A 144179-nucleotide genomic window follows, 5' to 3' on the forward strand; every position below is an offset into this window, starting at 1 on the left:
TCAAACCTTTCAATGCTGTGCAGTCTACATTAATGGATTAAAATACATGAAAACTAATATGAATATAATATCACTTTCTAGTAGTAAACGTCTTTATGTGGGTCAAAGAGACTATGGTGTGGACTGAAGTGTAGTGCAATTATAGATGATCTGGGAGAAATAGTACATGCTAATTTTGCCTGGGAAAATCAGAGAGGTGTATTTCAAACAGCAGAGAATCTTAAAACTTGAATGGTGGAATTTTTTTGTTGAATTTTAGAGAAGTTGGAGGCTTTGAGATGAAGGAAAGAATAGAGACTTGGAAATAGAAAGCCAAATAATCAGCAGAGCAATTTTGGAGGAGCTAACAGGTACTAGAGGGGATTTAAAGGAATACCAGATGAAAATTGTTGGAAATAAATATCCCAGAGCCTTAAGGACAGAGAATGGGGAAATCTATTCAAGAAAATTCCGAGGACAGAGTACATTAGCCCCTCTAAGTATGTTTTGGATGGATTCACTAAGAATTTTAATGTAAGGAAGAGTAGATTTGGATTTCAGACAGAAAAAGAGCAAAGTTGTGTAAGCACAAAAAGCTCAGTTCTAGACTTGGCAGAATCATGGACAGGGGAAAGGGAACAGTAGAAAAATAAAACAAGGGATTGTATTATAGGATGAGCTGCCCTGTTTGAATGAAGGTTGAAATTAATAATGTTTAAGTGAAATCTATCAATACTTCAAGTCAATGTGAGCAAATTAAATAATATGAAGCCATATATCTGAAATTTCTCTTACTGTCCAACCACACGTTGTAGACTATACAACACCTTCCAAAGCCTATAGTCTATCAAAAATAGTGAAAGAGGTATCAGGAGACATGGGAGAGGATGAAAGGTGATGAATTTAGGGGTATAGTCTTTGGAGGACACCTCTCTGACTCCCCAACAGAGTGGCAGTTAACATTTAATGAAACGCAAATGGGGAGCCTCATGTTCGGACCCCACCAAGAGGGCTGCCTTTTGTCACCTCCCCAAGCCATGTACACTCTAGAAGGAAGTTTAGAATGGGACAAATTCAGGATAGGAGTGAAGCTGGTGAGAAACAGCCATTCTGTATAGAATAAAAATCACAATTATGGATTAAAACAACTGGGGATCCTGAAAGTTAATGTTTGAAATTTAGTTTAAACAGCCTTCCTCCCTCTTTTTTTCCCCTTCTCACCTCCTTTTTTCCCTTTTTCTCTCTCTTTCTCCCACCTTCTTATTCTTCAACAAGTGTTTCTTGAAGACTTAATGGCTCTGTATCAGTACTAGAAACCAGAAGCAAATTTACAAAGAAGCTAATTCAGCTTAAGTTTTAGGGCTCCCTACTCACATGGGCCATGAGCCACAGGTTTGTACATTGGTATAAAATTTGAAAGAGTCAGGTATCTTAATAATAACCCATTCAACTTCTGTCTGTTTCTACTCAAACTTCCCCTCAACCACATTTCCCCTCAAGTCAGGTTGTGTTGAGTTGCTGTGGACAGTTCCCGGAACTAGATAAGATGTGGTTGTATTGGTGTTACATTTAAATTGGATTTAATGGGATATATTTATGTTTCTTCTCAGGGTTTTTATGTACATAAAGTTGTTGCTAACGATTCATGGCTGCAAAGAATACAGGGAGCCAACTCACTGGGCATGGTCACCTGAAGTGCAGAACTAGAGGCTGAATTCAAATGCAAACATCACTTGGCTTATGTCATGTAGCGCCTGAGTCATGTGGTAAAGATGAGAAACAAGATTTGAAATGTATGAACCAAAATCCAGTCTGTGGGGAATTTTTCCAATCATCAGCTGTGTAAAATTTAATGTGAGAGAATCAATTTTTACCAAAGCCTAACCAAAACTGAAGTTTTTTTTCTGTTAGGAATAAACTTGATAATGCCACATAATTAATAATTCATAATTTATAAATGTACCATGCATATTTTTTTTTCTCTTTCTGGAGCAACTATTTGGAATTTCTCAGAATTCCTGTGTTTTGTATTACGTCTGGTGCCCTTTACCAAAAACACATCTGTATGTGGAAGTCTCATGCTTTAAGCCCCACAACTATCAAGAATAAAAACAAATCCAGTCAGCTGTGTGAGAGGAAAGACTAGATTACCTTTCCATTCTCCTTCAGAATATAGCATTACAGAGTTATTGTTATACAAAGAGATGATGAGAAAACATGCAGACAAAAATGTAGGAATTATAGAGATATGTTAGACATGTAGTATTTTAAAATACTACATTTGTTCTTCCGAATTTTGTGGTATTTATGGTAAAAATCATTATATATATATATATATGCATATATATATATATAAATTCTTATTCCAAATAAATATCCATTTTCATACTGAACTTGTATTCGTTTTCTTAAGGAAGTCTCCCCTAAATCATAAAAGCTTTAAGTCCCATAAAACCCTCCTATACCCCTGCTAAAGACAGGAGAAACAAATTTTTAAAAGGCGGGGAGGGGCACAGTTGGTTAAGCCACTGCCTTCAGCTCAGGTTGTGATCCCTGAGTTTGGAGTTCGGGGATGGAGTACCACATTGAGTTCCCAGCTCCACGGGGAGTCTGCTTCTTCCTCTGACCTTCTCCCCTCTTGTGTTCTCACTCTCTCTCAAATAAATAAATAAATAAATAATCTTAAAAAAAAAAAAAAACAATAAAAAATCTAAGACGTGCAGTCAGAGAAAGACAATTATCATATGATTTCATTCATATGTGGAATATAGGAAACAAAACAGATGAACATGGGGAGGGGAAGGAAGAATAAAATATGATAAAAACAAAGAGGAAGGCAAACCCTAAGAGACTCTTGACTATAGGGAGTAAACTGAGGGTTGCTGGTGGTGGGGGATGGGTAACTAGGTGAGGGACCTTAAGGAAGGCACTTGATGTAATGAATCACTAAATTCTACCCCTGAGACTAAAAAAAAAAAGAAAGAAAGAAAAAGAAAAGAAAAGTAAGTCACGGTTCTGGCCGTCTAGGAATGCACATTGCAGGGAGGAGACAGGCTGACAAATAAGCTATCACAAAACTTCAGGGGGAATAGAGAAGTATGAGAAACATTCTGTGGTTCTTTTCATGACCAATTCAAATGCAACTTTCATTTCAGCCCCCGATCCTGTGTTGGTGGTGGAGGTTTGTGTAACCTGATGGAATTTTTCACATCACCTGCTATTAATACACCCCCAAAGACCCTGAGTTAGATCTGTTTGCTCAGGCAATCACAAGCTTCCTCAGGAGCTGCGTGGCGACTGAGTCTTGGTTTGTGAACCACAGGTCTTCTATCTCCTCCGGTGCCACCAGCACAGCACAGGTCTCATCACTGAGATTCCTGTGTTCTGGGATATTGACTACTCACAGACTCAGATGGCCTCCAGTGCGCTGGAAGGAGAAACTATGAGGGGATTTGAGGCAAGTTTGGAATGATGGATTGAGATTGAGGGGGTCCTAAAAACCATCCAGGTCCTTGTCTGTCAGCAGGAAGCAGGATGAATTCTGGCAGTGAGGCCTTACCAAAATGCTATCAGCCTAATTAATGTGGTGACATCATTTCACAGAGGCTTGCCTCTCCCTGGATCCCAAAGTAGCCACGTCTGCCTGGAAACCTTTGGCAGGCTCAGACAACTTCTGAATCTTCTTTCTTAAAATCTGATCCTGCGATACACTTGAAACTTGAAATGCTTCCTGAAAATGAATGCTTTCAGAACTGACTCATCACCTCCCTCACTGGACCAGCCCATTTTCTGGCCCTCCTCATGCCTGGGTTTGGTATTTTCAGTCTCCAGGTTGCCCAGGCCCAATCTCCAAACCACTTTCAGTTCTCCCATTTTCTTCTTCCCCTAGGAGATTCTTCTGTGAGGTGAGTGAGACAAAACAGGGAGAGTATGATATACATGGTACCTGGAACATACTAGGCACTCAGCAAGTGACATTTCACTTTTTCTCCACCTTTCCTCCCAGAACTAGGCATTAGAACAATTCCACGATTCTCTCACCAGGTCCCAGTGTGTCCTTCTCTCTATTCCATACTATGCAATATTAACACAGGTGTTGTCTAAACTATCCTATAACAAACCTTATGTCTAATCCCCTGTAGGAGGTTGACTATCTAAATCCTAACAACTCCTTTCTATGAATGTGACCTTCCTTGAATGAAGGATCTTTGCAGATAATTAATTTAAGGATCCTGAAATGAGATCATCCTGGATTTAGAATGGATCCTAGATTCAGTGACAGTTGTCCTTATAAAAGAGGAAAAGATAGATGAAAGGAAGGCCCATGTGGCGAGAGAGGCAGACATTGGGGTGATGCATCTTCAGACCAAGGAATGCCAAGGACTGCCCACAACCACCAGAGACTAGGTGAAGGGTATGGAATGGATTCTCCCCCAGAGGCTCCAGAAAGAATTAATCCTGTCAACATTAAATTTCAACTCCCAGAAATGTGAAAGAATAAAACGTTTTTGAAGATTTATTTACCTCAGAGAGAGACAGATAGAAAGAGCACAAGTGGGGGGAGGGACAGAAGGAGATGAAGCAGCAGGCTCCTCACTGAACAGGGAGCCCAATGTGGGTCTCCATCCCAGGACCCTGAGATCATGACCTGAGCTGAAGGCAGATGCTTCAATGAATGAGTCACCCAGGTGCCCCTGAAACAATAGTTTTATGTTGTTAAGCACCCCCAGGTTTGTGGAAATTTGTATAGCAGTCCTAGGACACCTCATTTGCCCATCCGGATGTGACCTGCCCTGCTAAATTTCTTTCTTATGACCGCCCTGTACAACTGCCCCTCTTCTCCATATTGACAATCCCTTAATCATGCAGTGAGAGGTGGTACATTTTACCTTTTCCAATATGACTGCTTTCCTTTCTCTAAAACTCAGCATGTCTTCTGTACTTGTCCAAATCCTAATCATGAAATGGAAGGTCAACCCTAGTCCACGGTGACTTCTCTTATGTTCTAAATTCTTATAACACATGTGTGACATTGAATCATGTTTTGTCCAAAGAGCATTTGTTTCGTTTTTCACATGTGTCTGTATCTCTTTGAGGGTGGGATGTTTTTGTAACACAGAAAATGTTGAATAAGTAAGTGATGTCCAAAAGTACTGATGGAGCATGCAGGTGTTATGGGCAGAACCGGGTCCTTCAAAAGACACACGTTGAAGCCCTAACCAGTACCTCACAATGGGACTGTATTTGGAGACAGTTTTTTGAAGAGGCAATTGAGGTTAAATGAGGTCATATGAATGGGCTTTAACCCCATATCACTGATATATTTTAAGAAGAAGATATTTGGACACACAGAGACACCGGGAATTCAAGTGCATAGGACAACCATGTGAGAAGGCAGTAAAAGGGTGGCCATCTACAAAGCCACAGAGAGAGGCCTGGAATAGATACTTCCTGGAGAGCCCTCAGAGGAAACCAATCCTGCCATTGGACTTCCAGTTTCCAGAACAGTGAGAAAATAAATGTCTATTGTTTAAGCCACACAGTTTGTGGCATTTTGTTATGGCAGTCTTAGCACCAGAACACAGCAGGTAAAAAGCTAAGACTGAAAATCAAAAAAATAAACTCCTAAAAGGGGGAGTAAAAAGATGAACATATTTTCTACCTGCACTGCCAACACTCTTCTCTCAAGTGCCAGTCTCATTCCTAAAATGACGGACTCTCTGATGGAGCCCTTCATAAAGCCCAGAGTCTTCCAGGTTTATTACGAAAACAATATCACTTTAGTATGAAGTTCAAAGAGATCTGAGAATGGAACTGGTACCTGACCTCCACCACTCTTCACCCTCTTCTAGAATGATGTTACTGCCTAATCTACAGGTAAGAAGTTACCTGACAGTCTCATGAGATGACATGCCAATTAAAATGATATAAAGTTCAACCTTGGGGCTTAAGCCCAGGCATTTTCTGGGATTGGTTGTCAGAGGATGAGGATTAGTGGTTCCATGGAACAGTTGGCAGGTGGGCATCAGGACAATACTGATATTTTATTTTATTTTTTTATTATTTTATTTTTGTTGTTTTATTTTATTTTATTTTATTTTGTTTTATTTGCCAAGATCAGATCAGTGTGTGCTTTTCTCCTTCTCATTCTTTTACCATCCTATAACTTCCATTGCTCAGGATAAAAATGTATTGGAATTGATTCCATAATATTTAAACTGAACTTGGAATTCTGAGCTCACATCTGTAAAGTAATTTTAGAGTTAATTGACGGAAGCTAGTATGTCCGGAGGGCATTCAGAATGGCAAAGAGCCCAAATAGAGAGGCACCTGGGGGTGTTTGAAGTATATGATGTTCGGTCAGAAGTATACAGAGGGCTCGCTGTTGGATGAGGGTATCAGCTTGTTCTCCATGGCTCTTGAGGTGAGGGCTGCGTCTGTTAGGTGGACCTTGCAGAATGCTGGTGTCCCTTCAACACAAAGATTTCCACTGTATCGTCTAATCCCCTAAGGACCAGAGGTAATGAGGTGGTAGAGGTCCATTCAATGCCATGTAGCTTAGTGGATAAGAGGGTTTTGAAGTCCTAGTTTTACCTCTTATTAGCCATGTGACCTAGGCTAGGTACTTAATTCACTTAGCTTTAGTAACCCTACCAAAATGGGATTAACAATCACACCTCCCTCATTTGGGTATTAGATGAAATAGTGCACATCAACCACTGGAGAAACTGGTGCCAAGAGGGAGGTTTAATGTATTTAGTCACAGTTCATCCACGCCTATGCCTGGTTTTGAACTCTAGTCTCTGCCTGACTTCATTATGTCACGATGTTTCCAAGGTCCCTTCCAAAAAATAAAAGGGAAAACAAGATATAATTGAGAGGGCGGAGGGGAGTGAATTGAAAAGGAAAGGACTTGGCCCCTTTCTACGGCCAACTTGGTTGCCATAGTTGACAAAATGGTCTTATCAGTGAAGCGATGTATCTGTTTAAACACCAAAAGAGGCCATTCCATTTCTTCTCCTTTGCCCCCAGTCCTCATCTCCTCATTTTCCTTTCTTTTCCACTCTTTGGCCCCAGGCAGGCGGGTGGGACCATCATCACCCATAACTGGACTCTCTTTGATGGAGCTGGTTCTTACCCATTCTTTGTCCTCCTCTACCACTTCCAAGCAGAGAAGGTTGTTTTTGAAAGCAGACTCTGACTAGACTCATTATAACATCAAAAAAATATTAAACTCAGAGTTTAACTCTGTTTCCTAGCATAAAATATGAAAATCAAGAAGTAAATGGGAGTAAAAGAACAAGTAAGGAAGGATTTGAAGCAGGTCATGCTCAGAAAAACCTCTGGGGGTGATGTATAACCATCACCCCTTGGGTGTCTCTCTGAGATAGTCCATTCTGAGAAGGATGTACCTTAAATTTTGTTAAAATGTATTAAGCACCTATTAAGCTCAGTGATCCTGATAATATGTGTGACAATAAGCTGTCTGGTTGACACCTATTAACTAGGCTTGTGTCTAGGAGAGACTAGAAAGAATGTGAGGTATTTAATTGGGGATGCTTCCTGTCACTAAAGGACAACAAGAAATAGTTTGGTAAGTTCTTTGAGATATTTACTTTAAAATGCCATCAAAATTTCAGAAAAGTACAGTCTCTGAGGTAAAGTTAGTATGTAGTAAGAATGGCTCCATTCTAATATATGCTTTACATACATTATATTACTTGGTCCTCACAACTTGTTGGCATTATAATCCCTATTTGACAGATTAGAAAATTAGGTCAGAGAGGGTCATTAATATTCTCAAGATCACACAGTACCATACATCTAAAAATCATTTTACATACACTTTTTCTTAAAATATTTTCCTTTACTCAAATTATGAAAGAGCATAGAAGGAATTGAAGACATAGACATCATATTATATGGTTTCTTTTTATAACAATTAAGTTTTTAAACGTTTTAAGGATTTTATTTATCTATTTGAGAGAGAGAAAGAAAGGGAGAGACAGAACACAAGCCAAGGGGGAGCGGCAGAGGGAGAGGAAGAAGCAGATTTCCCAGTGAACAGGGAGCCTGAAGACATGGGGCTATCCCAGGACCCTGGACTCATGACCTGAGCTGAAGGCAGAGGCTTTACCAACTGAGCCACCTAGGCACCCCTACTTTTATTCTTCTTGACCAAACTATAAAATATCATTTTGGGTGCCATTAGTACCACAGACTTATTTTTCAAATGTGTTCCACTTTTTAAGTAAAATTAGAAGAAACCCCAATTTTCAAACAGGTGTGAGTGCATTAAAAACCACCGTGTGATTTTAGATATGAATGCTGATTCCTAAACATTAGTTATCATTTTCTTACCTTATGTGCTTCAAATGTTTAAAATGCTACATATTCATGTGGATTTCTTAAGGATATTTGAGCATATATGAGATATGGTTTTTGTGCATATTTAAGCTTATGTATATAGATATATATGTGTGTGTGTGTGTGTGTGTTTTAGATTATATGAAGACTGAGAACAGTATACATAAGTGTCTATTTACATATTACTTCATTTTTTTGAAACAACGTAACCCTCACAATTATTAAATGCACATAAAATCTAAATAGCAAATATCACTTATATTGGTACAAGTCTGACTACGGTGTCCTTTGCTCTTATATTATCGGAAAAGAGAATAGTTAGTAAAGAAATACAAGCTTTCCTCAAGCCCCTCTTCCCTAAAACACATTCCATCCAATCTCCTGAACTGGCTGGAATATCCGTCTCTACCCCCACCCCACCATCCTCTCAATGCAGTGGGAAAGTCGGTGGGTAATTGGGTCCAGATTGGAGATGTTTAAATATTCATGAGGCTGGCAGGGGACTGGGAGGGGGTGACTGTTTAGAATAGGGGTGGGGGCTGGGGAAATGATTAGTCATTGAAAGCTAGTGAACAATTCTGAGAAAGAGAAAGGGAAGAAAAAGACAGACGGGGGGCAAAGGGGGAGAAAAGAGGGGTAGAGAGGGAAGAGGAGAGAGCCCGAGAGAGGGAGAGGGAGCGAGAGCGAGCGAGCATGTGCGATGAGCAGTAGCTGTGGACCTTACAGTTGCTGCTAACTGCCCTGGTGTGTGTGAGGGAGAGAGAGAGAGAGGGAGGGAGGGAGAGGGAGAGCGCGCTAGCGCGAGAGAGCGAGTGAGCAAGCGAGCAGAAAAGAGGTGGAGAGGGGGGGAATAAGAAAGAGAGAGGAGGAAGGAGAGAAGGCAGGAAGAAGGCAAGGGACGATACAACCATGCTGTGCTGTATGAGAAGAACCAAACAGGTAGAGCTAAAGATTTTTACTTCTTGCTGTTGTGAAATTACCAGACGACAATATTTCCCTGTAAAGGCAGAAAAAAATTTTTTTTTTAACTGCTTCTGCTCTGCCCATGGTGCTCGCGTTTCCTTAGCATATGGTAACTGATGGTTGCATCCCAGCTTTTATTCCATTCTGTCTTTCATGCTCTGGTTGGGGAACGCTGCTACTAACTAGGGTGAGGTTAGGAAAAAAATATATGCCTGTTTGGCTAGAAATAAGATTTGGGGGGTTCTTAGTGAATGCTTAGCGTTTTAGCTGTCTGGTTTTGCGGGTGTGGGTACAGAAAGGGGTGTGGGGAAAAGATGTGGACTCTACCTACAAGATGGGGAGGCAATCCTTTAAATTCTTTGCAAAAAGCGGGGTCGAAGGAATCCTATTCAGTAATGAGTGTTGCTTGTTCTGTCGTACAATTTTCTCACATGTGCTGCGGAAGAAGCCTTATTTCGTACATGCATGAGCTTTAAATGGGCGCAGGTATTAATGGAAAAACATGTGAGGATTTATTTATTTATTTTTCAATGAATGAATGAAACTGTGATTTGGAAGATTTTTTTTTTTTTTTTTAAAGGAGATTCTAAAGACAACTGGGGCTGGGGGAGAAACTGGCCGTGTGGAGGGGGAGAATCCCCTTCCCAAGATCGTAGCCGATTGTGCACCAGCTGGTCGGAGGAGAGGGTGGACCACGCCCCTAGGAGCTTTGGGTTCCGATGGGACGGGAAAAACGAGCCGAGTATTACCTGTTGGAAATCAGGTCTTTTCCCTTCTCCCTACCCTTGCACCTTTCCGGGGATTGTCAGTGACCGGAGATGGGCTAACATTTTGGATAATAAGCATGGTGACTCATTTTCATCAGAAGAGGGACACATACAAGCTTACCGAGAATCCGCGTCCCTCTTTCCCTCCCCCACTACCCAGGTTTCTCTTCTATTTCAAATTGCTCACTTATTTCTTGAAAGACATTTTAGAAACTTGATTGGGCTGAGGGTGGGGAGGAATGACGAGTTCAGTATTCTGCAGCAACCGACAGTGCCCTGGCATTCTCCAAAGGAAGCTTTCAAACATTTATTGGAACATGTTTGAGTGATTTTGGCGAAGGTTAAAGAGAAAAATGGGTGTGAGATGTGGGTGAGTGTATGTGCGCGTGTGTGTGCATACTCGTGGGAGGGGAGGCAGGTCTTGGTCGAAAAAAGCCCTTTGCAGATTGATTGCCTTAGGGGTGGGGTGCAAAAGATAGGATTTGGGCATTATTCCTGTGCAGGTATTGGATATTGGGCAATTTGTAATACATTCGCTGAATCCGAAGGGGGTGGAGGGGAGCGCAGAAGAAACAGCCTGCCAGCTTTGCACATTTAGCCATCGCCCTGGAAGGAGGGGTGGGTGGTGATGAGATGAAAAAGGAGAGGAAGGGGAAGGGAAGCAGAAGCAGAGTACCAGAGCAGTGGATGGAAGGGATGGAGAGGCATGAGAAAAAAAAACAAGTTAAAACAAAAACAAACAAACAAACAAATAAATAAAATTTTCAAAGCAGCAGACACCCCAGGGTTTTGTGTGTGGTGTGTGTAGGGGGTGTTTGAAAAAAAGCATGTGGGTTTTACATGTACCACTTCCCTAAACTGCTGTAGGGTTCCAGAGATTGATGCTTCCACGGGCTTATTTCTCAAACCAGGACATTTTCTTTCCTTGTCTTCATCCATTCTAATCCATGAATGCAATGGATACAGGTGGCTGGGTTAAGCACACTGTCAAGGAAACGTTCTGAGGTTACCCCACTGGTGAGCCGAGGAAATAAAATTTAGGAAGGCGGAGCCCTAAGGAAGCCAATGCTATTCATTAAAAAAGGCTTAATTTGGGATAGAAAACTATGCCGGTTTACAACTTTTTGCCACCCCATATAGACACATATAAGTATACACACACCCCCTCCAACAAAAGAAACCAAGCATAATTTTAGAAAGGTAATTGAAGCTAAAAGAATTCCCTTCCCCAAAAGGGGGACAGCTACCTTCGCTTGGGTTCTATCTCACTAACAGCCCCAAGCGTTCACGGTGATGTGCAAAGTGATACAGCTGAAATTGTGTGCTTAGTGAGTTGTAGCAATTCACATGTGAATGTGCATAGCATTCGCATACTTCATGTACAACAGTCATGCATGTACTCTGCACAGATCCCACATGCCCGCATGTGGTTTAGCATAAATCATAGTCAAGAGAACTAAATGAAAGGTATGGAAATGATCATATTTGCCCATGCATTTGATACATGCGTACTTCTGTGTGAAATGGCCATGTGCCCTATTGAGTACTCCTGTGTCTCATTCACGTAAGTCAGGATTTAGGATAGCATTAAATCAGACAGAAGGAAATGGTGTGTTCAGGGCGTGGGCTCCACACTACACCGACTGGCATTTATATAGTGTGAGTACTTAAGTCTCACACAGGTTTCCTGCTTGTGGGTGAAATGATCCTCTGTCGTTCAGGGCAGAACCCGGTCGTGTTTATCCTTCTGCCATCTATTCATCATCCTAGTCCTTAGCAGGGAATAAAACAAGGGCAAAAACCTGCAAAGGTCTAAACTCTGCCACACCCATGAAATCCAGCAGAGACGTGGGAGGGGGCTGGAGGGACTGCACTTCCTTCCTCTTCCACTTGAGCGGCATAAAGAAGCAGTCTTGCTTGGATTTCTGAGTGGTAATACATGGCCAGTGGGTGAGAAGAAAGCGTTAATGATCTTTATTAGCCATTAATTACCACTATGAATTATTATAGCAGGAAGAAGAGAATGCAAGTGGGGTGGCGATGAGAACATGGTAAAAGAGTGGGCAAAGGGGAAATAAAATAAAAGAATCCCTGAGATTGTACTGGTTTCTGATTTTCAAATATCTTGGGGCTAACTTTAAATAGCTTAATTACCATGCGTATTGCAGATGATGAAAAACTTGCAAGATGTGATCTGTGTCCACAAAGCCAGAACACTGAGGTGTTTCCTTTGTTTAAAGATAAGGATTTTAAATTGTAATCCAAGTGTAAAGAATAGCAGTGCAAGCGAGGAGCCCCTTCATCCCCCACTTCTCAACCCCACCAACATCTGCTTTTTTCCTCATAAAACAAATAATTCTCATCTGAGAGAGTGTGATCTGTGGTTTGGAATTCCAGCCTCACTGCGCCGTTTCCCTTGCGGTGCTGGAAAGGTGTGGAAGGATGCCGCCTTGCTGCCCGGTGCAGATGATTCCTCCTAGTGATAAATCGGATTCCTCCTAAATCTCCCTGAGCCACACCCAGTGTCACCCAGGGACTAAGTTAATTAATTATATGGAGGCATTCTACTTAATATAATTGAAACTGTATTTTTTTTTTAAATGGTGATTTCTATGACACATTTCCAAATTTAAACAGAAGAAAAAAATCACTTAAGGGCTTTTTTTTTTTTTCCCTGCCAAATTATCTGGACTTGCAGAGAACCTTAGAAAATTCATGGTAAATCTAGAAATGAGTTCATATCTGGTGCTGTAATTCCTTCTAAACCATGCCAGGGTGCATACACAATGAGCCCAACTCCCTCTGGCTGTCAGTGTGCAACCCCCCTACCCCCCACCCCCAACACCCAGGCTGAGGCAAAGGGGATAAGAAAATGTAGGGTTAATTTTCTCTCTTGCTGAGTTGGCAAAACTACAGAAACCTCCTTTCATGTTTTAGACCAAAGGGCTGAGCTCCAGTTCACTGAGAGGGAGAGTAGCCTGGGTCTCCTTTGCCTCCACCATGGTGAAATTGTCAGTGATTGCCTGGGGTTGAGTAGTCCACATACTTGAGTTTTACCTGACCCCATAAAGAAGGCGGGGGTGTCTTCCAGTCAACAGGAGTGCATATAGATTAACCAAATGGCCCCCTATTTCTCATTGATAGAGTAAGACAAGTCTAAAATCATCCTCTGATATGAAAGGAACATTTCAGAGGATGTGCATATGCAGGTCATCTCCAGAGAAGATACAGCATCTAATTAGTTAATTAATTAATCTGTTAGCTATCACAGAGGCATTCCGGCACCCGAGCATATCTGTTATCAATCAAGAAAGTGACTGTGGGCAGCTCTGCCTTCAGAATTTCTGAAGTGCATTTGGATTGCCTCTGCACCACTGTATTGAAGTCTGCTTAACATTTTCTGAGGTGCTGGGAAGAGCACTGTGCTGAGAGTCCTCTTATTCATTCTGCGATCTTGAATGAATCACATAATACTGGGCTTCAGTTTCCTCCTATAAGATGAAGACTGAAAAACAAAACAAACAAACAAAACAACCAACCAAACAAAAACCCCACCTTGCTGACCCTAAAGGGCTTTGGTAGGGATCAAACAAAATTCATATGAAGACAAAAATCAATACAAATGTAAGAGAATTTTCTCTCCGAGTTGTGCGATGGGAGTCTCGGCTTGGGAGTACCTGTTTGTCAGGACAGGTGCGCGCCTCCTGTCCGTGAGCGGTTCCTTCTGCTCAGGGGTGTTTCCTTCTCCGTAGCACTTCTCCTTCACTTTTGCATTTACTTTAATGACGCTTCTGTTCTCATATTCTAAAAAAGACACCACCTCCAATGACTGGTTTCCATCTTACTTGATATCTGTTTGGCATTTTGTGTTGTGGTCCGTTCCTCTACCTGAAATTCTTTCCTTGGCTCCCAGGAGAGCTGCCTTGGGTCTCCTCCCTCTCAGATAAGCTTTTCTCAGTCTCCCTTGCTGACTTTTTCTCTCTCTTCCTCTCAAATATCAATTTTCTCTCGTTAATGATCTTGAGCCTCCTCTTTTCTCATTCGACACATTAATTCTAGGTGGTCTCCTCCATGTTGAAAGTTTTAACCACTAGGGTGATTCCCCAACCTGTAGACTAGGTATCTTTCCTTGGTGGCTGATCCATGGATATCACTAGGTCTAGGTACTTCAGAGACACTGACCTCCTTAGGTACAAAACCAGACTCAGTGTCTTTTGTGTGGTACCATTTAGTCTTCCTCCAATTCCAACCCTTATACTATAACACCACCTATCCAGCTTCCAAGCTCTAGGGACCTGGGAGTAATCTAAAGGAAGTCCTTGCTTTCCTTCCTCACACCTAGATACTAAACTTTTTCATTCTAGGTTAAAAAAAAAAAAAGCTTTTGAATCCATTCTCTGCTTTCAACTCCATCACAAATAACCTGGTTCCGACTTTTGTTACCTCTCATCTGGACCAAGGCAGTAGCTTCTTGCTTGGACTTCCTATCTCCACCTTGCTCTCCAATTCTCCTTGCACAGAACACTACACTTATCTTTACCTAATGCAAATCTGGTCGTATTATTTTCCTTGTTAACATCCACAGTAGTCCCCTGTTAACTATAAGCTAAAATACAAAGTTTTTGCCATCAATGACATGATCTAGTCTTACCTACTTTTCCAGTCCCATCTTCAAATACCTGCTCCTCCAACCTGATGATACCACATTTGTATTTCAGGCCTTGTTGCTTTTGCTCATACTGTATACTCTGCCCACATGACACTTCCCTCTCTGGCTGGAAAATTCCCATTCCTTCTGTCAGCATTAGCTCTTTGAAGCTGTTCTTTACCTCCCTAAGTTAAGTTCCACTTTCTTTGCGACCACGCTCTATTTTGTAGCATCACTATTAAATCAGTTGTTATACTACATATTTATATAGCCCTTTTTTGGGTAAACTAGTATCTCTACTGTGAGCTGCTTGGGTGGAATCTTAATTTTTTCTCTCCTTTCAGGCCTATCACAATGTTCGGCACATATGGTAACTGGCTTTATCCGTGGATAATATATTTCCTAAATAAATACACAGCCAGGTTGACAAACTTCCCATAAATTATGGAGTATCTAAATGCAGGCAACCACTAGTAGATTTTTGTTCAAACTATTGGCATCAAATTTTGAGATGAAGCTAATCGTCACTGATTCTTATTATTAACATATAAATATGACAATCATCAGTTTTTAATGAAAGCCCATTCATTCACAAAATGAGCCCATTTATATTGTGGTTCTCCAAACTACTGTAACTGGTGCTACCTGGAAACCTCCCGTCAGTGTCCTCCTCCCCCAGCAACCCGGCAAACTAGTTCACCCTCTGAGGTTAGCAGAGTTCCAGGTTAGACACATGGTTACAAGTCTTGGACTTCTGCTGCCCTTCCTTTAAGACTCCCACAGTGCTTACACGTGATGCTTTGCTCCACAACCCTTCCAAATAGAATTTAACTCAATCTCTTGGTACTTACTTGATTTACCTCACTGATACACAAACTTCCAAAAATACATGAAGTGTTGGCTTGTGCCTCAGGGTCTGTGCTCAAGAATCAATTTCACCTTCACTTGGGTTTCTTTCCTTCCCACTGAAGCATCCAATTACTATTCCACAAAGGGAAATCTCTCATAGAGGTAAAAGGAGGTTGAATGGTAAGTAGCCCCTCAAATGTCTGTTATATGAATGAGAATCAGATCAACTTTATCTTTCTTACATTTGAATGGACTGAAGGGACTTGGATTCTGAAATAGGCCTATTGTGGTTAATATAGGGCAAATTGCAACCACAGCTCTCCATGAAAATGCTCTTTGCCAGACTCTATGTGGTCTATTTTCTCTGACTGAGTTGGCGTGGCCTTGAGAAGAGCAGTAAGACAAAATGGTTTATAGCTTAAGTTTGTCTTCAACCACTAAAGTTGGGTAATGTTTTCTCATCTCCACACCTTTATTCCATATCTTGCTCATCGTTCTCAATCTCTTTCAATCTCTTTCTTTGAGTTTTTCTTTTTTTCCCTTCTCAGGTCCAGGGAGAGTTTTCTGATTATGCAAGACCAGCCTATGCTAGTGTTTGAGGCATGAGGCTATGAAAAGAGAACTTTAAAAAAAAAAGGGCTCCTTCCAACTTTCCAAAGAGGTGTTTTAGACAAAATTGATACTTTAAGCTATGTCTAGCACATAGTAGCTTCTCAATAAAAAATGTTCACTGAAGGAATAAAAGTAGGAAAGGAGAAGGGGCCCCTGGGTGGCTCAGCTGATTGAACTTCCGATGCTTGGTTTCAGCTCAGGTCATGATCACAGGGTCCTGAGACTGAGCCCAGGTTAGGGCTTCCCACTCATCAGGGAGTTTGCTTCTTTCTTTCTCCCTCTGCCCTTGCCCTTGCTCTTTTGTGCTCTCTCTCTTTCTCTCTCTCTCTCTCTAAAATAAAAAATTAAATAAAATCTTAAAAAAAAAAAAAGTAGGAAGGGAGAGATCATCATAATGGATAATGGGCCATTAGGGAAGATGCTTTGGAGCAGACTATTCCTGTGAGCTTATTCAAAGCTGGCTTTGTGTAAATGCATACTCAATTCGATTGGACCTCCTCACAAGATGGTTGTGGTCAAAGTTAGAATTCCCTTTCCTGTCTGCTGAGATCAGAGTGCCACACTTGCAGAGAGTTCTGGTTATAGTACGGGAGTGTGACCCTCCAGATTTCCTATCCTTAATTATTTACAGATCTTATTCTTTTAGATGTTCTTTGTTTAATGTCCTGTTTCATGTCTTTGTAGTGAGATAAACCCTTCCCCAGAGTTCTAGACCTGGCTCTGCCAATTGCTTGTCGTGTGACCTTGGGTAAGTAACTTAATCTTTCTGAGCCTCAGTTTATCCATCCATAAAAAGAACACTCCATATTTTGACTTGCCTTTTACTAGGTTGGTGTAAGTTTCAAATAAAGTGAAAAAAAAAAAAGTGTTTTGCAAACAATGTGTTTCTCAAGTGTAAGATATTATTGACTGAGGAATTCCACATACTGAAACCCAAAGTGTTCATGGTTCTATGTAAAGAAGTACCCTTGCTTTCTGTATAAAATACACATATTTATGTGTATTTTATATATATATTCACATTCCCACCTCTCCTTATTCTCTACAGAATAAATAGTAACTAAGCTAATGGATGGGAGCACGGTATAGCTTTATCATTTCCTTGAAAGACTTTAGTGGCAGAATTTAAATAAGCCAATGTTCAAACTGTCACTCAACTCCAAGGGTCAGCTCAAATACATTTAGAAATCTCTACTATTTTTCTTTTTATCTTTTTCTGTTTAAACCTTTCCTTCCATTTAGATTTCTTCTCTTCTGCATTAGCTGAACTGGCTGCTTCTCCCCCATCCCCATCCCCACCCCCACCTCACTTCTAAACCAGGTTCTCAGCACTCAGATTACCAGGCATGCTGTGCTCACATTCATCACATGAGGGCCCAGTCAGGCAGAAGAATAGGAATGTGGGGCCGGTTGGAGCGACGGACAATGGGGATGAACCCTGATTGGTGGAAAGCAGCATTCAAAGATTATCACCTGAGCATCATTTTGATACAATTTAAAGGTTCCTCGATGCATCAGGAGTTAACCTTGATCAGAAGAAGCGATATGCTATCCTGAACCTTTTCCAACCCAACTCTAATGCCATACATAATCTTCTAAACTCTCAGGATCTCTACAAAGGACATTTCAGTTCTCCTGTGTCCCTGATTGATAGACATAAACTACCAATTTAATAAAAACAAATTTATCAAAGTCTCATATAGACAGTAGAATTTTGCAACCTAAATAATTTAATTTTTAATATATGGATAATATTTGAAAATATTTTAAAGAGTAGTAACTGGATCAAACTTGTCCAGGAGATTCTGTTTATCCTAGAAGTAAAAGTCTAACATAGGGAAATTAATATCATGTTTCTTTTGGAAAATCTTTCATATGTCAGGCTTATATAGAATTTAATAGAAAGGCATATTAACTAGAAATTTCAAAATAAGCTGGTGTCCAGAGAAAACAATCATATATATTTTTTAAAGATTTTGTTTATTTATTTGAGAGAGAGAGACAATGAGAGAGAGCATGAGCAAGGAGAAGGTCAGAGGAAGAAGCAGACTCCCCATGGAGCTGGGAGCCTGATGCCGGACTCCATCCCGGGTCTTTGGGATCATGACCTGAGCCAAAGGCAGTCGTCCAACCAACTGAGCCACCCAGGTGTCCCCACAATCATATATTTGATTATGTTTAGAGTTTATTAAGGGTCAGTATCACTCCTTAATCCCTTACTCTCACCACTTCTCTCTCTCTGTCTCTGTCTCTCAGTCTGTCTTTCTGTTTCTCTTTTTCTCTCTCTCTACACACACACACACACACACACACACACACACACACACACACTTCTATTATTTATGTGTATTTTGATGAGGTATAAGTAATGGAAACCAACTTTAAATCTATAAAAGGAACCTCTCAAAGGGAAACTAGATATCACACAAAATTAAGAAGTTGAATAGCCAAGCTTATAGAAACCAGAGTCAAAGCGGGAACCTCAAGAGAGGAATTCATAGACTCTATTTCTGGAGACCTGAATTTAAAAGACTCAGTTACTAATAACCTTAGCTTTTGTATCTCACAATTCAAAATTCTAAGTGACAGATAAATATATGTGTGTGAGTGAGTGTGTGTGTGTGTGTGTGTGATCTGTTCGTATTCAAAGAGAGAGAGGATGCAGAGAAAGAACTAGAATGAATGAATCTGATTGGTTCTTCTTGGATCAGCTAATTACCAATAGACCAATGATCTCTGATGGGCAGAAGGGCCAAGTCACACTCCAGACACAATTTCTGGATGCCCACACTTGTGAATTTAGTAAGAGAGTAAATTGGCTGAGAAGGAGTCTCCTATATATATAGTCTCCTATATATATTATATATATATAATAGGGTAGCTAACCAGATCAGGAGGCACTTACCTCAGATGTGGTGGACACTAATTTTTCCCATTGGTTGCTTTTAATTTTTCCTGTATTGCGTATTCCTATTATTGGTAGGGTTATCACCCTGATGATTCAAAAAGGAAGCAGTCATCACACAGACAACTGATCCCATAAAAAAGAAAGGTTAGGACAAATCTTCACAGCTGGAATTGATAAGCGCTGGGTTTTCAAGGTCTTCTTGGAACTGAACTCTGGCAGGTACTATCTAAGAGGAATACTAGTTACAATGTAATCTTGCTAATTTCATATAGGGTAGCTTTGCTCTAGTTTTTATTTTTTAGTTTTTGGGATCCATTTCTGCAAAAGGATGGGCAATAATGGGTGTAAAACATCTCCCTTGGATTTATATCAGAGAAATGCTACCCCTTGATATTAGTCATCTCATTTTGAATGTCCTTGAATTAATTCCAGCAATAATCATCATATTTATCTATTTTTAGCAAATTGGCACTTTCTAAAATATTGAGCTGTTGTCTCCATATGCACCAGTTTGCTCTAAATGTAGAATTTTGGTAATTAGCCTTACATCCATTATTTATAATCTCAGTTCCAATAACTATTCAGAAAATGTTATTTTTAAATGAGAATTTGAAAGACCCTTAGATCGTTCCATTAATGACCATATAAAAGAACTAGATGAGGAAAATAAAAAATAAATTAATTAAATGATCTCCAAAGGTTAAGCAAAAATGGGCTACTTCAGAATCTAAATCTAAATGGATTCAGAACCCAGTAGCACAACTGGTCTAGGAACTGGCCTAGAGTAGGAGCTGTTAGAATGCAAATTCTCTTCTCAGTCTTTGTTTTGGTTCAGAAACCAACTTACCTGCTTGAGGTATAAGATGAGAAGTAAAATCTAATTACCAAACCAGGTTCCTAACAGCTATTCCAAAGATGCCTTCCACAGTTCCATCGAAACTCCAGTAGAGGCAATTGTCTCCATTATTTACCTCCCCACCCCGCCAATCAAAACAGGATTTCTTTAAAAAGAAAATTCTCAATTTCTAATAATCAACTTGCAGTTAAATTTCTAGGTACATGTCCTATTGAGGGCTGCACGATTTGGCTATCCAGACACTCACATGTAGGGTTCTAGTGGAGGAAGGGTAATAGGCATTGGGTATGATTTGGTGGACAATGCATGGAAGGTCCTTTCTCTTTAATAAAATCACTTTTAACAAGGTGTAATTTTATTTGAGAAATGTAAAGTAATTGTGAGACTTTATAAGTGACCCATCATCAACTTCCCCATTTCGTCTTTACCCAGGCATTTGGAGAATTTTTTCTTCCAAAGTTTTATTGGATTGTTTCTAAAAACTTCTGAGATTTTCAAAAGGAAGGAGAGCATGATATCATCTCATTAAAAAAAAAAAAAAGTCGCATTTTCTTTGGTCGGATCCAACGTGGGGGTTTGGTTTGTTCAAAGGTATTTTGTTCTGAAGAGTACCTTTTGCGATCTTCCCTTCACCTTGCCTTTCAAGGACTTGTTTACTCAGATCACTTGGGAAAGCTACTCTGGAGAAATCAGGTTGGTATTTAGTATTCATTTGAATAAGTCTTTCATGCTAATATAAATTCAGTGTTCCTCATGGCTTTGATTGCCTTTGATTGAAAGACACTGGGGTGATAGCTTTTGATAACTCAGCCAGATTTGTGCTCTATACTGAGAGCTGTATAGAAAACACGAAGACTTAGTTTCTTGCATATTCTTTCTTCCATCTTGAAGTTCATGCCTTACACCTCTGGGGTGAAACCAGGATAGAGGAGGAAATGAAGATTACTATAATTGAAAAGGGAGGAGGAACTATAAAACAGAACTACTCAGTTTGGAACTGGGCCATAACACTTTAGTAAAAACTGTCATGGGAACTTTAATGACCACAGATGGCTCCGACTTCAGATGGCTTCTGAACTTCAGCTGGAAGATGCAATAAGCCCACAGTAAGACCAAGAACATGTGTCTTCAGGAAAGAATCTAGGAAGTTTGGGCATTAGTATACTTAAGTATGTTCAAGCACATTAAGGACCAAATTCAGGTTTATCCTCACTTATGTGGGAAGAAACTACTGATTCTTTTCTCCTACTTTTTTTTTTTTTTTTTAAGATTTAATTTATTTGAGAGAGAGCGAGCAAGAGAGAGCCAGACCATGTGCAGGGGTAGGAGCAGAAGGAGAGGGAGAAGCAGGGTCTCCGCTAAGCAGGGAGCCCGACACTGGGCTTGATCCCCGGACCCTGGGATCATGACCTGAGCCCAAGGCAGATGCTTAACAACTGAGCCACCCAGGCACCCAAAACTTGATTCTTGACTTACAAATGCCAATTTTGTCATCAGAGGTATTGTCCTATTTTATGCAAGACTATATATTTCAATACTTATGGGTTTTTCTGCAAGCCTCTCCAATTCTATGTTATCATTAGTAACATTGGAAACTGGCTCATGAACAAACTGAAACTTATTAAATATATTTTATCAATATTGTTCGACGGAACTTTGGGTATATTGTAAAAATCCATCCATAAAGAACCAAAGTATAAGAACCATAGGAAAACCAATAGAAAATTTAATTTTCTTTTAATCAAGATTTTTAGATACTAGAAATTTTTTTTTCTTTTTATTCTTTTTTAGTGCCTCAGAAATTCTCATGTTAAATTAATCATCTTCACCCTAGATTAGAGCTCTGACCCCTCTACTCTTGATAATGTCTTTGAGAGATAACAGCACATTCCCAGTTTCCCAGCTCATAACCTGGGAATAACTGATTAATCTTCCTTCCCTCACAAAAGCCAAAATATCAGCTACCAAATTCTACTTGCGGGATCTTTCACATCTGTCCTTTCCTTCTTCTGCCAGCCTTTTTCAGCCAGCAATCTAAAAGACAACCAAGATCTAAGGCCCATGATTATGCATAATGAATTAACCTCTTTCCTATGCATCTAGACAGGTACTAGAAATACAACATCCTTGTGAGAATGGAGAAGATCATGACTCAAGGCATTTATTTATGTTTTGTGGTTCACATGAGAAGCCTCAGGTGAGAAAGGCTGGAGAGTCACCAAAATTCCTTGCTTTTGGCATTGACTTTGCACACTACCTTTGGTTAATCTTATATTTCACTCCCCTTTTTTTCCAAAATGTCAACGGTGTATTTTTTTGTTTACAGAGTCAATTCCAATTTATTTATTTATGATCGTTTTTAAGGGCTACTCAGAATCCGGAACCAGTCTCCTATTCTTGCCTTACCTTCTACTCCTTCTGCCATTGATTAGGCTTGTGGATTTAAACAAATTTAATCGTTCTCGATTGTCATCTCCTTTAATACAAAACAAGAATATAAGATTAAGTTGTGTCTAAGGCCTTCCAGCTTACAAAATAACACGTTCTGTAGCTAAGCTGATCCCCTGCTTTGGTATCCTGTTCCAGCCTGACTTAATATGACTTTAAGTATTCATTCGCCTATACTTTTGTTCACTGTCATTCCCACTACTTGCTAAGATCCCTTTCTGCCTACTTCAGTCCCACTGAATCTGAGTCCTGAACCAAGAGTTATCTCATTTTGATGGCCTTTCTGACTACCACAGTTCTCTGTGACTTCTTCCCCTCTTAGATCTTCAGTAGCATATACCACCTGTCTTCCACATTAAACAGAGCTTCACTGAATTGGCCATGTGCATTTATATGTACCTGATTTCTCCCAACTAGTTACAAACTCTTTGAAGGTAAGTTATCAAATTCAGTGTCTAGTTCAAGAAACACATACCGATTGACATCTTGATATCTCCTCTTCCATAGCTCTGCATTAGACTCTGAGGCAGTATAAAATACGAACAGAAGTCTCAGTAAACTCTGGGAAAGACAAGTGGAGCTATCTGATCTTGCTGGGACATCTGAAACCATGAAACATGTCTTCTCTCTTGAATATCTTTACTTTCTTGGCTTCCATAATGCCTGTTTTAGCTGATTTTTCCTCTCTTGCACCTTTGGTTGCATATTCTTTATCTCCCCGCCCCCCTTGGCTCCTCTTTCTCTACTAACTGAAAAGTTGATGTTACCCAGGCTTTTGTCCTTATTCCTGCATGTTCTTTCTCAGCAGAAGCTCCATGAGTAATCTAATTCCTACCCACAACACCTGCATGGACTTGTGGGTCTCAAATTCTCTAGGCTTTTCAATCAAACCTACCTAATGGGGTCTAGAGCTTTATATCTAATTGGCCCATAGAAATCTTTTCCTTACAGTCAACAGGATCCCCAATTTCAACAAACCTTAAAGATCAGTCATCATTTCTTGTCCCCAAATCTCTTCTTTCTTATCCAGTCATTTAAATGGAAACAGAATCCTAATTCATTTCTCCCATCTCTCTTTTATCATTAGATGCCACTATTTTTTCCAGTTTTTATAAGTAAAAAGCCCCTTTCATTCTTCCTTTCCCTCACTCTCTACCTCAAAAATATGCCTTGGCTCTGTCCACTTTTCTCCATTTCCTCTGTCATTGCTAACCCATTCATCTCTCATGGAGACAAATGCAATAGCTTTGGGATCCTGGTGGCTTAGTTGGTTGGGCATCTGCCTTCAGCTTGGGTCATGATCCTGGGATCCTGGGATTGAGTTCTGTATCTGGATCCCTGCTCAGCAGGGAGTTTGCTTCTCCCTCTGCTCCTCCCCCCAACTCAGGTTCTCTCTTTCTCTCTTGCAAAATAAGTAAATAAAATCTTTAAAACAAACAAGCAACAAACTCAAATGCAATAGCTTTCCCTTCTAATCTCTTTCCTTTTAACCTCAGTCCCTTACAATTGTTCTCTCCTCAGTAGCTAGAGTGGTCCTTTATAAAGAGTCTATCAGATCATGTGACTCACTTAAAAACTTTGATAGCTTTTAAAGTTTTGGTTTTTTTGTTTTTTTATTTGACAGAGATCACAAGTAGGCAGAGAGGCAGGCAGAGAGAGAGGAGGAAGCAGGCTTTTAGACTGCCTAGGTGGCTTAGTCGGTTAAGTGTCTGACTCTTGATTTTTTCTCAGGTCATGATCTCAAGGTTTTGAGATCAAGCCCTCATTGGCTCCATGCTGGGTGTGGAGCCTGCTTAAGATATCCTCTCTTTAGGGCACCTGGATGGCTCAGTCAGTTAAGTGGCTGCCTTCCACTTAGGTCCTGATCCCAAGGTCCTGGGATGGAGCCCTCAGGCTCTTTGCTCAGTGGGGAGCCTGCCTCTTCCCCTGCATGCTGCTCCCCCTACTTGTGCTTGTTCTCTCCCTTCCCTTTCTTTCTGTGTTGAATAAATAAATAAAATCATTAAAAAAAAAAAGATTTCCTCTCCCTCTGCCCTGACCTTCCATATACTCTCTCTCTCCAAAAACAATGAAAACCAATAAAAAAACAAACAAACCAACCAAAAAACAACCATTTTAAAATTTTTTTTAATTTATTTTTTTTTAAGATTTTATTTATTTATCTGACAGAGAGAGATCACATGCAGACAGAGAGGCAGGCAGAGAGAGAGGAGGAAGCAGGCTCTCCGCGGAGCAGAGATCCCGATGCGGGGCTCGATCTCAGGACCCTGAGATCATGACCTGAGTGGAAGGCAGTGGCTTAACTCACTGAGCCACCCAGGTGCCCCCAACCATTTTTTTTTTTAAAGATTTCATTTATTTATTTGACAGAGAGGGAGATAATAAGTAGGCAGAGAGGCAGGCAGAGAGAGAGGGGGAAGCAGGCTCCCCACCAAGTAGAGAGCCTGATGCGGGGCTCGATCCGAAGACCCTAAGATCATGACCTGAGCTGAAGGCAGAGGCTTAACCCCTGAGCCATCCAGGCACCCCAAAACAACCATTTTTGATAGCTTCCCATTCCACTTAGAATCAAAACCAAACTCACTATCACCAAGGCTTATAACATATATTCTTGGTCTACTAGACTTTTCGTTTTTAAAACTCATCACACAACATTAATTTTTCAAGGCTTTTGCATGGATTACTCCCTCTACCAGGAATGTTCCTTCTCTGGCCTTTCCTTGAGAGGTCTTCTGTGACAAATATATCTGAGTGGTATCCAGGAAGTCAACTTTCTAGCAGATCACCTCACTTCTTTTATTTTCTTTTAGGATTGCCCTCAATCTGATATAAACAAACAAACAAAAAAACACGTTAAATTTCTGGTCCCTGCATATCTCTTTGAACTTCAAAATCTACCACTCTTCACATCTACATTCTATTTCAATTGTATAATTTCATGGATTAAGGCCATATTGTTTCATCTTTTCCTTCTTTCTAAACACTGTTCCTTTTGCCTGTAATGTCTTCCTTTCTCTTTTTATATAACACACTTCTAATTTATTTCTGTAACGTGGCTGGAGTGGTTTTCTTCTTTGTGGAGACTCTCTCATCCTCTGGGCAGATATGATGATCCTCACCTTTCTGCCATATTGTGTTAGTATACATTTCTGCTACAACTTTCAACAGACTTTATTATTAATATTCATTTACATGAATGTGTATCCCTTTTACTATACCAGTAACTCCTTTAAGGTAGTAATCATTTTTTATTTATTGCCTATGTGTAGATAGCCCTAGTTCAATGCTTTGCACATATTAGACTCCCATTGAATAAAAGTTGAGTAAATGGAGCCTATGCAAAGGGACAAATATCAGTGTCTAGTGAGTAGTATGTGATGGCAAAATTTGGTTAGATCTAAGGCAAAAGTCTCCCAGTTCCCACTGATCAATCATGGAACCTGCTCACTCTGGCATGGTTTATAATTGGGCACCTAATAGATATCTCACAGAACTAATACCACACAGACTTGGATTTCACCCAAGTAGTGCCAGCTGGTTGCTTCAGCAAATAACAGGCACCATTTTGTAGAGAGATACTTCAACATTGACAGGAAGATAGCCATACTTGACGCTATGAACTTCTTATGATCTGGGCTAAGGTTGAGATAGCCATTTAAAATACATTGCTATAGTCTTTTTCACCCATTAATCTGCCTCCTAAGCCTAGTGCTAAATATCAGCCCTTTCCTGATGCCTAAAACTGGTGTCTTCTGGTATTGCTCCCACAGGAATCTTGGTGAGTTTTCATATCTTCATCTTTGTTAATGATCTGACCTAAATATCTATATACACACGTACACACTGTCCCTCTCTTTTCATTCTTTTAAATTCCTAGTTAGAAAAAAATATGCATGTTTAATTTTTTTTTTCTGGTCCCTATATATGCACTATGGAAGCATTCATCTGTCTGATGTTGTTGTATTTATCCCCCAAACTGGTAAACAAATGGAAAGATACTAGTCCATTTTCCTACAGGGGAAGGAAGAAACAAATGGCCAGGTAATCATTGAGTTATCAACATCTAACTTATGTCTCTCACACACAAAACTATTCTTCTGGGGAATGGAGCTGAACAGGAATGGGCTCTCTCTTGGGATTCTGGAGAGCGAGAAATGTTCTTCAGTTTAGTCTGTCTCCTTTTTAAGAATACTTATGAGAATCAAGAAGGGAGAAGAATGATCCATGCAGGGATCCACGGTTACTAGGGAAGGGGGGTCCTTTTAAACCAAAGGTCACTTTAAAGGGGGCAAAGGGGCCCCTTTAAACCAAAGCTAAATAATATAGAGATTAAACAGACTTCTTTGGTCTGGAAAACTTCAACACTTTTTCAAATTTATTTCTTCATGAAATGATATTCTAGGTTTTAAGCTGCTAACTTGCAAAACAAACTTTGGAAACACATCTCATTTATAGGTTGGGGTAATTGCTCACTCTAAAGTCATTTGGGAAGGACCAAAAGAATATAATTTGCCTGCATAGGGAATGGGTGAACATAAGGAAGGCAAGATGAAACAGACTTCAGCTGAAAAAAAAATGAGTCACTTTTCTCAGTTGTACATTTTATTATTTTCGTGATTATGTGGGAGGAGAAGATGCTTGAGTAGTTTGGGTTGCTGAGTGAGTAGAAAAGAGAAGCAAGTATTCAACTTCGAAGAGTTTGGTTTGGTGGGATATGGTGGATCTTTGAGAGACCTACCACACGTAGGTAGAGCCACTTTGAACCATTTCTAGAAGGGGATTCATTTTCCATCCCACTAATCTAGCCATATATTTTTTGTTTCTGCTTTCCACAGAATTTTGCATAGACTTTTCTCTCAACAGAGCCCTTAATAGGGTGGAAAACCATTTTCCCATCAAGGCTCTGAGCTTCTCAGTTGATGTATACCCAGAGACACTGCATTGTCAGGCCACTATAGATTTTAAGTTGCCAATAATTTTTTTTTTTTAAAGACAGAGACAGAACAAGAGAGGGAACACAAGCAGAGGTGTGGAGAAGCAAACTTCCCACTGAGCAGGGAGCCAGATGTGGGACTTGAATCCAGGACTCTGGGATCATGACCTGAGCTGAAAGCAGATGCTTAATGACTGAGACATCCAGGCGCCCCATTGCCAATAATTTTATTATACTCCAGGAATAGCCAGTGAATCTGGGTTGTTCTGATTAAACCAAATTTCAGCCACACTGGAGATAAGAGAGTTTCTGGATTCCAGTGGAAGGTCTACAATTTGACCTATAGACTTTGTACCTCTGTTGGTACCAGAAGACTAGAGGATATAATGGGGAACCCTTCAAGGCACTCTGTATATACAAGTTTTATTACCACCTACAATTAAGTGGTGCTATTTTCTCCACCTAAAGTATTTTCTTTTCCTCCATTCTGCCAAACCATGTTCTGCCTCCAAATATTCTGTTGCAATATCACCTTTATAAAATCATTTCAGACATTTCCTCATTCCCCATCTGCTTCCATACTGCAATCACTATAGTAACCTCCCTAGTAATTCCTCCTCCTCCATATTGTTTGTGTATATGAGTATATGTTGCATAAATAAAATGCACACATATACATAGTCAGAGAAAGAGAGAGAGCATTTTATACACTTTATTTATTTATTTGTGTGTTGTCCTTTGCTGTTTCCCTAGACACTACTTCAGTGTTGTTCTGAGTTCTCTTTTAGATTTCACGAGGCACTGTACAATATTTGCACATTCTGGGTCTGCAGTTTACCCTACTCTCTTTTTATTTATCTCCCAGGGAAGTTTCATTATATGTCTGATGGTGATGGTTATCATTGACTAGTAGAACAAAAGGGATTTTTACAGTTTATGTAGTTGTTTATTTAATTTCTCTTTAGCCACAGAAACTTTTTGTCCCAGATATTTATAAGAATCTCAAATACGTAAAACAGATAAAGATGCCGATGGTGGCTAAACAGAGTTTGGTGGCTCAGAGATCTGCCTGGTCAGCACCCCTCTCCTTCCTCTGAGATCTCTCTGAGAAAGCCTAAGGAACAGAGTTTTGGAAACACTGATCTACATCCAGTCCTTCAGGGTGCAGATGTTGGAAGCTGTGTGATCGAGGTCATTCAGCACAGGAAGGGCTGAACAGAAATTCCTTCCTATATCAGTACTACTTCTTTCAGAGGATGAAAGAGGATCATGCTCTCAATTTCTACATGTACAAATTCCTAAATATTCCAAATTTGTGTTGTGAGCATTTATGTGGCTCATCAATAGACAGGATTCTTCTATAAATGAAGACGAAGTTATTTTTCTTTTGTCCACTTTTTGACTCATTCATCTTATTTTTCAATTAGTCTTCTTTATCAGGATGAATTTTGGGGGATAATATTTTCCTCAAATATTATATGGATGTCATTCATTCATTCAGCAGACATTTATGAATCATGTACTAAGCTAGAAACTATGTGAGATGCTAAAAATAAAGAAGTAATTTTTTTTTAAAGATTTTATTTATTTATTTGACAGAGAGAGATCACAAGTAGGCAGAGAGGCAGGCAGAGAGAGAGAGAGGAGGAAGCAGGCTCCCTGCTGAGCAGAGAGCCCGATGTGGGACTCGATCCCAGGACCCTGAGATCATGACCTGAGCCGAAGGCAGCGGCTTAAGCCACTGAGCCACACAGGCGCCCCAAGAAGTAATTTTTTAAAAAAGGAACACTCTTTACCCTCAAGTGTATTTGATAGACCTATGTGTATCTCTTTTAAAGTCTGTGTTCTAGAAAGTGCTCCTAAATAATTTTAAAAATTTCAGTTGTATTTTCCCATTGCTCAGGGAAGCTTCCCATTATAGGAATAAACTAGTGCTTCTTCTCATTAGATATGAGTACCCAACTTGCCTTGGAGGCCTGGAAGGTGAGTTTTATGAGTAAGAGAACATTCACAAGTTTTAATGCTTAAGTTACAGAACTCTAAAGTGTTTTTAAGGATTATGTGTGTTAATTCATATAAATACTGAAAACTACACCTGGCATATATAAGCACTTAATGTCAACTACTTCTCATTATAGTTGATTTTGTTGATGATGGTGTTGTATCTGTATCAAATAAATCCTATGTCTCAGAATCTTTTGGTAGGAATGCATCAAGGGCCAGTTTCTGGAATTTGGGGTGCGTGTGTGTATGTGTGTGTGTACATCTATGCATGTCTGAGGTTTAATGAACATCCATTGGTTAACTGAAACATGAGTTATTAATGTCACTGATTTAGATTTTGTACACTCTGCACTCTCAGTGCTCTTTAAGGCTAATTAATATATATTGGTTCTTAGAGTCTAGAACTCAGGGATAAAATTAGCCTATCTTACAGACATGGCCAATAAAATAGGAATAGAAATTTGAGCCTGCCTCAGACTTCGGCAACTGGAAAGAGAGCATTTCAAGATCACTCAGACACTTCGAATCTTTAAGGAAAAATGGAAACATGCAGTGACAATTCTAAATTATCCTCAGTGGTGTGGGCATCCAGGATCTGGTGGCTCTGGTGCCCATAGTCTGATGTCCTAACCAGTCGGTGGTCTTGGCTTGTCTGTGTTTCCTGGATTTAGCTTGCTTCTTGCCTGTTTTTCAAGTGGCGTTCTCTGTCTTTCCCATTAATAATGTCAGCTCTAATATTGTCCCAACGTAGTCTAGTTTCTATTGCTTGCACTCCAGAGTTTGACTGATGCAACCCAATACTCAAGAAATCAGGCCCAAGTTACTATTTTTCCACCTGGATTACTGCAAGAGCCTCAGGACTTTGCACTTGCTGTTCCTTCTGCCTGATATGCTTTGTTCACACCTATTCTCTTGACTCACTTCCTGACTTCCTTATGGCTCTGCTAGAATCTCACCTGTGTAGATCTCATCAAGGACACTTTCTTTCCTCACTCTATATATAAAGCAGCACCCACCCCAACACACGCTTTCTGGACCCTTTTATACTTTTCATTTTACTCTCTAGCCCTTGTATCCACCCAAGGTATTCATTTATTGTTATCAGCTCATCCCAGGGCCATGTAAACACCCTGACTCTTAGTTGCTGATATTTTCTGACTCCTAGTACAGTGCCTGGCACTTATTAGATGCTCAATAACTATTTCTTGAATGAATTTATATTCTGCTCAGATGCAATAATAAGAGTAAGCTAAAGTGTGCTATAGCTAATACCTCCATTCCACCTTCCTCCATATCTTTCTTGATTTCTGTCCTTGAATCTTGCCCACTAGCATCCGGTATATGTCTGCCTATCTGTCAGTTTCAGACACGTGATACAGTAGATTTGCTGAGAATAATGAAAGAAAAATTTGGCCCTGCCTACCACTACAGAATGCTTATTTATTTCTTCTCTTACATTTTAATTGTTTAAATATTTGGGGAGGATTTTCCTGCTGTGGTAAATTTATACTCATTAAATTGTCAATGTGACGGTATTAGTTATTTATGTATTGTGGGCGCTGTAAGGGGAAATGCTTGCTTTTGCCACTGGCACCATCTGGCTTTGACTGATTATTGTATTTTACCTGATAGTCTTTGGACAGGACTATCAGGGTGATGAATGGGTGAGAGTGGGAGGGGTTCAAACACTGGTTGAGAAAGGATAACAAACCTGTAGCAGTAAGTAAGACACCAGGAGGCATTCTAAACACTGAATAAGATAGAACATCCATCGCATGTCCTATTTGCATTCCAGGTTAATCTTCAAAGAGCCAACATGGCAAAAACATTCCAAGATAAAAATAGCAAGATCTCCTAGAAAAGATTCAAGTTGCAATGAAAAAAGAAAAATCCTTTATGTTTACTGATGAATTCTGTGTATAACTTTTAACAGCATCAGTGACTTATAAATGGAGATTTTTTTTAAATGAACCTTTTAAAGACATCCCAAGACATTCTAAGAAGAAATTCAATTTTGTAGGAATTGAAGATTAAAATGTATAATGGCAAACAGCACCATGTCAGGCACCGACTTCCGTGGTTATAAGCTGATCTTGAATCAAAATCTAGTTCCTCACTGGCATTCTCAGAGTCCAGTTTTCATCAGAGGCTTTATTCCAGACAGAAGTATGATGATAACTCTGCTAATGTAGGGTGTCTTCAGCCTAGCTGGATCATTCTGACAGTCTTGTGAAAGCAGGAAGCCTAAAGAAGCTATTATTTAATCTTTCACCTTTCCCCAGAGAAAGATATATTTAAGGCACATGTGTGACTGTTCCTTATATTATTTTGGTTTATCACTAGATCACTTACCTCTTTCATAGTGTCTCAATGCTAGAAGAGACTTTAGAAGTCAGCTCATTCATGAATCCTTCATTTGTTCATCAGGAAATATTTATTGAGTGCTTACTACAAACTAAAAGATGTAGACTGAACATATGAATTACAGATGGTTGTCCCCTCTATGGGATTCATTAATTCCTCCTCATGATATTCTTGTTAGGTTGGAGTTCAACCTTTGCTGGAGTTATCTCCAACATTTCTTGTGTTGCTATTCATTTACAACACTCTTCAAATGAGAGAAATTAGGTTAACCTCACTTACAAGAGTAGAGAGGCCCAACTAAAAATATGCTTACCTCTCATCATTTAAAAAGTCAGATGCAAAGATCAAAGGAGACTCCTTAATGCACTGAACAGTTAATTTAGTGACCTCTTCTCCTTTGGTCCTTCTCCTTCCCTTGGTCCTGTCAAACTTCACTGTACTTGACCATACTCTATATTCACCCAGAGATTGGAGAAAAATGCTAAATTTTTATATTTGTAACCCAATGAGTATTAGTCTCCTTTTGCTACAAAGAATTTCCCTAACCCTCTTAATGTATTTCAGAACACTTTCCCTTCTTATTGAATGAAACCTCATTAACTCACATTAGTTTTATTTGCATAGAAAAATTAAGCTTTGGAATAAATCTATAGTATTAAAATGAAATTGCTGCATTTGTAAAATGCTTAGAAACATCTCAAGAAAAACATTTCTTAAGGCTTTTCAGCATTGGCCTTGGCAAGAATTAAGGCATTAAGAGTTCCCACAAAATGAAAAGTAAAATGGCATGCAAACACATACATATACACACAAACTCCAAGTGTGAAATTTTCGGGATTATTGAGGTTTCTAGATTGGCTCTAAGGTAATGGTCAGTTGTCACTTATCAGAACATTGGTTCAATAATAACTTAGAAAAACTAAACATTGGACTAACTTTTAAATTTAAAATATGATACTAAAATCAAAGCTATTAGATTATGCCTCTTGATAAGATTAGACCATGATTTCAGATTCTCTTAATATTTCCTCCCTGTCAGGGTCCAGAAACTCAGGGCCAAGGGTAAGTCAGCCTTAGATAAACAGATTGTCTGGCCTAGGCCACCAATCTGTCCAACATTTGTGACCTATAAAGATTTTTCCTGCAAGCAACTCTGCTTATGCCAACTGTTTATATGCACAGTGGAAACTTCCAACACTGTCATTCCCAGGTTTGCTTTCCTTATACAACTAATTACTACTGCCGTGGGTCATTCTTTCTATCTTTCTTTATCTTTTTTTCCCTTTCCTTTCCTTTTCTTCTCTTTCTTTCTTTTTCTTTCTCTTTCTTTCTTTCTTTTCTTTTTTTTTTTTTTTTGCTACATACTGGAGCCAAGAAAGGCTCACTTAACCTATGCCTATGGCTTTTGGTCAAAGATAGAAGCCAAAGAAGACCTAAAGATTATAGTGTTCAAGCTTTGCATACTATGCCTTGGTCATGTAGCAAGGACTTATGAATGACTGCTGTAGGTGGAGATTCAGAAAGGGTATAAGGAGAGATAGGGAGAGAGAGACTGAGCACATGCTTCAGATCATTCTGAAGAAATGGAAAACAGTAGAAATACTTCAAGACAAAAGAGGGAAAGCTCAACAGGTATCTTGGATTAAACATAAGCCCTCAGAAGTATTTGTGGTGACCTAAATAGATTGCCATTTCTTATATTGACAATATAATCAGGAAAAACCCTAAACACAAGAGACCTCTCCATTGAGACTCACTTACAATTTGATATCAGATATGTTAGAAATATTCTCTCACATTGTTTTATATATTAAGTATCTTTTTCCAGAAAAGTAATAACCAACTTGTGTTTCCTGAGCCCCTGCTGTGGGCCTAACTCTAAGAGGACATATTGTGATGGCCAAGAGAATGTAAACCCCAACATTTAGGAGAGGAAAGAAGACTGATATTTAAGAAATATATACAAACTGAGGAATGGCACTCATGAAAATAATGAAATAAAGCAGTCTGTAATTAAGGGACACAGGTGTTATGACAGATCCTTGTTGGAAGAGACAGCAGAACATGAAGACTTAAGGATGGGAAAAGTAGAGAGTGGCCAAGATGAGAGAGGAGAAATGTATTCCAGTTACATGGTATGACACAGGGCAAATTGTGGAGCTTTGAGGGGACTATCCTGAGAAAAGTGAAGTGTTTGATGGTAAGAATTAGAAAGGGAAATGGGCATGTAGATGAGGCCTAACCCCACCCCCGCCCCCCAAAAATGGCCTCTTCTGGTAAAAAAAGTTGTGTCATGAGCAGCTTTTGGCTAAAGGAGTGACATTATAGAAGAGGTACTTAGGGCACAAGTGCACTTGACATTACCTGGGGAGACTGGAGGTGGGAAGGTGAGTTCAGAGCCCAGTATTTTTTCATATATGTGTAGGGAAATGAAACTGGAAAGTTAAAAGCTGGTTTGTTAAGAAAGACCATGGTTTTGGTTTCTAGCTTGGGTTGTATGAATAAGGTATCCAGAAAAAAATGCTTAATTGAAGATTCAGAAGTGGCAAGAGAAGAGACAGGGGCAAGTGACTCAAAGGATGATTGGAATCTTATTCAGCTCCATGGGCTTCAGTTAAGGAGAGTTAGGAAAAAAAAAACAAAAACAAACAAACAAACAAAAAAAAAAACTGAGAGAAAGGCTTACTGTCTCCTCAATGCCAGAAGATCCTTCATTAAAAGGAAATAAATAGGGGTATCTGGGTGGCTCAGTTGGTTAAACATCTGCCTTTGGCTCAGGTCATGATCCTGGAGTCCTGAGATAGAGCCCTGTGTTGGACTCCACGCTGAGCAGGGAGTCTACTTCTTTCTCCCTCCCTCTGACTCTCCCCCACACTATTGCACTCTCTCTCTCAAAGAAATAAAATCTTAGAGAAGGAAGGAAGGACGGAAGGAAGGAAAAGAAATGAGTTAGTAAAAAACTAGCATACAGAATCAAAGAAGCCAGTAAGGAGAAAGCTCCAAAATAGAATGGTCAGCATGATTAAATCAGAGTGATCAAGAGGGATGAGAATGGAGAATAGACCACTGCATGTGGGAGGACCATTGATAGCCTCCAAGTGGGCAATTCAGTAGAATGGTGATGATGAGAGCCAGATTGTAGGGACGTAGGAGGGGACTGAGGTGGAAGAAATACAGGCAATTGGCAGAGACCACACACAAGGAATTTGGCACTGAACAGAGGGAGAGAGATGAGATTGTAGTAAAAGAGTGTTCTTTTTTGAGCTGGGGAGAAATCTATGTTAAAAAAGAAAGAGGAATAGAGAAGGGAAGTCTGAAATGCTAAAGCAGGAAACAAAAGTGACATCAATGACCAGACAGTTTTAAATTACTAAATTTCAAGAGGGTTCCTCATGGAGAAATATCTTTTGGAATGAAAGGGAAATAGAAGATGATGAAATATTTGTTGGATTGGGATGGTGTATATTCAGGGTATCCTGTCAAAATTATAACACCACTTCCTTTTTTCTCTGTGAAGAACTTCGGTCTGTTGCTCAGAGTGAAAATGAGAATTAAACACGGTCAAGAGAGCTTACTAAGCAACAAGAGTGAATTAAGCAGCATGTTTCCCAATGGTTTATGAATTTGCATCACCTAGAGATTTTTAAAATGCAATTTTCTGGAGGAGAGACTGCATTTACAAGCTCCTCAGATGATTCTGAAGCATGTGAGGTCAGGAGCCAGTGCCTTACTGAGAGGTGGAGCCATCTTGAAAACACTGAATTTAGGAAGCTAACAAGAAGCTACACTGTCTTCACCCTGTGGCCATTTTCATCCTCACAGTCCTTGAAGTGCTTCCTTTATGAGGTGTATTTGCCTGAGAAAGAGAGGGAAACTCATTCCAGCCTCCACTGGCAAGAGTTCTTGGCTAGGTCCATAACATCTGGGAAAGCGCTAAGGTGTACCAAAATCTCAATACTAATTAGGTACATGCCTGAAGTTTAGAGGATGAGGTAAACCACTTATTTTTTCCACTGAATTTCCTTTTAGTTCATTAGGAGTTTCCTTGGGGCAGGCATCTGGGAGTGCCCATCTCTCTCTGGACTCCCTTATTTTTCTCTTTCACTCATCCCCATTTTCTAGCCCTTTGTTCCACCTCTTCCCAGACTTGAGATGGGATATTAGATCTCTATAATTTTGTACCTGCTCTATTCTTGAGGGTCAGTGTTAGAAGCTTCAGACATTTGGTCCCTACAGTTTTCAAAGCTGTGCATCTAAATCAACTGACATTTGCTTGGTAACCTTGCCTCACTCTCTGTAGCATAACTTTGATAGATTATTTTATATTTAAGAAGTCAGTGTTTCTTAATCTTGTCTTATTCCTCATAAAGAGTAAAGGGAAAGAAAATAAAATTCAATTCTGCCACACGGGGATACCTTTCATTATTTGAAACTCATATACCAGGAGGCCCACAATAAGAGGAACATAGGATTTGTAGCGGAGTTCTGGGAGTTGTAGTGTTATTAGTTTCCTACAAAGTGGAGTCTTAGTCCCTCCCTCCTTCTCTCTTCCTCTCAGACATACATATTTTATTATGTTTGAAAAGTTAGGTTTAGTGTTTGAAAGTAATCTCATTAGTTTTTAGTTTGGTTGGTTGGTTGGTTGGTTGGTTGGTTGGGTTTTTTGTTTGTTTGGTAGAAAAAATTTTTACTACATCTAGGGTGAGGGAGCATCAACCCTGAATGCTGGAACACCGAATTGGACCCTATCATCAAAAGTAAACACATCTTAAACTCATTTCATACGAAAATTCTATATTTTTCCTTCTCTACACTGCATTCCATTTCATTGACCAATGCAGAAATGGGAGGTTTTAGTTTCTCTATTTCCATCAACCGATATACCAGAGAGTATAGTAATTTCCTCCATTTTTATCTGTCTCATGCTTCTCTTAAGCACAGGTAACTGGTCCTTCCCACCCTCCTTCCTTTTCTGAAATTGCTGTCTGATGCCCTTGGTGACCTCTGCATTTCCATTTCTGAAGACCTTTTCTCAGTTTTCTCTTAACATTTTCACTGTGTTAGACTCTGCTGGACACACCTTATTGGGATTCGCTCTTCTCTTGGCTCCCATTCTGGTTCTTCTCAATGCTTATCCAGCCTGGTTTTCACTGGATCAACTATCTCCTCCTGTCTTCTGTATACAGATAACCCACAGAACAAGATCTTCATCTTTCTGACCTTTTATCTCTGATTTCTTTGTCAGAAATCTCATTCACCTTCCTACCTTCAGTGATCACCTTTACCTAAAGGACTCTCGAGTTTATGCTTCTTGGGGCGCCTGGGTGGCTCAGTGGGTTAAGCTTCTGCCTTCAGCCCAGGTCATGATGTCAAGGTCCTGGGATCGCATTCAGCTCTCTGCTCAGCGGGGAGCCTGCTTCCCCATCTCTGTCTGTGTCTCTGCCTACTTGTGATCTCTGTCTGTCAAATAAATAAATAAAATCTTAAAAAAATGCTTCTTACTGAGTATCTCTAGTTGAATTCTCCTTCCAGACCTTTGTGATCAAAACTGAACCCATCATCTTTCTCCAAAACCCATCTTCCCTTTTGGAATCCCCTCTTTCTGGTATTTCCTCCAGTCTCAGTGATGATTTTCTCATCTGAATTTCTAAAGCACATACTAACTGTATCACCTATTTAATTCCGCTACTTTGTATTATTTAATTCTTTCATTTTATTTCTTATTACCATTTTATTGCTTGTTTACTTAAACACTAAATCATTTGAGGGCAAGAATTGCTTTTTTTCCATCTCTATATTCCTGATTCTGATCTAGTGTTCAGTAAATTATTAAGATGTTTCAACGAAGTTGCTAATATTTTGTATATATCTCTCATTGTTGTTACTTTTGAAAGGTTGACAGATTTTGATAAAAATTAGTAGATACGAAGATTTAATTGTGTTCAGATCACCATCTTGAGACAAAATGGTGGCTAGTAAATATACCCATAAGAGAATTTCTGTAACATTATTAACAGTGGATTCTATTTTTTTTTTTTAAGATGTTATATATTTATTTTAGAGCACATGTGGGGAGTGCGGGGAGGGGCAGAGGGAGAGGAAGAAAGAATCTCAAGCAGACTGCCACTGAGTGAGGAGTCCCACATGGGGCCTCATCTCAAGACTTTGAGATCACTATCTGAGCCAAAAAAAAATTTAGTTGCTTAACCAGTTAAGCCACCCAGGGACCCCAAACAGTGGATTCTGTACATTATACATGTTTACACTGAATGTGTCCTGTTATTCATAACTTGTGGTAGAGAGAAGCTATGAGTCAAAAAATTTAATGAGGCAAGCTGAAGGGTCCAGAGTTAGGTTAGATTAAACAGACAACCAAATGAGAGGTAAGGCTGAACTAAGAATTGGACACTGGAATTCTACACCACATTTAGAAAAATACTGACATCAGGGGACCTGCATTTCCTTATTTTTTTTCTTGACCAAATTATGGGATAGTTTTTCTAGTGTTAAAGGAAGCTAAGGAAGGTCTGAGAAACGGTTTCTCCTCTTGCTTTGTGTTTTGTGCTGTTAGTTTACCAAGAGTAACCTCTACTTTAACTCCTCTCTTAGGAGTAGGTTTATAGATTCTTAGAATTAATAGGCTGGAAAAGACGTGACCATCTAGTTGAAATCCCTTGTTTACAGATATGCAACCTCTGGGCCTTATCTCTTAGGCCTCAACTTAGTACTAGTCCTAGAGTTTGGGTAATTCCATCCAAATGAAAATATTGCTGTTATATTAAAAACACTTTAAATTTTAAATGCTTTGCTTGTAGGTTAAGTTGAAAAAAGTAGGTTCACTTCTCACTTTTCAGACACTTAACATTTGAAATTTAAAAATTAGTCCTAAAGAATATTTCCCAAAATAAATGCTCAGAGCAATAGCAAAAAGAAAATACCACTCCCTTTGTCCTGTCCACTTTTCCCTCTACCCCAAATCCACTGTATATAAGCATTTATGCATTGCTTCTGCGATAAGATAATTCTGCCATTCTTAAGGCTGGAAAACTCAGTTCAGTTGACTCTTACCTGTTTTAAGTTTTCTGCTCTGTTGTAAAATAGTTTTCCATTGTTTTCACTTTAATTTTTCAGTTGACCACTAACTATATAGAACAGAATTGGTGCTCAGAGGAAAGTACCAAGTGATTCAAATATTGACTATTATATTCATTTTTAGTATGACTTTAAGCAAATCACATACTCGTCCCCTTAGCCACCTGCAGTGGATGAAATAGCAAATCACTCAAGTTTATCTGAAAAGTTCTTCTCTGGAGAAAGAGACTTAGGAAATACAAACTCTCTCTTTGTTGAAGAGCTCAACTCTGCCCAGGAAGATCTGAGGAAATGGTGAGCAAACCCAATACTACTTCAGCACACCTCTCTCACAGTCTTTTTTTTTAAAGCCCTATTTTATTTGAACACTGTGTTCCTGAGTCAAAAGAGTACTTCAGCACAATCTTCCTTCCTGGGGGCAAAGCAATCTCATACAGTCACACTCTCAGAAAGGCAGATACCGCTGAACATTGACTGGACAAAAGATGTTGTGTTGTGTTGTGTTTTTTTTTCCCCTCCAGCAAAAATTACTCAAATTGCTTGAGAAAAAGACACAATATGATGTTTATCCCTGTTTACAGATGTTTAACCAGTGCCCCTTCAGAGGGTCATGTGCCTATGAACAGCATCGTAGTAATTATATCCACTGCTGCAAAGAACAGATGTGTAAATTGGTGGTTTCTTGGGGGAAAATAATATCAAGTCCACTTTCCAGAAATGCACCCAGTGCAGTGCAGCTGGAACACTCAGTATGGAGGTCTCTTTAGTGTTTGTAACTGAATGTGCTTACATTTAAAGAGTACAACGGTTCCTTGGGGCATCTAGCAGGGATGTCCTGGGGCACCCAGAAAATAATTCAGGTTGTTTGGTGGGTTTAAAAATTCCTAGTGATATTAGACAAGTTTTCATATCCAGAGAAGGTAATAACAAATATTTGATTCTAAAGTTTTTAGGCAAGAAATATGTATTGAGGAAAAAGTGTAATTAGAAACCTATGCATTTAAGATATAAAAACCAGACTTCAGTGAAACCAGATTGCATCAAGGTGATCATACTTCTGACCTATGAACACCAGAATATTCCTAAACTCACCATTGCAGGGGCTGTCAATGATTGGGGGTCCCTAGATCCTCCCCTGACAAGTAGAATTCAATAGTTCCTTATTTTAAAAGCCTATGTTACCTTGGATAGAAGAAGAAATAGATGAAATTATTTCTACTATTGGATTTCTTATACTAAAAATACTTGCTGTCCCTGAGAATGTATATTTATATGACTATATGGATATCAGTATTTAGACCTCTAAAAATTAAACAAAACACACACTGAACAAGGTAAGCTTATTGTTTTGGAATAGCTTATTGAACAGTTCTGTTATCACAGATACGGATATCACTATAAGCCTCACTACTGTTTTTCTGTATAAATTATCTTCCTCTTAAAATGTGTCAAATTTCATGTGTAGAATGTTATACAGTGATTCAGTGTGTGCTTAAAAGATGTGATTTCTCCTGGACCCAGGCTATCTGTACCTTCACATATTCCAAAACTTTGCAGAAGATCAGTATGTATCGTACAACTTAGTAAATGTGCTAAAACATTGTTAGTTAATTTGCATTTACATTACAAACTATAATAAGCAATGACATTATGCTGACTTGGGAATTTTGCTTCTGGGGCAGAAGCATAATCTTCTTTTTTCAGGCTATGCTTTTCTGCATTCATGATTCCACACAAACTACCCAGCCGCACCAAACCATGGTTCTGTGATTGAAATGTAACAGAGGAATGATCTAGTCTGCTAATCTGGTTCATTCAGGACCAGAATGAAAGGATTATAAAGATACCTACCAATTGCCTTAGGCCAAAGCATCCCTTCTGACACTAATGATCTAATTCTGTTACCTACTTTGTTCTAAATTCAGCCTTCTCGGTTCTTTGCGGCCTTCAGGACTCAAACAAAAACACAGGAGGCGATCAGGCTAGCCCCAGCTCTGCATCACCTCTAGTCCTCTGATGCCTCACCTCTAGGCCTCAGTTCCCGCGGCTGTGAAATGACATGGTTTGATGACCTCTTCAGACTTCACGTCTGTGTTCACTGTGTCTGCACACACTGGAATTTAGAATAGGAATTCTTGGTCCTATGCGTGGGTTAGTGCCAACTGTCTCTAAAATCAGGAGGCAATGGGGTAGGAATAGAAAATTCTCACTGTTGCTTAATACAGACATTTTCAATAATATCAAGGAAGTTATTTCCAAACTGGAGTGTGGGTCAGATTGGAGCCCTTATTTGGTCCAAATCGGTGGGTGTACTTATTAAAATGCATTTCAGGTGCTCTGCAGCTAGGTCTATACCAAACTCCCTCAGTGAGCATCATGGGAGGCAGGGCCATTGAACCTGATTTACTTAAGCATTTAGGGTGGTAAATGTATGCGGAAGTTTGAAAACCCCTAGTATTGATAAAAGAGCACTTTTTCTGCTAATCTGAAATTTTCTTGGGAGCAAAATCATTTAATTTGCCCTAAACCTCAATTTTGTAATCATGGAAATATAATGGAAACAGTATTAGGGCATCCTGGTGGCTCAGTTGGTTGAGTATCTGACTCTTGGTTTCCACTTAGGTCATGATCTCATGCTCAAAGGAGTGGAGCCCTGTATTGGAATCTGGGCTCCCTGCTCAGCAGAGAGTCTGCTTCAAATTCTTTCTCCCTCTCCCTCCTCCTCTGCCCCTCCCCTCCAGGTTCATGGCTCACATGTGCGGGCACACTCAATCACTCTCTCTTTCTCTCAAATATATAAATAAAATCTTAAAAAAAAAAAAAAAGAAAGGAAACCTAAGTCTTTCCCAATTTCCCAGAAAGTAAAAGGGTTAGTGTCTTAGTAGAACAGCCTTTTAGAAAACAGCTTCTTAGAAAAGCAAGCAATTTCCTAGTTACAAATGGATTGTATTTCAAAAATACAATGTTAAACCTGAAATATACAATGCTTTCTCCAGAGAAATAACGTAAAATAGTCTTAAGATTTCTAGACCTGTCTATAAAATTCAGGTTAAGCCAAATGTAGCTAAAATTCAGTACATTTGTAATGGAAGCACAGGAGAAAACAATAATGTTACTGGGTTTTGGAAGGTAATAGAACCAGTTTTTTATATCTAATTTCATTGGAAAAAAGGAATACCCAAACTTCCCTTTTCTGGTAAGGTGTTTTGCTACCCCAATGAACAGTGGGAATGAAAACTATAGCAAAATTTTTGTTTATTAGGCAACTTTGGGTCACAATGGGATTCTCTCTCTCTCTCTCTCTTTTTTTTTTTAGAGAAGGAGAGAGGGAAGGGGGCTAGGGAGAGGAAGAGAGAGAATCATAAGCAGGCCCCAGGCTCAGTACAGAGCCTACCCGTGGAGCTTGATCTCTTAACCCTGAGATCATGACCTCAGCTGAGTCAGACACTTAACTGACTGAGCCACCCAGCACCCCCATAATGGGATTCTCTCCAGGAATGAAAAGAGGGGTGGTTAAAAGGAAATTGCCAATGCTGACTGGGTAAAAGTTAGGAGAAATACCATTGGTATTGGGAGTGGGGTAAGGTCAGGGCAGCGAGAAAAAGAGGAATTGAGTGGTTTATGCGAGCGTGTGATGACCTGAAGTGGAAGTGTAGGAGAGGTGAGTTGCTTAGGTCTAAGGAGAAAAACTCCCCGTGCCTGTTTACCAACCCCAGGCAGAAGAAAAGAAGGATGGGTAAGAGATTTTGTCAATTACCTATATTCACCACCAGATGGCAAAACTGATCCAAGGCCTCTTGGGTACTGGTCAGTTTATAGAGAAGGGGTAAGATTATGCAGTCTTATTTTGGTAATTCAGTTATCTACTCCACAAATAGTTATTGAGTTCTCACTTTGTCCTACCAACTATGCTAGGAACTGGTGTAGAAATGGCTAACCGAAGTCCTTTTCCTCAATGACCTTACAGTTGGGTGCGGGGTCAACCAAGCACAAGAGTGGGCCTAGACTATTAGTTAATATTCTTGTACAGAGAGATACAGGGGCTTGCTCCTTCGGGGACTTGCCTCAGTGTCCGCCCAGACAAAACCAAAGATAGGCCTGGAATTCTTTTTCTCCACTTACTGCCGCGCCCACGGGTGGGTGGCGGTGCCTCCTGAACTTCTACTCCAACCGCATTTCTTGGTCTTTCAGAACCAAGTCTTCAGTCTTCCTTCAAACAAACCTTACTAGCCTTTGGCCTGTTTCCTTCAAAATATCCTGGTCTCGGTGACGGGTATTAACCTGATGATCCAAAACGAGGAGGTGTGACAGAATTCTGCCACCCGGGTTATCGTTCGCATGTTAGGTGTGTGTGTTCTCTTTTTCCTATTCTTCCCTCCAGTGCCTCTGTCCAGGGGCATTTAATCTCTTGGGGGGGGTGGGGTGGACACCTCTTACATTCTTAGTAAAGGTATGGACATTCAACAGAAAAATAATCATATCAACACAATTATAGAAACAAACTACATCCCACACTCCTCCAGATTCAGGAACCCATCCTTAGATCACCCCAGACTTTTTTTTTTCTTTTTTTTTTTTTAAGAACTGACAGAAATCGTGGGAGTTTGTGGAACAGCACGCCGGGGAGCAGCAGCGAGGATTTAAGCAAACTTTTTTTAATTTTTCCTCAGGAAAGCTGGTTCTGCCTGGTCTCTCCACACTCCGTTTCTCGAGGCACGTTGTCTGTGTGCCTGGCCTCCCTTTCCCGAATCGGGCGTCCTTGCTCAGCTTTTGTCCCGCGGACCCCTCCCCCCGCACTTGGACTCAGGTTTCCTTCCCACTGCCCGGCTTCGCGTCTCCTCCGTCCCCTTTAGGCGTTTCCTCCTGCCGCTCTTCCGGGTGACCTCATCCCTTTGTTTCTCCCCGGCTGTACCGCCGGCCCCGCCCCGCTCCTCGGCCCCGCCCCGCGCCACCGCCCCGACTCTGGGCGGAGCTTCGGATGCGGTGGGCGGGACCTGATCGTGGAGGGCTGCTCCGACCGCACCGCCGCTCTTTTAAAGCCAGGCTTCGTGGGTCGGTTTCCTGTTTTCCAACGCACCAGGGAATGCTATTTTACCCAACCTCCGCAAACTCCTGTTTGGGTGGTAATTGTTGCTCTCGGTGGCCCAGAGAACAAAAAGCCGCGGGCCTGGCCACGGTGGAGGAGTACTGCGTGGAGGGAGTGCGGGGCGTGGGTTCCCTCCCTCGCCCTTCATTAGGCTTTGGCGTTCACCCCTCCCTTGCAGGAGCCTCAACAGCCGGCTTGCAGGGACTGGGCTCTCAGTCGCGTCAAGGTTACTCTGCGGGTGGGGAAGGAAAAGAGTGAAAGGTGGGTCAACTGGAAGTCGCAGTTGTGTCCCTCCCAGTTTTCCTTGCCTGCAGGCTGCAAAAAGCACATTAGCATTCCTCGGGCTGTGCGGTCCTTTTCTCCAGTACCCGGAAGGGAGGAGAGCTTTCTGTTTGACTGCAAAAGAGCTTTGGAAGCTGAGCAGCAATGCCTTGTCATTAGAATATAACAGAAGTGAAAAACCAGCTAGGTCAGAGCCAGAGACAATAATCCTTAATGATTAAAAAAAAAATTTTTTTTTTCCTAGACTGCTTCATTTGAGCTTACCATTTCCAACGACGAAATGGAGCTCAACAGACAATTGGGGAAGGATGGTGACTTGAAGCAGACCCAAAGAAGTTAGATGACTTCTGGAGATGTGGCGGAATTTAGACTTGATGGGAGATTTTCTCTTAACCTGCACACACATGGTACCACCATGTATTTGTTCATTCATCTAATATATTGTTTAAAAATAAGCAAGTCAATTTAGGTGTTACAAACGGACTTTATTTAACACTTCATGAAGCCTGCAATCTCTGGTTTCAAGGGTCCCAGGGAACTGCAAAATGGGATGAAAGGAAGCTTTTATAGGATAAAGAATGAGGAATACGGAAATAAATACAGAGCCTGGGGATGGATGGTCTGACGGGATATACCATGTTTCTGGTCAAGTGGAGCACTTAGAGGGACATGAAAACAAACTTTCAGGCTATTGACATGGCGCCCAGGCAGGAGTGCCTCCATCTTGGGCCTAGAAGTTTACTTCAAAAATATGTATCAAATATTGAACACTTAGTCTGTAATGGGCTTTGTCTCTGGTTGTGACTTCAGGTCCACTTGAGAGGAAAGCTCCAAGGAAGAGGAGGGGAGAACCAGGGTGTGGCGTTAACGCCTCTAGGGCCTGAATGGGCCCCTGTCCTAGGGGCAGAAACTGTAAAGCAACCTGGAGAGGAAGACCTAAGTGATGAGGGTAGGAAGCTGATGGGACTTAGAGTTTTCTCTCTTTTTCTGACCTCTTTCTCTTGTTTAAATAGGTTAAAACCAACTGTGGCAGAGAGTGAGTGACTTGGATCTTGTATTTGTTTATTTTTAGCAGTCTTGTTTTTTCCCCCCAACTAGGACAGTAACTTTCATTCAGATTTTCCACACAGACTGATAGTGAGGCTTTAAAAATTGTAGAGTAAGATGTCCTTGAGAATAGCTTCACTGTCTCACATCAAGGCTTTTGGGAAGGTGGAGAAGAGTCAAGTTTTGGCCGATTGAGCAATGATGTGCTCCCGCTTTCTGAAAGGGTTGAAATTAGGCGCCAGAGGAAGGTGATGTCTGCTTTCCTGATGAGGCAGGTCATGACTAGTTCCCAGAAGCATGTGAGCAAAGTCATCCTGAACTGCGCAGACTCATGGGAGGCTGGTTAGTGGACAGACCCTGGGCGCTCTCAGTTTGGTGATTCCCTCTGGAGATTGGCATATCTTGAGAATGGTCTTAGTCTCATTAATGTTCAGTGTATATGGCTAATTTTAGAAGGTAAGTGACTGCGTGGGGGAGACCCTATCCGTACCAGGTAGTAGGATTGAATGACAGTCAACTACTCTGTGACCCTCTTTTCTAGGGAAATAGGAAAATGGAGCATATATCCATTTGTACACAACTAGGACTCTGATACTTAGAATGTTTGAGTCTTAGATCTCCTAGTCAACCCCGTTCATATACAGACGCAAAAGCCGAGGCCCAAGGAAGTGAAGGGACTTCCGTGAGGTTGCAAGTTTGGGCTGTATGATGTTTCTAGCCCTGCTCTCCTGAGGGCTACTCTCCTGGCAGGGCCACAGCTTCTGCTACTTTACCTGCAGCTTTCTCTGTGCTTTGTAAGAGAAGAGAAGCCCCTCTGAAATTATACTTTTGTTGAAAGAAATATTCAAAAGAAACTGTAGATTTCCTGGGACGGGCCTGTTTGGTCTGGAGGTTGTAGGCCAGTACTTTTCACGTTGTGATGTGGGGAAGATCTGTGAAAATGCGGATCCTGATTAGTAGATGCGGGGCGTGGCTCAAGTGCACGGCCTCTCAGCTTCTGGCCCTACGGACACTGTGGATCCAAGTAGGTCTGAGTGCTAAGCGGCAGAATGGCAAACAGCATTTCGTCCTCACTCTTCTTTCTCACGGATAGAACAGCCCTGGGAATTTAAGGAGCCCCTTTTCCCCCTGATACCAGGTCACTGTGTTCCTTCCGCTCATCTAAATGCTTTTCACTCCCTTGTCCTCACTCAGCCCCGAGACTGTTAGAAACAGTCCCTGGAGACAGGTAGCTTGAGCTGGAGGGTGTGATCTTTTGTCTAGTGACTTAGCACCATCTAACTTGGTTCCACAAAAGCTTTCGCACATAAGCAGCTTACTCAACTCTGACTGTAAAAAAAAAGTCTTTCTTTTCTCTCCCACAAGCGTCCGCCCAGCTGTAGCTCATTTCGGTCCTTCTGGGAGTGCAGCTCTTCTGTGATTGGCTCACAGGCATGGCCCTTTCCCCTGGGGCTCTTCTATTCTCCACGTGAGAATAAAGCAACACTCGCTTCTGCCCTGCATTTCTTCTCGGGCTGTGTGTGATACCTGGATTCAGGTCTCAGTGTCTTTGTGTCCCTTTTGAGTTGAGCAGGCAGCGAAGGAATGACAGGACAGAAACACCTCTAAGGTAGGCAAGCTTCAGTGTCACTCAGTTTTCAGTTTCCTGAAGCTGGCCTGCTCTGGGAGGGCCTCTGCCTTTGCTCTATGAGATCACTTTCAATCTGCCATATTATTTCCTCACCCGTAAAAATAATAATATCGTTTCCTCACTAAAAATAATAGTACCTCCCTCACACAGTTGCTATGGGACTTTCCATATAACATGCTTAGCTCAGTGCCTGACACACAGTGATCTATAAATGTTAGCCTCTGAAAGGGTTCTGAACCCAGTTGGGGGTGGGGGGGTGCTGCCCTGTACTAGCAATGCCCCAGACACCAGCTGAGTAAAATTCAGCTCAATTCTGACACTGTTTATTTGGAGATAGCATCAGTTTCACAGTTAAAAAGGCTCAGTCCCAAAATATTACCTTCCTCTGCAGACATTAATGGCAAGTTTGGGCTGTTAACCTGTACTTCTGAACGGCTGCCTGTTAGTCACACGTTCCCAGAACCTCCTCTTTGGGTTCAATTAATTTGCTAGAATGGCTTGCAGAACTGGGGAAAACCATTTATTCACTAGATCCCCAGTGTATTATAAAATGGTATAACCCAGGAACAGCTGGGCAGAAAAGATGCACAAGGCAAGGTTTGGGGAAAGGGTTCAGGGGTTCCATACCCCCTCCCAGGACACCTCTCTTCCCAAACCTCCATGTATATAGCAACCGGGATATTCTTGAAACTCTGATTTTGTGTTTTCATGGAGGTTTCATTACTTAAGACGAATTGATTAAATCACTGCCCACTGGTGATAGATTCAATCTCCAGGTTCCCAGGTTATTCCCAGGGGTCAGAAAGTTCCAACCCTCCAATCACTTGGTGGTTTCTTCAAGCCACCCATCCCGTCTCTAGGTGCTTTCCTCAAGTCACCTCATTAACATAACAAAAGCTGCCTTTACTTCGAACAACTTGGGCAACTCAAGGGTTTTAGGAACTTTGTGCCAGAAATGGGGAGAAAGACCTAATATATATATTTCTTAATAAAAGTCACAATATCACAGCCTCCATTAATAAGACAATACTCCTGCCCTCAAAGATCTTATAAAATAAAGGAGTCTGGGGAATAAGTCCACCAATAACTGCAATATAAAAATAGTTAATGAAAATACAACCAAGGATGCTGTGGGAGCTTAACGTAAAAGTATACCCTACCCCAAGATTGGTAAGTGATAGTCTATGGGCTAAAAATGTGTTGTTGCTGTTTTTCCCTACATTTTTAAGTGGTTGACAGGAGATCAAAAGAGTAATGATATTCTGTGACCCTTTAAAATTACGTGCAATACAAATTTCAGTGTTCACAAATAAAGTTTTATTGGAGCACAGCCATATTCATATTCATTTACACAGCATCTAGAGTTTTTTTACACTACAACGACAGAATTGAGGAGTTGTGGCAGACACCATATGGCTCAGGAAACCAAAAAAAGAAAAAAAAAGAAAGAAAAAAGAATTACTTTCTGGCCCTTTGCAAAAAAAATTTAGACTGTTCATTTACAGTGATACGAGAAAACTCTCCTCCTGCCAAGGAGGTAAGGGCTGGGATGAGCCATGAAGGGCAGGTGGGGTTTCAGCAGACAAAGGACAGAGAAATGTTTGGCATATTATAAGTGAAGTCAGAGAAGTTGGGGAGTGAGGCGCGTGTTCAGTCAGCAGCATATCAGTTACTTGGCTAAAGTAAAGGGTATGCTCACGCAAGAAGTTGGAAGGGCAGACTGGGTCCATTCCATGAATTTCTCGAATGCTAAAACAATGCATTTCTGTCTAGTAGGATAAGCAACAGGAATATTTTAAGAGTTTTGGGAGGGGCAGAGAGGGTGTTTTGGGGTGGCAGAAGTGAACAAATTGTAAAACTGTAATTCTGTTTTCGCTTCATCTGATAAAATGTGTAGCGGAGAGTGTCTGTAGTTTCAGCTTTCAGGGAATAAGAATAATAAGGGAATGAGAAAATCTTGCTCCACGGTGGAATTTCAGACTCTTGGCAAAAGAGAATCTTTGTTTGCGTTTTCCCTGCACACCCCCTCCGCTCCCGTTGCCAGCCACCCCCATTATTCCCTTAACTCTCCACAGTAAATTTAGCCTTCTGTTGCTTATTCCTGGCTTGCTTGTACACCATGGGCAGCCAGACTGTACACACACCAAGGCCACAGAGGTACAAAGCAGTTATACTTTTTTAAGCTCACTGGCTTTTTTTTTTTTCCCCCCTTAAGATTTTATTTTTAAGTAGTCTCTACACCCAGCCTGGGGCTCGAATTTACAGCTCCAAGACCAAGTCACACATTCAACTGGCAGAGCAGTCAGGGGTCCCAGGCTCACTGGGCTTTTATATGTGACTTTAAACTGTGAGTTCAGGCTGGGTAGAAAGTAGGGAATTATTCTAGCTTGGAGCTGTCAAGTTGCCCCAACGTGAGTTGCCCCAAGCACAAGGGAAAATGCTTATTGGATTGCCCTTGAGTCTTCTATTTGTAGTCTTGGGTCTAGTCCTGAGCAGACACAGGCATATGGGGAATCACTGACTTCCAATGAGTAAATTGGAAGTGAAGGAAGCATCACACTACCTTCGTGGGACTTTGAAGCTCAGGACAGTTTCCAAATCCTCTCTGTTGTGACAAAATCCCGTCATTTTTTTTGCAGTTTCACAGTGCTGGGCAAACTTGGTGCTCTGTGTGGCTCTCTGGGTTGTATGATACCACTTATGAGAGGGTTATGGCATACCTCATAGCTATCTATGCCTCAACAAGAAAGGTGAATTTTCATTCACCTCAAGACCTCAGAATCAAACTTAATATTTCCTTATTTTTATGAATTCAGCCTAATTATTCTGGCTCAAAGATCACATTATGATAAATCCCTGTATGGCTCATACAGACTAATTCAGAAGTTGTAGAATTTGTCTTGTCTCGTTTCAAAAACAGAGTAGAAGGAACTTTCTTTCTTTGATGGCCCTAAATGTTGCAGTGTTTCTCCCTACAGAACCAAAAAGTAGGAGGTATGCTGGTTCTTTGTGCCATGATGAGCCCTGTTTCTAAATTCCTCCAATGAACTATGTGGCATAAATAGTATATGACAGTTTTTGAGACTATCATCAGAGCAGCTAGTATGTTCTAGAGCATCTAGAATGTTCTAGATGGATTTCCCTGTTTGCTTCACTACAATTGTGAGAGAAAATACGGAGTAGTTGGTTCAAGGAAAAGGCATTGTCTAATTCAGGAACTCTGGCTGAATTAAATCCTCAGATTTGGGAATAAGTCACAGAACCTGCTCTGTACCACCTGCTCAAACCCTTCTTTTTTTCTCATGTAATTAAATAGCTGTTCTTCCTGACTTGGAGTCTCTTCCTACCACTTTCCCCAGTATTGGTTTTTCTGATCTCTGATATTTTCTCTCTCCTGCTCCCAATACCCTGAATTGGGTAATTCTCCCAATACCAGAATTAATAAGGAACCTGGTCTCTGGGCCGTTCTCAACATCTCAAGTGTGACTCTTCCCTGTCAACATCTTCACAAGGAAAATGAGTCATGGCATCACCTGGGTCACACTATCACAGCCCTAGCTTTGAAAATGTATTTGTACTTTTCTATTGTAAAGAGATTTTTGAAAGGGGAAGATGAAATTGTGGTGACAGCTCTGAAGCCTGGTCCTTTAGACACTCAGAACTAGCCCAGCCCTAGCAGGTAGTGGCCTTGAGAAAGTCCTGCTCTGAATTTCCCCATCTTCTTCTCCACCTTTCACCTTGCTGGGAGACTGCAGGGAACACCTGGAAGATCAGCCCTGTCTTTCTGGGATGATTTTATTTCACGTGCAACCTATACACATCTTTTGAGTTCAAATCCTGACTCTGCCACTTACCAGTTGTATGATTTTGACCAGTTACTTAAAGTCCCTGTGCCTCAGTTCCTTTACCTGTAAAATAATAGTTCCCACTGTATAACCTTGTTAGAATTAAGCTGGTCAACATATATAATACATTTAATAAATATATTTGCGTGTGTGTATAAACTGTTTGTAGTACTGGGTACATAGTACTATATAATTTTTTCAGTTTATTATTAGTATTATTTCCTTCAAAGATCTGATGGTATTTTATAATCTTTGCCTTTAAAAGGTTTTGTTGTTGTTGTTGTTTTGGAGGGAGGCATTTATTATTTTTATGAAATGTGCATAGCCCTGAAAAAAAATTCCTTTGTGAGCTATCAAAGAGAGAAAATCATAAAATATTTATCAAATAATGCACTTGGTCCCTAGTCTCCAGAAAGTAGTAGTTTTCACTTCACTCATAATATCTTCTTCTGAACAATTATTTATGGAGTTCTCAAGTATCAGGGACTACAAATACTATTTTCTTTCATCTGAAAGAAAATTTGGGGGGCACCTAGGTGGCTCAGTGGGTTAAGCCTCTGCCGTCGACTCAGGTCATGATCTAAGGGTCCTGGGATTGAGCCCCGCATCAGGCACTCTGCTCAGCAGGGGACCTGCTTCCTCCTCTCTCTCTCTGCCTGTCTCTCTCACAATCTCTGTCAAATAAATAAATAAATAAATAAAGGTCATTTAAAAAAAAAAAAAAGAAAATTTGCCCAGTAGGTATAGTATCCCAATCTGAAGATGAAGACAGTGCATTCTAAAGAAATCAGTTTACTCTGGGTCATACATTTGAGTAGTGGCCAAGTCAGGATTTGAACTCAAATCATTTGACACCAAAACCATGCCAGGGAACTCGTAATCAGTGGGTGTCAGTGACTAATGATCATGAGAGAACTAGATGCCAAAAACAAAGGGAGGGATAAGAAAGAAAGAATGACAAAGACAAACACATCATGAGCAAGTTTAGACTCAGTTATGGTTTACCATCTAGAAGCTTGGGAGTAGAAACCCCATTAAATGGAAATCTGTTTGTCCTCCAACTCTGTGCCCTTTACCTGACATTCTTGCTGCACCCACCAAAAAAATACTCCATTGTTTTTCTCACACATGGAAGAATACCACAACATATCTTCTAAAATCAGAGCGAAAACATACTTGCACTTTTCTTTTTTTTTAAGATTTCGTTTATTTATTTGTCAGAGAGAGAGAGGGAGTGAGAGCACAAGCAGGGAAGCAGCAAGCAGGGGGCCTCATGAGGGGCTCCATCTTAGGAGCCTGGGATCATGACCTGAGCCAAAGGCAGACGCTTAACCAACTGAGCTACCCAGACATCCCCATACTTGTGCTTTTTGAAAGTTTTCTCAAGTCCTGCATTTACCTGGTGACTGAGCTGGTTCATTAAGACCTGTGCAAACTATTGCTGATCAGTACCAGTGGCCGTATAAAATCATCCCAGCAGCCACCTCATATAGATAAACCTATGGTAAGAAACTTGCCATACGAGTGCAGTTTCGGGCAAAATCACCTAACCCCCCTTCCAAACAGGTCTCTGCTCATATCCCCTTCTACCTAGAGATTCTGGAGCTGCCTCTGTTCCGAGATCTGACATACAGACCAATTCTGATAAGTGAGAAGAGCTGTAGGTAGTCTACATGCTGATGTGAGGGTTGCTACTTCTTTGATGATTCCTTCTGAGTGTTTAGTGTTGAATTCTTGAATTCTCTTTTACATTCCTTAAAATGTAGGAGATTGGAGGCCTATGGTTAAGACCCATTCTACCACTTGTGGGCCTTTCCGTTCTGTTTCAGATTCTTCATTTTGCAAAAGGAATAGCACACTTGCTCAGCTTAGACGGACAGTTTTATGAAGTTAAAAGTACTTCATAACCAGTAACACAAAAATTCAAGTTATTGTCTTTTTTTTTTCCTTAGCAGATGGAGTCCTAGTTCTCGTCCATCTCTCATCAGCTAGATTTTATAATGACATGCACTCTGATGACACGTATGTACACTTAATAGAAATGAAGTACAATGACTTTCAGAGGTGTTCTACTAACTATCCAGTGGGGCTGTGTTGGATAGAGCTGGAAATCCCAAATCATGAAGCCCCTCTCTCCTCAGGACCAGATGCTCCTAAGCTAAGCCCCACAAAATGTCAGGCAGCTCCATCCACAGCTTTTATCAGGTAGGAGTATGACCAGACATGAGTAAAGAGCGTAGCCCTCAGAACCTATGCAGGCAATTGTTTCACTGATGTGTAAGGCCTGGAGCTTGATCCACAGGATAGATATATGAAATAGCAGCTGAATGAGATTTTTCTTTTCTTCTCTTTTCTTCCTTTCTTTCTTTCTTTCTTTCTTTCTTTCTTTCTTTCTTTCTTTTTTTTTTTTTGTGTGTGTGTGTGTAAGTGTGGTTGTCAAGTGAAGGGCATATATTTTGAAAAGGAATAGACTTGAATTTTGAATGAATTTTCATCACCAGATGCTGGACTATGTAGAGGTTTAAGGGATGGATATAGTTAGGGAGGATTTGTGTGTGTTCGGTGGCAGAGGAGAGGGATTATGGTTTATGCTTGACACTGGGAACAGTTCCTCCCCCCTTCTCCAGGATAAAAAGAAGTGGATTGAGTATTGTGGCACATTTTAGACAGATTTCTGCTTATCTCTTTGAGGATAGATAGCTCTGGAACACTGTAGAGTTAAGGAAAGGACTCTCTCCTCCCTGGGTAAGGATACCAGTAATCATGGAAATGATTAAGGTCCTCGGGCCAAACCTCATCAGTATGGTAGGGAGGGAAATTTTTTTCCTATACATTTCAAGGTCCTTCAGCTTGACTAAGAATTAAATTAACATGAGACATGAGAAAAACCCAAAGCTTTATTACATGTGCATAGAGGCCCAATAATGAAACTGAGATCCAAAGAAATGACCAAGGTGGGCAGTTTTCATACATTTTAGACAAAGAGATGATAAATTTGTGAGAAATTGACAGGAGAAAGACAACAGGTGTTTGGGAACTTTAAAAAGGAATCCTAAGCAGAATTTAGGCTGAGGTAATAGGTTAGGGGAAAAAAATAATAATAATAACAACAGCTTTCTCACTTTTAAAGTCCCCATCTCTGGTGATAAAGATATCATATTACTTCTTAGTACAGGGAGGGTATTTCTCATATAGGAGATTTGTTTCCTGCTTTTAGGGGGGACAGAGAAGGACTTGAATGTCCTTGAACTTGTTGTTTCCCAAGTAGTTTCAGTTCAAAATAACTAATATGGCAGTGTGGTATATTTGGGGGCAGCCTGTCTTGGGCCTCTATAGTACTTAGCTTATTAATATGTCTTAACTTAGTTTAACGATAATGTAGAAATTAAGTGTGTATTCCTGGGTGGCTCAGTTAAGCATCTGCCTTCGGCTTGGGTCATAATCCTGGGGTCCTGGTAACGAGTTCCACATTGGGCTCTGCAGAGAGTCTCCTTCTCCCTCTATCCCTTCCCCCCCACTCATGATCTCTCTCTCTCTCTCTCGCTCATCCTCTTTGATAAATAAATAAAATCTTAAAAAAAAATTACTGTGCGATGATAGTGAAAATGGTAACGATCAACATGAGAAAAAGTTGCAGCTAGCCCTTTTTGAACATGACAGGGACTGTGCTAAGAACCTTATCTGTCATCCTCGCTCATGTGACCCTCACTCATGTGATCCTCACAGCAATCCAGTGTGAGAGACTTGTTCTCCTGCTCCGTCCTATAGGTAAGAACACTGAAGCTGACCAGCCAAACTCAGGAGCTGGGGATTAAGTGACAGAGTTGAGATCCAACCTGACACACATTGAACTCTACAGCCTGTACTCTTAAATACCAGGAAATCCTGGCTTGCTACGTTCTTTAAAATGCATTGGGTGAGGAGTAGGATTGAGGGAGGGTCCTGTTGCTTCGAGGCTGGATAACACAGGTCCCTTTCTGCCCTCAGTTACCATGACTATAAAATAGGCACAACGATGTGTTCCTCACATGATTATGATGAGGACTAGATTGACATACTAACTGAAAATGTTGTATACTCGCTCTATGAGTAAGAAGAGAGATGCCAAGCATCAGTGTCCCAGAGTGGAGAAAGTACACCTGGCCAGTCAGCAGGCTGCTGCTCCTGGACATGTCCTCTGGTCACTGGCACAGTGTGGCATAGAGTCACATCACAACAAGTACAAATAAATGTTTTTGGAGCATCAACCACGAGCTGGCACTGTTTTAGCTACTGTGGTTTTGAGTGTTGTAGAAAACTGACAAGGTCCTTCTTTCCAAAAATTTATAGTCCAAGGAAAGAGTCAGTTAGTAATAAAAATACATCGGGTAATCATAAACACAAAGAAGGAAAACAAGGTAAGTAGACCAAGAGGAAGGCTGTGTATTAGAGTGGTCGAGAGAGGTCTCTCTCATTCATGTATTCATTGAATGAAATATGTCAAGTACGACTGACTTGATTGTAAAGGCAGCATGAGGTTATTCCACCACCGCCCCCCCTGGCCCCAAAAAAAGCATATTTAAAAAAGAATCGTATGTGGGTGGATACAGTACCATCTGTTCACTAGTATGTCCATAGTGCCTAGCATAGGTACTCAGTATTGTTAAATGAGTAAGTGAATGGTGGTGTTGACATGATGCTTTATGGATTATCTGTCACAAGAAAGCCTAAGCTATTCCAGGTTACTAATGCAATAAAATAGACTTGGGTTTAGGTTGGAGGGAAGATGACCGGAGTTCAAATACAAGGTGGGCCACTGATTCACTTATGCTATAAATTTAGGCAAGTCACTTAACTTCACGGAGCCATTTTTAGAAACTGAAAGAGTTGTGCTGAATTTGCTGAGTGACCTCTGGTTTCTCTGGGCTCAAATGGCCTTTGTCTTGGGTTAGTTCTTCTATTTCCAGTTGGAAAAAATCTATGTGGCCTGACACATTGGGATTATCCTGAAGCCACTCTTGGGAAACATCCTCTTCTTTCTTGCTTCTCTCTCAAGAAAATATACTCTTAGTCCACTTACCTCTAATATTCTGAAAGGAATTTTATCAGAAAATAACCTGTATTACCTGTATTTTAAGTCATATTAATAGAATCAATTTCAAGTACAAAAGAAAGACATGCACACTCACAATCTAGTACTTTCTAGCTTAAGACCCAGGTTTTACTTAAAATATTTTTTCTTTGGATATTTTTATTCAATCACTTAAGTCTGACCTTATCTTAGATTGGTTTCTTCCCTTTCCTCCCTCCCCTCTTCTCTCCTCTGTCCTCTCCTCTCCTCTTCTCTCTTCCCCTCCCCTTCCATTGCCTCTTTCCCTCTCTCCAAAACATTTATAAGTTTGATTTTTTTCCAACCAATCTGTAAAATCCATTTTCTCTAAATGTCTAATGATGTTAAGTGGTCCAGCAGTTTCTCCAGAATGAGCTACAAGCCTACGGAATATCTTCAGCACCTCTTTGGTTCTACCTGCCTATTTGGCCGCCCAGCTCTTACAAGATTTGCCTTCACATCTTCCCCTAACTTTGTTCTTCCCTGATTCTCTCCCTTCCTACCTACCCCTTCTTCTCTTGTGTTCCTTATGCTCTTGAATTGTTCCAGTGAAGGTCATCCCACGATCTTGGCACCCAACCATATTCTGAGTTCTTCTAAATAGATATTTTAACATAGATGCTATGTACAAACCTCCAGCCCTGATCATTTGGAAAGTTAAAGTGGGAGATAATCTGAACAATTAAAAGAGAAAAAGAGAAAGAGAAGGAGAGTGGGCCAGTTGGGGGAAGAATCAAGAGGAGCTCGTGCTTTATCCATGTGAAGTTTCCTTCATTATAACATGCAGAGTCTCAGCTTCCTTCTTTTTATGTTTCCAGCTTTTTAAAAGTTTCATCCCCTTTGCTTTGTGTTTCTTAAAGAAAAAATGGGACCGTAAAATTGTAGCTTTTTTTATGCACACCTGCCCACTCTGAAATACTTGGTTTGTCTACTCTCCAAGGAGCAGTATTTGTATTAAAGAGCCACTTGGCATCAATGCCCAAGTGCAGATGTCCTATCATATAAGACTGTGCCTCATTCAGAAAACTCAAGATAGAGTAAAATAAATTAACAACATCTTGGCTCTATGCTCTATTCACAACTGTTAATTTAACAGGGTTATGCTTCCATCTCTGAGCTGAGAGTTCCTGGCAGGGACAGCTGCTCCTGTGCCCCAGATTATGCTGCGTGCCTCCCAGTAGGAGTTATCAAAAGCAGCAGGATGGAGGGAAGGTAGTAGCGCATCAGAGAACCTAACAGTGTCGCAGCATGGCCCCACGAGAAGGGAGAGGAATGGGCCTCTCCGAAATGCTTTTCATGAACTCCTTCATACTATGTACAGGTTCAAGCACTGTTAATGGAGGACGAAGAGAAACTTGTCTTAAATTTTACTGGAAAATTGTCAGTCCTGCTTTTACTCTCATGTGTGGCCAATTTTCAATACCTTTGTGTATCTACTAACATGTTGATGAACCTACATAGCAATGGGCCCACATGCCTGTGCGAAGGATGTCAGACAGACGCATGTCATGATTCACAGGATCTTGGTCACTGGGGCAGAGCGGGTATGACAGATAGAAAATATACCCTTGCATTGGCCTGCTGTGGTTTACCTCCTAAACTAGAGTAAAGGCCAAGATCAGGCCAAAGCCAAGACTGGGGCCAAACACAGGACTTGTTACATGATAAGTACTCTTCTATTATTATTCTTTTGAAGAAAATTTGCTGCATTGTTCACCACTGTATTTCCTCATTGTCTAGAACAGTGCTCACACAAGTGTACAAAGGTTAAAAGTTCCAAAGTTAAAGGAAGAAGTGAATGGAGACTATAAGTAACCACATTAGGGCACCATGGTGAGCAATGTAGTTATATAGAATTTCATGTACTTCCTTATACATTTCTTTCCGTGACTATACCTTTTCTCCCTATCTTCTCATTTAATTTCCTTATGGAAAAAAATTATTTACAGCACATATTATTCTATAAATGTTACAACAAATGGTAAAAAACAAACAAACAAACAAACCTGGATTCTAGTCTCTTGCCTTCAGTATCAGGATGACTCCCTTAATGGTAATATAAAACTAATTTTGGGTTTAAATTGCTTTGGGAATAAGAAATTGTGATTCAGTGAATATATGCTACTCTTTCAAATGTGGAAACAGTGTTTTCTATTCTGTTGTTTTTTTTTAACTCAAAAATAATGGCCATGTTATGCATTCAAATTTTGAAGGTCTCTATGTTGATTATTGATGTTAGAACACACACAGGTGAAACTAGGCATCATTTTTTGTGACCAGCATTCTGAGTGGTCACATTCTGAACAAAGCCCTCCAAGCCCTGAAACTCATTTGCATCTTGCACTAAACCCTGATGGATCTGTTGTCTAAACCTTTATTTATCATACTCTGTGCCTCCATCTGTTGATTTCCTGACCAGATTTGAAATCTTGGGGAAACCAATAGACTTTCCCACGATAATTTCTAAACCATCATGTGGTTTTTCACAAGTTCTCTTTCAGGAACTCTGAAACACAATATCTTTTGAAGCTCTTTGATTAAAACCTAGGATGAATGTAATTTGAGTGATCAAGTTACATCCCCAAAATAAAAGGCTGGCTTAAGTTTGGTAATGGAGCAACATCAAGCTGGGGCAAGAAATCCGTACAAAATAACACCCGTGATTCTGAAAGTCCAAAAGGACATTAGTTTTCCCATAAGATAATCTGTGCTCTCCTCAATTTCCCCATCAAGGAGAGAGGAAAGACTTGATTCGCATCTAGGGTACTGTTGTTGATCCCGTAACTTCAAATATGGAGCCCGACACAAAAGAAATCACTTAATGAATATTTGTTGAGTGCTGTGATCTGAAGAAACAGAACATCACTTCACCTCTTCTTCTGTGTTTTTTTTTTTTTAACCCCTCTCCCTTCTCCACAAAGGTTGAAAAAAACGATGAGGACCAAAAGATCGAACAAGATGGCATCAAACCTGAAGATAAAGCCCATAAGGCCGCGACCAAAATTCAGGCTAGCTTCCGTGGACACATAACAAGGAAAAAGCTCAAAGGAGAGAAGAAGGGGGATGCCCAAGCTGCTGAGGCGGAAGCGAATGAGAAGGAGGAAGCCCCCGTGGCCGATGGCGTGGAGAAGAAGGAGGGAGAAGGCCCCACTCCCACTGACGCGGTCCCTGCCTCGGGCCCCAAGCCTGAGGAATCCGGCAAGGCAGGCGAAACTCCTTCAGAGGAGAAGAAGGGGGAGGGCGCCCCTGATGCTGCCACAGAGCAGGCAGCCCCCCAGGCGCCTGCCCCCTCAGAGGAGAAGGCCGGCTCTGCTGAGACAGAAAGTGCCACTAAAGCTTCCACTGACAACTCGCCGTCCTCCAAGGCCGAAGACGCCCCAGCCAAGGAGGAGCCTAAACAAGCCGATGTGCCTGCTGCTGTCACTGCTGCTGCTGCTGCCACCACCCCTGCTGCAGAGGATGCTGCTGCCAAGGCAACAGCCCAGCCTCCTACGGATTCTGTGGAGAGCAGCCAAGCCGAGGAGAAGATAGGTGAGCCCCGGCCAGGGCCTGAGCCATGGGTGGGTGGGCCACAGGGACATGGGAGGCGGGGAGGGAAAAAGTCTAGAAAGCTTTTCAGGAAATCCAGGGAAGCTGCATTTAATTCCCCAGAGTGACAAGGCAGAGGGCTGACTCTGGCCCCTTACATTCCCCAGTACCTCCAAGCCTGAGAGAGAATTCGGGCAGATCTGCGGAGCGGCTACTGGAGAGATCTGGCAATTATCTTGTTAGCTGAATCAGCATAAACAGTAAAACTAGGTAGTCCTGTTGGAGAAAAAAAAAAAAAGAAAAGTATTCAGTGTGCTGGATGCACTTAGTTTAATAAGTAATTACAGAGGCTACATATATTTTTATAGATGGGAATTAGCTAATATGATTATTTGGCTCTTGGAAGTGCCTGGTTAAAAGTACAGCCAAGTCCCTATTGATCCAGATGATCTATTTGTGAATTGCTGGCAGCAAAAACATAATCTCAGACCACCTTTGCCTATGTTTCTGGGCATTCTCCCCACCATCAATTGGTGAGTAGTATGGGTATGTGTGGGTACGCTCAGAGAATGTTAATTGTAACATTCAATCAGGGTCAAACTAATTAGGAAAATAAGTCTGTTGATGTTGCCAAAAACAAAAGAAAAACCCCAAATATAGAACATGCTGTGAAGTCAAACATAAATTATAATTTTACTACTGAAGATACTACTTTATACCAAATGCATAAATAATTGAGGGTTGACTATGATTACAAAAATGAACTGGATTCTCTTCGGTTTGGAGCTTTAACTTGAAAGCTGGAATGATTTCACTATTATGGCCCAAAGAGCCTGTGCCAAATTAGAATAGAGCATCCCCTGAGCGAGATCGATTTAATAGAACGTCACCTCCGGAGACTAGACCCATCCCTCACCCTAACCATCCAACTGTAGGGAAGGAGGCCAACAGTCTCCAAAACTGTTCTCTAGTCTAATATGACCCATGAATACCTATCGGCCTCAAAGACTTTAAAGATAAAGTTGCTTCTTTGCCTGTTTGAAAGTTTGGGTTCACTCCTTTCGAACTTTGTGAATTTAACCCATAACCTGTCCAAGGACCTATATTTGGACTGGACCACATTGTGCCCTTGAGAAAGGACCTACTACATGGGGAAATGTTTGGCATCTGACCATTATACTGAAAAAGTAATCATTGGACATTTGCCGTGATATGCATGTCAGATACTAACTTAGATATTACAACTGACAGGTGATTGTTTTAGGTATATTTCAAGTCTACGTCTTTCATCTTACCCTCAAAATTCTGTGAGTAAGAAGCCAGACTATATTCATTGCTATTGTTATTAGCATTCTCTAGCTCCAAACAAATCACACACCTCTTTCTACCAGTGACTCATTCTAAATCATTATTCTAACTACATACCTGCCCCAGGGGCTAGAATTTGTGGTTAAAAAGATGGGAGTGTTTCCCTAGAAAAGGTAAGGCAGGTGATAAAGAATGGGGTGTTGGTTTTAATTTTCTGAGCAAAACCAACCCTGTTAACTACTTTTTTGTTCTTGTTTTGATTTGGTTTTTTAATTTTTTTTAATTCTAATTAGTTAACATTCAGTGTCATATTAGTTTCAGGTATACAATATAAGTGATTTCAATACTTCCATACCTCACCTGGTGCTCAACACAACAAATGTGCTCCTTAATCCCCATCACCTATCTCACACATCCCTCCATCCACCTCTCCTCTGGTATCCATCAGTTTGTTCCCTGTAATTAAGAGAGTTAACTGCTTCTCTTTAGGCTTAAGGTTATAATCTCAGATATGATGGCTGGAAATTACGTTCTCATACATTTAGAAATTAATCATGATTTTAAAAACAAAATATTTGAATGGTTGGAATTATATTTTTTAATTGGAATTTCTAAAGTTATGAGAATAAACAAAGACAATGCGATTTTAGGTATGTGCTCATGATTTGGATTAATAGAAAGAAGGAGAACTTGAATCAATGAGAAGTCTAAAATATATTTTTAAGGAAATTCAGTTTTGCTATTTTGCAAAATATGGTAATTCCGAATGAATTAATGAATTATTTTATGTAGTGCATGCTCATTAAATGTCACATGATGAATGAATGAATGAAATTGACTAGATTTCAATAGGTAATGATTTGTTTACTCACTCTCATTCTTCCTGCAACCTTGCTTACTCATTCATTTATTTGATCAAACAAAGCATTTGGTTTTGGAAGGCAAACAGAGATTGTGCTCTGTGCTAAGTTTTACAGATACCAACTGAAAAAATGTCTCAATTAGTCTAATTTTTAATATGTTCATTGAAAAGTAATTGAAAGTGTAGGTGAAGTTCAGCTTGAAGGTAATTACGAAGGAGGATTTGTTTTACATTGTTTCTGAGTTTGGCTAGGTATTGTCTTCTTGGTTAGATTCTGAAATGCTGCCTGTAGCTTCTTTCTGGACTGATGTGTCTATTAGTCTTGCCTGCTGTATGTGACAAGCACAAATTACCCAGATGTGGTGAGTCTCAGGAATCACAGAAGCTGGAAGTGACAGGGAGATCTATCACAGCATAGCAGGCCCAAATTCCCAGGAGCCCTGTGCCACATTTTCTTCTATCTACCATTGGATCTCATTCTAATCCAAGTTAAAATAACAGTATTTCCAATTGAGCTACACTGTCTGGAAGTGGATGTCTAACCTGGGTTGCTGTAGGATTCTGTGGGTGCCTGGATGCGTATAGAGAGACAAGCAGAGAATGTGAAACAAGGTTTGGGGCAAAACAAGTCACTAGAGAGAATTCAGGACAATAATTTCTGTCAGCAGGAGGGTAAAAACAAATTTGGACCAAATCTGATCACTGCTTTAATACAAATGGCAATGCTTTGTAAATTATAAATATGTTACTTTACTTCCTTTACTATTTATGGCTTTATTGCACGTAGATGCCATTTACATGAACCTTTGGAGCTGGTTTGTTTTTTCTTTCCTTTTGTTTTTTAAAAGCCCCAGCTATATCTCCCTCTCTCTCTGGTTAGCCACTCTACCTGCCTATCTTTCGGTATGCCTATGACCAAAAGATTTCAGTGTATTTCTGATGACAATTCCTATATAGGAGGAGGAGTGTTTAGGCATATCTAGGACAGTGCTCTCCTTTAACCATGAGGAGAGAACTTTCAAACCAACTTCAGTGATCATGTCCTTGGTGTTTCTTGCTGGATAGTGTCGCTCTCCTCATTGGACTCTCAGTGAAGGAATTCTGTGTCTCTTCTCCATGATGTTATATTGACTTCCCCCAGTAGAGGACTCCAAAATTTCGGCTGTAGCCATACTCAGTGATAAAGTATTACCAAAGTAATACAGCCAGGTGGCTAGAAATCAGAGAGGTTGAAGAGGTGGTTGCCACAGGGTACTTGGCTAATACTCGTGGGAGGTGTAACTCTGCATTACTCTAGGTTTTCTGTATGTTGAACGTGGCTGTATTTTATTTCCATGGTCTCATTACTTCTTTCTAACTGGAGTCACCAGTAATGACCTTCAAAACATGAGAGTTATTTTTTTTCCCTTCAAAATTTTATTTAAATTCTTAGTAGTTAATGTACAGTATAATATTGGTTTCAGGAGTAGAGTTTAACAATTCATTACTTACATATAACACCCAGTGCTCATCGCAGTAAGTGCCCTCCTTAACCTCCATCACCCATTTAGCCCGCCCCCACCTACCTCAGTTTGTTCTCTATGGTTAAGAGTCTCTTATGGCTTATTTCTCTCTCTCTCTCTCTCTTTCCCTTCCCATATGGCCATCTGTTTTGTTTCTTAAATTCCACATCTGAGGGAAATCATATGGTATTTGTCTTTCTCTGACTGATTTATTTCACTTAGCATAATACCATCTAATTCTACCCATGTCATTGCAAATGGAAAGATTTCATTCTTCTTGATGGCTGAGTAATATTCTGTTATATATACGTACCACCTCCTCTTAATCTATTCTTCAGTCGATGGACGTCTGGCCTTTTTCCATAGTTTGGCTGTTGTTGATAATGGTGCTATAAACCTCAGGGTGCATGTACTCCTTAAAATATTTATTTTTGTATCCTTTGGGTAAATACCTAGTAGTACAATTGCTGGATGGCAGGATAGTTCTATTTTTAACTTTTCGAGGATCGTCCATACTGTTTTCCAGAGTGGTGGCACCAGTTTGCATTCCCACTAACAGTGTAAGAGGGTTCCCCTTTCTCTGCATCCTTATCAACATCTGTTGCTTTCTGTGTTAATTTTAGCCATTCTGACAGGTGTAAGGTATCTCATCAAGGTTTTGATTTGTATTTTCCTGATGACGAGTGATGCTGAGCATCTTTTCCTGTGTTGAAACAGGGGAGTCTTGTCATTGTCACACCTCTTTTCCTTTTCCATTTTCTGCTTCCTACCTCCTTCCCTCTCCCCCTTCCTTCCTCTTTTGTTTTTTTCCTTCCATTTATATTAACTTTCTACTGTGTTAGGCATTAAGATCACAGAGATGAGTAAGGTATGGCTACTGATCTTAAGGAGTCTTGATCTAGTGGTGGGTGTGGGGTGAAATTTAGGGAATGGTGTTGAAAACAATCATAGTAATAATCTCAACTAAATTAAATTCTTCAAGAAGGTAAGGACTGGGGCGCCTGGGTGGCTCAGTTGGTTAAGTGATTGCCTTCGACTCGGTTCATGATCCTGGAGTCCTGGGATCGAGTCCTGCATCGGGCTCCCTGCTTGGCGGGGAGTCTGCTTCTCCCTCTGACCATTTCCCTCTCATGCTCTCTTTCTCTCCCATTCGCTCTCTCTCTCAATAAAACAAATAAATTAAAAAAAAAAAAAAGGTAAGGACTACTTCTGTATGCCAAGGCACCATGGGACAAAATGTGAGTGAGATAGTGCTTTATGCAATTTGAAGCATGCTAAAAAACGTTTCTATATAATGTGTCTTTATTGCCAAATTGTTAGCCAAAAGAATGGATGCAAAACTTATAGATTCTGGAATCATACTTGTGTCCAGGCCATGTTTCTGTATTTGGGGCAGTTCTTTCTGTTCCTCCAAACTAAGTTTCCCTACAGCCCAGGGTAACCATCCATAACATGTTTAGCTCTCCAAAGGACAGGTCCTCTTCCACCAAGCACTGTTAGATGTGAGATTTCCCAAGGATATTTACACTTATATGTCAGGATGCCTCATAAGCAGGTTTTTCTTTTTTAATTTTTTAATTTATTTTCAGCAGTATTCATTGTTTTTGCACCACACCCAGTGCTCTATGCAATCCATGCCCTCTCCAATACCCACCACCTGGTTCCCCCAACCTCCCACCCCCTGCCCCTTCAAAACCCTCAGATTGTTTTTCAGAGTCCATAGTCTCTAATGATCATAAGCAGTTTTGATTTGAAATGTGATTTCAACCATTTTCCAAATTTATACACAACTCATAAAGAGTAAAAATTTGGGTTGTACAAGTCCATAAATGTTGTCTATAAAACATGGGCACCCTGTCAGATACCCAGTGGCATGCTGCTTAAAACTGTTGATTATTAAGTTTTTATGGAGCATTTTTATATTACCCGAGTAATCATTTTTATTGCGTTTTCTTGACAATGATCCAATGGCACTTGAAAATATTTTCTTTTCTGCTTTTATATTCTGAGAATAGGGGCAAAGTAATGCCTATTCTGCCCAAAGACAGCCAGTGATGAACCAGGGGTCAGAATTGATAGGACTCTATATCATCACCTTAATTTTAGCCTTGCAGTTCTTTTTTTTTTCCCTTTCTTTATATTTTATTTATTTATTTGACAGAGAGAGAGATATATCACAAGTAGGCAGAGAGGCAGACAGAGAGAGAGGGGGAAGCGGGGTCCCTGCTGAGCAGAGAGCCCAGTGCGGGCCTTGATCCCAGGACCCAGAGATCATGACCTGAGCCAAAGGCAGAGGCCTAACCTACTGAGCCAATCAGATGCCCTAGCCTTGCAGTTCTTTACATCTCTTTTAAGGTGCAGTTTTATCAATTCCTACATTTTCTCTTTTTCTTAGCAGTTGTGACATTTTTTGATTATTGTTGGACAGCACTAACCAGAACTTTCTGGGCTGTTCTGGGTCCTGTGTGCCCAGTAAGATGATGCAGTGGAAAGAACACTGGGCTAGAATAAGGAGACTAGGGTTCTACCTCAATATTTCTGCTAACCAGCTGTGAATTTTAAGAAAGTCATTGCTTCTCTCTAGGTTCCAGTTTTATGAGAAGGGGCAGGGAGAGTTGGCTTTTAAGGTTTTTTCAAGATTTAAAATGCATGGTTTTTATAACAGCTAGCACTTAAGGAGCATTTGTCAAGTGTCTGATCCTGTGCTGACTGCGACATGGGGGTTACCCCTATTTAGTCATCAAGAGCACTCTGTGGTATAAGTACTTTGACAGAAGAGAAGTCCGAGGTTCAGAGAGATTGTAGCACTTAATCACTTTCAACAGCTAGCAAGTAGCTGAACCAGGTGCTCGGCCTTACATTGAACCCTGAGACCACTACAAGTACTATTCCAAAAAACAAACAAACAAACAAAGACGAGGAGGAGATCTAAGAACCCCAACATTGTGTCTTAATCTAAGAACGTCCCTTTCATTTGTATAATTGGATCCTCTAGGCTCTTGTCCAGGAATCATGAGTGATCACTTTTACAGATGAGTAACTAGTAATTACCCATACTCCTGGCCATAATTTCCTCATAGCTCCATCACCCCAAAATTATTCAGAATATTAAACTAGTTCTGAGTTTGGGGTTCCTAGTTTGAAAATTATTAAGTACTACTCTCTTATTAAGCCTAAGAGAGCTATAAAATCAGTTAAAATTGGTTGTTCTTAACAGAAGTACTACTGACTCCATTGAATATGTTGGGAGAGCTGAACATTAGAAAGTGAAATTTTCAGGGGCGCCTGGGTGGCTCAGTGGTTTGGGCTACTGCCTTCGGCTCGGGTCATGATCTCAGGGTCCTGGGATCGAGCCCCGCATCGGGCTCCCTGCTCTGCAGGAAGCCTGCTTTCCTCTCTCTCTCTCTCTGCCTGCCTCTCTGACTACTTGTGATCTCTGTCTGTCAAATAAATAAATAAAATCTTTAAAAAAAAAATAAAAAAAAATTAAAAAAAAAGAAAGTGAAATTTTCAGATCTCAGATGAAAGTAATTTCATGTGTTCTAGGTTATCTCTACGCTGAATTTGTCTTGTCAAAATTAGTATGTTAAAATTCTGTTTACATCTTTTATTTCCTTTTTGGCAAGTACATTTTTTTAAAGATTTTATTTGTTTATTTGACAGAGATCACAGGTAGGCAGAGAGGTGGGGTGGGGGGTGGGGGAGAAGGCTCCCTGCTGAGCAGAAAGCCCAATGCAGGACCCTAGGATCATGAACTGAGCCAAAGGCAAAGGCTTTAACCCACTGAGATACCCAGGTGCCCTGGCAAGTACATTTCTTTTTTTTTTTTTTTAAGATTTTATTTATTTGTTAGAGAGAGAGAGAGCGAGATACAGAGCTCAAGCACAGGCAGACAGAGAGGCAGGCTAGAGACAGAGGGAGAAGCAGGCTCCCTGTCGAGCAAGGAGCCCAATGTGGGACTCGATCTCAGGACGCTGGGATCATGACCTGAGCCGAAGACAGCCGCTTAACCAACTGAGCCACCCAGGCGTCCCGGCAAGTACATTTCTAAAGGACCCCAGTACCTTTCTACTTATGACTAAAATAATATGAAGAACTTAGTAGAGGGAGCAGGTTGGAGAGCAATCACTCTTGCTTTTAATTTTAAAAAATGTAAGCTGACAAAAGATAAGAAGAGATGTTTTAGAGTCCAGAAACTCACATTTTGAAAACTTTCATCTATTCTTTCATAGCTCATATTAAATAATTACTATCCTCTCATAAAGGAAGCTAATAATCAGAGAGGCATGTAAGTAGCTCTGCTAATTTTAAACTGTAGAGTTATATTTGGAATTGAAAATGAAAGAGTATTTCTTAAAATACAGATTACTTTCAGATGCTAGTATATGTTCATAAAACATATTTTCTCATTTTCTCTACACACATACACATGCACACAAGATCCCAGAAGGATTAAAAAGAGGAGGAGGAGGAGACAGAACTGAGAGCAGCAAGGGTTACACAGTCCATTTGCCTAAGCATGGAGAGAGAGAAGAGCACTCAGTTTAATGGACTAGAAAGCACTGAGTGGTCATTACTCTTATTTTCTTCTCACAGTCATAGCTTCATTAAATAAAGAATGGAAAGCTTTCTATAACCAGACATAAAAGGAGGGGAAGAAGGAAACCAAGGGTGCTGCTTCAAGCTACAAAACCTGAGCCCTTGAAGGTCTCCCAAGATGATATGGTCTACAGCATGCAGAAAGAGGAGGGAGGGGTGTGAGAGGATGTGTCCATTTTGCCAACCCTCTTAGTCATGTGTGAACTTTGTGTCATAAGGCAATGACTGAATCAGGTGCTGAACCTCAGACCAATTCCTATAAGCAAGAAAATCTGAATCTCTGCCTTTTCAAAACAGCTTTTGCCAGTTATCGATCTCACAGTAATAAAGCTTGGCTCTCTAAGCAAATAATTTATTTCTGGGCTTATTTAAAAGAATTGCCCATAAGTTGTTTTCATGAAGATGATGAATAAAATCCATGTTTTTAATAGATCCAATATCTTATGGGCAGTATTTGTTGCAAGGGCTCTGTATTTTCAGCATAAATAGACTAAACGCTACCTACAGTCAAGAGAGCTGGGTCCTCTTTTAGGTTCTGCTGTGATTCGAGGCCAGCCCTTCCACCTCTGGGCTTGGGTCCACACCTGCAAAGTAAGTGTGTTCAACTAGGTCCACTCTGCCTTCTAGTTCCAAAAGGCAGGTATGCAGGGATAGACTGAAGAAGTGTTGCCACATGGCCTCTTATTCAACCCTCCTTGCTTTCCTGTAGTCTCTTATTTTCTAAACTATTAGAGAGTGGGTTTAGGGGACAGGGCAGATAATAAGTCTAAATAGAGGGACAAAGAATCCAGGAAGAGTCAGCTTTAAGAAAGTTTATGGTTACACTGGAAGCCCAGGAGACTGCAATAAATAAATAAATAAATAAAATAACCCAACTCAATGAAATTTTCTAATCCACCTTATACTTGAGATTGAAAATGAGGAGATGACAATGATGTTTTCTGATATCTTTAGATTCTCGTTTTTATCTCTCCTGACCCTGTCTCTGAGATGGAAAGCTATGGCTACAGTGGCCATAATTTGCTGTTAATAGTTTCACTGTCATCTTAGACTTAATTCACTTTTTATTTTTATACTCATCTTATTTATTAAAATAATTAAAGCAGCTCCAAGAGGGCACAGAACCTTGGATTCCTGTGTAGAGCAATGGCTGCATATCTGACAGACAATTGTGGTTAATAAGCATTTTAAAAAAATTTGTCAGGAGACTGTCACTAAAGCATAAGAATTACATGGATAGGCCCAATACAGTGTCCCTTCAATTCTTTTATTCATTCTACAGCCACAGAAATTGAACCTTAGACCATGAGTGAAATTAGCTAACATACCTAAGTGACTGGATTTGGGCTCTCAAACATTCCGAGAAGAGCTGGTGCAGGTGAGGAACAGGCTAGTTGTGAGTGCTTAGTAATTCTTACGCATATTTTCAATCTTCAAAATCACAAATTAAAGGTATGTAAAAGATAAAAGATTTCAGTTGGATCATCTCATACTATTCTGTTTGGAATAGAATACCATCTTTAAGGTATCTTCAAGGGGAAAAAAGTACCCTGGGAAGGCTAGTTGCTTTTTCTTATAAATCATGTTCTTTCCTGGAGGCATATATATAGTCAAGTAAATTTTGAGGCTAGGTTTTTTTGTTTTGTTTTGTTTTTACCTTTTTTCCAGTATTATTTAGTAGAAACTTCTGGATTTTGTAATAGAAACCAGAAGGCATTCCCCTAAAATAGTCCCTTCTTGCTGATGCATGGTGAATGTGTGTATTTCTCAGGTAGAGTAGAGATGAACATTTATATAGCTTTGCAAGAATCTTCTCTTTGGGATGTGAAGAGGTGAAAAATGTAATTTAGACATGTTTAAGCATATCTATACACAGGCATGTATCTATGCTTGTAGCCTACTCTTCTGCCAACTCACTAGTATATGTACACACACACACACACACACACACACACACACACATACACAGATCTGACATATAGGGAAAGCACTGCCCATGAGTTCAGGCTGTCAGAGAAAATTCGGAAGAACAATGAACTACATGTTTTTCCACTCTTAAGGCCATCAAGAAGCCAAGAGTAGGGGGAGGGGGCAGATGGCTCTGGAAAAGCCTGTGAGTCTCTCAGAGGATCTGTGTGGAGAGCACCCCTGCCCTGCTTCTGCTGGTGGGTGTGTCCCTGAAATGTGTCTGTGAGTGTACAGTGAGTTGGGGGAGCCAGGAGTCAGGACAGAGGCTATCTATGATGAAATTTATAGTGTGTGAAAATGAGACTTCTGTGTGGGCTAAATAGGGGAAAAGAGCCCAGGCAGACTTCCTGGGGCAGAGGTCACCTCTGCTGAGTCTTGAAGAATTGAAGGACAAGATGTATCTACTAAAAAAAAAAAAAAAAAAAAAATACTTGAGAAACTACCTCTCATTTGAACTAACACAAAAATACAAATAACTCAAGTCCTAATTCAGCAGCAGCTATTGAAGATGAATCCATAGTTCATCTTCATGGAACTCTTTGTTCTTCATGGAACAGAGTTCCATTATATATTCTGTTTATTGTCGAGTCCCTGGCACCTATAACAATGGGAAATAGGAGGCAGCCAGTAAGTATTTGATGAATGAATTAAGAATAAGTGAAAAATGGTATTATAATAGAAAAAGCCCTAAACTGACCTAAGAGACTGGATTCTAACCTGAATGTTTGGGGTAGGCAACTTCCTTGCATTCTCTGGGAGTGAGCTTACCCTTTCGTGGAACCAAATGTCGGAGAGAGGCTCTCAGGATCACCACTATTTCTAAAACAGCTCGACAATTCCCGTTTGTGTCACATGCCAACCTCTAGGCAGATTCTTAAGTGCTTAACCAGGAAGCTGTGCTACTGTCAACCTTTCTCCTGTTTTGGAGGCTGAATATAGAGCTTGCTGGAAATTTTGCTGTTATTCAGAAGCATACGTCATCCCTGAGGTAGCTAGATTTCAAGCCATTCAGAGACCAGAGTGAGCATTTTGCCTCATGTTCAGAAACATATTGAAAACTAGAGGAAACCGAAGCTGCTTCCTTCTGAAAGCAGGTGATTAATTTCGTTCCAGCCCCGTGAGTGACCTGTGTGAGGCTCGTGCCAGTGTGTGACAGGTACACCCGGAGAAGGAATGATCTGCCAGGTTCCTTGGCTCCTTTTCCTCATCTGACATATTTAAGTAATCTTCACAGGGTGTTAAGAGTCTCCTGAACCTGCTGTGCCCCACTATAGGATGAATTGTTAATATGTTCCCAAGCCCACAGTGTTGGGACAGAGACCAGAAAACAGGCTTTCCCACTCCTATTGCCTAGTCTCCTTTCCCACAGCAGTATAAACATAATTTGTGTACGGCTTGGGAGCCGTTCAGGCTACAGACCATAAGGAACGTTGGAGTGGAAGGTTGAACAGATTTCTTCCCACATATAAACTCTCACGGATTCGGTAAAAAAGAAAGGGCACTACTCTATGAAACTGTCTCTCGTCCAGTAAAAAGGGCTGAGCAAGCACGGAGTTCAGCCATGTATTTGCAGCATTTTCCCACCAGTGTAATCAGATCATTCTAGAAAGAAAAGCAGGAGGGGGAAGATGTTTGTTTCCCTCCTTTCTCCTTTCACATGGAAAGTTTAACTAGGCTGGGCGGAAAGAACCTGTCTTCCCTTGAAAAACACAGGTCAGTTTCCTCTTTCTTGCCAGATTTTAAGGAAAAGCAGAGGGTAAAAATGAAGCAAAATCTTGCCACTCTGATTAGCTATTTATGGATGTTTCTCAGCCCAGCAGAAAGGTAGATCTTTAAGATGTAACACTGTTTTTGTGCTACATTGAGTGTGGCCTGGATACAAGGTGGGTGCAGTTGTTAAATTGCATATTGCTCTTGAACTTCTATGAGCTGAAACCCTTCTCTCCTTTCCTAACATTCTGATAGAGCAGGCTTTTGCAAGAGTATCACACAATAAATGAATAGTTTTTCATGTTCCTATTAATCTGGGAACTCCGGCTGCCTCACATCAGAAGTCTCCACCAGAGGATTAGTTTGAAAGATGAGTTAGAAGGAACATTTATCACATTTTCAGGTATTATAAAATAATGTTTCTCTTTCCCACTCTCTCCCTATCTTCATTGTAGTCATTGTCTGGCCATTTGCCCCGAGTTTCCTGATGATTGCACATGGATATGGTTACAGTGTGACAAACAAACAAGCAAACAAACCAAACCATAAATGATCATGATTGATGGCTTTATCAGATATCTGCAGTGATGTACTAGTAAACTGGCTCTCCAAAACAAAACAAAACAAAACAAAAACCCAAATTGAAAAAGCCCTGATTTGTAGTATTTGCCAATTTCAGTGGTATAAATACTCCCATCGTAGCTGATTTCAGGCTACCAATGTGTTGTCACTGAACACACAGATGGGAAGTGATGCTAACAGCTCACTTTCAGTAGCCAGTGGGAGCCAGTTTCATCATATCCCAAATGAATATATTTTAGAAGTTAATATACTTTACTTTTCGTGACTAAAATACTGGAGCAGTAGTCATCAGCTCCCAGTGTGTTGGTGTAGAAGCACATAAATAACTATCTATAGCACTCACAAACTTGTGTGTGTGTGTGTGTGTGTGTAACATATGCCTTGAGAACTAGTTTTAACATTTGCGTTGATTTCTGTTATGCACTGTACACTTACCAAAGGTTAAGGAAAAGGGTGAAGTTCAGAATCATACCTGCTCTACAACTAGGAAAATAGTTGCTACAGAAGGAATTGATATATTTATTGCTCTCAAAAGTGTGATCTCAGCGGCATCTTTTTAATTAGTTGAAAGACTTTTTATCTTTCCAGTGGTGAATTCAGGGTTCAGATTGAATCATGACCATGCTGGCTTTTCTGACCTTTAATGCAGAGGAAATGCTGCCTCTTTCCTTTCCACATACTAATTTTTAGGGAGCATGATGCTTTTATTCCTAGGCAGAGCTTTGTGACACCATGAAGCCACAGAAGGTGGGATCAGACTCATGAGGAATTATTGAGGACAGAAGTTTTAAAAAATTTGTAGCCAGGGTACCATTTGTTCAAATGAGTTTCAAATGTATGTACACGAAACCCCCAAACCTAGCTTATCTGGTTGAGAATGGCAGGGGGAAATGAGACCCAGGGCTCCTTTTACTCTGCTTCTATTCTTCCCCTGTAAATGGGAAATACATTAAGAAATCTCTCTCTCTTACTGTCTTTTTACACATGGCCAGTAAAATGGCCAATGTCAGGCGCAGACCTGACCTTCTCAGTCCTGCAGCTGGTTTTCACGATGAGTATGGACCCTGCAGCCATGTTGATTTAGTAGTAGCTTATGTGTATTATTTAGAAGGTCAACATAACACCCCCCTGATTATAGTCTAACTGTTTAGACACAGATAGACTTGGTCTGAGTAGCCTCGCAGCATGGTGTTTTTTTTTTTTTTTTTAATTCTAAACAGTATTGAAGGGATGCCAAATTTATTTTGTAAATCAGACATCCAAGGAAAATTTATTTTCTAAAAAACTTGCTTTGAAACCTTAAATCAGTGAATTTTGACTGCGTTCCTTAGAGCCCTGAAATCCCATGGGGTAGCCCCTCAGAAGTGGTTTCTGGAAATTGGGTTGTCTTGCTGAATCAAGTGAGCAAGGATCTGGGTCTTCCACTATCCCATAATCCCCTTTTCCTCCACTAACTTTTTTCTGGCTCTTGGTAAAATTTTGACATTCTAACTAATAATAACTGAAAATTATTGTTCTACATTTAAAGTCAATTTCAATCAACTGAGCCACTCAGGCGTCCCCATTTAAAGTCAATTTCAAAAGTCCTTGAATGTTGGCATGATTCAGACGCCACTGAACATAATTCAGAATTCACCTTTTCATTCAGGGGTCCACTCTATGTGTAGCCTGAATTGTTTATTTTATCAACAGACGCTCTTCCCAGATATATTATAGGAATTGTTCAAATTCTAGTTGTTCAAATTTAAATAGGAGTTGTTCGAATGGTTGAAATCTATAAGCATTTGCTCATATTGCAAACTGTAAACAAATGGAAGTCAGGGGACTCACCCGGGGTTACTAACCAAGGTTGAATAAAACTTCTGCATCTGTAGCTTCTTGGTCTTTGAGAAAAAGAAACAGATTAATAATGCAATAATATTTTTTAGTTCTACTCCAATTTTCAGCATAATTATATAAACAAAACATCCTCTGTGATGAGATACCACTTAAGGAATTCCATCCATGCAGTTTTGAAATATCTACCAAAACAAATATTTCTAGAAAGCTAAGCCCAAAATCTGTCTCAAAAATTCCAAAATAATCTGCCACTTTCTTATTTCTACTCCTCAGCCATGGTGGATAATAACTGTTTATACCTCTGTCTGAAAGGATGCCTAAAAGGGAAACACCCATGGGCGATGGGGCCAGTTCTTATTTTACTCCAGAGATTAACATCCTAAATGTCACTTAAATGATTACAAATCACTTGAATGATCACAGTATGAAACAGCCCAGCTGGGTGAAAGGAGTAGATTCAATCATGCCATGATAATCTAGGCTTAGGGTTTGAGGGGCTTTGATTTCTTCTTATAACTTCTAATTAAACTTTTTTTTTAAAGATTTATTTATTTATTTTAAGGGAGAGGGACAGAGAGAGAGAGGGAGAGAATCTCACTCCACACTGAGTGTGGAGCAGACGTGAGGCTCCATCCCATGACCCATAAGATCATGATGTGAGCTGAAACCAAGAGCCTGATGCTTAACCAGCCGAGCCACCCAGGGTTCCCAGTATAATGGGTTATTTAGAAGACGGCTCATACAAAGCTACAAATGTATACCTTTAGAGTGAAATCTAAAGGATTACCATGGCCTCTAAGGCCCTGTGTGATCAGAATTCTGCTTACCTCTCTGATCTAATGTTTTTCCACTCTGCCCTTCATCACTCTTCTTTAGCCACACTATATTTGTAATGTCTCTAGCACGCACCCCACGTGTTCCTGTGTCAGTGACTTTGCACTTCATAAGCAGCTTGAGAAAAGGACAGAATTATTGTAGTTTTCAAATTCGAAGATCCACAATAAAAGTTATGGGTTTTTAAGCCAAGAATCCAATTGTATTGCTTACAGCCCAACTCGTTGAGCTTTATAAATCAGGCACCTCCATTCGATGACTTTCTGAATATCAGCCAGGCACCCAGACACTTTGCAACTGGAGGTTTGGCTCAGAAGGGAAATTGGCCAAAGTATGAGAAGAAGTCGGGGTCCCAGAAAAACCAGGTAGGGTATGGGTGGGGACCCTTCAGTGAACAAAGAGGAGAGAGGAAGTGGAAAGGAAAAAGAACAGAGGCTGGAAACTAGGAGAGGAAAAAGGAAGTCGAAAAGTCGATGAGGACCGGAAATGAAAGTATCAGGGGACCAAAAAGAATAAGAAAGGAAATAGAGAAAGAAGAATAGGTAGAGAAAAGGAAGAGAGGAAAGCATGAAGCATGGGTGGGGCAGGACTGGGAGACAGGGTCCAGCAAAGGAGAGGCACAGAGCTCAGCACTAGGAGACGGGGGCCCTGCAGCTTTAGATCGAACATGTGCTCTGGAATGGGTAGGACACATTTACCTTCCCCTCTGATAAAAGGATATGGTTTTGGAAGTATCTTCCATCTCTAGCACTCTCTGTTCTTGACTTCACAAAGAGCAGGCCTGAAGAGCTCCCTAGCAAATGGATTTTCTGTCTCTGAGCAGATCTAAGTGACAGATGGGGCTGGTCCCCAAGGAGGAACCTGCCCCCCCGAACCTCCAGCCTGAGCTCACTGTTGTTAGGGTCCTCTACAGCATCAGTCTCCCCACCCCAGTGCAGCCTCTGCCACCAAGAAACCAAGGTGTTTCTTGCTTCCAGGCAGCAGAAGGAAAAAAGAGTTGAGCTTCATTACCCCACAAGTTTCAGTGGATGGCTTTTTTCATACAAACCCATTATAGATTCCAAGGCGTATTTCAGAAATATTTTTTTTAATGTAATACACGCCATAGGCAGACAGTACTGGGTCCTGGGTTTATCCCCAGGTTTCTTACTGTGTGGCTGTCATAATTCTTTTAACCACCACTCCCTGTCTCTTCATTCCTAAAATGGAGGTAATAACATGATGTCCAAACAGTTGTTGTGAGAATTTAGTAATGTAACATATTTAGAGAAACTGGCATAGTAGAGCTCCTCAATGAATATCATTTTGCCTTCCCTCTCTTCTGATAACTGGAAATAAATGGTTCTCGAGGCTCCCCTCTTCCCATATGGAGATCCCTTAGGCAGATCTTCAAATTGGAGGTGACAGAAACAAGGAGTGTCTGTCAGCTGTCCATAGGTAGAACAGTGCAAAAGATTTTTTTCATCCAATAAATAAAGAAAATCTTTTTTTTTTTTCAATCCAAAATAAAGCATCTCAAAGAGTATATAAGTACTACAAAAGGAAAAAGTATGCTTACTGGATACTGCAACAGTAGGCGGAGAATTGCGACAGCCCTGGATTTAGCCAACTCTCTTCCTTAGAGATTTGCAGTGCAAGGGGAAGATCACAGGTGTTAGAATTAGACCCATCTGTGGTTGAATAAGAGACCTGGTCTCTAACCAGCTTTATGCCACTAGGTCAACATCAGTTTTGTTGTCTCTGAAATAATGTAATATCCTTGTTACTGAACTTGGTGGTTCTCAGCATTACATAGATCACGTGTGAAGTGCTCACTATGGTATTGTATTGAACACATAGTAAGTGCCTAATAGAAAGTTACCATTGCTTCTGGTTCCTTTCGGCTAAAGCTATCAGGAAACTTTTTTCCCTGTGGCATTACACTTCTGATTTTATAAAGGAAATTAATGGGCCAATAGGACATGTTTTATGGCCAGCAAGAGAGGCACATAATGATTTGCAGCCTCTTTTGGGAGTCAGAGACTATTCTATTTGGCCTACCATGTAGCTCAGCAAGATTACTGAGTCCTTACATTATTAACAATGATTGAGCCTGGAATTCAGCCAAGGCCACAGGTAGTGATGTTAAGATTAATTTAGGCTCCATGTAATTGGTCCCTCGGAAACTGTGATCTAGGGATTCAACAGAAACTGTTGGAGTCCCTTAAGGGAAATTGCTAATACACTCTTTCTAGGTAGATACCAGCTTATAAACTGTAACATCTTGGATTTCAGTCTTACATTCTTAGACCTACAAGAAAACTTAAAATATCACATAGACCTGTGAAATGGGGGGGGGGGAGGCTTTGAGAAGGTCCTTTAATCCCCTGAAATCATTTGCAACGTGTTATATTGTGTGTGTATATGGATGACATTCGTATGTCCTTGTCTTTCATCAGACATTCAGCTGGGACCATGACACAAAAAGATTAAGATCCATTGTACTCAAAACTATCTTTAGGAGATATATGTTTTAATGAAAGATGAAACATGCTCAGGGATTCAGGTTGCATGGTCTGCCCATGGTCACACAATGTGTACGAGAGTAGAGACAGGAAACCCAGCTGACCCAACAACTGAGTTTTCCCGTAATTCAACTGATTTTTATTTTTAGTATGTATCATTTTCATACTACACTAGGCAATGGGGGATATAGATGTATAAAACCGAATATCTGCTGTTACCAAAGTTGCAGTCCTGTTGAGAGGGGAAAAAAATGGGGAGCCTTAAAAGAAAAAAGAAACTGGGGCGCCTGGGTGGCTCACTGGGTTGTGCCTCTGCCGTAGGCTCCGGTCATCGTGGTCCCAGGGTCTTGGGATTGAGCCCCACGTTGGGCTCTCTGCTCAGCAGGGAGCCTGCTTCCTCCTCTCTCTCTCTCTCTCTCTCTCTGCCTGTCTCTCTGTCTACTTGTGATCTCTATCTGTCAAATAAATAAATAAAAATCTTAAAACAAAAACAAAAACAGGACCAGTAAAAAACAAGCTGAGGGCTGTAATTGCAGAGAAGGAATTCAGAGGTCAGGATGGACAGTAGCGTCTAAAGGAAAGAAGTGAACACTGTAGAGTACTGGTAAGGATACTTTCCCTAGTAGTTTGTGTCCATGTGGGGACGGTGGATCTGCTGGGCCTGCTTATTAAAAAGCCTCAAAGTGGCCAAAGGACTTGATGGTGCCAATGAATAGAGGGTGCCTTATTATATTATTTTTCTCCACGAAGGACTCTGATATTTCTACAAGAGCTATACAAAGCACAATCTACACTTACTAATTCACTGCAAAGCCTCATAAGTAATTTTAGCTTACCTCTTAAAGCAGTTTAAATGAACAGCACTTGGACTGTTTAATCATTTCCGAAGGACTGAAAAATAAAAATTAGTTTCAGGACGGCGTAAAAGTAGGACCCAGTCACAATAAGTTGCACCAGATTGCATCTGCTCGCCTGGAGTCATTTCTTCCTGGAGAGTAATTCTTGATTTTAGCATTCCACCCAATTCTGGGAACGGAATTACGCTGGCGCCCTCTGCTGGGCAGAGATGGGAAGTTCAGCAGGAAACAATGGTGTCTGGGTCTCTGCAATGTGGGGGCGGTGTCCGGGATCCTGAGCCCACAGCAGCCTCCAGGCTGGATCCATTTAGTGCTCTTCACAGCTATCCCAGTCAGGTATGCTCTGGCATCATGCCTGAATTCAGGAGCCGAAAGCAGTCATCGAATTTTTGTTGTAAGGAGGTGGTCAGTTAATTATTTATTTATTTATTCATTTTTGTTTTAAAGATTGTATTTATTTGACAGAGAGAGAGAGAGAAATCACAAGTAGGCAGAGAGGCAGGCAGAGAGAGAGAGGGGAGGAAGCAGGCTTCCCGCGGAGCAGAGAGCCCGACGCAGGGCTCGATCCGAGGACCCTGGGATCACAACCTGAGCCACCCAGGCCCAAGAAAACTATTTCCTTCTACTGAGCAGTTAGAGAGCTGGACTCTCCTTTCATTGAACACAATACCATGACTCATTGTGGGTGGTGGCCTTCTTGCTACAGAACAATAACTCTTGAGAGGCCAGTGAGAAACTCTGAGGCCATGATTTTTTTTTTTTTTTTTTTGGCCTGTTCAATTATTGTTTTTTTACCGGTGGGTATAGCACATTGATACTCATCACTGATTTCTTGGCTTAAATAATCAGAATTAATGCCATGGTGTTAAACCAAATTCAGAGTGTCTACTCTGATGTTCCTGTAGTACCCTGCTCAGCTGATTTTTTGCTAGAGGTGAAAACAGGTCCAGTTGTAATTAAGAAAGGGGTGGGGGAGTGCTGAGCAGGAAAACACAAGAGAGGAGTTGTGAGTTCTCCTGGGTGTACATTGGAGGCGAACTTCTGAAATAAAACGATGGGAAGAGTGGATGTAATGATCGTTTCCAACACTCCACTTTTATTTTATTTTATGTTTTTTAGGATCAATAGCATGGACATGGAGGTCTGCCTCTGGTTTCCATAACAACCTGGCTTATTGAAAGACTGCAGGCTCCACAAATCCCCAATTATCAGCCTTGCAGGGCTTATTAATGGAGCTGAGGATCCCAGCGATCATTGCTGGCACGTGCCTAGTGGGCTGGCTGGCGGGAGGGTGGAGGAGATGGGAAGGAGAGATGTGTGGTGAGACAGCAGCCATTTGTCCCCCTGTCAGTTAGGGGAGTGCAGTCATTCAGGAGGCTGTGTAAGCATCCCTGAAGCCTTGAGTGGCTGTGGCTGTCCTTACAGGCAGCCCAGAAATCGGAGTAGAGACTGTTTTTCCCAGCCCCACCCTGAAAGCCATCCTTCTGGAGTAAATCCATATGAATATATCACATACCCTGTATGTTTATTGAGCTCCTATAATTAATTGAGGCTTCCTCACAAAGACAATGGCGACTCTATATTTCTAATATTAACTTAAGCCTTAATTAACATGTGAAGCCAATGCATATTTCCATCCAATGCATATTTGATAGCTCTGAATTGCTCGGCCTTTGGTCTGGCGCTTGCTTATTAGGTCCTCACCCTAGAACAACTGCAGCAGCAATAATAAAAGTACTGTCAGTAACAATACAGAGAACACTTACTTCTCTTGTTCCAGGCTGTCTGCTGTGACCCTCGATTGGGCGGCATCATTGTCCCTTATACGGAAGTAAGAGAACTTAAATAATTTAGGCCACATGGCTAGCGAGCTTCAGTACACGAGGGTCTCATTCCTACTCCCTCTATATAATTACTTTTATTCTTCCCATTTTATTTAACTCCGGTGTCCTCAAGATAGAAAAGGAACACCACATTTACAGTAAATTCTGTGTTCTCCAATGTGATTGGGGAATGGGACATTTTGATTAATCAAATGTTTTGATTAATAATTGCCATCTGGGTTATAATTGGATTTCCATTTGGGAAAGGTTTGGGACGTCATAAAATATACACAGCATTAGAAGTGTAGTAATCATAGTCATAAAATGCTTCAGGATCATTATACAAATGTCAATTTTTATTGTCATGCAGAAGTGTTAGTTGATAAAGATGTCTGTCTGACAGAATGCCAGATGAACTGTTCTTGTAGCATAGACTCATCAATGCCATAAGACTTTTGAGTGTTGTATATTTCTAAGTACTTTATGTGAACCACCACTGAAGCTTAATGGGATCAGAAAAAAAAATCTTTGGGGATCTTTCAGAGTTAAAGAATATTAGTGCTTGGAAAAGCTCAAACTCATTAAATATTCTGGATCACTGTGTATTTTGTTAAACTGTTTTTGCTAAACCAGAATGTTACACTATGTGGAAAATGAGATATGACATTCCCTTGAGGGAGTTCGATCCAAATCTGTCATAGAGCACTAGGCATAGATCAGGGTTAGCAGAATTTTCATCATAGTTGCTCAAACAATTTTTATGATTTTAGTCTCCAGAACCAGCAATAGGTCCCTATCTTATTGAGGATTGAGAAAATCAGTGATAAGGACTGTTTTAGTTAATACTTAGCATATCATCCGTACATTTTATGTCTGATACAACAACCCTATGGGGTAGGCACTGTATCCCCATAGTCTAGATAGAGAAATCAAGGTACTGAAAGGTTATACAACTTGTTGGGAGGGACACCTGGGTGGCTCAATTGGTTTTAGCATAGGACTCTTGATTTCAGCTCAGGTTATGATCATAGTCATGGGATCCAGCCCTGCATCAGGCTCCGTGCTGCTGAGCATTAACACTGCTTGGGATTGTCTCCCTTTCCCTTGCCACCCCCCCCCCCACCTCTCAAAACAAAACAAAAACAACCAGTAAACAAAAAACAAACTTCTTGGGAAGTAGTAGTTTCCAGATTTAAACTCAGGCTGTCTAGCCCATGAGTCTGTGTTCTTAACCAGAGCTGTCTATACTCACTGTCTGCAATTTTCTTCTTAATCTCTCTGGAATGCACAACAATCCATCTCCCTCCCACCTGCACAGAGACAACTTTTGCCGAAGTCACAAATGACCTCTCCTTGGCTAAAATCTAGTTGGCCCATTCTAAGACCTCATCTTCTTTGGGCTGCTGACATTTTTGATAGTTGATCACTTTCTACTCCTTGAAATGCTTTCGTTACCCCTCTTCCTGCCTATTACCTCTTCCTGATTTTTCCCACATGTTGTCTATTCCCTTCCAGTTTCCTTGGCCCTTCCTTCGTCATCTCCTGGCTTCTAAATGCTGGGGTACCCGACCGCTCAGTCTTGGACCTCTTCTTCTCCATTCACATCTAGTCCTTTGGTGATGTCTCCCAGTTCATGGCTATAATTATTGTCTACAACCTGATAAATCCCAATGTTCCGTCTGCAGCCAGGACCTCGGTCCCTGCTCCAGACTACTGCTTACTCTGCAACCCAACTTGTATATATAATAAATACCCAAAACTAAATATTTTGAAAACCAAACTCCTGCCTTTTCTCCTGAACCTGTGCCTTCTTGAGTTTTTCCAATGTCAGGAAGTAGCAGGCCCATTTCTTCCTGAGGCTCAGGCCATGTATCTTGGAATAATCCCAGATTTTTTTTTAATGACATTAATTCTGTCAGCAAATCTTGTTGGCTCTGCCTTCAAAATACATCTGGAACCTGAGCCCAGTTCAATTTTCTAACACCCACCCGGCTTCAACCAAAGCCATAGTCTGACAATGGCCTCAAAGCCCTCCTCAATTAACATCCCCCTAGGTCCCTGCTGATTTCATCTTCTTTCACTCTCCCTTTCTTGCTCTGTTCTAGCAATACTAATGCCCTTGCTACATGTCCAGCAACCATGTGTGCACCCAGCTAGGGAGTGTGCACTTCCTCTGCCTTCTGCCTGGAAATCTTCCTCCTCTAGAGGCTCGTATCATCCAGTCCCGAGGTCTCCTCAGCTTCTCTTCACATGTCACCTCCTCAGGGAGAATTTCCTTCTTTCATATTGTCACCCCACCCTCATCCCGGTGTTCTCTATGCTCCTTCCCCCCACGACTCTCTCTCTGTCCTGGCACCTGACGTGCTATATGTTCCACTTACCTATTTACAGTAGAAGCTCCACAAGGAGCGGGGAATGTTTGTTCCATTACTGTTTTGTACACTGCTGTATCCGCAGCAACTACAACAGGTAGCCAGTGCTCAATAGGCATGCGCGATTCATCCGGTGAGGGAGAGGATACCTACTTAGTCAAACAAAGTAGCTGAGTCATCCCGATGGTCAATGCTCGGGTGGCAAAGATGACCCTAAATCACTCTCACAATCAGCTGGTTCACTCCTCATTGCCACTAAAGAAACTTCTCCTCCGCCCCCTGGATGGCTGTTCCCCCATCTCCCTTTGGCCCTGCGAGTTCCTTGCTGGCTCAGTTCTCACTTGTGATGCCGTCCCTCCTGTTGACCAGAGATGGTGGCAGCTGGACAGTGACTAGACCTGGCCTATGTCAGTGGGACCAGGGGACCAGCCCCCTGTCCTAGTCTCACTGCTTCACAGTCATTCCCTATAGGGAGCACAGGTCAGAGGGCTGAAATCGGTTTCATCTCCCCACACAGAAACACATCTCTAAAAGCAGAGAATCATTTTAGCAATTCAGAACCATTGGGATTTCTGCCCTGACTGGAAATAGCTGACAAAAACACACCTTTGCTGGGGAGTGAGCTGCCTTTCTCTCATGTGAAATCATCCAATCAAAGTCATGGAAGCTTTTAGGTCTAATAAAGAGTCCCTAGTGGATTGAAATGTTCTATTTATCATAAATTACAGTTAAGTCAGCATTTACCCCTTAGTAGCCCTTTTTCAAGTATGTTGAATTTGCCTAATGTTGATTATAGCTCGATGTGGTAATGATTGGGGCTTTTTTTTTTTCCCCCACTCAGGAGCATTTTAGGAAGAAACCACTGCATACAGATCTGCAGACTATATATATATATATATATATATATATATATTCCCCCCCACCCAGGCATCTCTGTTGGTTTTGATTAATCAGAGTGGCAAGGATTAACTCTCACACCATCTATAAGCTTCGCACAACTGGAAAGCAGTTTTGTGTCCCAGATACCTCTAATAAAACCCTCAGGTCTTCTATTAGTCTCTTAGGTGGGCAAGGTTGCCTGAGTAAAGGCAAAACACCAGGAGACAAGAAAATCGAGTCTCTTTTGCTGTGAAGAGCTTTGGTGAGAAAGGACTGTCCTGCAGGAGCAAAGAACCCAGAGGTCCCTGGGGGTCTGTCTGGCTGTGGTGAGGTAGAATGGAGATGTGGGTAGAGGGGAGAGCTGGGAACAAAATGAGGTGATGAGAGGGTGTGGGTAGTGCTTCCTGAAAAGCCCAATACAGAAAGAATGGGTGGTGGAAGGAACCAGGATAATAGCATGCAACTGGAAAGCTTTAAAATCTATGGATTGGAAACCTCTGATGATAGGAATCTGTTTATGAATAAAGAACAAAATATATTAGTATGATTGATGATTTTGTTCAAGATTGGTAACTCCTCATTTCTTACTCACTACCACCCTTGATTTGAACAGCAGCCCAAACCTTGCACATCATGGGGGAAAACGGGAGCCGTGAACAGGGAGGACACGTCAGGTATAAAGGGCTGTGATTAATCTTCATTGCCAAGGGCTCGTGAAAGTGGCAGCCGGTCCTGGGGATTGGAATTCCCTACTCCCGAGACTTCCACAGACAATTGTTGATTGTGTCTGTGTACTGTGGAAAGCTTTCGTTTACTGAAGAAATACTTCGGCACTGGCAGGAGGGTGATGGGAATATAATCATTCCAGCTCAGCTTTTCATCTTTAACAACCTGTGTCCTGACACCTGCTGGGTATGGCAGATTTGTGCCTTGTCACCATGTGTGTAATGTGCATGAGAAAACCAGTAACAAGGTTAATGCCACCCTTTCACAGAGAGAGTTTTGTTTGCTCTCGCTTTCTCTGATACTACTCTAATGCTCTTTGCCGATACTCCCACCTTCCTTCCTCCACCCCCACCACCATGTTCCCACCGGATCTCCTGAGAGTCGTTACTCCTCAGCCCATCAGCCAAAGTTAGTGGGTTTCCATGGTTACCAGGCAGCTGGTGTCTAGACACGGAAAGATGCCTTGCAATTGAGCTGCAAATCTAGCTTCTATCTTACACACCCCTATCTTCCCTCCTCCTCTTTCCTCCCATTTCCTCTTTATTTACAGCAGGCATTAATGCTAACACAGGATGGAAGTTCCTTTTGACAGGCCATTAAAGGAAGGAGGGGAAGAGAGAGGGGTAGAAAAGCCAAACTCGCTGTCTTGTCCTATCAGTGAAGTGCAAAAACAACTGAGGTGGCAGACCCTGATCTGACTTCTCTTTCTTCTTCACAAAGGATTTTATTTAATCAAAATATTTTAAATTAGAAAACAGTGCCACTAGTCCATTGGGAGCCATGAGCATCTTTAAGAGCTCGTAAAAGCATTTCAGCGTAGTCTTCAGCTGATGGCCCTGAATTGAGGTAGAACCTTTCACCGTCTCTGGACAATCAATGTAATTTCTCTTTCTCTGATGCTCAGGGGAATCATATATCCCTGGGTATTACCAGATGGAAAACTCTGGAGCGGGAAAGAGCACATACAAGGAAGGGCTTTAACAGCGACACATCAGATCTGGAAGAGTCAAGTTTGATCTTCCCTATTTCTTCTGAGAATGAAAGCTGCTCCTGGTAACTAGGAGCTGGCCTGGCACTCACAGACAGACCTTGATATTCTCCTGTTGAAGTAACCAATTTTATAGAATGCCAATATCAGAGTCTGTGTGATGCCTCAAGACAAAAACAAGACCACAATAATCACGTCTGAACACAGACTAATTAGGGGCATTGTCTAAACCATAAAATGGCCAAATATTTCCCTAGCTGGCTAATGGGAGGGCTGATACCCACCTCATTCCTTCTTTCCTTCTAGAAGATGGAGAAACATCTGTCCAGATGCCCACTCATAAAATGACCCCTGTTTCCTGGGGTCCAATTCAGACCAAAGCTCTGCTTCCTTGAATCCAGCTCCAAACCCCCTAGCACAAGTCCAGATAAATCTCTTCTAACCCTGTCCTACTGTGATGTCTCATGGCTTCCCACTGTCTTTGTTCTCCCTTGGAGCAACATGTCAATAAATCCAACTTCATTCAACTACAGGTGTTCTTGGTAGTCCTTGGCTGGACAGTACTGATAATCCATAGAATTTCTTTCTATATTATAATTTATAGTTTAATTACTTCAGTCAAAAATCTTTTTCTCATTTTCTCCCACATCTTCTGACTATTTTCCGTGCTATCTTTATCCCCAAATTTATTACTACATCTCCCTGAGTTTACCAATTCTCCTTCTAAGATCTCATAATAATCTAACTTAGAAAACAAAATTAACTCCTAATTTATCTTTCCTATCCCTAGTATTTTCTTGCTTTTCTTCTCAACATGAGACCAGATGACCCAGGCTTCTGGATGAGTTTAAAACCTCTCTACCCACATGAAAAAATGTTCAGTGTCACTCAGCATCAGGGAAATACAAATCAAAACCATGATGAGTACCACCTCACACCAATCAGAATGGCGAAGATATACAACTCAGGAAACAACAGATGTTGGCAAGGATGCAGAAAAAGGGGAACCCTCCTACACTGTTGCTGGGAATGCAAGCTTGTGTAGCCACTGTGGAAAACAGTATAGTTTAGAAAATAGAGTATAGAAAATAGAGCTATCCTACAACCCAGCAATTGCACTACTAGGTATTTATCCAAAAGATACAAAAATAGTGATTTGAAGGGGCACGCCCCCTCCCAATGTTAACAGCAGCAATGTCTATAACAACCAGACTATGGAAAGAGCCCAGATGTCCATCAAAACTTGAATTGATAAAGATGTGATATCTATAAGGAGATATTACTCAGCCATCAAAAAGAAGGAAATCCTACCATTGGCAGTGACATAGATGGAACTAAAGGGTGTTATGCTAAGTGAAATAAGTCAGCCAGAGAAAGACAAATACCATATGATTTCACTCATAAGTGGAATTTAAGAAACAAAACAGATGAACTTAGGAGAAGGAAAGGAAAAATAAAATAAGATAAAAACAGAGAAGGAGACAAACCGTAAGAGATTTTAACTATAGGAAGCAAATTCAGGGGATGGGGTAACTGGGTGATAGACATTAAGGAAGGCATTTGGCACTGGGTGTTATATATAACTGATGAATCACTAAATTCTACACCTGAAACTAATAATACACTCTCTGTTAACTAAATTAAATTTAAATATTTTTTTTAAAAGCCTCCGTACTACTCTTTGAAAATTTTGTAACCAGAAGCAGCAGTGATGGCAAGGACATGGGTCAGAGCGCAAACATCGAACATGTTTAAACAAAATTATAGTGAGACTATGACCAAAAAAAATTTTGATTTAGTACATTCTTATTTAAAACAGGAGGAAAGGGGCGCCTGGGTGGCTCAGTGGATAAAGCCTCTGCCTTCGGCTCAGGTCATCATCCCAGGGTCCTGGGATCGAGCCTCATATCGGGCTCTCTGCTCGGCAGGGAGCCTGCCTCTTCCTCTCTCTCTCTCTCCCTGCCTCTCTGCCTACTTGTGATCTGTCTGTCAAATAAATTTTTTAAAAATACAAAATAAAAAAAAAAATAAATAAAACAGGAGGAAAGACATGTCCCCTATTTCAGACTCCATGATGTCAGATAGTTTGTTGGGGCAGGAACCATTTCTTCTCCCTTTCACATTATCATTTGCTGGCTTTAAGTAACGATTTTAGCTACCACTATCAGTGGTAGGGAAGATACTTTCAAGAGGGCCACCTTGGAAACAGAAAGACACTGAGAGATGACTGCATTGGTTCAGACTTTAATATCTCCACTGCCCCCTGGAATGCCAGCCTGGTACACTGCCATATACCCTTCCAGGGCCTCACTAATGACATCACTTACATCATCTGTCTTTCAGGTTGAGTTCTATGCCTGGTTCTGGAATTGATGCCATTCTCATTCCTAGATTAGGTAAATTTAAAAAGCACTATACCTAATTAGCTTAGCATCAAGTCAAGTTTGCCCAAACACCAATAACTGGTCTCCTACTTGGGAACAGTTCCACTAACTAGACTTCTGCTTGGTGTGCTTTACCTAAGTCCCTGTCTCATTCATCTCATTTGTATTCTGGTTCCTTTGAGACTAAGTCTCTGCCATATTCTCATTTATCCTCTTAGAAATCGGAAACTTGTTCTTGGATCCATGATCAGAGGGACCCATTGCTGGCTAGTTAACTTCCCCACATGTTCATGGTCTATCTATACTGGCCTCCAACACTTGTTGAGTACTTTTATTGTTGACCTCCTATTTGACTATTGCTTTTATCTGTATACTTCAAATATTGTGTTACTCTTACCCACATGTACTCCCTTCCATTCCTTACTACTGGCTCCATGTCCAAGCAGTAGTTACATGACTAGTCTCTATTGCCTTTGAGTTTGGCACATTTTTCCCAAAAAAAGTATAAATGCAGTTTTTGTTCTTTTTTTTTCCATTTCACAGTCTTAAGTAGAGAGAAATGTTGCAAGAAAGAACAATCAACAGATATAAATAGGTCCATATAAAGAGAAGATTTTAAGGAATGATAAGGCCAAACTGGTTATATTTGTAGTAATAGTGATTGTGTGATGTCCAATATAGAATGAGATATAGGTTTGGAACCAGGAGTAGATCCAAGGACATAGAGAAATATTTGGCAGCAGAAATTGGAATTTAATGTATATAAGGCTATGTGTTATTAAAATTTTGTTATATGTTTTCAATGATATATAAAGATTAGTAATATGATGGTTATGTTATAAATTCGGCATTTACCTGGTTATGAGGTTAGGGTTGAAGTCATTAGAATGTTTTCTGTTGCAGAGTCTACAGAAAAATGTAGAATTGATTCTTGAATTGCAGTCATGTTAGGGGACAGGGAATAAAAACTAGACCCATCATGGCAAGAGAAAACCTAGGAAACAGCAGAAATAAATCTAGAACACAGTGTTCACTAAAGTTAAGAAAAAATGAATGTTTTAAGAAACAAAAGTGTACCAACAATTAAAGAGATTAGTGTATTTAAGCTGTTGCAGTAGATACTCTACCTCCCAAGATCCTAGTGGTTTGGTGGAGAATAGTTTTCCCTTAGACTTATAGGGAGGAGTAGTCTAGTCAAGTTACAGGTGGGGTGATTTACAACGTGGGTTGTTGTGCAGTCTGTGGAATATAGTCGGTTAGCCGAACAGGATTTGTTTATCTCTGTGTGTAGCTTGTTTCAAAGAGACAAACAGTTCTAATCTCAGCTACTCATGAGACAAAAAAGGGGCAGTTGGAGGGTCTGTGTCTGGCTTTGTTACCAGGTGCAGGCAAAGAGGGTGGGGAAGAACTATGGCCTTATTACAGGTAAACAAGGGAGTCACCCATGCATCTTCTGGGAATCATGAGAAGGTGTGTACAGCATATCATGGGGAGAAGGGTGTTTTGCAGTGGGCCATTTTCTGGATCACAAAAGGGTGGGAAGCCTTCAGAAAACAAAAGGGTGGGGGAATTCCTTAACTGTCACTATATTCCGGAGCATGAATCTCAAAGGTCAACACTGTCAAAAGAAATAGTTGTCAAAAAAAGCTCTAGAGCAATGGTAAATGACAAAAGACCTTATGACTTAGAATATTTTTTTTTAGTGAACTTGAGGAGAGTACTATCAGAAAAATGATAAAGTTAAAGACAGCTTATAGAAAAATAAAAGATGATATGAAGAAATGATAGCATAACTAAAACTTGGTTTTTCATACAGTTTGATCAAGGAGGAAAAAAACAGGTTGGTAAACTTCTCGAACAAGGAGGCTGTTATCTTTTTGTTTTTGGAATGTCTTGTACATTATATATAATGTGCATATGTATATATATTTACATATATATGTATTTTTTGTTCCATGTTACTCTAGAATAGAAAGCTCCATGAAGGGAGGTAGATTTTAGCTGGATATCAGCAATAAGTTACTGTTAAAATTGGAATGGCCTGCTGAAGCAGAGGTTATCCATCTGCTAGGAGTGTTTTAGGGGATTCTTGTATTTAAGGTGAGGCATTGCTAGAGGGTCTCCAAAGCCCCTTTCTACTCAACATTTTCTGTATGTATGTAGTCTGATTACCTTCAGATAAATAGGGTTTTGGAAGAAGGAAGAGAGTAGAAGGTAGAATTTAGACATAAGATGTGCCTTGGAAAATGGCTTTCTTTGAGAAAAACATTGGGTGGAGAAAAGAGAGAAACGCCTTTGGTGGGTTGAGTTTTCAAATGGGAGAATTATATGATGGCAGGACACATGATTGTATATCTATCCCAGGCAAACTGCAGGCTCACTGTGAATCTTCATTCTTTAACTGCTTCTTGTCCCAATGTCCTCAAATAGACAAAGCTATTACATTCTTTGCAACTAAGTAGAGAACTTTCAGCTCTTTGACTAAAGAGAGAAAAATCAGTACACATACAAATATTACTTTTTCGATATAGTTCTGGTTGTGTTCCAGTGAGTGCTATTGATTTTTAAAGCAATTTTTCACTCAAAGGCAGTGCCGTAATTTGACAGGCCCTAGGAAGCCAACACACACAATGAGCGCAAAACAAATTGTCCCAGTAAGGGATGGGGATTGCATTTATTTACCCACATGCAAGCATATAACACAAACACCTTTTATTGGGCTTTCTTGTTATAATAATATTTTAAAAATTAATTTCAAAATTGAGTTAAAACCCTCTCAGTTGGTTTTTTAACACTGCTTTTATTGGGAAGTGAAGGGGGTAATAGGTGAGGGGATGACATGGATTTTCTTTTCCTCTTCAGGACATAGTAATGGTCTTTTACAGGTTCTTAGATATGGCAGCATTTGTAGTAATTTTAGCAATTCTAGATTTTACTGTCTGGTAACTCTTTAGTGATTTAGTTTATGAAACCTACCATAGTTGATGATAACTTTTCAGCCCATATTACTAATTTTAGAGGTCCCCATGTTATTCCTCTCTGCATAGAGTATCTGCTTCGCCCCTCAAAATTGGTACATAATTTATTGAAGTTTGATACAACAGTAATCCTTAGTCCTGGTTCTGAAAATGTCCAGAGTATCTAAAAGTACTTCTGGTAACCTTTAAAGCAATTATATTGAGTTGCCTTTCCTTTCACAAAAGAGAAAAGGAATGGAGGTAGGGAGTGGTGAAGGGAGGTGAGGAAGAAAGGGGGAAGGGGGTAAAAGCAGATTAGGGAGGGGGCGGAGAAATGGATTTATGGAGTGCATTTAGGACCACTGGGGAGAGATGCAAGTTAAAATTTAGCAGCTGAATCCACTCATCCCCAAAGGCTGTGAGAGGTACTATGGTATTATGGCAGGGTCTGAATTCTAATTAGCTGTGTGACTTTGGGCAAGTCACAGAGACTCTCTCCATGGTCACTTTTTGTCAGAGGGAATGAGGGACTGCGATCAGATAACCTCTGAGACCTCCTTCACCTTCCACTATGCTGTAATTTTATGAACAGTTACAAGCTAATGCTATGACAATATATATATAGATTTTGTATTTTTGTCCTGAATTATGTGGCTTATGCACTTGCATTGATAAAGTTAGCAACTGCCATGCCTTTAATTTTCTAAAGTTCTAAAGTATAGTTACAGCCATAAGGGAAAATTAAGCAACAAAGTTAAATAATGGTTTTGCTAATCTCAAGTACCACCCAAACACATCATAGCGAGTCACAGCAAGGCACAAGCTCAATATGACTCATAAAAGTAGTGTTTTTTTTTTTTAAATCTAAATGTCACCTAAGCAATAGATATTCACAAGTAGGAAAAATTTTAGGCAGCTATAGTCATTGTTGGAGTGACTCTGAGAGAACTACAATTATGTCTTGTTTTGGTTCCTGTATTTTAACCCTGGAATCAAATAATCAAATCATTTAATCAAATATTAGATCTTGGAATTTGACAACCTAGGATCCGTTTTTGTTTTTAAAGTCAAATGTTGAAAATATAATCTTTGTAATAGGCATATTACAAATGATTAGTTGAATTTTTATTTTTTAAAAATTTTATTTATTTAAGCAATCTCTACAGCCAACATGGGGCTCAATCTCACGATCCTGAGATCAAGAGTTGCATGCTCTTCTGACTGAGCTAGTCAAGCACCCCTGATTAGCTGAATTTTTAAATGAAAACCGGTATAGCCCAGAAGAGTGTTCATTACATTTCTTAAGGTTTGACAGACACAAATGACTCTACTTGCATAACTGATCACTAGATGAGATCTCTGGTGACTATAAGAGAAATGCCTAAGGAAAAACAAACTTGAAAAGACTGCTACAATGTCTAAGCAACCTGTTTGAATGAAAATGAAAAGCTGTGAGAAAGAAAAGCTGAGAAGTAGACTCAATGAAAAATGACCAACAAATGATAAGCCGGTTTAATTTTTCCCATCTCCTAAGTAGGGATCTAAATAATTAATATCAAATACCTAAGGGTCTGATTTTTTAAAACTTATAAACTTTCTCCAGAATGCAGCAGGAGAAATCATAGATAAACTTCGGTGGGGGAATACTAGGTTAACCATATTTTAACAAGATTCCGTAAAGTACAGTATTTCCTTGCCTAGAATTTTTAAAAGAGAACAGCCCTTCCTACTCCATCTTTACTCTATCCTTCGAAGTCTGCTATAATTCCTTGCTTTAGGAGGTCCAGAAATGAGAGAATGTTGTGCATAGGTAAGAAGAAAAACCCATCAGAACAGTCTCTACACAGCCTCCCCACCAAGGACTTATCGCCCAACATACGCCCTGTCCCCAGATGACCACAAGCCTTCCAGGAAATGAAAAGATCTTTCTCATAATGAAATTTTGAAAAATCTCACTATATCTAATTATATCCTTAAGGTTAAAGGACAAAAAATTTTAGGCTTCTTTCAAGTCTTGGATTTGGTGATCATTACCAAATGAGGAAATTTTTCTGAAAATTGGGTATGATGTCTTGTGCCAGGAGGATTGCCATCCCCTCTGTAAGTTGCCTGCCGGAGGCAAGACTTTCTACACATTGGGGGATGGAGATGACTTAGTTCTTGTTCAAAGCAGTAAACTTTTGCTACAAAATTTATGGAATCAAATGAGCTAAAACCAAAGATAAGGTTATTTCCTTTTGAAATCAATTAGCTGCTATTCTTGGGTATGAAATTAGGAGATTGCTCTGTTTTTAAGCAGAAGCAATAGCAGAGAAGTTCCTGACTTTCGAAACGTTACTATCTAGCAGCCTTGATTCCTTCATCATTCTTCATAGAATCATGGCCTTCAAGTTTGATCAGTTGTCATCTTTGCTGTTGTAATCATTTCGGGACTTTGGCCCTTGATTTCAAAGCCTTTTTTCAAAGAATTATTTTTTTTTTTCCACTCTACCAGCAAAAACTTTATAAGTCCCAGACTTTTCCTTCCCTTTCTTGGGTTATCTGGAAAAAAAAAAAAAAAAATGGATCTGTGTACTAAGATCAGATAAGCATGAATTAGTGAAGAGAGAGAGACGGTAACTTTCATTTCTTAGGCATGTAGGTAAGCAAGGTAGTGACAGAGAGTCTCGTTTGCTCTCATTTAATGCACATCACAAGTCTATGAGAGAGGTATTACTATTATTTCCACTGATGAGAAAATAGAAAAGCCAGGGAAGATGTATATTGAATACCTATATGTGAAACCCCTTAATATACTGCTTGACACACAGTAAACCTTAAACCAATGTTAGTTCCTGTTCAGTCACTAGTAATAATAGTCAACACTTAATGAGCACTTACTGAAATATGACATTCATTGTTAAATACCTTAAATAATTAACCTACTTAAATCTTATAACAACCCTGTAAGATATAACAATACTACCACCAATTACAGACAAGGAAAATGAGGCTAGAGGAGGTGAAGTAACTCACTTAAAGTCAGGGTAAGTGTCAGAGAATTTAAATGCAAATATCTGACTCTACAACCAGATTTCTTATTCACTACTCTACGCCATCATCTAAAAATAGTTATGCTTTTAGTACATATCTATTTTTTACATTTGGGTTTTTTTTTTAACATGAGTCATTTGTTATAAAATTAGAAGATAAACATAAAATTAAAGCTAACAAAAAAAAAAAAGAAGAAGAAGGAGGAGGAGGACGATGGGATAATGCTTTCCTTGGCTCTGAGCCAGGATAATGTTGAGGTTCTTTTTCATAATCCAATGTTTTTGAAATTCAGACAGGCCCCTGCAATTCAAACATTACAGGTCCAGAGTTTTCTGCTTGAGGCAAGACAGGTTTTATCTCCATGTCACAAAGCATTCTTAGGATTTTCCCTTTTTCCATATTTTCTTTCCCCATAAGTATTAAATGTGTATCTTGTGATAAGTATGATACCAAAAGTTGGGGTTAATGTAAAAGAATTGATTCACTAAAACGTATATATGTGCCAGGTACTTTTCTAGGCATGTAGGACTTATTAGTGAATAAAATAAATTAAAAAAAAAATCTCTGCCTGAGGATCATTACAGAGGAACTGGTCTACAGGATCATGAATGACTTTCTTGAGAAGTTAACCTGGATGCTAAAACCTAAAAAAACCAAGAGGGGTGTGGGTTGGTGGGAGTGATCTTCTCTGATGAAGGGAAGTCCTTTATTATTTACTTTGTTTATAATTGTCTGAACATGGTTTTAATAAAAGGTAGACCAACTTAAAAAAAATCTCTGCCTTTGTGAAGTTTAAATTCTAGCAAATGTATCCTTTTCCTTTGAAAAGTTAGTTCGTAGTCAAGAAGACTTTAAGGATACCACAAACTGATATATAATGCAAGCAATATGATTTCTGTATAAATAAAGAGAAGGAACTGACTAATTATGCCTAGGATTGTTTTGGAGGTGGGGAAACAACATTTGAGCTATGTCCTGAGGGGAAATTAAACAGCAAACTTTGATTCAAATCTTGAAGACTTGGCTGTGCACACTGACTGGGATAATTGGCCTGCCTCCCAACTCCAGTCCTTACTTTTTAGCTAAAGGAGTAACTTTGGTCCCATTCTGTAAAATCTGAACCTGAGATGCAACTGTTGTATGAATACTTTGTTGGTGGAAATCTGGAAGGGAGTGAGAAAGAGGAGATACCAAAGGAAGAAGATAGTCAAAGATGTTGGTTCATGAAAAGTGAAGTCTCTACCTGATCCTACAGAGAGCTCTGAAGTACAAACTATACCACAGCCAGACTGTTTTGTCCAAAAACAAGGGCACAGAGTCATAGGGAGCAAACGGGGCATCACCTTTCAGGCACTTCATACCCCTACTCAAGGAAGAAGAGTGGGCCATTGGCAGCCAACACCCCCAGCAGCTGGGAGATGGCAAAGGGGATCTGAGAGGGTCCAAGGAACGTAGGACATCTGGAAGGCCTAAGTAGGGGTGTAGAGATGTAGCAAAAACTTGAATGGCAAGCAAAGGGAGAGATAACGCTGTGAATTTTTTGCTACCACTTTTTGCTTCGGTAGGCCATTTATAAAATCTGAAATAGGCATGGCTTATTTTTTACTTCATTCACTAAAAAAAATCTTGAAATATGAATACAGATGGTCCCTGACTTACGATGATTTGGCTTACAATTTCTTACTTTATAATGGTGTGAAAGTGATACACATTCAGTAGAAACCATACTTTGAAGTTTGATCTTTCCTCAGGCTATCAGTATGTGGTACAATCCTCTCTCGTGATGCTGGGCGGTAGCTGCGATCTGAAGCTCCAGCCAGCCAGGAGATCGCAAGGGTTAACAACAGATACACTTCCCACTACTCTGGACCCACACGGCCGTTCTGTTTTTCACTCTCAGCACAGCATTCAGTAAATTACATGAGATATCCAACAGTTTATTATAAAGTAGGCTTTTTGTGAGATGATTTTGCCCAACTGTAGGCTAGTGTAAATGTTCTGAGCTTTTTTTTGATAGGCAAGGATAATTAAGGATGCTCAATAGGTGAGGTGTATTTAAAGATTTTATTTTTATTTCTTTATTTGACAGACAGAGATCACAAGCAGGCAGAGAGGCAGGCATAGAGAGAGGAAGGGAAGCAGGCTCCCTGCTGAGCAGAGAGCCTGATGCCGGGCTTGATACCAGGACCCTGAGCAGAAGACAGAGGCTTTAACCCACTGAGCCACCCAGGTGGTTAGGTGTATTTAAATACATTTTTTACTTATGATACTTTCTTTTTTAAAATTTATTTATTTTAGAGAGAGAGACAGTACCTACAGGAGTAAGCAGAAGGAGAGGCAGAGGGAGACACTCCCTCCACTGAGCGTGGAACCCTGCTTAGGGCTTGATCCCTGGGACCCAGAGATCATGACCTGAGCCAAAATCAAGAGCTGGCTGCCTAACTGACTGAGCCACCCATGCACACCTGACTTATGATACTCTCAAATTACAGTGGTGTTCTGGGGACACAACCCCATTGTAAGTCAAAAACTGCAATGTAAGATTAGCAAAATGGAAGAGGCATTATTCTTCAATACTCCTGATTTAAAGTTGGTTCTTGAAGACAAATACGACTTTTATTCTGATTAAAGGGAACCTCTTTCATTTTGAAATCAGAGTCCACAAATATATCTTCTTAGTACAATTAAAAAGTCTTACTCTAGATACCCTGCCTTCTTTTATTTTTCCAGTGAGTGTGTCTTAAAAATTTTGTATGCCTTTTGACCACCACTGGTTTTACCAGTGGCCAGATTTTTCACATTAATGTTATCTGCCTGGCCTCTAAGACCATTGAATTTGTAAAGGCTAGAGACACACAACTAAGCCTTTCTCCCAGCTAGGATGCTCCTCACCTGGGATACTATAAAGTGAAAAGGGGCAGAAGAGAGTTGAACTCTTATCAGATGGAATTTTGAACTCCTTAAAAATTATTCAATTTTACAGAAGAGAAAAAAAAACTCCGTTTCTAGGCTAACCTGTTTCTGATCATCACTATTAGGAACACCCAATAGCACAACATCCACCTTTTCATCCCTAACATGGCCCTTCTCCAAATTTCTCAGTGTCAGAGGAGCCATCATTGTTTGTGCTGACTCCCCATCTTCTACTCCTCCCTCCGACTAATGGTCTAACAGAAAAGAGTGTCTCACTGGATCTCCAGATTCAACTGCCAGCTCAGCACATAGTTTAGCTAAGGGGAAGAATGAAGGGGTGAATCTACCTGATGGTTTTGCTAGAGTGAAAATCCCCTCAATTTTTGTTTTCATTTTTAACCTTTAAAAGTTGACGCCTGGGTGGCTCAGTTGGTTAAGCGACTGCCTTCGGCTCAGGTCGTGATCCCGGCGTCCTGGGATGGAGTCCCACATCGGGCTCCTTGCTCAGCGGGGAGCCTGCTTCTCCCTCTGCCTCTGCCTGCCACTCTGTCTGCCTGTGCTCGCTCGCTCTCCCTCTCTCTCTCTGACAAATAAATAAAATCTTAAAAAAAAAAAAAAGTTTTCTCATTCATTGTGAAAATAATGTTAACACTGTTTAATTTTATATATTTATTCCATCTTGTCCCAGAAATGACTAAGGGCAACTATGTGAGCCACATAAATTACAATTAAAAAAAATAAAAATCTTTCTGCATGTTCCTAATGGGGGAAGAAGATAGAGCACTCATTTTGATTGTTTGGCAGACATTTTATAGAGAAAATGTTTAAGAAGATTTCAAAGCCAGTCAACTTGTATGTTCTTTGACGTTTGTTTTAAATTTTTTCAAAAAAGTTTCTGGGGTCATTTTTCTTTCAGGAAAGAAGGATGGAAGGGAGGGAGAGAAGGAAGGAAGGAAGGAAGGAAGGAAAAAGAAAGGAAGGCAGGCTAAAAAAATAACTTTTGCTCCAAATGTAAATGTCTTAGATTCTTTTCCAACCTCTATAACTGAATAGCTATTTAAATAATCAGTCACTTGTATCCTTATTTTCTGATCAGAGTCAAAGACTACAGGAACATTCTAGGGGAGAATTTTCTTAATCTTTTTTCTGGGAAAGAAGTTTTTTATCCTTTTGGGAAATTTTTCCCTCCTCCTGAGATGAGAATGTTAAACTTGATGAGTGTTTTTCACTCGAATCTTACAGCTTGGATTAGAGTCTCAACATACTGCATTCTACCCTTTAAATTTTATAAAGCCTTCTCCAATGCTTTCTTTCAACTTCTAAACAACCTGCAATAAGGTGGGGGAGCCAATATTATTTGTATTTTTTATAGATTAGGGAACTGAGGCAAAGAGAGAAAAAGTAACTTCTCTGAGATCCTGTGGCTTTTTGGTGCAAAGTCAAGGTTGGAATACAAATCAGCTTCATCCTAGGCCTAAACTTTTGAGACACGTAAACATGTGTATGTATGTTTACTGGGACCCCACCATCATGCTGCCTTTGAGTTTTCTCCTTGGTTAAATTTTTGTTTGTTATTTTTTGAAACCCTCAAGTGAATAGTGTTATAAGCAATAGAACTATCCTCTTTTTCATAAAGTGTCAAAAAACAAGAGATGGGGGCATAGGTAATATTTACACCATTCTGCTGGTGTATACTGGCTCTCTGCTTTGAAAGGAATTTAAACTGTGAAATATAGTTTTTAAAAAGTTGTTCAAAATGTGGATGCAAGTGACCACAAAGCCACGATCCTAGGCTCCAGATTGACATCTGGTCCATAGCTCTTGCTCTTAGCGAGACCATGTGAGCAACAAAGGGATGTATGCAAGTTAGCTACAGAATGTTTTTTTTTTAATTACTTTCTTTTGAGCCTTCGAGGTGGTAATGTTTAATATTCAAGAAAAGTGAAAATAAAAAGGGAAAGCAAACACGGCAGCCCAGTGTGATTGGTAGAGTAATTGTGGGCATGGCCCCAGGATGATAGCAGCTTCTATTTAATCAATGTTGACAAGGCTGGGGAGAGCTGGGCAGGTCCCAAGAGATAATGTTTTACTCGGAAATCCACTCAACCTAATTTCAGTAATGTAGGGCTGTGGAGGGGCCTGGATCCGAGCCAGTAAACAGGGCCATTAGAGCTGAGGGTAGGCGATGGCAGCTGGGAACACCGCCATCCCTCTAGCAACTCTGCAGCCTGCAGCCGGCCGCCCGGCTGAGCACGAGGGCAGAGGCGGCCGCATCTGCTCCTGCTGTCTGCTCACCAACAGAACGCAGACGTGCTACTCTCAACCCTTTCGAGGAATGAATGGGCTGCGAAAGTCAAGAGTGTCTTCTAGACTGGATTTTGATAAAGATCAGAAAACCAGTTTGGCATGTCTTTCAAGGACTACTGTGACTTCATCCACGTGGGTCTTCCTTAGTCTTTTAAGGCCACCACCACACTGTTTCAAGTGCATATACAAATGACTTCCCTCTTTCTTGCTGTTTTAATGTGGTCTTGATCTTTCCCAGGAATGGTGGTTACGGATCAAGAATGTGAAAACTGTCAGGGTTTTCCATATTTTGAAACTTAGGTGACTTATTAAAGATACTCCACTTTTTAAATCCAAGAGAAATGATGCCCCTTTGGGCTGAGTTCTTCTTGTCCAGTTACAACTTTCTCCTTTACCACTCCTTCTGCAACAAGCAATACACATGAGAGTAATTACTGTCGTGGAAATATGCTAGTGATTACTAGCATATGAATCTCAGGAAGGTAGAAATTCTTACTTGGTGTTTTCATTGCTGTAGCGCCACTGCTGTATTTGCAACGCGTGGAATGGTGTGTGACACATAGTGAGGCTCGGGACCTTTCACTGAATATATGAATGAATAAAAACATTTTTTTTCTTCCTTTTTTTAGTGTCTCCAACTCTAGAATATTAAGAATACATGACTCTACTATCCGTGATGTAATTTTCCTCTTAACACAGACATGGTAAAATTTATGGAGCTCCCTAATGAACATATCATTTCTAAGAGGTCTTTGGGTCTGAAAAGTAATGGTTTGGGGGCGCCTGGGTGGCTCAGTGGGTTAAGCCTCTGCCTTCAACTCAGGTCATGATCTCAGGGTCCTGGGATCAGGCCCCGCATTGGGCTCTCTGCTCAACAGGGAACCTGCTTCTCCCTCTCTCTCTGCCTGCCTCTCTGCCTACTTGTGATCTCTCTGTCAAATAAATAAATAAAATCTTTTAAAAAAAAAGAGAGTAATGGTTTTGTCAAGGCTAAAATGGCAATGCCAGAGAAGGTTACAGTTCTTTACCAGATGCGAATGTCATCTGTTCAAATTGACTATATGTAATTTTTGAGAATTTAAATAGTTAATATATTTAATATCAATAATCATAAAAAATTTTCCAATTTCATTTTTTTTTTAAAACCACTTTTTCCCCCTTTAGACCAGACTGCTAAAATGCATCATCAATTTTTGGTTTGGGGTTTTTTGTTTGTTTGTTTTGGGGGGGATACATTCTGCCTTACTATAAAACTGAATTTATGGAGTTGATTTCCCTCAGTGAAGACTGATTTGGGGGAAGAAGCCATCGTTAGGTAGAAAATAGTTATGTCTGTTACTGGTCACCTGAAATGCCCGTGATTCCTGTGAATGACCTGTAATTCCTTTAATCTTGTTTTTCCTATAATGTCTTAACCATAGTATTGGGCTTCCATGTTTAATATGAGCAAAAATGCTCTTCAGAGCCAACCCAAAAGAGAGAAACCATTTTCTATTCTTTAACTCTCTGGATTTCAACAATCATGTGAACAACTCCAAGCTTTCCTTATTTGCTAGCCCCGGGCCCATTCACTTCCACTTGCTTGTTCTGTGTCACCCGGTACAATCGTTTGCTTCCGCAGCCTCTTCTCAAGCAGTAACTGTCTCAGAGGGAGGTTGATCCTCTAGATGGGGAATGTGATTATTTACCCTAATTGGATCATGCTAATTGGAGTGACCAGCTGGCCTCAGCCATTCATCTGTCTCTGACACTCACCATGGTGATCAAAGTTTTTGCACAAAATACTAAAGATTACGTATAAACTCATCTCTAGCATTTACAATTATGTAATTAGTGCCAGAGAGTGCCAAGACCAGATTTCATATTGTTGAAGACTAATCAAGATTCTTCCCTGCATTCTGAGCTGCTTTTATTAAGGCCAATTTTTGGACTTTGTAGGCTGCAGGCGTAGGTACCCGTGGACCCCCCACTCTAGTTTCCATTCTGAGCCCACCCATCCTTTTGGGTAAAGATAAGGGTGGTGGAGGCAATCTAAAATAGAAGCTGCCTAGATATCTCTGTCCTAGTTTGAAATTTACTGCTTGCCATTGACAAACAGTCCACCCTTAGGTAAGCTGCTTCATTTCCCGGTACCTCAGCTTCCCCAGCTGTAAAATGGGATGATTAAAGAGCTGCAGTCATTCAATGACATGACACAACTACCTACAGAACTGCTTTGAGTGAGCATATAGTAAGAGCTCAACTATGTTAGCTAAACACTTGATACAATGGGTCAGCAAAGTCATAATTTGCATTTCTTTTCAGGCAGTGAGGCTGTTGAATAGAACATGTATGAAACTGTAGATATGCAAGTGTATGGTCAACATGATTTATTAACTACAGTGACTTGTTTAGAGTTGGTATCGGAAAGAGAAGGAACAAGTTCACAATATCCTGTTCTCCTGGTATTCAGGCTCAAATGGACCCATTTACGCATAGCTCGGATTCTGTTTCCAATAAGTTCCCTTTTGTCCAAAGTTAAAATCTTGCCCAAACTCATACACAGTCTCCCATAAAGTGAATCTAGCTGGAACAGGCCTGTTCTCCACATCTGATTACCATTTCCTTTATTTGGGTATAGGTTTATTTTGGTTTGTTTGTTTCTGTTTTTGTGTAGGTCCTAAAAAATATTATTATGAGTTCTTAGCTTGCCTTACTTTTGTGGTTGTAGAAGATTCTTAGTTTAGATTGTTTCCTTCCTCCATATTTTTCTCCTCATAATTTCCTTCTGGCCTATATAAATTTCTCTGAATCCACTGACTTGACACATTTTATTTCTACCAGCCAGTCATCCCGTCTAACACAAAGATGACCTCTTTTTTTATTATTCAGTAATATCAAGTAAATAAAAATTTTAAAAACCCTCTCATCTCATATAAAATATAATGTATATGTGATTGTATGTATTCAGTTAAATTGAGTTCCATCTAACTGACTGACATGTTCCCTTTTGCAGTCAAATAATTGAACTTCATCAGTTTTAATTTTATGGTTTTTATTTCAAATTTTGGAGCCAATAATTTATTTTTAATCTCAGAAATTTCATAGGTCACTAAAAGCCTGTGGACCCTAGCTACTCGTTTCTAATGCTGAATTGATAAAACTGATTTGATCTTGACCTCCTCTGTCAAGGTGGCCACCCGATAAAATGGGGACACCAAGATTAGTAGAACTTCTAGGTTTTAGTCCTGGGTAGGCTATGAGAAAAACATAGAATTATGGTTTTAGGCAAATACCTGGACTTCTGTTTCCTCACCTATAAAATGAGGATGTTCATTCATTCTGTCATTCAAAAAATGTTTACTGAGAGCCCTTTCTGCACTAGGTTCTGTGCAAACACAGGGGAGTCCAAAGTTGAGCAAAATGATATTGTTGTTAGCCTTGAAGAGTTGTGTGTAGTGACTAGATGTTCTTTGAGACCCTTCTCCCTGCCAGCTCTATGATTATGGATTTTATTGTCTGTTAAAGGTGTATTGTTGAAAGGTTTAAGTGAGAGCAAAAGTATTTGCTGTTTTTTCACCTCTTCTTCTTAACATCTAGAAGAATGTATGACACATTGCAGGTGTTCAAAAACAACTGAACAAGTAAATGAATAAATAATTATATTTCAAATATTTTGAAGATTTGGGAAGAAAGAACATGTAGATATCGAAGCTCTTTTAGTAGCGGGTGGACAACAGCCCTTGCTGTCACCATAAACAGATGGATGCCACTTTTACCCTCTCTCCCAGGCCAGGACAAAGGGTGACAGGAGAAAGTATGGGAATTGAGGAGGATTTAATCTGATTCCACTCGAACAGAGGACAGAAAGCGTGGCTGCTTCTCAGGATTCCTGAATCTTTGTCCTTTTGCTTTCCCTTTTGGAATGTTTCCTTATTCTACAAACAGTACTTCTCACCTTCCCTCTCCTGGTTCTACCTTTCCTCTCAAGTTTTTAAATCTCACTCAAAATGACCTCATAGCTCCAAGTTTTTATTTTAGAAAGAAAAGCTTAAAGTCTTGTCTTCTTCATATAACTGAACCTTCTATATGCTTCTAGCGCACTTTAAATCAATATTCTGTGTTTTCTGAGTTTGGAAGAGGGCATTAAAAACATTGTTCTCTGGGTGGTAAGGATAATGAACCACTTTGGGCATACCTGTGGTATCCAAAGCTTTGGGCAGCGCTGGGGAACAAAGTAAATTCTCTAAAAGAATTCCAAATTGCTATAAATGAACCTCATTGAAATAAACCTGAAAACTTTCTTCCAGCAGAAAATCAGCTGATTCATTAGTGCACCGAAGTTCTGTAATCCGTGGGAAACAATGCTGGTACATAGAGTATTACAAAGATCAGAACTGAGTTAGTCTTCATACAAAAATTTTCCTGGAAAATATGATTGGTATGCCAATAATGTTCAACTTAGAAGGTTATAGCCTTAAAATATCTTTATGAATAATGGTAGGTAGACTTAAAACTGTAATAATTACATTTTGTAAATAATTTATGGTCAATGACAAATCCCCAAAATAAATCAGACTTAAAAACTTTGGTTAAAAAATGAGTCATTATAGGGGCGCCTGAGTGACTCAGTCAGTTAAGCATCATTCTCTTGATTGCGACTCAGGTCATGATTTTAGAGTCCTGGGATTGAGCCCCACGCTGGACTCCCCACTCAGTGGGGAGTCTGCTTGTCTCCCTCTCCCTCTGCCCCTACCCCTCAATTGCATTTTCTCTCTCTCAAATAAATAAATAAATCTTTAAAAAAATGAGTCATTGTAACATTAAAATAATCCATCATAGCTGCTCCCTTATTTAACAGACCAGCCTCATTTGATTCTAAAAATCAAATCTATTTTCAAGGAGGGAAATATTTTCTGCTACTGAAGGATTTAAAAGAATATCGTTAGATGCTTGTTGCAAAGAATGAGTTCCAAAAATGTATTTCCAGTGGTGGTCTTATTTGAATGTGGATGTTGAGCTTTATCTAAATATAAATATATAGCGGAATGATTTGAAAGAGACGTACATTTATATAAACTCTTCTAATGGTCTCCTATAAGGCTCTGATTTCTCTAATCTCAACATTTCTCAGTTTTTAGTAAGGCTGCTTGTGAAGTTGATCGTTGGCCAGCATCTAGCAACTCGGATTTTGAGAGAGTTCTCACCATTCTCTAAGAGTCTTTACTGTGCCTAACTCTTTTTGCAAACAGTGCGGTTTATGCTGGACATTTGTTTTCCTTATGGGAGTCTGGATTTGGTACATGCTAGGTAGAGGGTACCCACATGACCAGCCTCCTGTAAGAACTCAGTATTTTAAGCTCAGGAGAGCTTCCCTAGTGGATGACATTTCATACATGTCACAGTTCATTGCTGGAGGAGTTAAGCACATCCTGGATTATTCCGTAGGGAAAGGATTCTTGGAAGCTTATGCATAGTTTTCTCCAAACTTCACCCCATGCAACTTTTCCCTTTGCTGATTTTGTTTTATATCCTTTACTGTAGCAAGTTATAACATGAATAGGACTATATACTGAATCTTGTCAGTCCTTCTATCAAATTATTGAGCCTGGGGGTAGTCTGAAGGACACCCAACAACGGGGAGTTTAGGTTGCTAACACAGGTGATTATGAAGCAAAGGAATTCTCTTCCTACTAGCTGGCGTATTAGTAAAGTGACTGTAATATGAAATCTGTTGACTGACTCTATCAGGAAACAAGGCAGAAGAGTTAGAAAATTTGCTTCTTTCTTTTTTTTTTTTTAAGACTTTATTTATTTATTTGACAGACAGAGATCACAAGAAGGCAGAGACGCAGGCAAAGAGAGAGGTGGAAGCAGGATTGTGGCTGAGCAGAGAGCCCGATATGGGGCTCAATCCCAGGACTCTGAGATCATGACCTGAGTTGAACGCAGAGGCTTAACCCACTGAGCCACCCAGGCGCCCCCAAAATTTGCTTATTTCCTGAGGAAAAATTATCCTTCAAAAAGACGCAGGCTTCCTTGCTAAGCAAAGCAAGCACCTTGCCTTATGGATAAGTATATTCAGTTGGAATGTTCTTTACTGCAAGAAACTCGAAACTACTATGGTTTAGTTTAGAGGTCAGCTATTTTTCTCATAATAATAATAAGAAGAAGAAGAAGAAGTCTGAGGAAAAGATGTGTAGGAGTGATAGGTCACTCAGTGACAGTATTTTCCCCCATCTTTCTGCCCCATCATCCTTAGTGTATAGTTTTTGTCTTCATGATTATGAGATAGCTGCCACACTACCTGGTGCTGATCAGTATTTGTGTCATCAGGAAGAGCAGAAAATAAAGGGTAACCACATCCTCTGGGATCCTCCCTAAGGAATTCTGTCTTTATATAATTGGCCATCACTGTGTTACATGGACACCCTAGCTTCAGGGGGATCTGGAAATTCAACTATTTTACCTCCCATCCTTTATAACACCACAAATAAGAGGCGAGAGAGTTGGGATGGCTGTCTGTGATCCACAAAAACTCTGTCACAGTTAGCCTGACATTGATGGAGAAGAGATACAAGATTGTTGTCGATTCCTTATTTGAAGAGCCTACATATGGATATCTTGATTGCAAGGCTGAGAGATTAAAGACCACGGGAATTTCTGTTCAGTGGCTCCTTCCCCCAATACATAACTATGTTCCTGAGCTCATCCATACTAGTCACTGAATAGCCTCCTGAAGGTACCATCTTCTGGACTAGGACATTATATTACTGGGGTAACAAAATGTCTTTTTATCTTAAATCTCTTATGAAATGGTATGAAAAGGAGAAATGCATTGCATTATCATATGAACAGATGAGACAAAATACTAACCCCCTCTTCCCCCTCCCCACCTTGTTTTCTTCCTCAGAAGCTGTAGATGAAACCAAACCTAAGGAAAGTGCCCGGCAGGATGAGGGTAAAGGAGAAGAACGTGAGGCGGACCAAGAACATGCCTGAACTTTAAGAAATGGCTTTCCACGTCCCCACCCTCCCCTCTCCTGAGCCCTGTCTCTCCCCACCCTCTTCTCAACTCCACTCTGAAGTTTCCCTTCCTGTCCTGCTCACATCCGTGAGTCTGTCCTCTCCTACCCACTAGCCCTCTTTCTCTCTGTGTGGCAAACATTTAAAAAAAAAAAAAAAAGCAGGAAAGATCCCAAGTCAAACAGTGTGGCTTAAACATTTTTTGTTTCTTGGTGTTGTTATGGCGAGTTTTTGGTAATGATGATCCAATCATTTTGGGAAATTCTTGCACTGTATCCAAGTTTTTTGATCTGGTGCGTGTGGCCCTGTGGGAGTCCACTTTCCTCTCTATCTCTCTCTGTTCCAAGTGTGTGTGCAATGTTCCGTTCATCTGAGGAGTCCAAAATATCGAGTGAATTCAAAACCATTTTTCTTTTTCCTCCTTTAAATGTGATGGAATGAACAAAAAGGAAAAAAATCAAAAACCCAGTTTGTTTTGAAAATAAATAAATAAACAAATAAATAAATAAAGCAAATGTGCCAATTAGCGTAACTTGCGGCTCTAAGGCTCCTTTTTCAATCTGAATATTAATAAATCATGAGAGTAAGCAAACTCCAGTGGCTCTGTGTTTCTGTTCCACCTTCTCATTAGCTGGTTTGACATATTGGTGCCTCACATTTCATCTTCTTTCTGTCCTCCCAGTCTGACATCAATGACCCTGATAACAAAAAGAAGGACGAAGCCTTAGACTCTGGTCAGGATCAATTGCTTTGGTCCTTGATGGGATTGTTGGAGGCTGTGTTAGTTTGCTAGGGCACTATCACTAAGTATCCCAGCCTGGGTAGCCTAATCAGCATAAATTTATTTTCTCACAGTTTGGAGACTGGAAGTCCAAAATCAAGGTCTTGGCAGGGTGGGTTCCTTCTAAGGGTGAGGAGGGAAGAATGTTTCAGGTCTCTCTCCTCAACATATACACAGCGATCTTCTTCCAGTGTCTCTTCGCATCACTAGTGGGTATCTCTATGGGCACATTACCCTTTTTTAAGGACACCAACCTTATTGGATTAGGGCTCACCCTAATGACCTCATTTTAACTTTATTAACCCCTGTCAAGACCCTATCTCCAAATAAGGTCACATGTGCATTGGGGGAGGAGGGGCACAATTCAACCCATAACAGTCACTAAGGTTTGCTTCTACTCAAATCACCCTAGAGTATTTTCATGACTCTGGAGAAGTATCCAGTAGAAGGTTATTCTAGGTTTTGCTAAATTGAAGATTATAGAGACAGATAGAACTCTTTGAAAACTCCTGACTTTTGTTTAGATGAGTTATTTTAATCCAAGTATTGACATAGCACATTGTATCTTTTTCAGCTTTAATAAGTTAATACTTCTGCTCCCAAGGCAGCTGCCATATTCTCGATCATTTATAATCATTGTTCCTGCAGTGGTGATATTATATAAAGAAAAGGTATACATTTAGCACATCCATCCTTTCCAAATCTCCTAGTTTCCGTTTTCTAAGCACTCTCTATCAGAAGGTAAACAGTTCTCATGAGAAACAGCAATGTTCCTAAATCTTGAAGTGTCTGTTGCTATTCTTTTTCCCTCTAAATTTCCCAAATCAATCTCAGAGCAAACTCCTAACAAGTCCTACCTGGCCTTGACCCTGAGTCTTCTCATAGACAGTCATGGCCAGTGGACTCCCTTAAGCTTCCTATACTTATTTACACATAGAAATCCCTGACAAGGAAAAGAAAATTGTGTTAAAGCCTTTACAATAATGGAGAGCATGGAAATAAATGATTTTAGGAGGAACAACCTACACCCTGGTAACTTTACTCAGCTCTGTGTGGAGCTGGAACCTATTTGAAGAAAGCTGATGTCACATAAGGGTTGAGTCCTCACTGGATCAAGGGGTCTTTTTTTGTCACTGATAATGAGTGAAATTTTCACTGGGAGAAGCAGCCACACAGAAAAAGGTCAAAAAGCATATCCTAACAACTTAAGAGCTTTTTTTTTTTACTTCATTCTGAGTTGGTGTGATTTCCACAGAAGACTTTGGAGCAAGAACCTGGGACTCAATCTCATTAAGGTCTCAACAGGTGTGAGATTATAAAGTGTTGGAGAAGGTCATCCATTGGTTGGAGTCATATTGGCAGTATATTACTGAGGCATTCTCTTTTACCTTCAAATTGTTTTGGTAGGATAAATACTTTCAGTTCTTCCTCAAATCTATACTTAAAAGTAACATCCTTGTGACTTAGCATGGTTCAACTTCCTTTTCAAAGCATAATTTTAAAATTCTTCCCCTGAATCCATGGTCACCCTGCATTTTAAGTCTATACTAATATACACTGTTTGGTGATCTTACTGGTTGTGTCAGAGTTGGGATTTTGTTTTTTCACATGTGAATATCTATTTTTTGCTTTATAAACTCTTGGTTCCTTAGTAGAATTTTCAAGGTGGGGGAGGATACATCAGAGAAGCTTGTAATAATCCTAAAGGATATACCAGGGATAATTGCAGTCCTCACACTGACACAAAACCAATGTGACTCAAACTTATACCATAATGCATACAAAGTCAGGGTGATACTGACTAGTACAGACCAAGATACAGAAATAAATAGTTGCTAAATTCTGGTCAGAAAGCAACATAATTTGTTGATTCTAAAGCATCTACATCTTAAAGGAGTACTTAAATAAAAATTAAAACTAGGTTGGCCTTTCTCTTTCCCCCATCTTGCAACCTGTGGAGGCCTGCAGGGAACAGGATTCCTAAAAAAAACCAAATATGTCTGGAAGTCCAGTTCAAGGACATTTTTTGTTGGCTATAAGTGGGGTCTCTGGAACCAGAGGGAGCACACAGCTTGTCTTAAAATTGAAGGTGATTATACTCAATAGAACCAAATTCTATCTAGGCAAGAGATGTGCTTATGTATGCAAAGCAAAGAACAGCACAGTGACTCCTGGTGGCAAAATAAACAAAACCAGAGTAATCTGAGGAAAAGTAACTTGTGCTCATGGAAAGAATGGCATGGTTCGCGCCAAATTCCGAAACAACCTTCCTGCTAAAGCCACTGGCCACAGAATCTGTGTGATGTTGTACCTCTCAAGGTTTTAAACTTTCTGAAAAGTAAATTAATAAAGGTATAGAATTGTTCTCATACTTTTGTTAAAAGAAAGTTAGGGACACCTGGGTGGCTTGGTCACTTAAGCATCTGGCTCTTGATTTTGGCTCAGGTCATGATCTCAGGGTCTTGAGATTGAACTTTGAGTTGAGCTCCATACTCAGCTGGAAGTCTATTGGAGACTCTCTCTCCCTCTGCCCCTCCCCCAGCTTGTGTGCTCTCTCTATCTCTAAAATAAATAAATCTTTTTAAAAAATTAAAACTAGGTTGAAGACAAGTAGAAAAGCCTCAACATCAACAGGTGAATCTTTCAGATAGTAATAAAACCATATTGTGGGCACTATTCCCAATATTCTACCGAGAGCAAAACTATGGCTGTGTCTACATGAAGTAATCTTTTGATTGAGCTGTATTATTTGGGTCTAAAATGTTCAGTCATGATGTAATACAATTCCTATGATTCTACTCACACTTTGCCCAGCATTCACTCTTTCTCCTCTATCATCCATCCATGACTTTGTTTAGGAATTTGGAAAGCAGGCTGGTATCTCTTTTTCTCATATAATATTTAATTATGAGCAAATTATGTGATAAACTTGTGCCTGCTGCTCCAACCAGACCCTCACTTTTTTTGGTCAGTATTAGGTGTTCTGGGGGTCTTTTACAGTGGTCCCAGCCCATATTCAGCTCATAGAGAGATCAGGGAGGGATTCTTAAACTCTCTGTCTCAACTTCTAAGGAAAAAAAAGACACTTTGGAGCTCTCAAAAGTGTGTCATTTCCAACATCAGCCAGCCCCAGAAAATCCAGTTCTGCGGTTGGCATAGAAGCCTGAGAAATAGGAAAATCAGATTAATGAATGATTTCCATAGAGTATTATTGAGATCACCACAAATCCCATTAACTTTTTTTTAACCTCTCCATACATTGTCTGTTGTCATGGAAACACAGCTTCTGCTAAGCTGCCTATAAAAATAATTTAATGATTGGTGACCCTTCTAGCTAAATGTTAGCTAATAAGTATTAGAAATGTGGGCTTTCTTTATTTCAAAAACATGAAACAAAACAATCCCCTCTCCCCCCCAAAAAAAACTTCCACCTAAATTTTTTCCTAGGGTTTTAAAACTCATGCCTGCCTATCATGTTGGTAAGGCCTGCATCCGCACCCACCACCTCTTTCAGTCACATATTTACTCTGACATAATTGCAATTCTGTCCTGTTTTCCTGGAAAAATATTCACCATCATCAGCAATGAAGGCAAGAGTATAGCTATGAGAATGATGAGCTATTAAATGCTCTTGGAGAATTCTACTAAGGCGGCAAATGTATTTTGAGTGTACATTTTCCAGTGGATTGATTACTTGATTTGTTATTTTACAGGTTTGGGTCACTGTTGGTAATTACAGCATACTTAGTATTGCAGATGGTACCTTCATAAGTACCTTTTTGTTGAGGTGAGATGCTTCCATACCAAGAAAAACATTACAGGTTAACATTGTATCACATGTGATCAGACTGTGAAAGTACATGGGGTTGTCGAAAGAATCTTAAAATAATTTTATGGTTTAATTACCCAAATAATGCTGTTTCATTGTAGAGAGGTAAAAAATATTAAAAAGAAAAGGAAGATAAAAATACTCACCAGTTTTCCACCCACAACTGAGCATTTTAACTTTTAGAGATGCAGCTTTATATAATCTGTCTGCCTGCTTATCTGTGTTCTTCCCTTTCTATCCACGTATCAATTTATCTCTCTCTATATATATATACATGTATGTATATATATATTTAAAATGGGCTCATGCTGCACATATTTTGTAAATTTGTACTTCACATAAGACAGACATTTTCAGACAGATTGCTAAATGACTGACAGAGGACTTTAAAATCCCTGGTTCCCACTGCTGCTTCCCAGTGCTTTATGGATGCCTGAGGTAAAGGGGGAAATGTACAGCTCTATACATATACACTGATGAGAACATTATCCTATGTAATTTTTAAGATTTTGTTTATTTATTTGACAGAGAGAGACAGTGAGAGAGGGAACACAAGCAGTAGGAGCAGTAGGAGAGGGAGAAACAGACTTCCCGCTGAGCAGGAAGCCTGACGTGAGGCTCGATCTCAGAATCCTGGGATCATGACCTGAGCCGAAGGCAGACACTTAATGACTGAGCCACCCCAGGCACCTCCTATATTTTTGAACCAAGGGCGAAAGCTAATAAATCTCTACAATCAAGGACATGACTTTATACAAAGTCTCACGTTGGTTGCACAATCTGTTGGCACACCATTGTCACCCTTCATTAACCTGCCTGCGCGTGACCATGGGCTGCTTTCCCTTGTCAGGCTAAGGAACGGGGGTTAATTGAAAAGAACTGATGCCCTCCTGCAATAATGCAGGGCTGCGAGCATACAAACAGAAACCCATCTTTATTTGAAATTTTGATATTTTGTTTATCCCTAATGCATTTATCATTGCATTCATTTTGAGTTTTCAAATATTGCATTAAAATGTGATTTATCTTAATTATGGAGGGTTTTTTTTTTTTTTTCACACTTGGGGGAAACACCTCACTTGCCTCAGCCTGATCCTGGGCTTGAGGCTCCCAAAGGGAATGCCGGAATTGTCATTTTCTAAACAGACACTTCCTGCTGACTGGCAGCTGTGACTATGTGAGCTGTTAGGGACACACAGGGACTGTAAGGCTTGAGAGCGGATGAGGCCATGAAGACTTCAGAATTAAAGGTCTAATATTCCTAAGAAGCTAATAGAATAGAATTACTTTACGATGTTTCCTCACTCTCAAGAGAAGGTAGAGAGGGTAAAACACAGGGACATAGGCAATATAAAGTGGTCTGAAGTTGGTCGGGGCTGTGGCAAAATGAAGAATTCATGCCCTACCTAAATACTCTGGAAATAAACTTAAAAAAAGTAAAGGAGAAGAATGCTGGCCTGCCAAACTAAACCCCCGGTTCGCGATGCTTGCTGAGCTTTCACCATCCCTTACTGCCTTGGAAGCGCTGGGCCTTGAAACTAGACTTGGTCGGTTCAAATCTGGTCTTAGCAGAGAAGCTGATCCAATAGGGCCTCTTAGAACCTGGAGCTAATGGTTACTAAGTGTTGTGAGAACTAAATGATCATTTATTAACTCACCATGAGTACAAATGTATGTTTAAACTGTAGATAAAAAGAGGAATATTTCATGTTATACTGAGGGATTAAAAAAAAGGTATCTCTCTTGTTTGGAATTTTTTTAAGCATAGAAGGGAGACCACTGCTTTTTAAAAATTTCTTTTTGGGACACCTGGGTGGCTTAGTGGGTTGAGCCTCTGACTTGGGCTCAGGTCATGATCCCAGGGTCCTGGTATCAAGCCCCGCATCTGGCTCTCTGCTCAACAGGGAGCTTGCTTCCTCCTCTCGCTCTGCCTACTTGTGACCTCTCTCTCTCTGTCAAAAAATAAATTTTTTTAAAAAATCTTAAAAAAAAAACCTCTTTTCCACCATGTTGGAAAAAGAAGATGCAGGATAGAAACAAAAGGAGAAATGTTGTGTCTCTCTGTCCTTGTTTTCCCACCCTCTGGAGCCCTTCCACTCTACCTCGAGTAAGTGGAGGCAGAGAAAAGGCTGGAGATGCTAGGGGGTTCAGCGAGTGAGGGGGGATGCCTAGCAGGCAGCCAGAGAAAACCACACCTCCAGCCCGGGAGGGTAGGCAGCTCCTGCCTTCCCACGGGAGATCACCAACAGTGCTCTGCAGAGCTGCCCTTGCTGACTTTCTGACCTCCTATCAGCCTGGGCCAGTGAATCCTGCTTTCCTCCCCCACCCCCTGCCAAGGTAGCCAACCCTGTCTGTGTAGACGACTCCTGCCAGACCATAGACCGCTTAGGTGTGGGATTTTTGTTCTACTCAGTTTTATACTCTGGTTACCAGTGTGTCTGAAAATAGCAAGTGGTTATCAAGTAAATGCTTCAAGAACACGCAAATGGGTGAACAAATAAATGAAGAAGTAGACTTTGATTCTTGCCTGTCAGTCTCTACCTCCCTTTCCCTTCTTTTAGTTTTGTAAACTTCCCATAGGAGCTCCAAGTTACAAGTAAAGCTCTTGTCTAAGAAGAGGAAGAAGTACTTCTCTGAGAATTCAGCACGCTCACATATCACACCCAGGGATGAACTTGGAGCAGCAATGGCCCTGTCAATCTTACAAGTTGCAATTCAGGCACTAAATAATGGATGGCTGAGAGGTTCTGGCTACAGTCTCTCCCCTGTCCCTGCTTGTTCCATACCCGACTTTGCATCTTGGCCCTCCATTACTGCATCATTGTCTTTGCACTTGCTGTCGCTTTCTGCTGGGAATGTCCTTTCCCCCGATACCACTTTCAGGTCTTTTCTCAAACAGCATCTTCTCACCAAAGCCTTGCATGCCCAGCTCACTCAATATTTTCTATTACCCTTTCCTGTGAAAGTATTTTGGGTGGGGACAAGTCTTGTCTCCATTTAAAATACTATTTCCTTGGGGTGCCTGGATGACTCAGTCCGTTAAGCACGGGACTCTTGATTTCAGCTCAGGTCATGATCTCAGGGTTGTACGGTCGAGTGCCATGTAGGGCTCCATGCTGGATGTGGAGCCTGCTTAAGATTCTCTCTCTCTGCCCTTTATCTCTGCCCCTCCCCAGCCCTCCACCACTCAGGTTCATGCCTTCTTTCTCTAAAATCAATCAATCAATCAAGAATAATAAATACGATATCCTTTACTCGATTGTATTATTCACCTGTTTCCCATCATTACAATGTAAGCTTCATGAAGTTAAGAACTTCCACTGTTTTGTTTCTGTCTTCAGCTCTAAGACAAGAGGGCATTGCATAGAAACTCAGTAAACAGCAAATGAGTTGTCGCTCTCAACATGGAAACCACAAAATTAACTTAAGTCTTTTATTTGCTCCCTGAATTTAGCACATACTTTTTGACCTTCTCACTTTTAAAACTGGTTTCTCCTAACTATAGCATTCATCCATGGACCACTTTCTCACATCATTTGTAGTGGAACCAATGTTCCACCACACCTTTTCACACTCTTCCTGTAATAGATTATCTCTTCCTTATATTGAATCTATGCTACTTAATTTGAATGCAGCTGATGCTGGATCTTTTCCTTCTTCTCCTCAATGGAGAATAGATATTAGAACCAGGCCTGGCCAGTCAGCCCATCACATCTCCTGTTTTTGGAAATTAGCTTAGGCACCAGAATGACCAGAGTCCTCCTCTGGGATTTTTCTCTTATAAATGGCTGTTTGTTCATCATGTGGAGAAAGCTTGCCCAAGAAATGGCAAGAGACAGAGTCCTGGTAACATTATCTGGTCACCTGGTTCTAACAATGCCTGAAGCAAGTACTACTCTTGGACTTTTCAGTTATCTGTTTTAATACCCTTTTGTGCTTAAGTGAGTTTGAATTCTATTTCTGCCATGTACAACTTAGAAGATTCCTGATATACCAAGCCCTCTATGTTTGCCCCAGTTCCAGTCACCTCCTCCATGTAAGTAACCCCCTGGGCGATGCTCCTGGTTTCTGTTGGCCCCTGGAAATTTTCGCATCTGTGGCATAAACATGGTGATTTGTTATCCAAGTATATAATCTATCACTCCCTCCACTGCATGTTGATCACATATTTTCAAGATTTAATGCATAAATTGAAAATGCTGAGAGATAACACCATTATGTCTACAGAGGAGGAACACATGATAATGTAGAGTTGAGATGGGAAGGGAGGTTCGGGATGCCGATGATACTTTTTCCAGCCCCAAACTCTGACTTAGAGTCATAAAACATGCTATATTCTTAGAAGAACAGGATCTCAAATGGGATCTACTCTTGAAATCATAGGTGTCTCTCTCAAATATCAAACCTTAATTTATATCAAAACAACATATGGTATAAAAGTAATTACTTATCTTAATGAACATGATTCCTTTGCTATTAACAAACTAAGTTGAACAAATATTTTAAAACATTTACTCTGGGTATATTACTGTTATGCTGAAATAGAGTGGGTGTTGAATGAAATAAAAATTAGTATATTTTTCTTGCCCAGAGTAGAATATATGTATGTATGTATGCATACAACACATAAATATAATATGTATGTGTGTACATATATATATACACATGTATATGATAATTTGATAATATGCAGAAAATGAGATAAGAAACTAAAAATTGAAAACAAAAATAAAACAAAAACACAGAAGGCTCACTTTAACAGCTATAATACAGAATCAGTTGTCATTAGTGTCTATCCTGGATCTCTTCCAAAGGAATTAGGAAAGAGGAAGAGCTCATTTTGTCCTTAAAATAGGATTGATTAGCCAGCACCCAAAGCCTGCCTGGAAGGGGGCTTTCTTGTATATTTGAAAAGACAAAGTCAAGCCCCCCCCCCTTTTAGCTTTTAGCTTTTATTTTTTCCCCCTTTTAGCTCAATCTGTAGCTTGACTTTCTCCAAATAGTCTTTCTGAGGCCTAAGTAGGACCTACCACATCATGTTGTGTAGTATTAAGCAAGACCCCATCTGTTACTTTAACACTATTACCAGGGCAACTAACATGGGATCACTTCTTCTATTTCTCCACGCTCAGTCTAGAAGCTACTCCAGGTTCAAGTCTTCATGGGTTGATTCCACAGAAATGTGTTAAACACTTGTACTGCCCAAACAAAGAAGATACTGCAAGAAATAAGATGTGGTCCAGAAAATCAAAGGGTGTCAAGGTAAAACAAGGGCAGTGCAAGGTTGTGATGTCTACTGTGGAGGAACAGTGCTGTGAAAACCAGGCAGAGGTGCACTCAAACTGTGTAGACAATAACGAAGGCTTCCTGGAGGAGGGGGAGAAATTAGAGACATTTAGTCTTTAGTGATGTGGAAGTTTGTTGGTGAAGAAATAGAAGAAAGAAGTTCTTCCTAGAGTAGCCACCTTTACAGACCTCAGTGTACAAGAGAATAACAGATGCATATGCTTAGTCATCTGCCAAAGGATCTAAAGAACAAAAATGTTTACGAACCTTATCCTACAGAAATTTTAGAGACTGGATTTGTGGTTTAAGAAGAAAACTGTAAATATCAGTCTGTCTGCTGGAGAATTCTCTCTTACTTAGGGAAGGGTCAAGCTTTTTATCTGTTGAGACCTTCAACCTACTGTCCAATCAGTTGAAGGTCTGACAGACTGGACTCAAATTGGAAAGTTGGCTATTCCTGGTCCTCCAGCATGATGGCTCTCAAACTCAAAGTAGAATATTGGCCCTTTAGCATCTACAGTCTGCCAGGCCACCCTGCAGATTTTGGACTTGTCAGCCTCCACAACCATGTGAACCAATTCTTTATCATCCATCTCTTTCTCTCTGTACACGTGCCGTATTGGCTCTATTTCTCTGGAGAATGGTGATCAGTACATATGATATGGTTAAGGGCTGATTCAACAAAGCTTGCTGACAGACTATCTGGAGAGTAAAGAAAAGGGAAGTATAAAAGATATTTCTCAAACTCTTGTCATTAGCAACTGCATACAATGGTGCCATTTTCTGGGAAAGCAAAGAGCGAGGGAGAGACAGGTTTGAAAGATTAAATGAGTTTAGTTTGCATATGTTAATTTTGAGATGCCTATGATACATTTAATTGGAGATGCCAAATAGTTTTAGGAGTCTCTAACATAGAAGAAAGAGCTAAGCAGGAGCTATAAAAGTTAAGTATTATAGAGAATATTTCAATTGACCTGGAGAAAGAGAGAAGATGCCCCAGACCAAGCTCCGGAGCATTCACATGTGAAAATGAGTAAGGGAAACCAAGAAGCAATAGCCAGAAAGGCAGGAGAAAAACCATGAAGGTGTAAAATTCTTGAGAAAGAAGAGTGTTTCAAGAAGGAAAAAAAAATAAAAATATTAACTATAAAAGCAATTTCATTGATGTATAATATACATGTAATTAAATGCACATATTTTAACTCTTTACTGTTCAATTGGCTTTGAAAAATGTGTACACCTGTGTAATTTGTAATCCTTATGACAAGATATAGAACATTTCCATTATCCCCCCAAAATTCCTTTTTAGCTTTTTCCTGGTCCATTTCCAACCCTATCCCAACTCCACAACACCAATGGATCCTTCTTCTATCACTATATATTTGAATTATCTTTTCTAGATTCTCTCATAGACTGAATTGCATAGTATCTGGTTTCTTTCAAGCAGCATATTTTTGAAACTCATCCATGTCGCTTAGTGTACCAGATGTACCAGTAGTTCAGACTTTTCTGTTGCTGAACATTACTCTACTGTACAGATACAGTATAATTTGTTTACCCACTTACCTGTTGTTGGACATTTGAGTTATTTCTTGTTTGAGACTATTATGAATTAAATTGTTATTAGCATTTATGTACAGGGTTTTTTTTGTTAACATGTGTTTCCATTTCTCTTGAGTAAATAACTAAGACTGATATTGTTGGACCATGTCGGAAGTGAAGTTTCATTTCTTAAGGAGCTGATGACCTGTTTTCTGAAGTGGATACACTATTTTCATCCTAATAATCAGCGTCGGCAGAATTCCATTTGTTCCAAATCCTCTCTCGCCAACCAACGCTGGATGTTATGTCTTTATAATTTAAGCCATTGTATTGGGTGTGTAGAAGTATCTCTCTATACTTTTAATTTGCCTTTCATGGATGATTAAAAATAAAAATCCCAGCAAATTTTTTTTTTAAGGAAAGATTGGCAAGCTAATTTAAAAATTTTTTTGGAAAGGCAAGGGGCCTAATGTAGGCAGTGTAATTTTGAAAAAGAACTAGCTTGTACTACCTGATTTTAAAATTCACTATAAAGCTACAGTAATTAAGACAGTATGGTGTTACCATATCTCAAAGGAAGAGAATAGAGTTCAGAAATAGACCCACACTTATATATTCAATTGATTTTTTATAAAAAACCAAGGTAATCCAATGGGGAAAGGATAGTTGTTTCAAAAAAGGGCACTAGACTGATAGATAAACCTTAGCTCTTACATCAAGTCATATACAAAATTTAACTTAATCCAAACTGCATTTTAGGATGCAAGGTAAAAACTAAAACTATAAAATACCTAAAAATGTAGGAGAAAATTTCTGTAATTGTAGAATAGGCAAAGATTTCTTATACAGGACACAAAAAGTATGATTTATAAGAGAAAAAAATTGATAAAATGAATTCCATCAAAACATCTGATCTTGGAAAGATGGTATAAAGAAAATGAATAGACAAGCTGAAGATTGAGAGAAAATTTTTATATATAATATATATTTTTATGTATTTCATGTGTATTCTCACTATTGAGTTATAAGAATTCATTGTTATACTCAGATACATAAAAATATAACCTGAAAAATGACTGTATCCAGAATAGACAAAAAATTCTTACGATTAGTAGTTAGAATACATAGATATGTGTATATATAATATTGTATCATCTAAATTTAATACATATATGATTCAATTAAATACTGGCTAGAATACTTGAACAGACATTTCACACAAAAGACCAATAAAATAGTTCTAAATAACTGCTTCTTTAACTAAGATAAATAAAAATAAAAACGGGGGGTGCACCTGGGTGGCTCAGTCATTGGGTGTCTGCCTTTGGCTCAGGTCAGAATCCCAGGGTTCTGGGATCAAGCCCTGCATCAGGCTCCCTGTTCAGCAGGAAGTCTGCTTCTCCCTCTTCCAATCCCCCTGCTTGTGGTCTCTCTCTCTCTCTTTCTGTCAAATAAATGAATAAAATCTTTTTAAAAAATTGATGAAATATAATGCTACCTGCAGAATGGCACCTCCCTCCACATCCATGGTCTCCTGCTGGCTAAATCTTTCTTAACCAGGTTAAGCCCTAACCCAAGAGATTCTCAAGTCACACAAAGTACTAGCAAACTAAATCATACATAATTGATGAAATTTCAAGATCATTTCTCACTGCTTGGTCTCTATTTCATATTTCTTCATAAGTAAAAGAAAGAATCGCTGGATTTTCTGTTACTGATAAAATTTATAATGCTGACCACTGGGAAAAAAGAAAAGAGCATATTCTGATTGGTATAACCAGTGGAAAGTTAAGAGATTGAGTAGAGAATAAATCCAGATCCCTTAAAATATATATTCATATTGTACTTATTCTTCTCCATCTCTTCTACATTAAGTTGGTTAATTTAGCAAAAGAAAAAGGAATTAAAAAAAAAATCTATCCTTACATTTTTATGAGGAGCTGAAAGAGGGAAACCTGTGTGGGGAAATGCTGAAGCATTGTTATTATGAGTAGGATTCTCTTTACTGTTATTCCAGCTTTATCTTATACCTTCAGAAAAACCATCATACTTCATTCTTCCTTCTCCCTGTGCTGGCGCCAGGCAGGGCTAAATTGGCAGTGTCTGAAGCTGCATAAGAAAAATTGCTTTGCCCTGCTTCCATGACATTGACTTCAGCTCTGAAGACGATGGGGAAACATGTCTATTTCAGCAAGGTAAGCAGAGAGGATGTTCATGATTACACCAGCCAATGCTCCAGTCTTCCAGACAACCACCTTCTTGGAGATTGGGTTTTTTAGTGCACTCTTGAGAAATAACACAAGGAAGAATTTATCCAAAGTTGGGGATAGATTGCCAATGGGATGGAAAGGGTGAAAAAGAGAGAGAAATGGAGGGTGGCTGTAGGGTTATGAATCTGATAATTTTAGAAGGATGCTGGTGGCAAGGAAAACAAATGGAAATGTGTGATTGTAGGAACATTTGACATTAGATAAACAACTTGGCTGTTTGCCTCTTTAAGCCCCATTTATTACTACTTAGACTGAATTGATTTCTGCATGACAAATATTGACTCATCTTTCAAAAACCCCAGCTAAAATGTCACCTCCACGGAGAAACCTTTCAGATACTCCCCAGGCATTTAGTTGCCTCTCCAGGACCCACAGAGTACACACTACATACACTATTCCTGCTGTTATATTTCCCATGCTGTAATTTGCTGCTTACACATTTTTTTCTCTCTGACCAGTGAGTCTATATGCCGTGGTAGAAGAGCACTATTTTTGAAATAGACAGATATGGTTCCAATTTCAGCTCTGTTACCATAACATAGAGACCTTGGGGTTGGCTGGGTTTCACGAAACGTGGGGATACTAGCAATTCTATAGGATCACGATGAGGATTAAATCAGAAATATACCCCCGAGCTTGGCACAAAAGTGGCACTAAATTCATGCTCTTGTCTATTTCTTTATCTAGTCAAGACCATGTGATGCTTGAAGGCGGGAATTGGGTTCTTGGGATCCCTGGTTCCAAGCACAGTGTAGGTGTTCAATGTTTCTTGAAGGAATGAATCAGTCTACTCTCTGTGCCCTTTGGCTCCATGAAGTCACCTCTTCTTTTATAGTCATGGTATAGTATTTTTCCATCTTCTTCAAGACACTCTGAGCTACTAAAAGGCAGTGGACCATTAATACCCAGTACCACCAGGAGACTCTCAAATTCTTTCTTTCATGTCTCTGCAACTGGTAGCATTCAAGGTATTTGGGCAATTGTTTGTGTCCCTGAGTAACTATATAGCATTTCCCACACATGCCTAGAGGAACAAGTTAAATAACTAAGGGTATTCTTAGTTGGTTTCAGTCACCGAGATTTTTGGAGAAGTTCATTACTCAGCCTAATCTCACCTATCCTGAGTAATGCAGACAGCAATGCACAGAAAGCCTAGCATTATATTAAATAAAAAGCAATTATCAAGAGACATGCTCAGTAAACCAATCTTATAGTAGTTTACTATTTAAGAAGCATTTTATAAGTATTCTACCCTTAACATTACAAAATCTTATGTGGTGGGTAAAAGAGGGATATCATCCCCATTTTATGGATGGGACACCTGAAATTGGCAATTGTTATTCAGGAGATTTTCAGTAAGTCATGCCAACACTTTCAGAACCGGAAGTAGAATCCATGGTTTTTGTCTTCTAGATGGGCAACCTTTGACAAAATCTTACAGGAAGTATTAGAAATGCAAAATTCACCTTGCTAAAACCTCTACTCTTAAGAAGACTACAATTCCAATGGGAGTGAAAAGAACTGAAATAATTGCATACCAGTTTTAGCTTTAAACTATAGATATACATGAATCAGCTACAGAAGATCAAAAACAGTGGAGATTAATTTTCAATAGAAGAGCTAGGGGGAATTTTCGTAAAAAGATGAGATAGGAGATCAAGTATGTAGTCTTTTATTTGAAAGAACTTTCTTTGAAGAAAGTGGAAACTTGTGCCATGTACCAAACAATTGATTAATTCATACTCACATTTCAGGACTCAGTTCGACTGCTACTTCTGAGAGGTCTTTCCTGACTCTCCTATCCACTTTTAGGGGGCCTCCCACATATGTCTTGCCATAACTTCTGTGCTAGCCCTCCACCACATTATAATCACCTGCTTTGTTGTCTGCTGGTTAGTTGCCCATTAGATACTAAATTCAGTTGTCTGTTAGACTCCAAGACATTAAGGGCAGGGACAACTAAAATGTTCTTTGCATTGCCAGCTTCCAGTACCAAGACTATAAATAGTCATGTAATAATGTTTGTGTTGTGGACTAAATGCTTGTGCCACACTCCCCACCTAAAAAAAGTTCTTATGTTTTGGAATTAGGAGGTTGGGGCCTTTGGGAGTTGCTTGGGTCATGAAGGGAGAACCCTTAGCAATGGGATCAATGCTATTACAAAAGAGCTCCCTTCTGCCACGTGGTGACACAGTGAGAAGTCAACAGTTTGCAATCCAGAAGAGCATCTTCTCCAGAACCTGACCATGCTGGCACCTTGAACTTGGACTTCCAGCCTCCAGACCTGTGAGAAATAAACTTCTGTTGTTCATTAGACACCCAGTCTGTGGTATTCTGGTAGCGTGAATGGAATGAAAGCAGTTTGTGAGTAGGAACCGCAGTATTTTTCAATGATTCGGAGAAAATTCTGGAATCTGAAGGCTGCTTTACTGATTAACTGATTCCAAAACAGCTCAGTCAGTATCTGTGCTCATCACTGGGAACATAGTTCCCATTTCTTCTACTCTAGCAATGCCAGCCTTTAAAAGAGATACCCACTTGGACTCTGAGTTGATAATGACAAATGTGGATGGTTGGACAATTCAGAAGTGATTTTTACATTGTGTGGACGTAGCTCAAGAAAGGGGAAGAAGTGAGGCTTATTTTTCCACCAGACCAGAAAGCAGAAGGTATCGCCTGTTCTGCACCTGCTGATTTAACCATTTCTGACAGCGCAGACGCTATTAATGAAGGCTGTCCAGCCTGTTGCATGCATATGTAGGCTTAAAAGCCTGATTCCCCTAGGGCCATTAGACAGAGGACTGGGTCTGCTGCAACAGATGCATCTGTCAGGCAGACAGGCTGCTGGTTCCAGGAAATGCCAGGGCTGGCCCCTGACCTGACCTGACCGATGGGCAGAGGTTTTGCACAGCTGCAGTTTGGTTAAGAAGCTGGGAGAAGACAGTTTCTATGCACTTAGGAAAAGAATGTAGAAGAGGAATACATGACTCAAAGGAAAATCATTTCCTAGGTGAATAATCTGTGCTCTGAGGTGTATGTGCTTTGTCATACGTGATTCTCGTCACTCTATTCTAAAGTGGGCATCATTATCACTGTCCCCCTGATTCTGATTTTTTTCATCTTCACACGCAAGTGAAGTACTGTCCTGGGTAATGCAGCCAGTCAATGTGAGAAAACAGATTCCAACTGAGACTCTCAGACTGGAAAGGTCTGTCCTTAACCAATGTCCTATATGACCTCCCACACCGCTTTGTGTGGTTGGGCACATGAACGTGGGAAGTCTTAGAAGAACTGGCTGTGAGGGAAGGCTGGAGAGGAAATGCAGGATATGTCATGGTGAGAAGCATTTTATTTCATATCTGCCTGTCTTGCTCTGAAATCGCCTTAGCAGCTCTGAGCATTTCATTATTCAGTCTCTTTCCCCATTTACAGAAGAGTGTACAAGGTTTAATGGAGTCCCTTGGCTTTTCCCTTTGAAATATTCATGGGCCTTTAGCAGTTTCTTCCATGCTCACCTTTTCCTCCATTAGGAAAGAGACCTCAAAGAGAAAGGAGAGGAAGCAGGTGCAGAAGATGTGTGGGTTGATGGGTGTGGCAGGTGCTTAGTCTCAGCTCCAGGAGGGGAGGGAAGGTGCTCTGTCTCCCCAGGAATCATGCCTGCTCTCCCCAGATCTAAAAGAAAAGGAGTGTGGAAATGGCCCATTCTGGGACAAGGAATGTGATTGTCATTTCTTGGCCTATGTCTACTCTCCCCACTAGATAAGAGTTTTCCAAGGCTCAAAATAGCACCTTCGTGGGTAGCCTCTGGACCTCTGCTCTACCTTCACACCCACTCGCCCAGCTCTTCCTACTACAAACCATGTGCCCCTCTCAGTCGTAGGAGTGACAAAGCCATCATATAGGAGCATAGCAGGGTCCCCCAGGCATTTTAATCTTGGCTTACCGAGGTGGAAACAGATAATCAATCAATCAACCAATCAATCAATACTCTGATCAATTTATATATAGTGTTTTCACTTAAAAGCTACTGCCTATCTACCAAACATGAATTTCTTTTTAGAATAAAGGCCAGCCCCTTTTAGTAGCTGTCCTTTACAGAGTACCCATCATGTGCCAGGGACCCTAACGATCTTGAGATTTTCAAGTAAATATAAACCTTTCTGAGAGAGAAGGGGATGGAGGAATGGAGGCTCAGAGAACTGAAATAATTTTAAGCCTCTCTTGGAAGGGCTGAGATTTGAAGCCCACTCTGATTCCAAAGCGCAAGCTCCTTTTATTTTTCTTCCTCTCCTGCTAAAGGAAGTTTGAGAGTTCCACCCCTTAATATCATTTTTTAAAAAGTGAACCAAAAAAAGTGTTTTGCAAGCAGAATATACATATTCTAATGTCAAGCTTGGAGAACCCATGATAGTCCCCAATTAAACAAATAAGTTAAAAATAAATTAAGAGCATAAATTAAGTAAAAACCATACTAATTGCTCTCTGTAAGCTTATATAAATATCATGAAATCAGACTATAAATCATGTGATATGGAAGAATTCCTGCAGGAAGAAACTAGGAAATTGCATTTATGTGCACAAAGGAACAACTACATAAAACTTGAAGGTAGAGTAGCAAACAAGATAGCAAAACAGCATCCAGGGGGAGAAAAAAAAAATCCCTGAACTATTTATTAATACTGTTTCTTTAGGTTCTAAAAATTGTCCTCCCTTCCCCAAGAAATTCTTCCATTTAATTTAATGTATAGTTAGATGATATGATACTATTATAACATTTCTTTCTATTTACTGAGCACAGACCACCTCTTACTGAGCAATGATAACTAGTATTTATTGAGTACTTGTGCTCTAGGCATTCATTTAAGTATTTTATATATATGGCCAAATTTAATCTTCATAATAATATGAAGTAAACATTACTTTTATTGCCATTTAGATGAACACAGAAAGGCATAGAAAGGTTATGTAACTTGCCTGAAGTTCTCAACCTGTGAAAGACACAGAAACCAAACTTGGGAAGTCCATTTCCAGATCGCAATCTCTGATCCAGTGTCCTACACTCCTCGCCTAAGTATCAGGCACTGAACTAGGCCATGAGACAATAAGGGACACAAGACACTTTTCTGAGGATCTCACAGTTTCACAGGAAATGAAGCCTGGACAGGCCTCTCACCTATGACCTCTGACCCAAGCCCCCCAAATATCCAGTGCTATGTTGCTATCTCAGTGAAAACAGGCCCAGAAACCAGAAAAATTAAGTTCATTCTCTCACAAGAGGCCAATGTGGAGTTGTCACCAAATTAATTGTGTAAAAAATGTCAAATAAGGGGGCACCTGGGTGGCTCAGTCATTAAGCATCTGCCTTCAGCTTAGGTCATGATCCCAGAGTCCTGGAATCAAGTCCCACCTCAGGCTCCTTGCTCATCCCCCCGCCTACCGTGCTGCCTACTTTTAATCACTCTCTGTCAAATAAATAAATAAAATACTTTTGTCAGATAAGTACAAAAGAGCATTAAATTATTTTACACCATTCTTCTATAACACAACTTCTAAGGTAGAAAAGTAAAAATTGACATTACGTCTCAAAATGAGCCATGAGCCATGATTTTAGCTGGCTCCGAATGGAGAAACCATTCAGCTTGCTTGCCCTGTTATGCTGAAAAGGCAGTTCTGCTTGGCCATATAAAAATAGAGCTTCCCCCCCTCAATTCTACAAGGAGGGGGTAGCTTCCTGCTTTAACTACTAAGATAAGAGAGGTAGAGATGGGAAATGGCACAGCAGGTTAAATGGGGCTGGTGCAGAGCCAGAAGCATAGTTCTTGTCCCTCATTGCTATGTATTTTTTTTCCCCCTTTCTAAAAGTTAACTTTTCTTACAGAGGCTTTGAAACACAGAACGATATTATATCATCATTCTAGCTGGGATAGAACTTGATAGTTTTCCTTGCAAACTCAATTAACTAGACCACAGGGCAATTTCTCGCCAAAGGTCAAATGAGTCTAATCCTCCAGGTTCCCATTGCTGAGGCCTGAGACAGAGCTGAATGTATGAGCTGATCATGGCTACATCAAGGGCATATGTCCCACTGCGTCCAAATCTGATAAAGTAAATCAGGATTAGGGCTCAAAAGAGGGCTGTGAGACTAAATGAAACAGAATCTGGAATGCAACCACTTCTTTCATAAAATAGCTCCATCTCACAAAATCAGCACATTTACACTTTAATCCTGTCTCCCTGCCAAACTGGTAATGACCTCATTCTTCTGCTTTCCATTTAAGTTAAAATATTTATCTGCAAGTTGTACCTGAAACGTGTCCCAACACATCATTCACAATGGTTTCACTGTTCTCTGGGATGCCTGTGGTCCCTTGTTTCCAGTAAAGCAAGGCTAATACTACCTACTTCATCAGATTATTGTGACAATTTCATGAAATAACATGGAATAGTGTTAAAGAAATAGATGCCTATATTTGGTCTGTCTTCTGCAAAAATGGTTGCTGCTCTCGATCTCTCCTTGTGTCCGTTATCTTTGTAATATGACTTTAGAGGTGCTCTTCTTAAGAGGTAGAATCTGTTTGTCAATCTGGACATCTGGACTGGCCTTGCCCTTGCTTTGACAGCAAGCATAGAATATGGTAGAAGAGATGCTTCTCATGTATGTGTACTGTAATGCATGGTCTCGCAAGCTTCTGCTTTCTCTACTGCTCTGCCCTTTTTCTGCCGTGGAAGAGCGGGGCCAGCCTTGCAGAGGGATGTAGGGAAAACATGGAGAAGAACCAAGACTATCTCAAACCAAAAAATAGACAGCCAATAGATAGCTAGTCCCCAACATGTAAGAGACTCCAGCCAACTTCAGCAAAGCCAAAACTCAATTACTGTGGATGCATGGGTGAAACCAGCTGTGACCAGAAACAGCACCCATATACTTCTAAGCAGGAATAAATGGTTGCTGTTTCAAGTCATTACATTTTGAGGTGATTCATTATGAAGCAAGAGCTTACTAATGTATATTAAGACTTACCTTGATTCTCTGGACCAGAAAACCCAGGGGGGAAGCCCAGGCTTTTGTAACTTTAAAATAGACCAACCCCAAGCCTGTGACTTTGGTTAAAAAATGCACATCTCTAGGGGCACCTGGGTAGTGCAGTTGGTGGAGTGACCACCTCTTGGTTTCAGCTCAGGTCATGATCTCAGGGTCCTGAGATTGAGCCCCATGTTGGGCTCCACGCTCAGTGGGGAGTCTGCTTCAAGATGTTCTCTCTCCTTCTCTTTCTCTCTCTCTCTGCCCCACCCCTGCCTAAAATACATAAATAAATCTTTTTAAAAAATTTATACTTCTAGGATCTATCCCAGCAAGAACCAGGAATTAGGGGTAGAGGAACCTGGGATTGGCCTATATAACAAGCTCCTCAAATTATTCTTTTTCTTTTTTTTCTTTTTAAGTGGGGGCAGAAGCAGAGGGTCAGGAAAAATCTTAAGCAGGCTCCGTGTCCAGCAAGGAACCCAACACAGGGCTCAATCTCACAGCTCTGGGATCATGACCTGAGCTGAAATCAAGAGTTCCATGCTTAACCAGCTGAGCCACCCAGGTGCCCCTGCAAACATATGTCATTGTATACACAAAGTAATGAATCAGATTTTGGCCAGGTTGAGTGGCAATGTTCAAAGACCCTAGTTCTCAAGCTTGGCTGCACATTATATCACTTGGGTAACCTTAAAAACTATTGGGCTTGAGTTCAAGCTCCAGAAACTCCTGCTTAATTGGTATATAGTATAGCCTGGAGACATCATATTTTAAAAACATCCCCAGATGATCCTAATACACAATCAACTTTGAGAACCACAACTCTAAATTTTGCTGTGCAGTACCATTCCCAGCTAAATGGGGAAAAAGAATAAATAAAGATAAATCAAATAAAACAGGTGTATATGGTGTCATGAAGATTCCCTCTGATGGTCCAAATTACCTCCTCTTCAGGAAGCCTTGGTAGGTTTGTTGACATCATTTATCAGCAGCCTGTCTTATCCTAAAATAGATTTAGAATGGAAGGAATCATGGCACATAGAAATCTGGGCAGATCCTTCTTAAATTGCAAAAACATTAAATTCTCCCGCAGGGTTGAATGATTTGGAAGTTGGATATTATACAAATATTTTTTTAAAATATGCATTTATCTGGGAAGCATTTTTCACAGTACAGATGCTCACCATTAAGCTTACTGTCAGGAACTGACTGGAGCTCATATTTGATGACAAATCTTTGATAGAACAAAGAGAAACCTTGCTACAGCTTTGAGTGGTTTTAGCCTGGGTTGTGGCCCAAGTTTACATACACTATCATGAGTAGAAACCTTGATTAAATTGTCAATTGTATCACTAATACAGGGTGTTGATGTTATGCACAGGTCTTTACTACCTTCTTTCCTTGTTACTTGAAATCCAGATTGATTTCTCAACATATGCAAGGATAGGGAAAGAAAGAATATGCACAAACGTTAATGCTTAAAATTTTTGCCTACTCATTGGCTGTTAACTAAGCGCTTTTAAAACTATGATTTTAATTACTCAATCAAGCATAGTCTGAAGCAGCTCTTCTTCTACTGGCCTGGTTCTTTCCTGCTGAGTCCTGATTGTGAAATAGAATTTAAAGTTACCAATGCTCCTAATTGCCTTATCTGTGATGATTATGATAATATCACTGCCAGCAAATACAAAACGATTATTGAGCACTTACTGTGTTCTAAGAACAATGTTAAGGCCCTTATAAGCATTAGCTTATTTAATTTAATTCTTCCAATTGCCTTGGAAGGCAGGAGCTATTATTATTATCCACATTTTTATGTATGAAGAAGCTAAAGCACAGAAAAGTTTAATAATCTCCACAAGGTTCTTCAACAGATAAGTAAATAAATGCACTGGCATCTGTATTAGATCTTTAGCTCATGAACTCATTAACTACTAGACTATATTTCTGTCTGTAGCATGCAATGTTCTATAATGGCACTTACCAGAATCAATGTATGTAGAGTTGGGTAGAGACTTAGAGATATTTCCAAACCCTCTGTTTTATTTTAAGGATGACAAAACACAATCCCAGAAAGGTGAAGTGATTTGTTTCAGGTCATAGTGCAAGTTTCTGACAGTCAAAAAATTAGGATCCGCGATACCTCAGGAAATATACATATGGCTCAACATTTTTAAAAAAGTTTTAAATCTTGAATTTGTATAATTATTATCCATAAAACCCAAGTTCAGGAAACGTTTTCATGTTCCAACACATATGCAAAATGATTATCTCAATGCACAGGAGGTACCCAAAGAGTATTAGTATCTCCTTTGGCATTTTTACTGAGATGCTTTCTCTCTTTATTAATTATTTAGAAGAATAAAAAATATATTTGATCTCTACCATATACCCTCCTAAAACCTTCTTTCTTTTTGACTTCTTCTAATTACATTTTACCTCTGAAAAGATCATTTCAGTATTCTTCAATTATTCTTTTTTATTTTAAATATTTTATTTATTTATTTGACAGAGAAAGAGAGCACAAGTAGGCAGAGAGAGAGAATCAGACTTCCTGCTGAGCAGAGAGCCCAATCCGGGGCTCAATCCCAGGACCCTGAGATCATGACCTGAGCCGAAGGCAGAGGCTTAATCCCCTGAGCCACCCAGGTGCTCCAGTATTCTTCATTATTCTTTTCCTTTACCTTTTCTCAGCACTAATGTTTCCAGATTTTGTCTGCAATTCTCATTCCTTCCCGGTCTATACATCCTCCCTTGGCAGTCTCCTCTTCTTCTATTGTTTCATCCACTTCCTGCATGCCGATGAGTTCAAAAACGGTGTCTTGAAGTTAAATATCTCTCCTGAGCTACAATCCTGTAGCTTAAATTGCTTACTATACCTAGAAGTCATCCTCTGACATTTAGGGACAACAAGACTCAACGCAGAATATTTGAGGGGATGGTGGTGTTGGCAGATACTTGTTTGGGACAACTAAAGTTCCCACCTGGTTGTCTGAAACATGACCTCCATGACATTTATCAGCAAAAGCAGACTAATTCATATCTGCAGAGCTGTCCAGTGGCTTAGCCTGTCCCACTTGCAGGTAGAGTCCAGAACTCACAAGTTCAGAGATCTATTTCAGAGCCTTTTTCTATTTTCGAGCATAAAAGTCTTTTTCTTTTCTTCCTTTTTTTTTTGTAGGCACAACAATATATTTACATATATGTGGAAGTGTTTGTATATTCACATGCATACCTATACTTAGGTATGTAAAACATATATATTGTATATATGTATATGCATATATGTATATATATGTATATGTATTATATACATATAAATGTATAACATATACATTTATGTACATATATAAGCATACATACACACATACATACGAACATATATATGTTTCCCCCTCCCTTTCTCCCAGCATGGTTAATAGGTAGCGGGGCGGGGTGAGGACAGAGGCCATAGCAGTCACACATTTATTCAGAGCATGAAAATATTTATCCAATGGCCTGCACACTCTCCAGGAGTGAAATGTTTATCAGAGTGTTCACAGATGGTGCCATGCTACCATGAGATCGTCCTAATGTGCCCAGAATCATCCCAATTACCAGGTGTTCATTTGCATCCCACAGATTCTTCTACAGGGGCACATCATCGAGGAGGCGTCTTGTTTCTGCCCTCTTGCCTTCCACATTCACAGAGCCAACCAGAAGCCTAATCATTTCAGCCATTATCCAGGGGAAGTGAAAATCGGGCAGAAGGTTGCAACTTTCCTGGGGAACACCAGTGTAAATTCTCACCACTGCTGCAATGCCTCTGTCACAGGATGGAAATGACCACTTCCAGGTGGCATTTGATACATATCTTATAAAGATATTATTCCTGACTTAGATTTTCTGTGGTGACGCATATTCCTCAGTTCAATTTCCTATAGGCACGAAATATATTACCTTTGTTTCACCATATTCTGGATATGGAAAAACATACAGAGAAGGGAGACAAGTTTTATTTCTACTTCCCACCTCAATTTATCAACCAACCATCCCACCCTAAAATAGAATTGTCTTAATATTAGTATTATTTCAAATTCCCCCTGAACATGGATCATTGCCTATACAATTGAGTGCTTAATTAGCACTATTATTTTATAAAATTCAGAAAACTGCACGTATAAATTCTATAATTAAAGATCTCCATGAATTAGCATTTGTTATATGTATATAATTAAAATGTATCCCTTCATCAGGTTTTCCATTTTTACCCATAAAATTTTACATTAACTTTAAAAGCTTAAAATCCGTGTAGAGTAGTAAAAAGGGGCATGAGTCACACAACACTTGGATTTTAAACTTCTTTCCCATTCAGGAGCTGTGTGACCTTGGCTGAGTTACTTTCCAGCTTTTAGCTTTATTTTCCGTTCTCTAAATTGGTAATAACAATGCCTACATCTCAAGTTGTTTCTAGGATTACATTAAATACCATCTAGAAGTTAGCTGGGAGCCCCTCACCTTTCCCGGGACATGGAAGAAAGAGTGAAGAGAATCTTCCCCCCATTGAGCGTGGTGGGAATAGATGTTAGGAGGCAGGAACTGACAGCTGTGGGACAGAGATGGCCTTTGTGTTCATACAGCAGGAGCTCTGCCAATAACAGTAATAGCCATATGCTTCATCCTTGATTCTTCAGGTCCTAGCTAGGCCCAGGATCTCTCCTTTGTTCTAAGGAGCACACTCTCTGAAGCTCTCACATGAGCTGACCTTCTAGCCTTGCAATTCTCAACTCCTCCTTCCTCTCAGTAGAGGACTAATTTTTACAAATGGCTCTGGATGGTAGTGCAGAATCACCCCTTTGCCTTTTCCCCACCCCCCACACCAAGTGGGTGTGATGATACAGACAAAACCAATTTGGAGGAAACTCTTCAAAGCAATGGGATTGTTTTGTCGCGAAAGAATTCTGTTAATGTGGACCCACTGAAAACAAACACGCTCTTAGACTACAAGAAAAGAGGGAAGGAAAGATAGTCACATTCTCGGGTTTTGCTCTTGTCAGGTAAAGTTGGAGGGTGATTTACATGGGAGCAAGACAAAGGAAGTAGAAAGAATTCAGTTTATGGCTTAGCTCATCTCTCCTCCTTGACCACAGGGCACAAAAACAGATTCTTCAGAGTTAGAAGGACCAGAGAAAGAAAATCTGCAAAGGAAAGTCTTCAAAAAGGAGTTGTATAGGGCTGGATGTACAAAGCTGATTGTCTCTGGTTTAAAATATCCTCATGGCACAAGGCTTTTTATTCTGGATAAAGTGGGCTCTAGAGAAGGTGATGGATGACTTGCCCAGCCCTGATACACTGGAGCTGATGATTTGATATCCTGAAGTAAGCCAGAAAAGGTAAAAAGATTGGGAAGGTGAGGCCATGTTAATTCACTGCAGGAGCTTAGGGAGAGGACAGAAGGGGCCAAGGTCTCCATAAATTCTCTTTCTCACGGTAGCTACTTGTGTTCTCATTGAGCCCAGAGAGCAAGAAGCAGACATATCAGAAAAGTGATTTCTCATCCCACTCTATTCAGCATTAATGGCATAAAATCCCATTAGTGCACTCTAGGGGTTCATTTCAAAACAGACAATGGCCCCTGAATCAGCCTGCCATGCATAATCATCCTGCAATAGGGAAATTACACAATCAAAAATTTAGCGAGGGACCATGAAAGGCAGCTATATGAGGTCATGCCCATTTCTTCCTCTTTTGTGCAGAGAAGAGGAATCACTTTAAGGCCAGCAAGACAGAGTTCTTTTTCCCAGCTCTAGCCGAATTCTCATGATAAGGCCAGAAAAGGTACCCTATGCTCTTTGGGAACAGAAAGTAAGAGAAAGGAGTCTTACAATTTTTAAATAAATAGATGAAAATGATTTTACTCTCCTTAGACACTCCTGTGTTTCCTACCAGTGTTTTTAAAGGAAACGCAGTCCCTTTTTTTAATGATCAAGTCCAGGAGGATTCTTCCTGTCATTTACCTGTAGTCTCCCCTCAGCTCCAGACCTGCTTTTCCAATAGTTTGCCAGAGTTTATCACATGGATTTTCTTCAAATGCTTGTCTGTTATCAAAATATCGTCTGCATGCTTCTCATTATTTTTGGACACGTTTATTGCTACATTTATGCTGTTCCTTTCTGTTCTTAACATGCATCCATATACATTATCTTGGTTCCCACAACGAGGCTGCAACAAATTCTATCAGGATCCTCTCAAATCCTTCTTTCTGTTTCTATTCTTACTGCCATCAGTCAGCTTAAAATCTTATTATGCCAAGCTAAGGTTATTGCCATCTTTACTCTGGTCTTTGTGGCTTCAGTCATCCCCTTCTTCAGTTTCTGCTCCTGCTGGAGTAATTGTATAATAGCAATCCTTTGTTTAATTCTCTTTGCTTAAACGGCTTAAATTATGGGTTTAAATAAGTGGATTAAATTATTTGTCATACAAAAATGAAAGCCCTTCAGTCTAGCATTCAAGGCCTTCATTGAAAAAGGCTCAAATTATTACTATTATTATTATTTTTTTAACTTTCATTTTGTTCACCATTTCCTATACCTGCCTCTATACCTCCTGTAAAACTCTGTGCTGGGTCTTCCGGATTAGCCCCGTGGCCCCACCCACCTGACCACAGATGATTGGACAAGGGGCAGACAACTGACTGGACTGGACCAATCACATCCTCAGTCCAAGGGATCTGGATTTGGTAGCAACTACGCTGTGGATTATCTAGTATTACCCGCTAGATGGTAATGTTGATAGAGGGGTGTGTGGCTGTCAGTTTACCTCAGCTTTTCAGGGCCCCTGGATGCTGAGCACTGGATGAAAGGATGCTCCGCAGACAGAAGCAGGCAAATGGAACCAAAATGCAGGAAAGTATGACAGAGGCCCACCTAGAAAGAGAGAAAGAGAGATGAAAATTAGATGACTTGGGGCTCCTGGGTGGCTCCGCAGGTGGAACTTCTGACTCTCGATTGTGGCTCAGTTCGTAAACTTAGTGTCGTTAAGATTGGGACCTGCCACCGGTTCCCACTGGCATGGAGTCTGCTTAAGATTCTCTCTCTCCCTTTCCCTCTGCCTCCCCACTCCCTGCTCCTGCCCACGCACACCCTCTTTCTGTCTCTTAACAACACCAACAACAAAAGTAGATGCCTTGGTTCTTCATCCACAGCTCTTGTCTGTCTCAGTTCTACACAAACAGGAAGCTTAGGGGTCTTCCTGACCTTGGGTTTCATGAAGTGCTCTAGCTCTTTGAAGAAACCCATATTAACTTAAGCTAGTTTGAGTGAATTCATATTTCTTGCAACTAAGAAGCCCCTGACTAATAAATATGCTTTAGGGCCAGTCATATCAGCCTTCTTGTCAGGCCTGAAATACATCTCGCCCATTCTCACATCTGTCAGAAACCCCCTCCCTCAACTTCATTTCCTAATATTCTTCAGCATTTGCTTCAATGCCATTTCTTTTATCCACACTTCCATAACCAGCCTCCTCTCAAAGATAAAACAGCTTTCAGAAATTCCACAATCTGAAAGTGACAACAGAATATCAGGAATTGACTTCTGATCTATTGGATCTTTATGTAAACAGTTAAGGAGAAAAAAAATGAGGATAATCCTCCATCTTGTTTCAGAAGAAGAAAAAAAAATTCAGCTTCATACTGAGGGACACATGAGTTTGACAGATGAAAAGAGTTTGGAGGTATTGAACCAAAGCTTCTGTCTTTAATCCTGAATTGCTGATGTCTTGACTCTACCCACTGCTTCTCAACCAAAACACGACTTTATTTTATTTTTTTAAGAGACTTTAAAAGACTTTATTTATTTGCCAGAGAAAGAGACTGCAAAAGCATACATGCATGGGGATCCACAGGCAGAAGGGGAAGCAGACTTTGTTGAGCAAGGAGCCCCACGGGGCTCTCAAGGTTCTCGAACCCAGGACTCCGGAATCATGACCTAAGCCAAAGGCAGATGCTTAATGGAGTGAACTACCCAGGAGTCCCTCAACTTATTTTGATGATGTAATTCCATCTCACTTCAGCAGTGCTAAAGCTCTGGAGAGAGTGCACTTTCTGAAACCCAACCTCCCTCGATTGCCTGGTAAGCACAGAGTTTCCTCTCCTCTGGGGTTATGTAGCTCAAACTGGCCAATTCTGACTGCTACTGACACCTCAAGGTTTCTTTCATTATCATCGTTATATGTGTGCCTGATCATTCACTATATGGTACTTCTAGTATTTTCCACACATGACCTAGTTAGCATTGATTCAAACTGAAACTCATTTTCCTCCTATTTTCACAGATCCTGTTTGGTACTGTAGGACAATTTCTTTGTATTTTTTAGTTTGTGTGTTAGAGAAGCCTACTGAGTTGTGTGCTTAAAGGTTTTGGCCCTACCTTTGCCCTGACAGCTTTGCAGTAATAATCTGAACCAGTTTTGAAACTGATTGTGGTAGTAATTCTTCATTGGGTGATTCCATTGAAGAAATCTCATTTGATAGCAAACATTATTCCAACATACACTATGTTTAGAACTTACTTTTAAAAAATCACTTATAGGTATGCCTGGGTGGTTCAGTCAGTGAAGCATCTGTCTTTGGCTCAGGTCATGATCCCAGGGTCCTGGGATTGAACCCTGTATTGGGCTTATAGCTCAACAGAGAGTTTGCTTCTGCCTCCTGTTACCCCTGCTTGTGCTCTCTCTCTCTGCTATATAAATAAACCCTTTTTAAAAATTAAAAAAATAAAAATTACTTATGTATTTGTTAATTCCAGTTTTATTTTTATCTTTCTCTTCCAGGATTTCTGATATGATCCTACCTCTTATTCTACTTGGGGGCTGTTTCTGACCTTCATAGATCCTGACCCTTGCCAGTTGGTCTAGAGTTGATATGTCTTTCTTAAATACTTTGCTTTGGCTCCCTGGACTTGGGAATCTATCTATTTATTCCTGTGGTACCTTCTCTTTATCCCTTTTCTGTTTCCTCCTAATCATCCTGTTCCTGAACTTCCCATAATTTGTTATGCTGAATTCTTGCTGAAAAATAGTCACATGATATGTACATTAATGGCATTTAAGCAGACACTTTTTTCCTAGTCTTCTAAAAGCCAGCTTTCAATTCTGTGACCTTATTTCCTTTGCCATAGCTGGAAAGTCAATCTAAGCTTGACCATTTATCTTTGTTCTTTTGGGAATCTGAACTGAGGGATACAAGAGTAGGAGCATCATATTTATTTGGCTATGGGAACAATTCAACAGAGAGCAAATAATTTGATGAATTAGGAGAGAAAAGAGGACTTTCTAGATCAATGTCCTTGAGTAGACAAGAATGAATAGGATCTAGACCCTAAACAGGAGAAATTAGCTTTGTATAAGGGTATGGACCTGCCATTCATTGTAATAGGAAGGGAAGTAGTGTATGTAGGTACAGGTGCTGGTAGATGGGTGTATGTGGTAGTGTGATGGGAATGTTTGGGTATTTCTCGGTTGATTGATTCAATGTTTTCAGGAAAATGGGGAGTGAAGTAATCATCTGAGGTAAGAATGAATAAGGAAATGTTGAAAGTCAAAGAAGAAAAAGTCTGAATAGTTGTACATGCATTGGGAGAGGGAAGTGAATTATACAGTTTGACTGCCTACTAGTAATAGAGATCCACTTGGAATTCAAGATCATAAATTTCAAGTTAGTGAGGTTGTGTATTTTTCTCCAGTTATGTTCCATGGCACAGGTGCAGTTGGGGTAGGCAAAGAGTTAGAGTTCAGCATGGAATTTAGGTAAGCATGTACCCGGAAGCAAAAAAGTAAGATTAAGGGAGTGATTTTTGTGACTGACTGCAGAATTTTGCTGGGTAAGGAGAAGAGTAAGGATATCAAGGGAGCAAGAAACGATAGTGTGGTGGTAGGATCAACGTTTGGAGACCACCTAGTAGTCTGTGTAGTGCAGATTGGAATACCAGAAAGAATGAGGCAGAAATTAAGAAAATTATAGAGCCTAAGAGGCAAGGAAATGATTATAGAGGGTCTACAGTTATTGGTAATGAAAGATAATGTAGGAGTGACTGAGTTTGGGGAAGAACAAGATGTTCTTAAAAGAAGTTAAAAAAAAAAAAACCTGAGAGGTGAGAGTATTGGAAGGATCATCTAGTGTGTATTGAAATCATAAAGGAATAAAGGCATTCATATTATTAGAATTACAATGAGTCAAGAGTGCAAATCATTGAGAAATGAGGGGAAATGGCTTGGTATTGGTAAGGGGGTTGTAACCTAGTGTCATGTAATTCAAATTCGGAGTGTGGGGAGGTTGGGGAAAAGAAAGGGAGAATGGTCTACAAGTGGCAATGGGGAACAGTTACTCAGACTTGTCTCAGTGATACCAGCTTTGGGGGAGAACTTGAGAGTGCAGCAGATGAAGCAGAATCCTCAAGAATGAGTAGGGTTTACATCAGAGGAAAAAGAGAGAGGGATATTTATAGAACACGTTTATGGTAAGGAACTTCTGAACTTCTGTTAATAATAACCACAAATTCCAGAAGACCTGTGAAAGGATTTCAGAAGTTGGAGAAGTGGTACAATGATTAATTTTGTGTCAATCTGGAGGGTGTTTTGGATGAGATCTACTTTTATGTTAGTGAACTTTGAGTAGAATGCCCTCCATGATATGGGTGGGCCTCATCCAATCAGCTGATGGCCTGAATAGAACAAAAAAGTTGACTTTCTCCAGCAAAAGGGAGTTATCTGACAGACTGCCCTCAGTCTTCATTTGCCTTCTTGGCACTTTCGGATCTCTCATCTGGGAGCCTACACTGCAGATTATGGATTTGCCAGCCTCCATAACTGCATGAGCCACTTCCTTAAAATAAATTTCTTTATATATGTGTATCTCCTAGTAGTTCTTTTTCTCTAAAGAAAGCTGACTAATATGGTTAGGAAGTCGGGGGAAAGGGGACTGACTAGGGTATGTACACAGTCTAATATGAATTAGTGTTCAGGAGATGAGGAATGACCTGGATTCTGGAAATTTCTTTTTCTTTTACAGACATAAAGAGACATGAAAGACCTGCTAAAATTAATCCCAGGGGTGACAAGGCTCTGTGTGTATGGAGAAGGGAAGAGTATGTTTCTAGGGTCCACTCCCCCTCCCCATAATGATGGAATTAGAAGACCTAATGAGTATCATGAGTTTGGTCTCAATTCACATTTCTCTTGACTCCAGATGCTGGGATGGAAGGCTGAGGAAAGTTTTGACTGTAGGCCTACTGTATAAATTCACTTTTGATCCCTTTTGGTGGAGAGATTATTTTTCTGTGAGTGTACATGGCCAGTCATGAACCCTGTTGACAGACTGGAGGAGTGCTGTGGAAGCTGGGTGTGATATCAAAAGCATGAGACTCTCCTCCCCCTTTAATGATGTGGGGAAAAGGCCAGGGAAGGCTTTGTCTTGGACCTTGTGCACAACTTCTGTTCCAAGGCCCCAGAGGAGAATATGGCATGCAAGATATTTGCCCTCAGAAGGCTTACATTTTAGTGGAGGGAAATCAGAAATAAATAAGCATACTAAATCTTAACATTTTCACATACTTTTAAAAACAATGAAGTAAATAAAATAGGTTGATTTGCTGGTCAAAGGATAGTCAAGAAAAGTCTCTTTGAAGATCCAATATTTGATCTTTCTCTTGCAGAGAAGCGTAAATGTGAAGTACAAGAAAAATGTAACAAAGTTGAGAATTTTATTAATTAAATATTTCTTGTAAAATATCACCCACAGAAACTAAATGTATCAAGGGTACTAGTAGCCTTTCTTGTCAGGAAGCAAGGGAGGAATTGGTATGTGCAGTGACTTTGTGCTCCAGGCTCTCTAGGCTGGCTTGGTACAGGTCAGGGTAGAAGGCCCGGGGTGGTGATGGGGTGTAGGGCCTTCCCACAGGGAGCTGGGGCGGCAGAGGGCAAAGAAAGAGGGTAAAAGGAGCGGCCTAGGGAGAGGCAGCTGGACCGAAGTAAGAAGGAGTGATGTAGAGCCTGCTGTGATGTTGCACATGGTGGGGAAAGAAAAGCATAACTAAATAGAATATTTGAGAAGAGGTCTCTGTGTTAGATGGCATTGTGCTAGGATGACCATCTATCTGGTTTGCTTGAGTTAGTCTTGGTTTATGCTTGTTTGACTCAGCATGATTTTTAGGAGAAATCTCTCTCTTTCAAAAACATCCCAGTTTGGAGAGTAGTTTACATAAAACCCCTTGACTGGGCCCTATATGAAAACCCACAAAAAAAATCTACACCATTTTCCAAGATTTGTAGAGTTAGATTTATGGTTCCTTTGAATACCACTCCACATGAGGCTGGACTGTTTGGGGCCCTGATTCATATGTGGATTATACAAGCATTTACTGTGACATTTTAAAATTGGAATTTGTCAATCTTTATATGATTTTTATAGACATAGTTTATTATCTTCCCGCACTGGAGTAAAGGTGAGACAGGTCTAGAAATAAGTAAATGCATTTTTCTACCAAACTGAAAGCTGGATATTTAGGAAAGCTATTACTTTTGCTTTTATCTTGGTCTAGGATATTATGTTAGAAAGAATTGACGCTCACTCAAACTAGCATAAGCATAGGAGAGAGTGTATTGCATTTCCTTCTACGTCCCCATATCCTAACAAGGGCGGAATGTGCAGCCAGGCTTTCAGAACTACAAACTCTCAGGAGCCAAAAAAGCTGTTTTCTCTCTCTCTCTCTCTCTCTTTTTCATTCTCTCTCCTCTCTCTCTCTCTCTCTTTCTCTTTCCTTCGAGGGACTCAATCTCTCACTTCTACTGCTCTTTTCTCTTCCCTGCAGACTGGCTTTTCTCTGCTCTACTTATAATCTATAATCACTGTTCTAAAAAGGGGCTCTCAGTCTGAGTAACAGAATACTCCCGATCCAGCTTCTAGAGTTAACTGACCCAATCTCTCTGTTTCCATATTGTAATTTGTTGCAGGAGCTTGTCTGATGGCCCCATCTTCGCCCTGGCATTCCCTTCCTCTCTATTAATGTAGAACCACAGTTTGGAGGGAGGTGGAAATCATATTGTCAGTAGGACTGAAGCCTCTGGGACTAAATGTGGGCCACATTCCTAGGGAGGAAAAAAAAAAAAAGAGTGTAGGGTTAAGGAGCAATTCCAAATACTGGTAAACTTACTCATTTTAAAAAGCACGAATTTAGCATTTACTGTGTGTACTGTTGTGCTAGTCGGTGTGGGGGGGGTGTTTGTGTGTGTATTATTTATGTGATGTGTGTATGGTATGTTTGTGTATTTCTGTGTGTATTGGAAGAGAAGGTTCTAGGATGAATGAAGCCTGTCAAGATGAGTAAGATATATTTATAGTTTGTTAGAGGAAAAGAAAGTGGAAACAGCTAACGTGTATTAAATGTTTTCTACGAATCAGTGGGCTTTGCTAGACACTTCACGTACATTTTATCACAATGTCACAAACCCTATGGAGATTATATTCATATCCATTTTTATATATAATTTTCCTAAATTTATGTTCAAGCATAAATCAGAACTCAGGTAAGCTTGTTTCTAAAAACTAGGGATAGTCTGCAATGTAAGGCCACCTGTGTGTTAAATGATCCGATTATGACAGAAAATATTATGGAAGCATGGAGGAAAGCAAATATAATACAGGGGAAATGATAAAAATAACCAACCCTTATTGCGTTTATTAAGTGCCAGGCACTGTCTTAAGGCACTAATTTGTTTTAACTCATTTAGTCCTCACAGTCATTCTGTAAGGTAAATACTATTATTACCTCTGTTTTAAGGGTGGGGATATCAAAACCCCAATGTATAACTTGCCCAAAGTCATACAGCTAATATGTGGTAAACCAGGATTTAGATCCAGGCCGACTGGCTTCAGGGAATGTGCTTTTTCCCCTTTTTTCCTTAAAATTTTTTTGAAAACCTTTTCATTTATAAATAAATTTAGACTCACAGAATAGATGCAAAAATAGTACAAAGAATCCCCATATTCACTTCACTTACTCTGATGTTAACATCTTGCATAACTACAGTGCCCTTAGGAGAAACCAGGACATGAATGTTGGTGAATATTTTTAACTGACCTACAGACGTTATTGGAATTTCTCCAATTTTAACCTAATGTCTTTTTTCTGGTCCATGACTGAGTCTAGGATCACATATTGCATTTAGGTTTTGTGTCTCCTTAGTCGCCCCCAGCTTGTGACAGATCCTTATTCTTTCCTTTCATCAACTTGGTGCTTCCAAAGAGCACTGGTCAGTCATTTTGTAAAACGCCTCTTGATGTTTTCTCACAAGTAGGTGGAAGTTATGCATTTTGGACGTGAATATCATGTAAGCGATGGTGTGTCCTTCTCAGAGCCTCATTTCAGGGAGGGCACGATGCCAATATATCTTATTACCAGTGAACACTTGCTTTTTGAACACTTGGTTAAGGTGGTGCCTGCTAAGTTTCTCTAACATAAAAATTTCCTTTGCAATTAGTTAATTAATATTCTGGATATTTACTTTGAGACTGTACAAATATCTTGTTTCCTCTCAACAAAGGATCTGGTCTTAATCATCATTCTATATTTTCTCTAAGCAGAATAATCTTATTGGGGAATCAGGAACATGTTCACAGATAAAAAGGCATTTCATCTGAATCAGAAGCTAGATTTTAGGGGCACCTGGATGGCTCAGTCTGTTGGGCGTCTGCCTTCGGCTCCGGTTGTGATCCTAGGATCCTGGGATCCAGCCCCGCATCAGGCTCCCTGCCTGCTCAGTGGGAAGTTTGCTTCTCCTTCTCCCACTCTCTCTGCTTGTGATCCCTCACATGCTCTCTCTCTCTCTCTGTCAAATAAATAAGTAAAATATTTTTTTAAAAAGTTAGATTTTAATAGGCAGAAATGAGGTGAAAGAATGTTCCCAGCTGAAGGAATAGAATCAGCAAAGCCTCAGAAGTCTGGATATGCATACTGCGTTCTGAGAGACTGTGTGTGGAGAAAGTGAGAAATGAGTCTTAAAAGATATAGGGGCGGGGCACCTGTGTGGCTCAGTGGGTTAAGCCTCTGCCTTCAGCCGAGGTCATGATCTCGGGGTCCTGGAATCGAGCCCCGCATTGGGCTCTCTGCTCAGCAGGGAGCCTGTTTCTGCCTCTCTCTCTCTCTCTCTCTCTGCCTGCTTGGGATCTCTCTCTCTCTCCCTGTCAAATAAATAAATAAAATCTTTTCTTTTTTAAAAGATTTTATTTATTTGATAGAGAAAGATCACAAGTAGGCAAAGAGGCAGGCAGAGAGAGAGAGGAGGAAGCAGGCCCCCCGCTGAGCAGAGAGCCCGATGCGGGGCTTGATCCCAGGACCCTGAGATCATGACCCTAGCCGAAGGCAGAGGCTTTAACCCACCGAGCCACCCAGGCGCCCAATAAATAAAATCTTTAAAAAAAAAAAAAAAAAAAGAAGAAGAAGAAGAAGATATAGGGGAATAGTCATCCATGCCTTGAATTCTCTGCTCAAGTGTTTGGACCTTTGCCCACGTGGCCCATATTTCTCAGTTTGCAACAAACTGCCATGGAGGGAGAGATTGTCATACTTCTTAGAGTCTGTGTCTCTAACCCTAAAAGGACATTAGGTAGTCTCTAATGTCCTTCTTCCTCAGGAAGCTTTAAAATTCTGTGAATTGGTAGATTGATTCTCTCTATGCCCTGTACGTAGAAGACTTCAGAATTCACACGTTAGTCCAAAATCTATCCCCGTGAGACCACTTTCTCTTTTCCTCTTATGAAATCACACTCATAACCTGAGTTTCCAATGTCTCAGATCAAAAATAGGGGAAGGGACAGAAGAGGGTTGGTATATCAGGGAAGATTATGGGCTCAAATTTGGACATAGCTGCATTGAAAGGATAACAGGGTTTGTTCTTTAATCAGATTCAACATACAGGATTAGGCTCCATCACCTTATTGTAAAGTCTGCCATGGGTAGGTAGAACAGCTTCCTTTCCTTGTATCATGAACTGAAATAACTTAAAGATAGTTGTAGACAGAAAAAAAAAAGAAGAAAAAACCAGAGAGGAAAATTGGCAAAGCACAGAAGGATTTTAACAAATTGATAGGAAATATAAAAAGCATGGTTCTGCCATGAATTTACAGAGCCTTCAGAAAGGTCACCTTGATCTTTCCCTTAGGCATTGGAAAGAAAAAAAGGGTGCTCACATTAACAGTTAACAAGGTTTCCTAAAGTCACTCAATTGCATTAGCAAACATAGCTTTGTAGCAGACCATATTGATAAAGATAATTTTACATTGTCTTCTTTTTATTACTGAATGCCACCACGCTTTTTATGGGAGTCCCAGACCAATGTTAACATTGCAGATCAATGTGACACCGACTATGATGGATTGTTACTGGTTTCTTGATGTTTTCCATGAGCTTATTCCATAATGATGCTCTGTGTATTGAATGCTGCCTTTGATAGCTCCCTAATGTAGAAATATAAAATTTTGAAACCCAGCCAACTCATGGGACTTGTTACCTTAAAATGCTCATCTCATGGGGCGCCTGGGTGGCTCAGTGGATTAAAGCCTCTGCCTTCAGCTCGGGTCATGATCCCAGGGTCCTGGGATCGAGACCTGCATCGGGCTCTCTGCTCCACGGAGAGCCTGCTTCCTCCTTTCTCTCTCTGCCTGCCTCTCTGCCTACTTGTGATCTCTGTCTGTCAAATAAATAAACAAAATCTTTAAAAAAAAATGCTCATCTCATATTAAGAATTATTTAACAATTTGTGTGATCTTAATCGTTCTAATTTTTTCAAGTGTGCTATCATAAATAATATCACAGGTTTTGCTTTCTGGATTACCAGTATTGGGGATACTGTATTTTACATCTGCATTACTCCTAAAAAGATTTAAGGTGGCTTCATGGCTATATGTCATACATCAAAATAACATATATTAGAAGCAAATGAGGAAAAAAATTAGTCAGTGGGTCAAGACATAAATTAGAATCAAAAATGAAACTAATGCAAAAATAGATTCCTATTCCAAGCTATCCAGCATCCATTTATATAAATTCTTAGACTATAAGGTCTTAGCAAACAAATTTTTCTAAGCAAGGAATATGTTTATTTCTTAGACTATGAAGATATCTTTCCTGAGGGTTTTTTATAGAAAAAGACACGCAACCATGAACAAATTCCTCAACAACATTCTCAAGTTTGCAGTAAAGCATTTCATAAGGCTGCTTCATGAAGAACCCCTCAAAAAAAGACTGGTAGTATCACACACTAGACACAATTCAGAAAACACTATCCTATAAGGCTTGGAGAGGGTTTGGCAATACAAAATTCATCTAGTTAGCAGCTGTCTGCTGGCTTGACTGAATCCAGAGGCAGATTTTTTTATAGTGTCTGGAGAAATGAATGTATTGCAGACCCATCAGGCTTCACTTGTTCCCTGAGCTAAGCTTATGACAGATACTGTGCTGCAGTCATGCTTTAGTCAGGGGCATTGTTCACTGGAGGGAACAGAGAACCACATATATTGGTGCAAGGAAAAAAGTGTACAGAGAGGACTCCCATAATTTAAATACAAGAAATGAAGAATAGCAGGAGTTTGGGGGAAATGTGTCTGGGAACTGCAAAGAGGCAAAGGCAGCTGATTTATCTGTCTCTCTCTGGGCTCCCTTTGGCATCCCTACACCTCTGTCACTTTGTGTCTGCTATTTTCTTCTCACGAGGGAGGCTTTGCCACCATGACATCCACTTTAGCCCTCAGGACTAACAACTCAGCACCCACAGATAATAAACATCATTCACTTGAGTTGCCCAAACCTGAATTCCCAGGAAAGGAACCTGACCTAGCTTTTCTTTTTGACCTACCATAGGCAGCTACCTGTCCAGCGTTGGAAAAAGAATAAAAAATGTCCTATTGGGGTGGGGGTGGGCTGGGGGTACCTGAGTGGCTCAGTTGGTTAAAGGTCCAACTCTTGGCTTCAGCAGGGGACCCAGTCTCAGGGTTGTGAACTCGGGCCTGCCTGTGTCGGCTCTGCCCTCAGAGGGGAGAATGCTTGAGAGAGTCTCTCCCTCCATCCCCTTCCCCTTTGGCTGCCCCCATCTCATCCCTTGTCCTCACCCCCCGCCCTTGCACCACAAGTGTTCTCTGTCTCTTGCTTTCTCAAATAAATACATAAA

At 40.2% G+C, this 144179-nt stretch overlaps 1 protein-coding gene and 1 long non-coding RNA gene across 2 annotated transcripts; both read left to right on the forward strand.

Moving 5' to 3' along the window:
- The first annotated feature begins 9115 nt into the window (after window positions 1–9115).
- GAP43 (growth associated protein 43) lies at window positions 9116–105841 on the forward strand. Its single transcript, XM_082744867.1, has 3 exons — window positions 9116–9285; window positions 58691–59300; window positions 105137–105841. The coding sequence occupies exons 1-3, from the start codon at window positions 9256–9258 to the stop codon at window positions 105223–105225; spliced, it is 729 nt and encodes a 242-aa protein (XP_082600993.1). The 5' UTR covers window positions 9116–9255; the 3' UTR covers window positions 105226–105841.
- LOC309868546 lies at window positions 43837–44637 on the forward strand. Its single transcript, XR_014313722.1, has 2 exons — window positions 43837–44137; window positions 44403–44637. It is a non-coding gene; the product is annotated as an uncharacterized lncRNA (long non-coding RNA).
- Window positions 105842–144179: the final 38338 nt, after the last annotated feature.

Source organism: Mustela nivalis, assembly GCF_964662115.1.
Source record: "Mustela nivalis genome assembly, chromosome: 1".
In the NCBI taxonomy this organism is placed as follows: Eukaryota; Metazoa; Chordata; class Mammalia; order Carnivora; family Mustelidae; genus Mustela; species Mustela nivalis.

Excerpts from the sequence above, each read along its gene's own strand:
- GAP43 (XM_082744867.1), top strand. The coding sequence starts at position 9,256 with ATGCTGTGCTGTATGAGAAGAACCAAACAG. Across the intron at positions 9,286-58,690 it reads GTATGAGAAGAACCAAACAG|GTTGAAAAAAACGATGAGGA; the intron begins GTAGAGCTAAAG and ends TTCTCCACAAAG. Across the intron at positions 59,301-105,136 it reads CCAAGCCGAGGAGAAGATAG|AAGCTGTAGATGAAACCAAA; the intron begins GTGAGCCCCGGC and ends TTTCTTCCTCAG.